Source organism: Nuphar pumila, chromosome 16 (assembly GCF_984573655.1).
Source record: "Nuphar pumila chromosome 16, dmNupPumi1.hap1.1, whole genome shotgun sequence".
NCBI classification, from domain to species: Eukaryota; Viridiplantae; Streptophyta; class Magnoliopsida; order Nymphaeales; family Nymphaeaceae; genus Nuphar; species Nuphar pumila.
The window spans coordinates 37,543,241-37,686,977 of NC_143264.1; the positions used below are offsets into that span (position 1 = coordinate 37,543,241).

Below are 143,737 nucleotides of genomic sequence, written 5' to 3' on the forward strand. Positions count from 1 at the left end.
CTGCAGCGATGGATACTTAAGAATGCTGAACATTACAACGATTTATAATACTCAATGGTAAATGCTGTCGCGATTGTAAATAATTTTAGAACGTTTACCTCGTTTAGTTGCAGCCCATCTAAAATGGACTTAGCATTATAAACTGCGACGTTTATTCTAGCCCAACGACCGATCTTTGGAAAACCACAAATCGGAGGGCCACAACGAGGACTTAATGGGATAATATGTTCCAACGCCCAGGCCTAACAAAAACAATATTATTAGTAACACCACAACCTGCAATGAGATTGTTCTACAATTACTAAGTATGTAATCAACAAATACCTGAACAAATGGCCAAAATCCACCAACTATTTTCGTACCGTTACTCGCACGGTGGAGTTGACTGTACAAGTGTGCGAGCATAGCGGCACCCCAGGCATAGTTGTCTACTTCGTCTAAGTCTTCCAGGTACTGCAGCCACATAGAACTTATTCTCGAACCAGAACAATCAGAAAATAATGTAAGACCAAAAAAATATAGAAGGAAGCCGCGCAACTCTTGGTCAGCTATTTCAGATGCACAAGTAGCGGAGTGGCCTTCCCATTGATTACGAAAAAAATGAGACCTTCATTGATGTGAAATTTATTCCACCAGAAATACATTGACTCCATTCGTCCATCGACATTCCTAACAGGGCCGTGCATTTCTCCCTTGCGTTATAGTTTGAATGCCGTAACAGGACAGCACTGCCATCGCACTTAAGGCCAGTGATCCTCGCCACATCTTCTAGAGTCATGGTGATCTCAAAAGAATCAAACTGGAATGTGTTCGTCTTATCATTCCATTTATTTACCAGGTGGGTCATGGTATTCTAGCAAGTTTCAAAATATTGCTGGTCCAAAAGGCCACCGAAGTGCATATTTCGTAATCGGTCCTTCTGATATGCACTCAGCTGACCATACCACGACAGAACTACAGGCCATTGACACTGACCTCCGAGCTTTTCACCTAGTGCTCTACTTCTCCTATGAACTCCCTGTAACACAAAATAAATATTATTCCTACCAATTGTAATTTAGTTCAATTTGTACTTATAAATACTATTCTACTAACCGCTATAAATAATATTGGTTGCAGACAGACTATCACAGTAATCGCTATACAAATTAATACCTAACACAGTAATCGCTATACCAAAATCGCTAAACATGTTATTAAATCTTTACAGACAGAACAAATATATTTACCTTCGTCGCTATTTTCTGATGTTTTCCATCCAACCTAGGACTTTCTGGTGGGTCCACTGCCTCCAATTGCATTTCAATCTCCATCTTTACCGGTTCCACCATCGCATGCCTTTCTCTCGCCTTCCTTTTCTCGCCCTCCTTCTCTATCCTTTCTCTATCCTTCCTTTTCTCATCCTCCTTCTCCTTCCTTTCTCTCTCCCTTTTCTCCGCCTCCTTCTTCTGCTTCCTTTCTCTCTCCCTATTCTCCTCCTCCTTCTTCTCCATCCTTTCTCTCCCCCTTTTCTCCTCTTCCTTCCTCTGCTTCCTTTCTCTTGCCCTTTTCTCCTCCTCCTCCTTCTGCTTCCTTTCTCTCTCCCTATTCTCCTCCTCCTTTTTATCGTTCCTTTCTCTCTCCCTGTTCTCCTCTTCCTTCCTCTGCTTCCTTTCTCTCTCCCTTTTCTTCTTCTGCATTCTTTCTCTCTCCTTTTTCGCCTCCTCCTCCTTCTACTTCATTTCTCTCTGCTTTTTCTCCTCATCCTTCTGCTTAATTTCGCTCTCCCTTTTCGCCTCTTCCTCCTGCTTCTTCCTTAACCTTTCCTGCACTTCCTCCTCATGCTTCTTCCTTTCCCTTTCCCTTTCCTTTTCTTCCTCCTCCTTATCCTTCCGCCGCCTTTCTTTCTCTTCCAGTTCTTGTTTCCTTCTTTCTTGGAATTCTTCCTCTTGCTTCTTCCTTTCTCTTTCCTTTTCTTCTGCCTCCTCCTTCTCCTTCCGTTGCCTTTCCTTCTTTTCCTCATTCTCCTTCTCCTGCCTTTGCATTTCCTTAGCTTCCTCAAACTCCTTCTCCCTCATTCGCCTTTCCTTTTCTTCCTCATACTGATGAATATTTTGTTCCTTCTTTTCCTCCACCTTATTCATTTGCCTTCACCTCTCCTCCTCCTTCTTCAGTAGCCATGCCTTGCTAAACATTGCACTGCGCTCCAAGTCTCTCCTCTTACATTGTGCCGCAGTTTCATCCACTAAATAGCTAACATAACTTTGATACTGCTCCTCATTCTTCTTCATCTTTTCCCTCGCCCGTGCGTCAATCCTCAGCCTTCTTTTCAAATTCTCAGCAATATTTCTTGCCTTTGCCTTCTCTTCGTCATCCTTATTCTGCATCTTTCGTAATTCAGAGTTCTTCCTTTGATCCGCAACCTCGATATCTGATGGATAATTCTCCGCATAATACGATTCCAAGGCTTTTCCCCTATTTTTATCGTTCTCAATCTTAAGTATATTTTGGTATCTTTCAAAAACCTTAGATAGATGGGACTGGCGGATCACTTCTCTAATAGACAACTCATAGAACGACGGAGTATCTCTAATCTGATGAGGCGCATACATTGTTAACCTGCACAACACATTACACGATCATCATGATTAGAAATCGTCGGAATATTTGGGTTCATAAGAAACAAATCGTTGTATAAGAAGCAAAGTTCAGATTGAAGAAAGAAACCTTACACGAAACTCAACGAAACGATGGGAATTTGGATATTCCAACTGTAGAGTAAGCAGTGGTAAGACGGAAACAGATGCTCTGGAACAAAGGGAAAGGATGCTCCGACGACTCCAGATGAAAGCAAAGAATCTGAGGTAGAGTGCTTAGAGCGAGAATGGATTGTTTCGAACTATTTGAATCCTACAACATAATGCTTGCTACATACGCAAACTCTGCGGAACGTTTTGGCGCGATAACGATGGAAGGCAGTTTTGTCCTTTTCACGAACCGACGATTCAGTTTTCTAGAAGGAGGGCAATTATGTCCGTTCGAGGAAGATGAAGCGAATGGCGGTAAAGGGTACTTAAGTCTTTGTTGCGGCACCAAATTACGATGCAGTATGATGCAGACTGTCATCGGGAACCATGCCGGTCTCGATCGTATACGTGGCGCTATTTGGAAGCCCTGAACATGAGATCTCAGTACCGGCCCTGTTCGGGGGGGGAACATATAACCTGCTTTGTACACTCCATAGCCTTCCTTAGCCAGGAAGGTGGAGCCCACATAAAGTCAACATAAGCAAATGGCATTTTTCAAAGGACGCAAAATGTGATCCCAACGTATAAACTAGCACATGAAAAGCAAATGAATTGCAGCCAATCCACTGAAATTCCTTGCTAAACTACTATATAGAAAGAGAAAAACTTAGTAACTGATGGAACTACCTTGAACAAGAAGAGCAATGAAAAATGCAACGCAAAGAAAAGAGAGAGAAAAGCTAACGAAAGCTAACGTTGTCATTCTTGCAAATACTATCAAGATTTTTTATGGCATGTGAATATCTCCTTTACGATATTCTTATGGTTTTGACACCACAGGCTTCTTGAATCTTCGAGCAGGGAAAGAGCAACAGATACCATGTGTTCATCAGGTAAGTTTAACGAAAGAACTTATGAGACTAGCAACAAATACCATGTCACCTAAAAGCAATCAAATTGTCATTCAATTTTTTTTGATAGCTCTAGAGAGTTTATCAGGTTCATCTATGAGAGCATCTCCCCACTACACAGGCACACTTTCGTAGAAGCATGATGGGAAAGAAATTCATTGCATGAGAACATCTTGTTGATGCAAATGTAGGATTTCAAGTGATGCGCACAAATAACACCCAAAAGAAAGATAATAAATAACTGGCCTTTTGTTAGATCATGTGACACCTATGTCACATGGGTGCGGGAGCAGGTGCGGGTGCGGGTGCGGGGATTCGACACTTCCAAAAAACCTGAGTGCGGGGGTGCGGCAGGGGCAAAAATGTAAATATATATATATATAAGGGGGTCGAGGGTTCCCCCGGCGCGGGTCGGGGTTCAGTTTTTTTTTGCTGGTGTGTTTGTTTGAAGACTTGTTACCCACGTTTTGCTTGTTGTGTACTTTAGCTCAACAGGACAAAATTGATGAACCGAAAGGATTGACAATCTGATCGACCCAGCCTGCTGCATTCTGTTGACTGTCATGATTCAATCATGTCTGAAACTCCTTGGTCTTCACGAAAAAAAATATAAGAGAAAGGTTTGACGTGGTTTGTTGGAGAGAGAGTCTTCACGAGGCCTACGGCGCCACTGCCTAGGGTTCTTTAAATTTCATTTTATATACAGTTGCACACAGATGACAGCTAAAAGAAATTTATTGGATTTGACATGTGGAAAAGAGAGGTCTACACAAGGCTACGACTAGAGCACCCATCTCGTCAGGAGAAAAGTGAATACTAATAGCCACCAAGGCTCTACTCTACCACCACCATTATCATTTATTATGGAGAGAGAAAATCCTTGGCAAAAAATGATTTGGTTGGTTGAAGCATAAAGACTTCAAAAGGCTCTTGAATTTTGGTTTTAATTTTTGAGGAAGATGGATCATCATTTCTAAGTTAATAGTATGGTTTCCAATGATGTGAATTAATTGTTTGGAGGCAAGAATAGTATGGGATGCCAACAAAGCTCGTCAGATGTTGTGGACACAAGTGCCCCTTTATAAAACAAGAGCAGCAGCAGCAAGCAGCTGTCCAGAATTTTTTTTTTAATTCTGCAACCCATTTCGTACGGCAAATTTTTTTTTTTTAAAAAAAATCAAACAAAAATGGACCAAAATGACCCTGGGTGCGATCAATGCACCCAGAATTGGGTTGACCACACCCGATGCCGCACCCGCATCGAATCGCGTTGACGCGGGTGCGGCACCCTGCTAGCCGAATCCCTGTGACATAGGTTTAAACCTTTATGAACCCTGGAGATGGTTGACTAAGATGAAGCCCTGCATGAGCTATGCATTTAGTATGAAAAAAATGAGGTACCATAATTCCTGACTCGGTTTTAATTCTCGGTACTCAAGCATCATATTCAAGTCAATGCAACTATTGTACAAAACTGGGAAATATGAAATACATTTTTCCAACAACAAAGCAATAGGTTAAACAGAACTCTTTGCAGAAGAGCTATCTAGTTCCATTTGGATGGTCACACTAATCAATTATTGTTAGCCCAGAAAGACCGGAACTCAAACTGTCATGGTAACAGTATAGTAGATTCAACATTTCTTCCCTGACACTGCTTCAGTCATACCTCTCTCTCTCTCTCTCTCTCTCTCTCTCTCTCTTTTCCTATCTGATGTTCATTGTTCAGTATATCTTCCTCTTGGCGCCTAGGAAAACTGCTTATGCTGTTGTGAGTTTGTACCATTAACAGGGCCACTATTTATACAATGACCATTCTTATTAATTGTATGAGTAAACACTATACCTCTAAAGTTTATTTTGTTTCAAAACTTCATTTGGGCATACTTACAGTTGGTCAAGACATCAAGCATGGTTGCAACCTTACTAACTGCTTGTTATCTAAGACTGGATACACTCAGTGACAAGAAGGGCCTGGGTGGCAAATTGGTGATCTTGTCAGTAGGGATTTGCACTTGCACCCTTCTGCATCTAACATGTGCATTTTGGCCATTAGATCTATTACATGTTCCATCAGTGGTTGGACAAAATGTCTAGGTATAAGTTACATTTGATATAGATGTTCCTGACGTCCTGTGATAAGCCACAACTGCTTCAGAACACTGCTCTCTCCAAATGCTAACATGTGATGCAATAGGGACCCTAAGCCCTTTTTATATGCAGAATCAGGATCTAGATTTTCTTCCAGGAGGTAGATTAATAGTGGGTTATGAAACACAAGATAGTGTGGTTTTGGCTTGTAACCCAAAGATTGATTGCTGACCACTTCAATCAACACTCAACAGTATGGCTAAGATTTTTGAGTCTGTGCCTCAGTAACGAGCACCACTTATATGCTAAATACCTGTTTCTTCCATTCACTGTTAAGCCAACCAAACTTCATATAACGACTTCCAACAGGATCAATATGTTGCTTCACCAGGAATTCCTGATCCTATTGGATGTTTATGCTACCTCTGATGTGCTCTGTAGCTTAAAGCAAGCCTTCCAGACTTGGCCTGAATATTTTACTACTGTAGCGATCCAGGCAGGGGTCAGCCAGTCCCTATGATCCTTCCCAGCTGTTTTTAGTTATTTCCTTAGGCAAGGTGATTTCTTCAACTATACATGGATATGATCATCAGTGGTAATTATCTTGCCAATTGGAACATCAAAATGCACTCTTCAACAATTAATTTCTTGTCAACAATCCATACAAGAAGATTGCTTATTAGTTTTGGTATGTTGACAGTGTAATTTCTTTCTTCATAAATTGCAATCAGTCCACATCAAGCATCTTCTTGTATGGATTGTTGACAAGAAATTAATTGTTGAAGAGTGCATTTTGATGTTCCAATTGGCAAGATAATTACCACTGATACAAGGCTCCTGTTGTAAAACATCATCCCTTTGGTTGCCAGAAAACGTAAGGTCTCAGAGATTGAGGATGAGCGACGTTCTGCCAGTGGGCTATGTCACATGGGTGCGGGTGCGGGGGTGCGACAAATATATATATATATATATATATATATATATATATATATATATATATATATATATATAAAGTCCAAAAGTTGGACATAAATGACCTTGGGTGTGTTGACTGCACCCAAGGTCAAATTGACTGCATCGGGTGCGGGTGCGGCTGCGACGTGGGTGCGGCACCTAGTTGGAGAGTCCCTATGACATAGTGTGACACTGAACCTCATCTTCATCTACCAACTTCATTAATCATTATTTAGATTTGTGAGATTTGTGTCTCTTCTTCTCCCTCCACTTCGATACCCCACTGGCTATGTCACATGGGTGCGGGTGCGGGGGTGTGGCAAATATATATATATAAAGTCCAAAAGTTGGACATATATGACCATGGGTGTGTTGACTGCACCCAGGGTCAGGTTGACTGCATCGGGTGCGGGTGCGGCACCTAGTTGGAGAGTCCCTGTGACATAGTGTGACACTGAACGTCATCTTCATCTACCAACTTCATTAATCATTCTTTAGATTTGTGAGATCTGTGCCTCTTCTTCTCCCTCCACTTCGATACCCCACTGGCAGAACGTCGCTCATCCTCAATCTCTAAGACCTTACGTTTTCTGGCAACCAAAGGGATGATGTTTTACAATAGGAGCCTTGTAATAACCTAATATCATTCTGTTGTAGCAATAAAGAAACACGCTTCATGGACAAGGTTGTTACCTATACTGGTGAAGTTTTGGGTTAGATAGTAGCTCATCAGCAAGAGTTGCTCTCCTTTGCCTCCGAGTAAGGCGGCTTGAGAAAAATTCTGATGCGGGCTCGACCACTGTACCCACCTGATCATCAACCAAACTTTTTTTTCAGAAAGATGATACGAGAAAAGGAACATTCGAGTTTGCTATAGAGGGAAAAAATGTGTTGAGGGCAGAGGAAAAGCACTAAGATGGACGATCACTTGCCTGGAAATACTTGGGAAGTGTTTTAGAGTCGCTCTTCTTGTAGTGTCTCTTTGGATCAATAATGCTTCTCAACTGCAAAAAAGATCAAACGATCAGCAGAAAACACCCACAAAAGTTTGATTTGGAAACTTTAAAATAATAACAGATGATAGCCATAACTCCAGATTTAAACATAGCAGTTACAAGCAAATTTTAAACTTTCTTTTCTTTTCTTTTTTCCGACAGAGAAAGCTGGGGTTAGGCAGACCCCTACCAGTTATACAACCATATACCATTGGGGTTCGAACTTGCAACGTCCCAACACAAGGGGACGTGCACTAACTGCTCCTGCCAGACAAGCGGAGCCCCCGTTGGTAGCAAATTTTAAACTTATTCTGCAACCCAACTAGGAAATATTTGCGCAGTTCTTGTTAATACATATCAACCAAACATGCATTGTTCAGCCTTTGATAATATAACAAAAAAAACTATGACATCATAGTACCCTGATTGAATAACCTTTGTTCTAGATTGAAATAAGCATCATAATTCAGAAAGCAATAAAAGTCTATCGGTAAATTCCAACACCAACATTTTGACTAAACATATAAGAGTTAATTAAAAATGCTAAGCAACTATGTAACATACATGCTTCTATACCCTCAAAGCACCCGAGTCAATATGGGTGCAGATGCAGGTGCGACACTCAACATGGCATAGTGCAGGTCAACAAATGTTGGTTACGGTCAAACCACACCCATTATTTTTGTTCAATTTTCGATTTGGTAAACATTGACTCAGTCAAAAATTGTCGCGTTAAAAATTCTTAAAAACCATAAAAACTTACAATCATATAATTGTAAACGCATTATATATATATATATATAGAGAGAGAGAGAGAGCACTTTTTATAGAACATCGCTACAGGCCGAGCTTGCAGCTTCACTGTCACCACCCAACTCGTTGCAGAACACCTCTCAAGACGGTGGAGGTCACAGGAGGCCTGGCAGCTTTTAACCATAAACCAGATTAACAGATAAACAAATTAAAAAGTGGAAATAAGAAATCTCTCTCTCTCTCTCTCTCTCTCTCTCTCTCTCTCTCTCTCTCTCTCTCTCTTGGCAGAACAACTGGGGAATCATCTTACATCGTTTGGTGGGTTTTGGCAAGCAAGAGAGCCATCCTTGTGAGTCCTGATGATCACATACATGGCAGATTGCTTACTCCCAATCTGTTCAAGACCTTGTCCTTGTTTCAAAGATTGAAAAGGTCTTCCCTTAATATGGAGATTAAAGAACACCTCGATTTTGTGCTGTTTATGACTTCTGCCCCACCCTATCACTTGGAGACCTTGGACCACAAAGTCGTCCTCATTTAGAGGACTGAAATCAGTCGGTTAGTTGTATCTAAAACTTGAATACAGATGCCAACAGTTGGATAGTCGACCTGTTTGAGACTTTAACAAAATACAATCAAACAATGCGCAGTTGGGCTTGGATCCAGTTTCAGGTTTATGTTGGGTTAGATATCTATTTAGAAAACAGATACCAGTCAAACAATGTGCAGTTGGGCTTGATCCAGTTTCAGGTTTAAGTTGGGTGAGATATCCATGTAGAAAACAGATCTTAAACCTTTGTTAGAACATTTGCACAAACTTTTTTTAAGAAAATATCATATTCATGTTGGACATTTTGGGTTACGGGTCCAACCCACAGTCTGACCCGGTTTGACACCATCTTAGTGGGTCACGTAAGTGGCTGAATAATGGAGATAGTGGGTGGGAGTTACGTGAATGTGGAGAGACCACATTCACGTAACTGCCCAATTCCTCCATTATATAAGGGGGTTAGGGGTTACGAAGATGATGAGAATTCATAGCCATATCCTGTCCAAAATCAGTTTTGCATTCAGATTTAGCAGAATAGGGTCCTGCTCACCGTTGACATTAGGCCTGGGCTCATTGTGGGCGTCGACCGGCTGAGGAGAACGTCGAACTACCTACACGGAGAATGGCGAATCCAGGTACGCTCCCTGTCATCTTGTTTTTACAGGGTTTCGCCCAACATTGGGTTATGGGCCCACAACCCACGCATTTTCTGCTGCGCATGGCCGTGTAGGCCATTTCGGCAATTTTGGCGTCGATGGAGTCATCGTGGGGCAACAACCACCGATTAGCTACAGATTGTCGCCGTGGGGCGACAATCTTCACCGGCTACTGTTGTCGTAAAGGGCGACATCTTTTTCGCGGTTCAAGAAAACCTCATAAAAAAAATCGTTTTATACCTGTGGTCGTTGGGCTGCAGGGAGGTTTTCTGCCATCGCCGGGAGCATCGTCGGAGCCGTCACCTGAAATCCCCTGCACCGTCAGGTTGCAGGGTGGTCGGCATATGGCGGAGGTGTTGCTGGGGTTGAACGTCGGATGGCCGGCATCTAAGGTTTGACAAAACCCCCCTTTTCTCAGCCCGGAGTTCCATCAGGCCGCCATGTAGTTGCCGTCGCCAGAGCTATCGCCGGATTGGACAATCGCCGTGGGGCGATATGCCGGCCGAATCATCCGCTGGTCGTCGGCAATCTTGTCGGCACTGTTGTTCCAGTCGTGCCCTTCATCCATCGGCCGCAAAGCGTCGCCGTGGGGCGACATCTGGTGACGGAAGGGTTGTCGCCGGACCGGCGTCACCGTGGGGTGACGCAGGTCGCCGGGGTCCGGTGTCAGTCGCCGTTACGGCGACGTGGGTCGCCGTGGAACCGAAAAGGGCGGAAACCTCTTTTCGGTTTCCCTGAAATTTCAAACAGAAACCCATCGGGTTTCTGTTTAATTTCTATCAGGGGACCAGATCGGGTCGCGAGTGAAGACCTGATAGCAGGGCCCGATCCAAACCCGAAATGGATCGGGCCTGCTATTACTTTTTTTGATCTAACCCGGACCCATAATGGGACCGGGTCTGGGTCTGATCCGAAAAGGATTGGGTCTCCATTTAGATCGGGTGCGATCCGGATCCATTTTAGTACGGGTTTAATCTAGACCCATTAAGAAGTCGGGTCGAACCCGGGTCCATGGAAGATCGGGTCGAACCAGGTATCCGGTTTGGATCGTGTCGTACCCGGGGTCCTTTTAGGACCGGGTCGAACCCGGGTCCATGAAGGACCGGGTCGAACCCGATATTCGGTTTGGACCGGGTCGAACCCGGTATTCGGTTTGGACCGGGTCATATCCGGGTCTGTTTTGGAACGGGTCGACCCAGGACTGTTTCAGACTGGGTCTAACCCGGGTCCTGTTCGGTCTGGGTCTGATCCGTATTAAGGGTCGGGTCAGACCCGGATCCCATTTAAACCGGATTGGATCCATAAAAGCAGGATCCAAACACTATTGAGACTGAATCGGATCAGGAACCTGATTCAACCCCTTCCGGAACCGGTTCAGAGTCATTTTTGACCGGTTCTTTTCAGTTTTTCATCGGTTCCGAGATGCTGAGACTCTGTTTTCATAAATATAATGAAATACAGGGATTTTGGCATACAGTCATAGGGGTTTTTGAACTTTTGTTCATATTAAGTACCGGTTTATAAGGTTTAGAACCGGTTCGGACCCTTAGATGACCGGTTCGGGGCATTTTCAGACCGGTTCAGAGTGTTTTTAGACTGGTTCCTACTTGAGGACCCTGGGTTTTACCCATTTGAGCATGCTTTTGTTATTTTTCATGCTTTATAAAGTATTTATTTTGAATAATGCATGACTTATGCATGTTAATTCATGTATTTAGCATTGGTTAAGTTGTGCATGATAATTTTAAGCATGAATTGTAACTAAATTTATGACAATTAGTTTATGCATTTTTGTTGAAGTATGAACTGATATTATGTCATGAATATACATGCATTAAAATGTGTGCATGGGCGTGCTCCATAATACGAATAGATTTTTTCGGTAAAAGATCTTGATTGACCGATTCGTGTAATCACCAAAGTGATCTGAGTCGTGTTAATTAAGGATTCTTTGGACCGTATTAAGATTTGTAATTATGATTGTGTGTGAATTTATGAAACATCGATTCTACCCAAAGGTAGGTCGTTGTGTTCCAAATTTACACAGGGTGTGATAGTAGATATGCATTTCAGCCCATGAAGCATGTTCGTACCCAAAGGTACAGTGCTGAATTGCCTCTGGATTCATGATCTACTAGTTTCACCAACTGAAGTCAATTCCTTGAGAATTGAAGAGATGGAGCAATTATGAGTATTATCGTTTTTGCCAAAGTGAAACGATAATGCCTCAACTATGCTTGTCTCAGAAAAGGTGAAAAATAAAGGGTCTCACTTTTACCTTTTTCAACACGAGTCTCGTCTGAGCTATAATAGTAATGTCTTTCCATTTTTTGTTCCTTTGATTTATCAGGTTCCTTTCATATCGACGATTCAAGTAGTATCCCTATCTTAGACGAATCAAATTTTTCTGATTGGAAAGAAATTGTGTTATTCACTTTGGGCTATATGGATTTAGATCTGGCCCTTAGAATTGACGAACCTCCCGCTCTTACAGAGCAGAGCACAACTGATTAGAAGGTTGCCTCTGAGAAGTGGGAGCGCTCGAACAGACTTAGCCTGTTGCTTTTGTAATCTCGGGTGGCTAAGAATATTCGAGGCGCCATTCCTCATTGTAGGACGGTTAAGGAATTTCTGGGAGCCATTGAGGCTCAGTTTGTCACTTCTAATAAGGCAAGGGCCAGTACGCTCATGTCCAAATTAGTGTCTATGAAATATGCTGGTGACAGTCACATCCGACAACACATTTTGGAAATGAGGAATATTGCGACTCAACTGAATGACATGAAGTTCGCCATCTCTGACTCCTTTTTAGTCCATCTGATCTTAACCTCGTTACCTACTGAGTATGGACCCTTTAAAATCTCCTACAACACATATAATGATGAGTGGTCTTTTAATGACCTCTTGAGTAAGTGTGTTGAGGAAGATGAGAGATTGAAGGGTGAGAGGGTGCCAAGTGCACATATGACCTCTCATAAGGATAAACAGAGGTCGAGGCCAAAGAAAAGCTCCTTAAAAAAGAAGAATCAGAAGAGAGTCACTGGGGAGAGTTCAAACTCTCAGGCGAAAGCCAAATCCCAGTTAAGTGACCCTTCTATAAAGTGTTTCTTCTGCAAAAAGAAAGGGCATAAGAAGGTGGACTGTTTGATGTTCAAGAAGTGACTCGAAAATAAAGGTAATAAGTCATTCGTTTCTCATGAGTGCAATCTTATTCATGTTCCATTGCATAGTTGGTGGATTGATTCTGGTGCCACGGTGCACATTGTCAACTCTTTGCAGGCATTTCTAAACAAAAGAGAACCAACGGAGCATGAAAGATGCATCTTCTCAGGAAATAAGATGCGTTCGCATGTCAAGAACGTTGGGACCTGCAAAATTGTGTTGGAGTCGGGATTCATGTTGGATTTGGTCGATACATTTTATGTTCCATCTTATAGTCGGAACCTAATTTCAATTTCAAGACTTGACAAGTTTGGTTTTGCTTTTAAATTTGAAAAATCTGAACTTATTATTATGAAAAATTCAATGAATATATGTTCTGCATATATAAGTGATGGTTTGTATCGATTAAGAACCAAACTCCAAATTCAGGAATCTCACTCCATTGAGAATACAATGATTGGCAATAAACGTGGTCTAAAGGATGATCAATCCTATTTGCTTTGGCATCGAAGATTAGGACATATCTCAAAAGAGAGAGTCCAAATACTCGTAAAAGAGGGAATCCTTGGATCCCTTGATTTTACGAATATAGAACCATGTGTTGACTGCATAAAGGCTAAGCAGTCTAACACATATAAGAAAGATGCCAAACGTAGCAATGAAAAGTTAGAAATAGTGCATACGGATGTCTGCGGCCCTTTTTCACCGTGTTATACGGGTGAAAAATATTTTGTCACCTTTATAGACGATTACTCACGGTATATGTATCTCTACTTATTATCTGAAAAATCTAAAGTCTTTGAGGTTTTTAAGGACTTCAAGAAAGAAGTAGAGAAACAAACCGGTGAAGTTATTAAGGTTGTTAGGTCAGATAGAGGTGGCGAATATTATGGTCGTTTCACAGAGATGGGACAAAAGGAAGATCCATTAGCGCGGTTTCTAAAAGAGGAAGGCATTGTACCTTAGTATACCATGCCTGGTAGTGCTTACCAGAATGGTGTAGATGAAAGGAGAAACCGTACGCTTAAAGAAATGGTTCGAGCGATGTTGAATCACTCAAACCTTCCTTTGACCTTGTGGGGTGAAGCTCTTAGGACTGCAGTGCATATTTTGAATAAGGTTCCTACAAAGGCTGTTCAAAAGACTCCTTACGAGTTATGGACAGGTAGAAAACCTTCTTTGTCATATATGCACATATGGGGATGTCCAGCAGAAGCTAAATTGTATAACCCACATATAAAAGCTTTTGATCCTAGGACAACTAGTGGTTTCTTCATTGGTTATCCAGAAAGGTCGAAAGGCTTTAAGTTTTATTGTCCATCTCATACACCACAGATAGTGGAAACAGATAAAGCAAGATTTATTGAAAATGGTTCTGTTGGAATAGATGCATCTCAAAATATTAATTTTGAGGAAATGCAGGATTCAGGCTCTACACCTGCTGAGGATAATGACCCGATTTTCTCTATCATTGTTCCTTCGATTAATGTAAGAGAAAGTCCAGTCAATGAACATCAATCCCAACTAGATCCGGTTGTTGATGAGGATATACAACAACAATAGGATACAGAGGCTCATTTTGAACCACCTGTAGCACCTGTATGGAGGTCCACCAGAATTAGGAAATCTGCTATCCATCCAGACTATGTGGTGTATTTACAAGAGTCAAATGATTTCATAGACATTGATGAAGATCCCTTCACATTTGCAGAAGCCATTAAAAGTGAAAGATCAACACATTGGATCAATGCCATGAAAGAAGAGCTTGACTCTATGGCAAAGAACCAAGTGTGGGATCTTGTACCTCGACCTGATGGAGTTAGACTTGTTGGTTGTAAATGGGTTTACAAAACCAAAATAGACTCTAAAGGTCATGTGGAGAGGTACAAGGCTAGGCTTGTTGCAAAAGGTTTCACACAGATAGAGGGCATTGATTATAATGAGACTTTTTCTCCTGTCTCAACTAAAGAATCATTAAGGATAATCATGGCCCTCGTAGCTCATTTTGATTTAGAGCTATGTCAGATGGATGCAAAAACTGCTTTCCTGAATGAGGATCTGGATGAGGAGGTATACATGCAACAACCTCCTAGTTTCAGTAAAGATGACTCAAATAACTTTGCAAATTGAATAAGTCAATTTATGGAGTTAAACAGGCCTTCCGCCAGTGGTATAAGAAGTTCAATCAGGTAATTATGAACTTTGGATTCACTGAAAACATTGTTGATCAGTGTATTTACATTAAGACTAGTAGGAGTAAGTTCATAATTTTGGTTTTATATGTTGACGATATTCTTCTTGCAACTAATGATTTGAGTCTTTTACATGAAACAAAAGAATTTCTTTCCTCTCATTTCGATATGAAAGACATGGGTGAGGCCACTTATGTCCTTGGAATCGAGATCTGTCGTAACAGAACTAAGGGTGTCCTTGGCCTATCTCAGAAATCCTATATCCTTAAGGTTCTTAAAAGATATGGGATAGAGAATTGTTCTCCTAGTTCGGCACCTATAGTGAAAGGGGATAAATTGAGCTTGAAGGACTGTCCTCAGGATGATATTGCGAAGACGCAGATGGATGTTGTCCCATATGCCTCGGCAGTTGGGAGTTTACAGTACGCGCAGACTTGCACTCGACCTAATATAGCATTTGTTGTAGGAATGCTTGGTAGATATCAGTCAAATCCAGGCATTGCGCACTAGAAGGCAGCGAAGGTCATGCGCTATTTACAAGGAACGAAAGACTATATGTTGATTTACAGGAAAGTTGACCACCTAGAGGTCATTGGATACTCTGATGCGGACTTAGGAGGGTGTATTGACAGTAGAAAATCCACTACTGGATACATTTTCCTTCTAGCGGGTGGTGATGTCTCATGGAGAAGCGGAAAGCAGTCTACCACTGCTGCTCATACCATGGAGGCAAAATTTATTGCTCTATACGAGACTTCGTCACAGGCCATTTGGATAAGAAACTTCATTATGGGTCTTGGTATAGTGGACTCTATTGAGAGACCACTAAAGATCTTTTGTGATAATGAAGCAGCCGTGTCCTTTTCAAATAACAACAAGAGCTCAACATCGTGTCGACACATGGAGTTCAAATATTTTGTTGTTAAAGAAAGAACTGAGAATCATCTGATGTGTATTGATACAATTGGGATGAAGGAAATGACTGCGGATCCCCTTACTAAAGGGCTAGCTTCGGGATTGTATTCTCAACATGTAAAGGGGATGGGTCTTTTTGATTCCTTTTGATGTATGACAATACATTATGTAATCACATTTGTGTTTATGTTTTGATTCTCTAAGGTTTTGTGTTATTGTTGATTTTGCATAAAGAATCTTTCATATGAGTTAGAGAGAATAGCAGAATAACAATATTAAAGGATCAATAGAATAGGTGAGAGACCAACCTATTCATAAAGGTAATTTCTTTGCATGCCTAAGCACTGAAGGTGAATTGTAGTGTAGTACAAGGAAATATGACATTTCATAAAGGGGTGTTCATATCCTTGACTCATACGATTCATCCTTGTGATAAATGGTGACATGTGAACCCACATGAAGAATTAAATTGAGATAACGGTATACACATAGATTTAGCACACTTTTGGTGTCAATGGGTCAAGTGGGAGAATGTTGGACATTTTGGGTTACAGGTCCAACCCACAGTCTGACCCGGTTTGACACCATCTTAGTGGGTCACGTAAGTGGCTGAATAATGGAGATAGTGGGTGGGAGTTACGTGAATGTGGAGAGACCACATTCACGTAACTGCCCAATTCCTCCATTATATAAGGGGGTTAGGGGTTACGAAGATGATGAGAATTCAAAGTCATATCTTGCCCAAAATCAGTTCTGCATTCACATTTAGCAGAATAGGGTCCTGCTCACCGTTGACATTAGGCCTGGGCTCATTGTGGGCGTCGACCGGCTGAGGAGAACGCCAAACTACCTACACGAACAATGGCGGATCCAGGTACGCTCCCTGTCATCTTGTTTTTACAGGGTTTCGCCCAACAATTCATTCATATCAAGGAGGAAAGGAAGCAAAGAACAGGAAGGGTAACAAGTCATCATACAATAACGAAAAAAAAACATAGCAGAAAGAGTAGGTGAATCCTCAACAAAAAAATTGGGGCAAAGCAAGTAAAAGAAAAAGAAAAAGAAAAAAGAGGAAAAAATATGTATACAAGGCCATAGGGAGACCATCATAGGAATGGAGTCTGAGCTAAGCTGGAAAAATGATGTCTTTTGAAAGAGGAAAACCTTGTTAAAAGAAATTCTTCATATGCCGATTAATACGGTGAAGGGGTTGCTGTTAGAATATTAGAAAAAACTGCACCACCCCTCCCTAAAATTTTACATATGCATAAACTGATTCCCTTTAATCGATATTGCCAGAGCGTTTTACTTTCTTTGCAGGAAAAAAAAGAACGTTATCAGAGAGCCTCCTGCCCAAGTGCAAGCACATTTTTCACATTAGGTGCATTGACTAATGTCTTAAGAGTAGTCACATGTATCGTTAAAGGTAATTTCTTTGTGAGGGTATTTCTCAGAGAGATTTTCAGAAGTTGATAAATCTCAAGAATATCTCGGCAATATATAAAAAATAAATAAATATTTTAAAAAACAAGTAAAAATACAGAAAATAAAAAAAATAAAAGAAAACTAAGATAAAGACCTTAAAATAGACAAGATAAATTGACAAATGAGCAACTAAGTTAGGTAGTCACCTATATCGTTGCAGGTATTTTCTCGATGAGGATATTTCTCAGAGAGATTTTCAAACATTGAAAAATCTCGGCAGTTTAAAAAATTTGAAAAATATAAATAACAACAAAAAAGATAAGAAAATAATAAGTTTGCTATTATTTGTCTTCCAAAAATATAATGAATAATGTTTTAAAGGTTTTAAAATATAAAAGAAACAAATAAATAGGAAATGCACACTTAAAAAAAAAGTTTTTCCCAAAAATATCGAGATATTATAGTGATAATATCGCAATATTTTGTCTTCAGGCGATATTTTGAAAATATTGCAAGATATTCCCTTTAATATCGGCTCCCTTAAAATATCGGTATTTCTCGTGATATTTTCAAAATATCGCCAATATTGGTGACAGTGCTTTAGAGCCACTCAAGCAGAGAAGCCGGAAGGTTAAGCTCAGAGATCATTTCTTGCACTCATCATGGATCTCCTGGACCACTCCCATCTCACGAATGGCGCCTGGATTGAGTTGTTTGACTGGCAAAAGGATGTAGAGTGCAATAGATTGTCATCACCATCAATGAGGCTAGGAAGCTTCTAGCGGCAAAAAGAGAAATGTCCCAAAGAGAGAGAGACAGAGAGGCAAGCGACACTTTTTTATTGGTTACCAGAAAAATCTTCGAAGCCTCCTTGTTCACCTCTGCCTATCTCAAGAAGGCATCAGATGGATGGCAATGCCCTATATATATATATATATATATATATATATATATATATATATATATATATATATATATATATATATATATATATATATATATATATATATATATATATATACGCACACACTACGTAACATAAACACGGCAAACGACCCACCATACTTGTGTCGACACGCTTGGGTATAGGTACGTTGCAGGACAGTTTGGGTCAGGTCCAATTATCTTTCTTTAAAAAAAAATCATCCACACCCCAATCTTCCCAAAATATCATCCACACCCCCAACCTCCCCAAAAATATATATATATATATATATATATATATATATATATATATATATATATATATATATATATATATATATATATATATACACACACACAAAATGGATTGGGTTCAACCTGATCCAAAGTCCAAACAAATGATATATATAGCTAGTTGTGTCCCTGCACCCTCAATTTTTAAAATCGCATAGACGACTTAGTTGTCAAAGGCGCTAGGCGAAAACTAGGCAGTGAGCCCCTAAAAAGACTAGGCGAGAACTAGGAGGTACCCTAAATAAAAGAAATAAAAAAAACACAAAATATATAAACAAACATGTATACAACAAAAAATCAATCAACAATAAGCAATAGACAAAACATAATATGTCGGCGAACACTATAAAGCAATTATATTAAATAAATAGACCATACAACTAACAATGTGAATGAACACTATACAAAAAATAAAATCATGTATGCAAACAAATTAACAACAATAGACATCAAATAAGCAATAGACTTATAAGAAGAAGAAATGAACAATTGAATAAATAAACCATGCAACAGATAACATACTCAATATAAATAAAGATAAGTAGGCAAGTACATAATTTAAACACAATTAAAGCCTTAACAATATTAAGTTCGCATCCAAGTCATAAAGAACCCCAATAAGTTTATAATAAGTTTACAATAACAACAAAAATTTAATCCTTAGATGATGAATTTCAACGTCCATCATCATCTGAATCATCTTCATCGATATATTGCCCTTCTTCTTCTGTTTCTGCAGAGCTAGCTTCTTCCTATTCTTCTTCCACCCTTGCCACCTTTTTTTTTGTAAGACCTTTTTTTTCTTAGGTCTTTAGTAGCACGCGTTATTGCCTCCGCCTTGTGCCTCGATGCTCCGCGTTATTGCCTTGTGCCTCGACACTCTAGATGCCTTATCAATACGATCTCATGTAAATGACATATCATCTTCGAAGACCGCCTCATCTTCACTTGGCCACAAATCCTTGTCATTAATTTCTCTTAAGATGATGGGGTCAAGATCTTCTTTGTTCATTCGCTCATCATACCTTCGCTTCAATCTTTGATTATATTGCACAAAAACCAAATTATTCAACTTCTTGTACAAAAGTTTGTTTCTTTTCCTGGTATGAATCTAAAAATATATACATAAAGTTAAAATATATACAAACTAACAAATATTATTTAGTAATTAGTAGTAAGTAATAATTTACTGCTTCAAAAGCAATTTAATTACGTTCGCAATTGGATGCACTGCATGTGAGGTCTAAGATTCGAACAACAAAAGTTTGGAGCTGGGGACAACCAATGGCAAAAGAAATCCACCAATCCACTAAAAAAATCAAATTAGATCTAATTAAAGTATATAAGTTATAAAAATAATGTAAAGCGAATTATATGAAATTTAATCATCTTACCTGGCGTTTGCACTTTTCTCTTCTTCTTTGTTAACTCCATCCCGAAAGGCTCACTAGCAGTTTAATTGCGTTGTTTTTCAAAAAATATCTTCAACTCTTTCAATTCTCCTATATCTTCCAACATCAAATATATACAATGTGCAACACAAAGAGTCCCAAATAAATGTTTTCTCTTATCCATCAACAATTTACCCACTTTGACATAGTTGGAGGCATTATCAATAACAACTTGAACCACATTCTCCTCCCCAACTTTTTCAACAATATTATTCAACAATGCAAAAGGCAAATTTGTATCTTTTACTTCATTAGATGCATCAACTGATTTCAAAAACATTGTTCTTAAAAGGTAATTAACCAAAAAATTAATGAGTGTACGTCCTTTCGTATTAGTCAAGCCATTTGACATTATACTGCATCCATATTTGGACCAATTTACTTTGTATTGGACCATGAACTCCTTCGTTTTCTCCATTTCAATCTTCAAAAGTGGTTTTCGCACTTGTGATATGATGGAGGCTTCATTCATGGCCCAAATTGGCCTATAGCTTCAATCACACTGTCAAATGAAGGCAACTTCACTATATTAAAAGGTATTCTAGCGTTATAAAACCACCTACTAATGTACTAACACACTTTTTCCCTTTCTTTTTGAAGTGATTCTTTAACGTGGTGTGTTTGTTTACTTGCCTTCCTTTCACTGAATCACTTCAAAAGTACACTCAAAAACATCGAATTGAATCAAATCCAATCGAATTACCTTGAATTATTCTTTGCTTTTCACCCATATTCGTTTTCTCACTCACTTGATATTTTCACTCTAGTTTTTCACTCAAATTTCCTTGAGAGCTAGTGAATTCGTGAGTTGAGTATTTCAACAATCTCAAAAGCCAATTGCATTCCATTTGCATTCATAAGAAGGGACTGTAGGTTGATTGTAAGTTGATTATTTCATTTTTTTGTAAAAGAAAAGAACTCCTTGGTTTAAAGGAGTTGTTTCCTTTTAGTAGGTTTGTTACTGAAAGTGGGACCAGATTTGGTATGTATGTTCTTGTGTTTATACAAGGTTGATAGTAGAAATCTCAAATGGGTTTTGCTTGGGGACTTGATATAGGTCTAGAAGACCGAACCAAGACAAATTCTTGTGTTCTTTGTGTGATTGCTTTGTGAATCTCAAAATCCTTCAAAATTTCAGCGACATTATTTAAAAGCACTATTCACCACCCCCTCCTCTAGTGCTTGTTGTCTCGATCCTACAATACTTTCATTTGGTATCAGAGCAAGTTTGCTATATTTTGATCTTACCATCATCTAGCAAGACAACATCATCTCAGCACAAAGAAGGATGCTCCTATGTTCGTCCTCCTCTCTTCGACGGAATAAACTATGGATATTGGAAAGTAAGAATGACAATATTCCTACAATCCATGGATATCAAAATTTAGAGAGTTGTTTCAGAAAAGTACCAAACACCATCAACAGATTTCAGCCTATGGACCGATGAAGAAAAGAAAACTGCTTCTCACAATGCCAAAGCTATGAATGTGTTATATTGTGTCGTTGACAAGGTAGAGTTCAATCGCATCTCTCAATATTCCACAGCAAATGAAATTTGACATACTCTTCTCGTTACTCATGAAGGTACATCAAAGGTAAAGAAATCTAAAATTGCCTCTTTAGTTCATAAGTTTGAGTTATTTAAAATAAAGCAAAATGAGTTTATATCAGACATGATAACAAGAATGACCGATATTACTAACACTTAGGGGTGGCAATCGGGTCGGGTTGGCGGGTTGGCGTGTCAGCATACCTCAACTCGTACCCGACCCGTTTATTAAACGGGTCGGCTGTGGCAAACACAAACCCGACCCGTTTAATAAACGGGTAACCCGACACGACCCGCCAACCCATTTAATAAATGGGTTGGGTCGGGTAAACGGGTTTTCAGGTTCGCGGGTCGGGTTGGTGGGTTGACGGATCGTGTTGGCAGGTAGGTAGGTTGGCAGGTCGGGTTGACGGGTTGAGGGTTCGGGTTGGCGGGTTGACGGGTTGACGGGTCGGGCAGACGGGTTGGCGGGTTGACCCACCCGCCTAACCCGTTTATTAAACGGGTCAGCCGGGTTGGCGGGTTGGCATACCCCCAACCCGAACCCGACCTGTTTAATAAACGGGTTACGCGGGTCGACCCGTTTATTAAACGGGTTGGCTTAAGCCCAACCCGAACCCGCCTAAGAGGCGGGTTGGCGAGTCGGGTTGGCGGGTCGTGTCAGAAATTGCCACCCCTACTAACACTCTAAAATCCTTTGGAAAATAATATTCACAAGTGGATTTAGTAAGAAAAATCCTAAGGTGTTTTACTCCTGAATGGAAGAGAAAAACTACAACATTAGAGGAAGCAAATGATTTAAACACCCTTTCTCTTGAAGATTTGGTTGGTAACTTAATGGCATATGAAGTCCAACTTCATGATAGATAAGAAGAAGAACCTAAGAAGAAATCTCTTGCTTTCAAGGCCACTTCTGACTCTAAAGATTCAGAAGAAGATGAAGATATTGCCCTCATCACTAGGCAATTTAAAAGATTCATCAAAAAGGGAAGATTTCAAAAGAAGGTAAAGAAAATTGATTCTTCTAATCCTAATGAAGTCAAGTGCTTTGTCTGCAAAAAGATAGGACACATCAATAAAGATTGTCTTCTTCTCAAAATCAAGACTAAGGACCAATTCAAGAAGAAAAAGGCATTTCAAGCAAGTTGGGATGATAGTGACTTCTCTTCCGATGAAGAATCTAATAAAGAAGTCGCCAATATGTGCTTTGTAGCACAAGAAGACTCAGTAAGTCAATTTGAGTATGATGATTTATTAGAAGCATTTAATAATTTATATGCTAAATTTAAGAGTCTAAGTTCTAAAAACAAAGAGTTAAAAACTGAAAATTCAACTCTTGACTCTCAAAATACAGTGTTACTTCAAGAGATAGAAGATCTCAAGAAGGAAAACTCTTGTCAAGCATCTGAGATAAAAAAAATTGAAATTAGAACCAATATCTTACAAGAAGAAATATCAAGTCTGAAAGAAAAATCAAATGATCTTCTTTCTATAGTGACTAAGTTCACTAATGGTCAAGAAAATCTAGAAATATTTATTGGTTCTCAAAGATACTCGGTTAACAACACCAGATTGGGATATAGCTTCTTTGATACTCAAAATAGACCAAACTATGTGGTGAAGAATCAAAGACAAAATTCTCAATCATTGATTCAAAGAACTCAATTTTCTAGTCATAATAGAAATGCATCTAATCATGGTACTTATAAAGCTTATAAGCCTAGACATGATTATTCTAGAAATGCTAAATCTTTTTATAGAAAGAATATTTATTCTCAAAGGAAACCAAAATCCAAATGGATATGGGTTCTTAAGACTAACTCTCATGGACCCAAAAATAGAAAGGGGTCAAATGCTTTGTATTCCAATTTTGTTGTAGGTATACAAAATAAGGAGTAAATGGATATTGGACAGCGGTTGTTCCAAACATATGACTGGAAGGCTGGAGTTATTTTCCACCAAAGTAAGGATGGAGGAACCGTCACCTTTGGTGATAATAACAAGGGAAAAGTAATCTATATTGGTAACATTGGTAATCTAAAATGTTTCTTGATAGAAAATGTTCTTTTAGTAGACGGTTTAATGCATAATTTATTATCCATTAGTCAATTATGTGATAAAGGTTTTCTTGTTTCTTTTGAACATGATTTATGCATAATTTTTTATTTTTGTTCTAAAAGAATCATTTTTAAAGGTAAAAGAAGGAATAATGTATATGATCTTTATCTAGATGAGTTACCCACTTTTAATGAAAAATGTCTTATCGCTTTAAATGAAATTCAATGGTTATGGCATAAGAGACTTGAACATGTTAACTTTAAATTAATTTCGAAGTTATCCAAGAATGATCTTGTTAGAGGCCTATCTAGAATACTGTATAAGAAGGATCACTTATGTGATGCTTGCCAAATGGGTAAACAAATCAAGAGTTCTTTCAAAGCAAAAGATATAGTTTCAACAAAACGTCCTCTTGAACTTTTACATTTAGATCTATTTGGACCATCTAGAATTCAAAGTTTGAATGGTAGCAAGTATGCTTTTGTTATAGTAGATGATTATTCTCGATTTACTTGGGTAATTTTTCTAAAAGCAAAAATGATGCGTTTTCTGAATTTTTTAAACTTTATAGAAGAATTACAAATGGAAAATCTACATCTATTATTACAATTCGTAGTGATCATGGTGGTGAATTTGAAAATGAATTTTTTCTAAAGTTTTGTGATTTACATGGTATATCTCACAACTTTGCTTTTCCTAGAGCGGCTCCACAAAATGGAGTTGTTGAAAGAGAGAATAGAACTTTGCAAGAATGTGCTAGAACCATGCTTCAAGATAAAAATTTACCAAAATACTTTTGGGCTGAAGCAGTAAATACAACATGTTATGTCCTAAACCATGTTCTCATTCGACCATTTTTACATAAAACATGTTTTGAATTATATTATAATCGTATACCAAATATCTCATATTTCAAATTTTTTTGTAGTAAGTGCTTCTTGTTAAATGCCAAAGATAATCTTGATAAGTTTGATTCAAAATCATATGAAGCAATATTTCTTGGATATTCTTCTAGAAGCAAAGCTTATCATGTTTTTAATAAAAGAACATCTTGCATTGAAGAATCTTTACATGTTGCATTTGATGAGAATTGTGAGCAGGTTATACATCTAAGCGAAGGAGAAAAAGTCATACTTCAAGGAGAACCTTTGATAGAAAGCACTTTTCATGAAAATATTCCTCTTCCACCGATTTGGAAAGAAGTTCCTAATCATCCACATGAGCAGATTATTGGAGAAATAAAGAGTGGTGTCCAAACTAAAAGATAATTGCAATATATTGCAAATATTGCTTTCATATCTAAAATAGAACCAAAGAATATCAATGAGGCTTGTGATGATGAATTTTGGCTTTAACCAATTTACTAGGAATGATGTATGGAATCTAGTTGATAGACCAAAGGATCATCCGATAATTGGAACAAGATGGGTCTTCCGAAATAAGCTGGACGAAAATGATGAAGTCATTCGAAATAAAGTAAGGCTAGTAGCACAAGGCTATAATCAAGAAGAAGACATAGATTTTGATGAAACATATGCACCAGTGGCTCGATTGGAGTCAATTCGAATGATGCTTGCTTTTGCTAGTTACATGAATTTTAAGTTATATCAAATTGATGTTAAAACTGCATTCTTAAATGGACACATCAATGAAGAAGTTTATGTAGAGCAATCTCCAGGCTTTGAAAATGAGAAATATCCAGAAAAAGTCTTCAAATTAAAAAGAGCTTTGTACGGACTCAAGCAAGCACTAAGAGCATGGTATCAAAGACTACAAAATTTTCTAGAACAATCTGGTTTTTCCATTAGTCGGGTAGAATCCACTTTATTTATTAAGAATTTTAATTCAGATATTCTTATTGTGCAAATTAATGTTGATGACATAATATTTGGTTCTACTAATGATTCCCTTTGTAAAAAATTTGCTAAAGCTATGTAGGAAGAGTTTGAAATGAGCTTGATGGGCGAATTGAACTACTTCTTTGGACTTCAAATAAAGCAAACTGAAGAAAGAATCTCCATCAACCAAGCTAAGTATATAAAAGAACTTCTTAAAAGATTTGGGATGGACTCATCAAAATCAAGAAGAAATACTATGAGCACAACTACTTCTCTTGACAAAGATGAAAATGGTAAAAATGTAGATACTAAGCTCTACAGAGGTATGATCGGATCTCTATTATACTTAACTGCTAGTCGACCTTATATAATGTTTAGTGTTTGTATGTGTGCTAGATTTCAAGCTAATCCGAAGAAATCTCACTTAATTGCAGTAAAACAAATTCTTCGATACTTGAAAGATACTTCAGATTTTTGTTTGTTTTACCCGAAATCATCTTCCTTCGATTTAGTTTCATATAGTGATGCAGATTGTGCTGGAAGCAAATCTGATCACAAAAGTACTAGTGAAACTTGTCATTTCTTAGGACATTCTTTATTATCTTGGTTTAGTAAAAAGCAAAATTCAGTGTCACTCTCAACAATTGAAGCGGAATATATAGCGGCTAGTTTAGCGTGTTCACAAGTACTATGAATGAAACAAACCTTAAAAGATTTTGGTTTGAATTACTCAACAACAACTATTTATTGTGATAATACTAGTGCTATAAATCTTTTGAAAAATCCTATTCAACACTCAAGAACTAAGCATATTGAAGTGAGACATCATTTCTTACGGAATCATGTGTTAAAAGAAGATATTTCGTTAAATTTTATACCCACTATTGCACAACATGCCGATATCTTCACTGAACTACTTAAAAATGAAGATTTTATGAGAATTTGGAGAGAACTAGGCATTTGATTATTTTTAGATTTATAATTTTTTTAAATGTTTTGTTTTTGAAAAATCTCAAAATCAGATTTTTTAGTCGACCAATAAAATTCTAGTCGGCTGATGGTTATTTTTTTTAAATTTTAACTGAAGGGACCTGATACCCTTGGCTTTGTTTAAAAAAGGGGCAATCGTTTTTTACGCCAATGTGTTTTCCCCTCTTCATAAGCAAAACACTCTCTCTCCTCTGTCTCTTTAAAAAACCCTAGGAGTGCCGGACGAACTCCTCCTTGCCAGAATCCTCTTGCCATGACAGGGTGCTTCTTTAGCAGTTGACGCTTGCGACAACATCTTCTCACCTGTCGTCATCCATCATGTCACCTCCTGTTTATGTAGCAGACAAACTCATCCTCGCCAAAACCCTCTTGTCGCGACTAAGAATTTTCTACAACAGCTCTCGTCTGCAACGCCTGACGACTATCTCTCTGCACCAACCGCCAAATGACATCCATTACAACCTTGAAAAGTCACACGACATCTACTGTGTCTCAGCCTGCTCTTCTCTGAGATCTCGTCATTTTTTGTAGCAGCCAAATCCTCTACAGCCCCTTCATTAAAACCCTTGAAAAAAAATTGATATTCATCTTCCGGCATACTGCCCTCACTGATTGTTTTGGCCACTAACAAAGACCTTGATCGTAGAAGGCACATTGTCTTCATCGCACAAAGGGCACTCTAGTCTCTTTGACAGCAAGCTACCATCTTCCACTCATCGAAATCTACTTGACTCGTCTGACATTCTCACTGTCGCATCAGAAGACATCTTCAACAATGTCTCAACCTTGTCGATCAGCCACTCTCTATGACACTGATTCTCTTTGACAGGTTCATTCATTTTATTTTGATTCTTAACAACGATACCTCATCAAAAAACATTCGCACAAGGTTCCCCTCCATCTACACCACAAGCATGTCATGGTTTTTCTCTTAGACTACTCAGAAATCCCCTTTTATATGATACTTTTGGATCGATTTATGCACTTCCTATTTTACCAGGTCGAAATGTTATGTTTCACCTATTTTCTCGCTACAAAATTAGAGAATTATTCACAGGCATTTCACATCTTTTTGACGCCGGTTCGTATCGATTTCATTATCCTTTACTGATCCATTTGTTTTACACTAATTTACAAATTGATCATGAAACTGGATTTCTTTTCTCTCTTGTTCGCGATGTTAAAATTGAGTTTGATTCTAAACTTCTTGGACAAATCCTAGACATTTCACCTTCAAAAACTCTTTTCAATACTATTGAACTTAATGATGAAAGAATTTTTGAACAAATTCTTCTTTCCGGTGTACCTCATTGTCCTCCTTTCAAGAATACCAATCTTCAAACTCGTGCTCGCATTGTTGGACAAATTCTTGCCCACAACGTTCTACCTAAAACTGGATCTTTTGATTAATATTTCACAAATCTATCTACGACTCTTTATATCTTATTTGGAAATATTTCTGTCAATTGGGCCAACGTGTATTTTACTACTTTGTGGAAACAAAAACCCTTTCTTTCGTATGGATGTCTCCTTACCCTTATTTTTTGATATTTCAAAGTGCCCCTAACCAATAAAAAATCTATTGAACAAAATGAATACTTTGATCAAACTATTTTTAAACAAATGAAAATCAAATATCTACCTCCTTTAATTTTTTATCAAATTGAACCCCATGAACCATCACCATCTTCTGTGACACCCTCATCTCAAGTAAAACGAAAGAAAGTCTCTACTAATCAAAACAATGATGAAATTTTGCAATGAAATGAAGCTTTAGAGCTACATCAACATACTTTTCGTAAAGATGTAACTCAATAACTTTCGTCAATTCAGAAGGACATTGTTGAACTCAAGGAGATGATCAAGCAACATTTTTCTTGAACTTTATTTACTGTTATTACTGAATTTTGCTAATTTCTGGGTTGTAATATTTTGGACTTGAGTTTGCATTTTGCTTATACTATGACTGCACTTACTCCTTTTGATTATGACAAAGGGGGAGAAAAAAAAACAAACAAACATGGAAATTGCATGTGAAAGCATTCAAAATTGCATCCGTGAAAAAAAATGCATGAAGTAATAATAAAAATGCAAAACAATCAATATGTGCTTTGATTGTACTAACTTCTTATGTTTTGCAGCATATTGATAGAGGGAGTAAAATCTCCATCTATGCATCTAAATGCTTCATCTTTGACTAGTTTGTCATCATAAAAAAGGAGAAGATTGTTACAAAAATGAAGTCGTACACGATACTTTAAGTACAAGGTTTTGATGATAAACAAGTGAATCAACTGCATTTCAGCTAAGGCAATGAAAAAAGATGACAAGAATTGAAGAATTCGATGAAGAATCTATGAAGACTAGTGTGCAAATGTAAAATTCATTAAATGTCTTTGATTCTTGTAAGAGCCTTACTTAGAGTGCATATTTTGATTGCATTTCACCTAAAAAGTCTTTAGAAAAACTTTTCTAAAAGAACCCTTGATGAAAAATATTTTAGAAAACTCTTTACTCAATTTTTCATGTTTATTAGTCAACCAATAGACTCACCACTCGACCAACTTTTTTTGCGCCAATTTTTTCTAAGCTAAAACATCAAATTTCTAAATTAGTCGACTGAAGGTTTTATCAGTCGACCGGACAGAATGTGTATTTTCAGAAAATTTAACAGCAGTTGACTGAAGGTTTTATCAGTCGACCAGACAGAACGTGTGTTTTAAAAAAAAATTAACAGCACTCGACTGAAAGGTTTTTCAGTTTATTGATGAGATTATTAGTCAACTAACTTTTTCTTTAGTCGACTAAGTTTTAAATTTCAGATTTTCAAATGGCTCTGTTAAACACATTAGTCGATCTACGATCTGCTAATGTTTGATTTCATTCGACTAACTATTGTTCCAGTCGACTAATTTTGTTATTTTTCCTGAAACTTTTAAAAGGCGTGTCTTTATTTTTCAAACGTTTTGATGGTTCAAAATGGACTGTTTTAACATCCTTTCATACCCTCAATGTATGAAATCTTTCAACTATAAATATGAGTGCATTCCACACTCAAAAAGATCGAATTGAATCAAGTCCAATCGAATTACATTGAATTATACTTTGCTTTTCACTCATATTCGTTTTCTCACTCACTTGATATTTTCACTCCAGTTTTTTACTCAAATTCCTTTGAGAGCTAGTGAATTCATGAGTTGAGTATTTCAACAACCTCAAAAGCCAATTGCATTCTATTTGCATTCATAAGAAGAGCTCAAAGGTTGATTGTAAGTTGATTTTTCATTTTTCTCTAAAAATGAAAGAACTCCTTGGTTTAAAGGAGTTGTTTGCCTTTAGTAGGTTTGTTACTGAAAGTGGGACTGGATTTGGTTTGTATGTTCTTGTGTTTACACAAGGTTGATAGTGAAAATCTCAAACGGGTTTTGCTTGGGGACTAGATGTAGGTCTGGAAGACCGAACCAAGATAAATTCTTGTGTTCTTTGTGTGATTGCTTTGTTAATCTCAAAATCCTTCAAAATTTTAAAGACGTTATTTAAAAGCACTATTCACCCCCCGTCTAGTGCTCGTTGCCTCGATCCTACAACACTTTCATGATATAGCGCATGACTGCGACATTTATTTCTCTCCCTCTTTATTGTCTCTCACTCTCTTGCACTCTCAATTATCAAAGCTTCCACAGCGGCAAGCAAGCGATCAAAAGGCTTGCGATGGTAAGAAGAACCGTCGCGCCACATTGGCCTATTAAAGAAATAGGCCCATGGCATAGATAAACCCTTGTGTAAGTTGATTCACGTAGGTCCCATATAAAAACTGCAACTCTCTTGAATGTGCTTCCTCTAATTCGAGCAGAATAGGTGATCACTATCTTGATTTTGCAAGCTGGTCGGTTAATTAGTAGCAGAGTCGTACCTGTGTTTTATGGGGCCTGAGGTAGATTTAAAAAATGGGCCCCCTATTAATAGTAGGAGTTCGGGGGCAGTGCCTTCGATTTTTTTTTTAAAGAATCAAAATAATAATAAAAGTTGCATTCACATTAAACAAATATAATATTCCAAATATTTATATTATATTAAATAAAAATATATAAAATATTTATATAAACTACCAAAACAATGGGCCCCTAAAAATTTTTTTGGGCCCAGAGGCCCAAGCCTTATTGGCCTCTTTACACGTCCGACTCTGATTAGTAGTAATGAAGAAGATGAAATTACCAAAATAGTGAGCAATTTAGGTCGAGTACTAGCGATAGGGAAGTGTGGTTGTGTGTGTGGGGGAGAACACTTATATGACACTTCATATCTTAATTTGCTCACCCATCCTAGGGTTTGGAAGTTATGTGTCAACCCTAGCAGAGGGGCGCCCCTTTTTCAATATGGGCAGCCACTCCCATGGTTGGGCAGAATTGCTCCGAACACTGGATCTGCTTTCATTAAAAATTAGGTGAACTTAAGTAGAGAAAACAAGGATTTCTGAATACTGAGGAGTTAAAGGGGTTATCGTGAAAACAATCTGCACACCTGGGAGCAACAAACACCCATAAAATGTCAGTGACATTTTGAATGTATCTCTTATTGTATTAACGGATACATTTTAATGTTTTTATATTTAAATTTTTAAAATTGAAAAGAGAGAGAAATGGGTAAGTGAGAAATTGATATGTGCTAAATGATACATTATAAATTGGCTTTTACGCCCTTTAGTTGTTTTTTTCGCTGCTCCGACCCCATAAATGTGTTGGACATGATTGATTTATGAGGAATCCACACTTGGATCATGTGTTTTCGATGAAAAAAATGATATTTGGAGCCTAAAAATTTTATAAGGATTTTGGCCCATTGATTTTTTCAAAACTTATAAAAACCCACCCATGTGTAGGAATCAAACACTTCAAGAGCTGATCCCTATAAAATCAAGTACATAGATCACATCTATATGGTCAAAATTTAAAAATAAAATAAAAAAGTCCTGAAAAACTCATTTAGCACGTAATGGTATGTGCAAAATGAGTTTTTCGGGTTTTTTTGTTTTATTTTTAGATTTTGACCATACAAATGTGATTTGTGTACTTGATTGTATAGGGATCAGCTCTTGAAGTATTTGATTCTGACACATGGGTGGGTTCTTATAACATTCAAAAAATTGATCATGCCCAACACATTTATGAGGATGGACATCGAGCCAGATTGGCCTGACCTGACCTTATAGTGTATTAGGTAGGGGTGTCAACGGGACAGGTTTGGTTCAGACCTAGGTGGAACTAGATTTGGACCAGATTTTCAGGTATGGTATCATGTCCGGGCACAAGTCTAATAAGGTCAACTATAAGAAAAACCATACCCAGACCCAATAAGAACTACATGAACCTGGTAAAATAATATTTGTTATCAATTTTACATTGAAAATTTGTACGTCTTAATTGGAACTCGGGTTGGGCTTGTGTCTAATCGGGTCTAATATAAGAGAAACCATACTCGGACCCAAAAAGAACTACAAGAACCAGACAAGGTAAAATAAAATTTGTTATCATTTTTACATTAAAAATTTGAGGTTTTAATCGGAACTTGGGTCGGGCCAGAATTTGGCATAAAATTTCACAAACTATACATGGATCCATGTATTAATTAGACCTTATGGTCCAGACTCGAGTCTTAATCAGATCTTCTCATTTGTCTACATACTGATACCTTATAGGGTTTGGTCTGGGTCGGGTCTGGGTAAACCCTACCTGTTGACACCCTTAGTATTAAGGCTTAACTGGCGCAACCTAGGCCCTGGCTCATCAAGAGCCCTACTTGACTCTTGTCATGTTCAGGCTGAGCTCAGGTCTTATCGTACTGAGTTTCAATGGGGCAGATCCAGTGATTGAGTCCAGCTACTTCACAAAATACTCGGGCCACACAAAACACAGAAAATTGTTGTGCTTGTAGGGATTTTGTAGTGATTTTCTATGTTTTGAGTTTTACACAGAAAATCAGTGCACGGATAGTGATTTTCTGTGTTTTTGTTAGGAAAGTTTTAAAATTGATGATTTCTTTCCACCAAAAGTGCTTTAAAAAGTTTAGTCCCATATCTAAGAGAAATCAATTTTTCTAGTGGTTTAAATACAAACTTTGTTCTCTATTCTTTACTTTGGTAAGCCTTGAGTCTATGGGTGGCTTTCGGACGTTGTTGTGCATCATGCAGCAATGGACGCGCCATTCGCATGCGAGTGTGTTCGCAAGGGCGCTTGAGGTGCAATGTGGAGTTTTGATGGCGCACTTCGCACGCTCGCAGCGATGTGAGGTGAAAATGTCCATTTTGACTTTTAGGTTTTGAGTTATATGGCCATTTGAAAGGCTTTAAGTTGCATGTATATCGAGTTAATGTTGCATTGTGACTGTTGGACGATTTTGAAGGCCTTTGATTGACAGTCAAAGGTGGGTGACCGTTCAGGTACCTTTTTGTCTTATTTTCAAACCGTCAGATTTATGGCCATTAATCTCATTAATCGCAAAATGTTTTGGCCTCTCTAAAAGTCTATAAATATCTTCTATTTTCGTCTTTTGAAAACACAAGAATTTTCTGACTCTCCAATCTTCTTCTTCCTTCTTCTCGATTTGGCTTGCTGAGTACAAGTGTGGTAGAGATCATCTGTCCTTGCGAAGCAGTGACTCTCTTGAGGTTCAAGCCTAGTTGTATCCTGGGAACTCAGTTGCAACAAACCCCTTTTCGCTTCTTCGGACTTCCCGGAGTGGGGCGATTGAAGTTCTAAAGATAGCGATCTTAAGAACGTGCCTTTAGACTTCAGATCTCCTTTCTTAAATTTTTTTATCACAAGGTTGAAAATAACAATTTTAGAACTTCAATATGGCCTCTGGTTCGACATCCAACTCCATCAATCTGCTTAGCCGTGACCTTGAAAAACTCGATCGATTTGATGGGTCAAACTTCAAGCGGTGGCAATCAAAGGTCTCTTTCTTGTTGTCCGAGCTACATATCGACTATGTTCTCAAAAAGCTCTGTCCCACTGTTGCTGCTGGAGAAGTTGTGACAGAAGAACAGAAGAAAAAGTGAGAGAAGTGGCATACTGACAACTACTGATGCAAAGGGCTTATCCTGAACACTTTAGCCAATTCTCTCTTTGACTTGTATTCACCATTGGAGTCGGCTAGAGAGTTGTGAAATGCTCTCGAGATTAAGTACAATGCAGAATATGCTGGTAACAAAAGGTTTATCGTAGATCAGTATGTTAATTTTTCTATTGTTGATGATAAGCCTATACTTGCTCAAATTCATAAGATGCAAATATTGGCCTATAAGATCAAAGGAGAAGGTATGTATCTTGATGATGACTTCCAAGTTGCTGTCATCATTGGGAAACTACCGGATTCCTGGAAAGAATATAGGAATCACCTAAAACATAAAAATGAGAAAATCACTTTAGATGGTCTTCTTAAGGACATCCGAATTGAGGAGGAGACTCGTCTTCGTGACAAAAAAAATTCGAGTCCTAAAGAAAGTTATCCTAAAGTGAATTTTGTTAGTAACAAGGGTGGCAAAATCATGAAAACCCAAAAAAATAAAAAAGAAATTCGTGAAAGAGAAAAAGCCAACTGATAAAAAGAAAATTAGTTGTTATGTTTGAGGCAAGTTTGACTATTTTGCTAAAGAATACAAAGAACGGAAGAGGACTGGTCCTAAGCCAAATGAGTCAGAAGAGAGGCTTGTTGTTGTAATCTCTGAAACCTTTATGGTAGCTGCAAATAAGGACTGGTACCTGGATACTGGAAGCACTGTTTATGTGGCAAACGATAAGAACTTTTTCAAGTCGTATAAAGTAGTGGGGGAGGGATGCAATCTCTTTATGGGAAACTCCTCCTCAACTAAAATGCTAGGAAAAGGGAGTGTGGAAATTAAGTTCACCTACGGGAAAGTCCTAACACTTGAGAATGTCCACTATGCTTCAGAAGTTTGGAAAAATTTAATCTCTGCAGATCTCCTGTCATGAAATGGTTTTATGATTGTTATTGAGTCTGGGATTGTAACTGTGACCAAAGGAAAAATCTTTGTAGGAAAAGGGTTTGCCACTAGTGGTATGCTCAAGATGAACATAAATGAAGCTACTACTTCTGTTTACATTGTTAACTCCTATTTTCTTTGGCATTCACGATTAGGACATATAAATTCTCATTGCATTCATAATATGAATAACTTTGATCTTCTTCCTTGTCATGTTAGAATAGAACATAAACATAAGTGTGAGACATGCATTCAAACTAAGCTAACTAGACTCCCGTTTCCTAGTGTAGAAAAGAATTATAAATTGCTTGAATTACTGCATTCTAATGTGTGTACGATGGATAATGTTTTGAGTCATGGTGGCAATAGGTACTTTATTACGTTTATAGATGATTACTCAAAATTCTGTTATGTTTATTTGTTGAAACATAAATCTGAAGCATTTTCCAAATTTCTTCTTTATCTAGCTGAAGTACAAAATAGGTTTAAAACAAAGATTGTACATTTAAGAACAGATAGAGAATGTGAATACTTAGGTGGAGAATTTGATAAATTCTATGAAGATAATGGTATTATCCATCAAACGTCAGCTCCTAGAACTCCTGAACAGAATGGAGTAGCAGAAAGGAAAAACAGAACACTTGTAGAAATGATGAATGTTATGCTTCTTAATACATGTTTGCATTCCAACTTATGGGAAAAGGCTATACTTTCTGCTTGTTATATTCTTAATCGAGTTCCTTATTCCAAATATGAAAAATCACCTTATGAATTGGGTTTTGGTAAGAAACCTAATCTTAGTTATTTTCGTGTCTGGGGTTGTTTAGCATATGTTAAAATTTCAGAAAATAAAATGAAGAAGGTTGGACCTAAAGCATTTAAATGTGCTTTTGTTGGGTATGCTGAACATAGTAAAGCATATAGATTTCTAGACATTGTTAATGATGTTATTATAGAATCTAAAGATGCATCTTTCATAGAACATAAAAATGCATTTGATTCTCTTCTTGATGCCAATCGCATTACAATAGATGAACATCCTGTTAATGACATAATTGAATATTCTAATGATTGTGCTGATGAACCAGAAACTGATGTTAGACACAGTAAACACTTTAGAAAACCAACTAATTTTGGTTCTGACTTTTATACATTTCTAATTGAGAATGATCCTGTGTCTTTTCAAGAGACAATGTCTTCTCAAGATGTTGCCTTTTAGAGAGAATCTCTTAATGATGAAATAGAATCAATTATGTCTAACAATGTTTGGAAATTAGTGGATTTACCTATTGGTTGCAAAACTATTGGCTGCAAATGAATTTTCAAAAAGAAATTAAAAGCTGATGGTACAATTGATAAATTTAAAGTTTGTTTGGTTGCAAAAGGTTTTAAACAAAAAGAAGGTATTGATTATTTTGATATTTTTGCCCCTGTAACCAGAATATCTACTATTAGAATTCTGATTTTCATGACTGCCATATATAAGCTTCAAATCCATCAAATGAACGTGAAAACAACCTTTTTGAATGAAGAATTAGATGAAGAGATATATATGGAGCAACCTGAAGGTTTTGTAGTGCTAGGGCAAGAGCGCAAAGTTTGCAAACTTGAGAAATTCTTATATGGATTAAAGCAAGCCCCTAAGCAATGGCATGAAAAATTTGATAGTGCTTTGGTACATAATGGTTTTAAAATTCATGATGTTGACAAATGTGTTAACAATAAAGTAGATTGTAACTCAATTATCATTATTTGTTTATATGTTGATGATATGCTTATTTTGGATTCCAATAGTAAATGCATAAATCAAACAAAAAGATATTTATCTTTAGTGTTTTGTATGAAAGATTTGGGTGTGACAGATGTTATTTTAGGAATCAAAATTGTAAGAAATAATAATAGCATTGCATTATGTCAATCACATTATATTGAGAAAATTCTTACAAAGTATGGATATATGAATAGTTCACCGGCATGCACACCATATGATCCAAATATAAAATTGACTCCAAATGTTGGTGCAAGTGTTCAACAATTAAAATATGCCAGTGTTGTAGGCAGTCTTATGTATGTAATGAACTGCACAAGGCCTGATATTGCCTATGCAATGAGTAAAGTGTGTAGATACACTAATAATCTTGGTAATCAACACTGGAATGCAGTGAACAAGATTCTTAGATATCTTAAGCATACTTTAGACTATGGAATTCACTATACCGAGTTTCCTGCTATTATTGAAGGGTATAGTGATGCAAGTTGGAATACCGACTTTGAAGATTCCAAGTCTAAGAGTGGTTGGGTTTTTACCCTTGGTGGATGAGCAGTTGCATGGGGGTCTAAGAAACAGACCTGCATAACTCATTCTACAATGGAATATGAGTTTATTGTTTTGTCATCTGCTTGTAGAGAAGTTGAATGACTTAAGAATATGCTAATAGATATTCCACTAGGTGAGAAGCATATACCTGCTATATCAATGTTTTGTGATAGCCAATCAGCTATATGTAAAGTAGGTAATATGAAATACAATGGGAAGTCTAGACATATTAGTCTAAGACACAGTTTTATAAGACAAATGATTGATGACAATATTATATCATTGAAATATGTGAAGTAATGTCAAAATTTGGCAGACCCATTTACGAAAGGCCTTTCGAGAGATGTCATCAATAAAACATCGAGGGGAATGAGAATTAAGCCAATTAAGTCATCACCTAAGGATACCCAACCTAGAGCGCTGGAGATCGTGAATGACAGATATTGAGCATATTTATGTAAGCCTGTTACTGATGTGTGCTCATGAGTTGTAACTAATATGAGGGTTGAGCTAATAGCTCTTAATGCGTTTGTAGGCCTTAAGGCTAGGGTGTGTGTTATAGTACACCTAGACAAACTCACATATATGAGTGTAGAAATGTGAGCCGTTTCTTATGAGAATTGGCAATTCTCTAGAGCACTCATGAATCCAGAAAAGCACAAGGCTTTAAATGTGCCAACAGGAAATCCACACAATCAAACTTTTGGAAACCTATGTATGATTGAAAACTCCGTTAACAATATAAGGAGCTAAGTTCAAGGTAAGTCCACTTAGCACCTTGGTTAATTTAGGTTTTCTTTCAAATAGTGGGGGTTCAAGTCATGCAAACACTCTCACTGATGCATAAGTTTCTATGCAAGCCAAATATATTTTAAAACTAGTGGAAGATTGTTAGGAAAGTTTTTAAATTGGTGATTTCTTTCCACCAAAAGTGCTTTAAAAAGTTTAGTCCCATATCTAAGAGAAATCATTTTTTCTAGTGGTTTAAATATAGGCTTTGTTCTTTATTCTTTACTTTGGTAAGCCTTGAGTCTTTGGGTGGCTTGCGGACGTTGTTGCGCATTGTGCAGCAATGGACGCATCGTTCGCGAGCACGCACGCGTGTGTGCACAAGGGCGCTTGAAGCGCAATGTGGCATTTTGATGGCACACTTTGCACTTCGCACGCTTGCAGCGGTGTGAGGTGCAAATGTCCATTTTGACTTTTAGGTTTTGAGTCATCTGGCCGTTTGAAAGGCTTTAAGTTGCATGTATATCGAGTTAATGTTGCATTGTGACTGTTGGACGGTTTTGAAGGCCATTGATTAACAGTCAAAGGTGGGTGACCGTTCAGGTTCCTTTTTGTCCTATTTTCAAACCGTCAGATTTATGGTCATTAATCTCATTTATCGCAAAACGTTTTGGCCTCTCTAAACGTCTATAAATATCTTCTATTTTCGTCTTTTGAAAACACAAGAATTTTCTGACTCTTCAATCTTCTTCTTCCTTCTTCTTGATTTGGCTTGCTGAGTACAAGTGTGGTAGAGATCATCTGTCCTTGCGAAACAGTGACTCTCTTGAGGTTCAAGCCTAGTTGTATCCTGGGAACTCAGTCGCAACAAACCCCTTTTCACTTCTTCGGACTTCCCGGAGTGGGGCGATTGAAGTTCTAAAAATAGCGATCTTAAAAACGTGCCTCTAGGCTTGAGATCGCCTTTCTTAAATTATTTTGTCACAAGGTTGGAAATAACAATTTTTTGTGGCCTGAGTACTTGGGCTCAATCACGTAACCATGCCTCGAGTTTTCAATTGGTCAGGTCGGCCCTTTTAAGCCCAACTGGTAAACAGACAAAGTTGGTTTCCATTGAGAGACCATGTTATCCCTACTTGAACTATATTCGATTATTAGTTGGGCTGTGTTGGGCTCGACAATTATTGAACTTTGTGTTGCACAACGCAGCCGATAACCAACCAACGGGGGCTCCGCTTGTCTGTTTGGAGCAACTAGTGCACGTCACCTTGTGTTGGGAGGTTGCAGGTTCAAAACCCAATAATATAGTATGTATAACTGGTAGGAGTCTGCCTAACACCAGCTTGCCTTTAAAAAAAAAGGCAGCTGATAACCCGTCCCCATCTGTTAAGGCTGCAACATTCGTGAATTAAAAGGGTTGTATAGGCAATTAATGTGTAACCTTATGGAACACAAGCAGGCACCCTTGTGCACCCTTGTTGATGAAGGCATGCCCAAGCACACCTGCCAATGAAAAAAACTAGATAATCCGCTTGCATTCTTGCCCACATGATCGCTAACTTTTTTTTTTAGCTCCTAATCAGTTTTATCTCATTACCTTTCAAAACACTTCAATAACAAATAGTTGTAGGCACTTTTTGCTTTGTCTACACTTTTTATATGTGGTTATCATTATTTATTTGCTAAAAATAATAGTTTATTTTAAGTTTATTTAACTATGAAAATTTGGCTTTTTACCACCAAGTTTTATGGAAGCAGATCAGGTCATGCTGAAAATGAGCGTTTTCGCTCATGCTGACATCGTGGCCATCCGATTTGCATTTTAAAAAGCTCAAAAGTCAACAAAACCATGTGGCATTCATCCAAAATGCAAACAGACGGCCATGATGTCAGCATGAGCAAAAACGCTCATTTTCAGCATGACCTGATCTGCTTCCAAGTTTTATGGTCTAAAGATACTCGAAAAAATCTCACCAAATTTTACTGCAATATGAGCCGTTGATTTTTTGTGGGTCTTAAAACACATCCAAACATGAAAAGCACTTCCTCTAGTGCATGTTTCTAGCCTATATAAAATATATCTGTAAGTCTCAAATTAAGAAAGCTTGTGCAAGATGATTTAGGAGCCACCTGTTAAGAGAGAGAGAGAGAGAGAGACCTTTGAATTTTCATTTTATTCATCAACAATAATGCTAAGACCGCAATTCGTTTTCATCATCTCCTGAATGATAAAAACGCCATCCGCTCTTATTTATGTGCGCCCTTCATCATACAGCTACTGCCTATGGGGAGAGGCCCCGGAGTTTACGGTTGCTGCCGTTGCCTGTGCATGGCAAGCATTGTGGCATCCAACAGAGGTCGTAAAGCACAGGTTTGTGCTTTTGCAACACCAACGATCAGGGCCTAGATGAAGGCAGTCTGAAACTCTTGGTGGTTGGTAATCTTCGTAGATGCCTTCAGGTGCTGAGTCAATTGATCCTTGTGCTGGAAGCCGACACGATCCATCTTGAAAAAGTAAAATCTTAGATCAAGTCAATTTAGTTGTTCATAGCAAGTGTACAGTGCAACTTCATGCAAAACATGAACAAATTGAAGAACTAGATAAATAATTTGTTCAACATAATCAAATGACATTTTTCAAAGGACGCAAAATGTGATCCCAACGTATAAATTAGCACATGAAAAGCAAATGAATTGCAGCCAATCCATTGAAATTCCTTGCTAAACTACTATATAGAAAGAGAAAAACTTAGTAACTGATGGAACTACCTTGAACAAGAAGAGCAATGAAAAATGCAACGCAAAGAAAAGAGAGAGAAAAGCTAACAAAAGCAGCCATGGATGGATGGATGAATTGGTGCTTTGGGGGAGGAGGATAATGGTATGAGTTATTTATAGTTGCACTTGGATGGATAGGATGAGAATGGTACCCTATACTTTTTCCCAATATGATAGTAGTAGATTCATTGCTAGGATGTGAACTGTTTCATTGAGCGGCTGCTATATAGAAGAAGGACACCACGCTGGTTCAGCATATCCCAACCGCTTGCCTAAATTATTAGCCCAAAGTCAGCAAACCATTATCAAATGGAGATCTAATCTTTCTGTGCATAGGCTCAAGGCTGCTCTCGGGAATTTCTAGGTAGGGGTGTTACTGTGCCGGTTCAGGTCAGGTCTTATAAGACCCAATTCTGAATCATGTCTAAAAGCTAGACCAAAACCCAACTCAATCTAATTCAGGTCTGGGTCGGGGTTCGGGTATGGCTGGAAATTGCGGACCCATATGGGTTAACGGGTTCGAGTATGTATCGGGTTGGTTTCATCTTCAATAGACCTGTTTTTTAATTGGGTATAAGAATTAGACCTAGATCTGACCCACTATGGTTCGGGTCTGGGTATGACTGAAAAATATAGATCCATATAGGTTAACGGATTCGGGTATGAACTGTTCTGGTCTTAATAGGTTCGGGTTTCAACTTGGGTCTCGATATGATTGTCTAGGCCTAATTATCTGCCAATAAAAAATATATAAATTAATGGAATGAATTATTCATTAAGATGATTATGTGTTAACAAATGATAAACTGATTAACTATTTTAAACAATATTGAGTTGTTTTCAAATGGTTTAATTCGGGTTGGTCCGCGTATAAAACGGGTTTAGGTATACAATTGATTTGGATTCAGGTCAGTTTGGATACCAACCAGGTATGGATTCGGTTCAGTTCAATTATAAAACGGGTTCATGTAGATAATCAGTTCGGTTTTACATTATATGGAACCATTTGGATCAGGTATAAAACACTCTGGCATAGCTGGCAAGCTTCGCTGTTCAGAGCTTTATTTTTCCATTGAAAATCCTATTGTTTCATTCCTTCCATATGTATACACCAGGTGGAAAATGGCCACCATCTCCATCTTGTGCTCCACTCTCATGGTGGTCCGAGCACGAGAGATTTGATAGTAATTTACTCCGAGGGCTACCTGTTTAGGTTGTGCCATGCCTTTATGAATAGCCAGCGAAATGCAGGGCATCGACCAAAATAGATGAGAGGCAGATTAAGTGGCATTGAGACACATAAAACAAATGCTTGCCAGTTTCCAACCCCCAAACTGAAGATGGCTCTGGGAACTCACTTGGTCCACATACCATCTAAGCAAATATTTTGGATCTTGGCGATGGTCCAAAAGCTGTAAAAGTTTTGGCCGGGAAAGGGCATGGGCTGACCTGGCCATAAGCTTTAAAGAAACCGTTGCCTATCCACAACCATTTGTCAGCTGAAATTATTTTCTACTATGTGTTTGAAAAATTGAGACTTGTCACCGCAAGAGACAAGGAACCAAGGCAAAAGATCCTAAAAAGAACCTAATAGTTATAGTAAACTCGATTTTCATGGTTCAAATGAACAAAGGGCAGTATGTGCATTCAGGGTCTATAATTAACAACTAAAGTATGTTTAAAACATATGTTGTCATGGAAAAAAATAATCGAGTATATATGTGAGACTCTCAAACTGCAATTCACATCCAAAAAATGTCTTGCCCTCATGAATGTATATTGAGTATCCACTATGATTAAGAACTACATATCAACCTTCTTACTAACCACACATGATTTTAAGCTTATGCTTGAATCTAGCAATTTAACATTGTCAAATAACCATGTGTTTATAGGTAAAGACTTTATTTCTAATAGCTTGTTCAAACTGAATATGATCAATAAGACTGCTTATGTTTATGCTTACTTGCTTGACTCTCTTGAATTATGACATCCCAAACTTGGTCTTATGCATTTTAGTTCTATTAAGAAAATTAATAATTCAGGCTTAATTTTTGTATGCAAACATGATCATTATAATAAAAATTGTGTGCATTTAAGCAAAAAAAAATTAAAAACCTTTTCATAAGTGAAAAAAGTTTTAAAATTTTTAATTCGTACTTAGTGATGTTTGCGATTTGAAAAATACTCTAACTTGTAAGGGTAAGCATTATTTTATAACCTTTATTGATGACTTTTCTAAGTTTGCTTATAGTTAACTTATGAAAATAAAAAATGAGTCCTTTACAAATTTAAAATTTTTTAAGGCCGAAGTTGAAAATTTTCATAAGTGCAAAATTGCATCAATTCGGCCAGATAGAGATGAAGAATACTTGTCTCATAATTTTTTAAAATTTTGTGAAGAATATTGCATACATAGACAAAACATTGCAACCTATACTCTCGAGCATAATAGTATTATAGAACGTAAAAATAAAACTTTAATTGATATGGTGAATACAATGCTTATTAGTTCTAGTCTCGATTTTAATTTATGGGAAGAAGCTTTGCTCAGTGCATGTTATACTTTAATTATGTACCTTACTCAAAACTTGATGTTACTCCTTATAAATTATAGAAGAATAGAAAACCAAATCTAGGTTATCGCAAAGTTTGAAATTGTATTGCTTATTACGATTAAATAAACCAAAACAAACTAAATTAGGGCCTAAAACTAACACGTGTTTTTATTGGCTACTCCCAAAATAGCAAAACATATAGATTTATAAATTTTTAAACTACAATAATTTGTGAATCTATGCAAGCTGAATTTAGAGAAGATTTAACTTTCTTGCAAAATATTTTTCCTTCAAATGCTTTACGTGTACCTATATCCAAAAAATGTATTTTAGAATTTCAAAATTTAGAGATTAGAAAAGGAAAGAGAATTACAAAACCTGATGATTTTAGAATAAATTTTCACCTTCACATGATTGATAGAGATCCTTTAACCTTCTCTAAAGCTATGTCATCACCTGGTGTTGCATATTGAAAAGAAGTTATTCAAAGTGAAATTGATTCTATTCTTGAAAATAAAACATGGGTTATAGTATATTTACCATCTGAATTTAAATCACTTTGTTGTAAATGAATTTTTAAAAGAAAGCATAGAGATGATAGATCAATTGATAAATTTAAAGTGATATTAGTAGCAAAAAGCTTTAAAAAAAATCAAAATTGATTATTTTGATACTTATACTTATGTTTCAAGAATTACCTCAATTAGAGTTTTTATAGCCTTAGTATCAATTTTCAAGCTTGAAAATCATCAAACAGATGTTTTTTTTAAAAAAAGGCAATTCCAGTCTTTATTTTTTATAATACATCATGTTCAAGTATTACAAGTCAATGTACAGAGCATTAGGCAATATATGAAGAAACCCTAATCCAAATTAAACCATTTCCAATTGATCCCTTGGTTGCATTGATCGCAACATGAAATCTACAGTTGTCGACACCAAATTTTAGACCGAGGTATTTTTTATGTCAAAATCCCCAAAATTCTTCACCAAACCCAACTTCAATCTAATTTTTGACCACCAAAACTGCCTATTTAAGGTTTTTGACGAAAAGAAAAGTTAAAGAAAATGTTTAAATTGTTATCGGAGTCAAAAGTTTTGCCCATTTCTGGGTATTAACGAAACTTTTTTTTTCAAAAATTGTCGTTATTACACTTTGAATTGTCATTATCATAGTTTGAATTGTCACCATCATCAACCATTTTCAGGGTTGTGACATCAACATCCCTTAATGGCACATTTATTTGTCGTTAAGAGCAGTCACTCTCTATGATTTGTCATCAACATCTGTCAATTCCATGATTTGTCATTATTAGATGTGTTAACACAGAAAGGTATCATTATCACATTTGTTGTCATCATATTCTAACCATTTCTTGGAAAATGTGTCATGCCCTTATCTGCACGCCGACCTTCCAAAACACAAAGCTTGATCTCCTCCCCTTTTAATTACATTCATTAAAACTAAGATCGTAATCCTAAATTCTCTCTTGTAGATCTAATCACAACCCTTTATTCGAATTCCTTGAATTACAACTATAGATTTTTCTTTGGATCTCGAATACACAGGAAACATATTCGGATCCACTAAAAATCTACAAATAGGGAGGCTTTCTCCCTATTTTGTAAATTTGCAATCCAAGTAGCCTCACTTTGTCAAAATTCATACATAGCCTAGCCGATTTACACTAGCCTAGTGTAGCATAAGGTCTGATCCAGCTGATCCCTGCTCAACGGAGGAGGGATGGTGCAAGTTCTTGAAAAATGGTCCCCACACTCTTCATAAATTTGGATCCGGGTCTTGGATCCATTTTTTAAAATAAATTTTTTTTTTATGAAAAAATGCTATTTTTAGCTTTTAAAAATTCAGAATTCACAGAATGGCGATCATGGTGGGATCCGTTTGCATGATCTAAAGATCAGAGTTGGAATTTTTAGCATTGCAAGTTTAGTACCATTTTGTGTTTTTTTTATCTGGATCCACCTCAAATCCAAATCCTATATTTTTTGTTTTATCTCGTTGGCACTATCAAAGTGACAAGGCCATATCTCCCTGACCATAGCTCTTCTTTCAATGATCTAGAACATATTAGAAATTAGATGACAACATTTTATTTCACATGTTCGACATATTCTAAGATTCTGAACCTACGACCTTTGAAAACACGCTTGAACAGGGAAAACAATAACTGTTGTGACTATTTTTTTGCAGAAAACCTCCTGTTCTCATATCTATAACTCTACAACCCATCAACAAAAGTTTACCTTTTCTTATTTGTTGGAAAGATAAAGAATAGATCTAAGACTTTCTAGTTTTGAGCCAGAGTCAAAACCCCCTTTAAGGTTCTCATTTATGGGATTCAAAACTAGAACCAGGTAAGTGTTATGCAGTTTGAAACAACTGACTTATTTATCTTCCAAAAGGCATATCTCCCCAACCAGCCGTAAGATCGTTGTGATTTTAGTGGAGTTGGAAAGACAATGATCTTGTCTTATTTTGTTAGTTTTATTGCATTTTTTTATTTCTGGTGTAAAAGGTTGAAAAATAGATATTATCAGGCGGAACAGATGCAACAACACCTATTCAACTTTTGTTTTTAGGAGCACTTTCATAGTTGTATCTCAGTGCCCACTTGGCCACTTTTGGGGTGACATATACCATCAAAAAGATCTTGTAATTTTTCAACTTTTATCTATTTTGTATTTTTCTAAATTTAGAAGTCTTTTGGGTCAAAAATTACTAGCAATCTCTACTACTAATTTGTGACTTAAAACATAATTCAATAAGACATCTTTTATTGGATCAAATCCTATTTTCTTTAGGTCTCAGAGCCTCGGTTCCTAAGACTTGTGCCTACATTCTATCTTTGAGTGATCACTGTGACGTCTGAACTTGGCTAGATCTTATAGATAAGATCCATATCCAGATCCAAAATCTTATCCAATTCTTATTTTTTCATGAACAAACGGTTTAGATACAAAACCAGTGTTTTCTTGATTGTTTCCATCATTTTTTCTAGGTAAATACCATAGGTAGACTATTTTTTTCTTTTTTGCCATAGATCTAGGAAAATAACATAGAAAACTTTGTTGAAAAATTGCATCACCTTTAAATTTTTATGGAAATACAAACTTCTAACAAGTTAGAAAATCATTTTGTTTGGGACAATGCTTGCTTCGTGTATGCTTTTTTATCTTTATCCTTATTTCTTAGGTCTATGTTTCCAGAGCCTCCATTTTCTTATGTGGATTTTCAAAATACAATTCATTTTTTATACGCTTCTCATGCGTGCATGTGAGATGGACTCTACTTTAGGGGCTAATGTCACCCCCTTGGACGAACCAGTCTTGATTTGGCCACCTGAGGAATGGATGCGAGCATCAGGTCGGTTCAGCCTTTTCTTGGCTTGAAGTCTCTTTTGCTTTTCATCATAAAGCTTGACCACCTTATAGGCCTCCTCTAGACTCGTCAGGACTGCAACTAGGACCTCAATATGAAAGTCCTCACATAGCCTGTCAACATATGATTTAAGCAAGGTCTCTTCGTCGACTTGGGCCAAAATCATGCACAGATTCTCAAACTCTACTTGGTACTCATGTAAGTTACCATGTTGCTTGAGATTCTTAAGCTCCACATGATCATTGACCAACATCGTTGGCTCGAATATCTTCATTATGTAATAAACAAAATCTGCCCAAGAGGACTTCTCATGTACGATGTCTTAACCATTTGTACCATCGAAGGGCGTCACCCTCAAGGCGAGTGACCGCTTCGGCAACACGTGTTTCTTGTGGCACGTTGCGACAAGTGAAAAGTGTTTAAGTTTAAATACCTACTCACACATGTTTTCATTGAAAAAGAGAGGAACACAAAAGCAAGGTTTCTTACCCATACTCCATGCGCATTCAAATAGTGGCTCTCTGAGAATCGAGTTATTCAAGTTCTCCATGCATCCACCGTGATGAGGGCTTCAATGTGATCTACAAGGTTTGCAATTGCTTGCTCAATGTGCTCGAAGTAGTTTTCATATTCCGCACTTGTTTGACATTGTAAAAAAAGTTTGGCTTGCATCTATTTGGTAATTACTCAGGCTTGTTCGACATGCTTGTGAACATCTTCAATGTTATTAATGTCGGAGGAAGGTGGTTACTCCATTTGATCAAGTTTGCTCTGATACCAACCTATTACACCATCTGATATCTCTGATGTAGAAGGCTCAAAAGAAGGACCATAAGGTAGGTATGGATTTATAATGGATGAATTGCAATTTGAGTCTGATGTGCTCAAGAGGATTGAACCTATGATTTTTGGGTCGTGGGACCTGTGGAACACATATTAGGGGTGTTGAACCCTGATTGACATGGTAAAGAAGAGGTTTGAGGTTTATTGTAGTTGCGGGTAGGGAAAAACGGTGAGAAACATGGTCAAACAGCTAATCGGGTAGGTGTGATTTGGGCTCAATAAGCAGTTCAAGTAAGATTTTTTGTTTAAATTTGAAATGACCAGATTCAGAGGTTCTAGAGTGACCTAGGGATGTGTGTAAGGGTCTGGTATAGGCTCTGGACAGAGAAAAATGGTATTGACGGGCAGGGGTTACCAGTTTACGAAAATCAAGTAAATCGAATACCTGACGAGATAAGGTTTTGGATTTTGGGTTCCCAGAAATTAGTAAAGGTTGGTCTAACAATATAGAGGGATTATAGAGGTATCTTGGGAGTCTGTAGTAGACCGAGATAGAGTCTCCCACGTTCTTAAACTTGGACACATGTTCTGAAACTCAGACACATGTTTTGCAATGTGGCAATACTGATTGGCTCATCGGAAAAGCAAAAATGCATGGTTCGGGGCATCAGAGGAGCTTGGGCTCTTCTTAGGGTAGAACGATCAATCCTTGGAGGTCTTATCCTTACGTAAACCAGAGAGAGATGAGAGGGAGAGAAGATAAGACGCCCAAAGAGAGAGGGGATGACTAGAGAGAGCTTTAAGAACCAATCATTATTATTCAATGCTTAAGGAGAGTCCCCAGGCCACTTTATATAGATGAGAGGTTTAGGGTGTAGTCCACATTTATTTAATAAAATTAAAACTATTTAATAAACTCAAAACACCCTTTACTTGACAAAAAATATATCATACTAGACAACCAGAACTAAACTAGAATAGAGAAGACAAGAGTCCCATCCAGAATTGAACTCTTCATAAGCCTAAAGTCTCTAAAATAAAAAATCAAAAAAAGAAAGCTGGAGTGGACTCTACACAATCCTCTCCTTCCTGTAAGAAGGGAGAAGCATCTAGAGAGGTGGGGATGTTCCACCCTCTTCCTCTAATTTGGCACCACCTTGTGGGCCCCACCTAGATGACCTTTCTTGATCTTACGTATGGATCATCTCAACAACCTTGTCACCTCTATGGGTCCCACTTGAACTTGGGATACCCTCTTCCATAGCTAAGGTGGCTTCTAGATCCCGAAGCATCGGATATAACGAGTTCTCTGAATCTAGGACCGCATTGGATGTCGATTCCAAGGCATGTTAAAAAACCAGAGATATGAGATTAAGGGATCTCATATCCCTGGTCTATGGAGCTACAACAAACCCCATCCAAGATAAAAAAGAACCAAACTGGTTACAAATCCTTAATTTTGGATGGGTTTTAGGGTCCTCATCTGCTGAAGTGTCTGATTTTAGGTGGGCCCCACACTAGATCCCACCTCAAGCAACAAATTTTGGTTTTCAACCGCCACCCTTAGCTTTTTCTCGATGAGGTGTTTGTTTTCGACAATGACATCCCCCTGCTTGAACTTCAATATGAATTTTAAGCAACAAGTCTCGATCCAAATTCTGATTCGAACATTATATGGCAATACTGAATCGGGTAAATAACAAACGGAAGAGAATTAACTCCAAATCTTAACTTCTCCCTGTAGTAAAAATAAAAATCCAAATCTCAATAAAAGCCCAATAGCAACTATTGGTTTTTCTTCTTTTTTAACGGCAAGCTGGGGTTAGGCAGACCCTTACCAGAACAACAATCGTCCCATGTGGCAGAGGGATTCGATCCTGGGCCTTTAGCTTGACACAGGTCCCCGCTTACCACATGCGATACCACCTCGGTGGTAACTATTGGTTCTAATGTAAATCCGAATGTAGAAAAATCTAATCATACAATCTGACCCAAATAAGTATTCGGCCTTGTTTTAAGACTGGCGAAGAATACCGTAATCACATTCGTGTCATAACTTCAACCGAATCCGATCAATTTGCATCCCTATTTTAAATGCAGTTAGAAATTAGGATCAAAAAGCTTGTCCGAGCATGTCATCACCACCTTTTGGTTAATTCCTTGTCCGCCAGGCTAAATCAAAGTCATTTGTTGCAAATTCAGATCTGGTTCTTGGGAAGGGAAAAAAATCTTGCAATGAAGTAAAAATTGTGTTTTTCTTGACCAAATATCAGAAAAAACATGTAGACCTTGATAAAAGTACTAAAAACTGTAAAAAAAAAAAAAGAATAACGATACAATCAAAATAATATACGTAGAAAATAAGAGAAATTGTTGTCATTCTTGCAAATACTATCAAGATTTTTTATGGCACGTGAATATCTCCTTTACGATATTCTTATGGTTTTGACACCACAGGCTTCTTGAATCTCCGAGCAGAGAAAGAGCAACATATACCATGTGTTCATCAGGTAAGTTTAACGAAAGAACTTATGAGACTAGCAACAAATACCATGTCACCTAAAAGCAATCAAATTGTCATTCAAAATTTTTTGATAGCTCTAGAGAGTTTATCAGGTTCATCAATGAGAGCATCTCCCCACTACACACGCACACTTTAGTAGAAGCATGATGGGGAAGAAATTCATTGCATGAGAACATCTTGTTGATGCAAATGCAGGATTTCAAGTGATGCGCACAAATAATACCCAAAAGAAAGATTATAAATAATTGGCCTTTTGTTGGATCATGTGACACTGAACATCATCTTCATCTACCAACTTCATTAATCATTCTTTAGATTTGTGAGATGTGTGCCTCTTCTTCTCCCTCCACTTCGATACCCCACTGGCAGAACGTCGCTCATCCTCAATCTCTGAGACCTTACGTTTTCTGTCAACCAAAGGGATGATGTTTTACAACAGGAGCCTTGTAATAACCTAATATCATTCTGTTGTAACAATAAAGAAACACGCTTCATGGACAAGGTTGTTACCTATACTGGTGAAGTTTTGGGTTAGATAGTAGCTCATCAGCAAGAGTTGCTTTCCTTTGCCTCCGAGTAAGGCGGCTTGAGAAAAATTCTGATACGGGCTCGACCACTGTACCCACCAGATCATCGACCAAACTTTTCTTTCAGAAAGATGATACGAGAAAAGGAACATTTGAGTTTACTATAGAGGTGAAAAACGTGTTGAGGGCAGAGGAAAAGCACTAAGATGGACGATCACTTGCCTGGAAATACTTGGGAAGTGTTTTAGAGTCGCTCTTCTTGTAGTGTCTCTTTGGATCAATAATGCTTATCAACTGCAAAAAAGATCAAACGATCAGCAGAAAACACCGAGAGAAGTTTGATTTGGAAACTTTAAAATAATAACATATGATAGCCATAACTCCAGATTTAAATATAGCAGTTACAAGCAAATTTTAAACTTTTTTTTCTTTTCTTTTTTTCTACAGAGAAAGCTGGGGTTAGTCAGACCCCTACCAGTTATACAACCATATACCATTGGGGTTTGAACTTGCAACATCCCAACACAAGGGGACGTGCACTAACTGCTCCTGCCAGACAAGTGGAGCCCCGGTTGGTAGCAAATTTTAAACTTGTTCTACAACCCAACTAGGAAATATTTGTGTTGTTCTTGTTAATACATATCAACCAAACATGCATTGTTCAGCCTTTAATAATATAACAAAAAAAATTATGACATCATAGTACCCTGATTGAATAATCTTTGTTCTAGATTGAAATAAGCATCATAATTCATAAAGCAATAAAATTTTATCGGTAGATTCCAACACCAACATTTTGACTAAACATATAAGAGTTAATTAAAAATGCTAAGCAACTATGCAACATACATGCTTCTATACCCTCAAAGCACCCAAGTCAATATGGGTGCAGATGCAGGTGCAGCACTCGACGTGGCAGAGTGCAGGTCAACAAATGTTGGTTACGGTCAAACCACACCCATTATTTTTGTCCAATTTTAGATTTGGTAAACTTTGACCCAGTCAAAAATTGTCATGTTAAAAATTCTTAAAAACCATAAAAACTTACAATAATATAATTGTAAAAGCATTATATATATATAGAGAGAGAGGGCACTTTTTATAGAACATTGCTGCAGGCCGAGCTTGCAGCTTCACTGTCACCACCCAACTCATTGCCTTATCAAGACGGTGGAGGTCACAGGAGGCCTGGCAGCTTTTAACCATAAACCAAATTAACAGATAAACAAATTAAAAAGGGGAAATAACAAAGCTCTCTCTCTCTCTCTCTCTCTCTCTATATATATATATATATATATATATATATATATATATATATATATATATATATATATATATATATATCTGGGCGGTGGCAGAATAGCTGGGGAATCATCTTACATCGTTTGGTGGGTTTTGGCAAGCAAGAGAGCCATCCTTGTGAGTCCTGATGATCACATACATGGCAGATTGCTTACTCCCAATCTATTCAAGACCCTGTCCCTGTTTCAAAGATTGAAAAGGTCTTCCCTCAATGTGGAGATTAAAGAACACCTCGATTTTGTGTTGTTTATGACTTCTGCCCCACCCTATCGCTTGGAGACCTTGGACCACAAAGTCGCTCTCATTTAGAGGATTGAAATCAATCGGTTAGTTGTATCTAAAACTTGAATACAGATGCCAACAATTGGATAGTCGACCTGTTTGAGACTTTAACAAAATACAATCAAACAAAGCGCAGTTGGGCTTGGATCCAGTTTCAGGTTTATGTTGGGTTAGATATCTATTTAGAAAACAGACACCAGTCAAACAATGTGCAGTTGGGCTTGATCCGGTTTCAAGTTTAAGTTGGGTGAGATATCCATGTAGAAAACAGATCTTAAACCTTTGTTAGAACATTTGCACAAACTTTTTTTAAGAAAATATCATATTCATTCATATCAAGGAGGAAAGGAAACAAAGAACAGAAAGGGTAACAAGTCATCAAACAATAACGAAAAAAAAACCATAGCAGAAAGAGTAGGTGAATCCTCAACAAAAAATTGGGGCAAAACAAGTAAAAGAAAAAAGAGGAAAAAATATGTATACAAGGCCATAGGGAGACCATCATAGAAATAGAGTCTGAGCTAAGCTGGAAAAATGATGTATTTTGAAAGAGGAAAACCTTGTTAAAAGAAATTCTTCATATGCCGATTAATACGGTGAAGAGGTTGCTGTTAGAATATTAGAAAAAACTGCACCACCCCTCCCTAAAATTTTACATATGCATAAACTGATTCCCTTCAATCGATATTGCTAGAGCGTTTTACTTTCTTTGCAGGAAAAAAAAGAACGTTGTCAGAGAGCCTCCTGCCCAAGTGCAAGCACATTTTTCACATTAGGTGCATTGACTAATGTCTTAAGAGTAGTCACATGTATCGTTAAAGGTAATTTCTTGGCGAGGGTATTTCTCAGAGAGATTTTCAGAAGATGATAAATCTCAAGAATATCTCAGCAATATAAAAAAGTAAATAAATATTTTAAAAAACAAGTAAAAATACAGAAAATAAAAAAAATAAAAGAAAACTAAGATAAAGACCTTAAAATAGACAAGATAAATTGACAAATCATTTGATGCCATCTTCCTCAAGAAAAGTTCAATAAAAAGCAAAGAATAGAGTTTGTTTACCTTAACCCACTTCCTTGAGTGGGAACATGATGAAAATGCACTTTTACTTCATGAAATCGCAAAATCCCTCTCCCTTGCACATGGATCAGCCCTCAAATAGCTCTCACAAGTCCTAGGGTGAGTGGATACCTCTCTAATGGCCTTTACACAAATGAGGGAGTCGGCCTTCAAGAGGTCTTTAAAACCCAAAATAGAAAAAAATAGTATTCGGTCTTTTTAAGTGCGGTGAGCCTCTAATCTACGGTACACCCTATATCGTACGATACACATTCATATCGCGATACGAATGCATATCTTAACATTTTTCTATATAGTAATGATCAGTGGCAGATCCATAAGTTTTTCGTTGGGTGGGCAGACTTCAGGTCTCGGGGACAATGCTATGGTCTTGAAGGACGATCCTGTAAACAGTATGCGCAAGTAGCAATGACAGTGGAATTAAATGTATGAAATTCTCAAACTATTTAACATGACTAGGGACTGGTTTAAGTACTGATTTATGGAACAAAACAATTCAGCAAACTGTCTCCTAAAAGATGCCTAAACGCTGTTTAAAATGTGCGAACAGTGTAGGAAATCGACCTTTAGAAAAAGACAATGGGTGGCCAAAAAATCTGAACCAAACTGGTTTAGCTGAGTCAGTGAGCCATTTCACCAAACAGTTGGTGTGTGTCCCACACCCATACTACTAACAGCACTTTTGGCTTAAAATCCAAGACGAAAAAAATTGTGAAACACAAACCCTGTCCTAAACCAAATTACTAACAATTCAAGCAAGCAAAAATAGAAATCAGATTTAACTCAAAAACTACATATAACAGTTGGAGTTGGTTAACACGAATAAATAGGAATAGCTAACTGCCCGACAAACGGTATTCAAATTGAATTGAATAGCGTCAAGTAGATAGGAAGATTAACAGCTAAATGCAAACAAAATAACCCACTGAAAATACGCATTTAGCTGGGATGTTGGGACGTTTCACCCAGTGGCAGAGCCAGGGGTGGGCATGGCTGGGCGTCGTGTTGGCAGTCGTCGCCGGCAAGTCTTTCGATCGGCGACATGGGTCGTCTGATGCTTTGCGGTTTCTGAGAAACTGAAGGCTTCGGTTTCTCAGAAACCGCAAACAGGGTTATTGTGTTTGCCGATCGACAAGAAAAGCAAGAGAGAGGGGGTAGGGACTAGGGAGGTTACCTGAGACAGTGCGACGACCGGCTGCTAGCGATGGTTGCCGGAGATTGGCGAAGGTCTGACTGACTGTGACACCGGTGCCTCGCGTCGCCGGAGATTGCAACAGAGAGGGAGAAGCTCGAAGGGGGGCACCGCCACAGCGGGTTCACCGAAGGGAGGCCGGCGGCACTGCAGAGCACAGAGATTGCCGGCAAATGAGGTTGCCGCCTTGCCGTGACAGAAGGGGAACACCGAAACGGAGAGGCAAAGCACAGACGATAAAGGAAAACTGGCGAGGGTTTTACCCCTCGCCCCTTTTGGTAGGCTCTAGACTCATCGAGAGCCCGGGTCCCGGTCGACTCGGTTTCACGAGTCCCGATTCGATTCGGTTTTCTGAGTCATGAGTCGACTCGGTTTCAAATTTTAGGGTGGGCGGCCGCCCACCCATGCCCACCCCTGGCTCCGCCACTGGTAATGATACATAATGGACAACCTTGCCTCTAATACCCCAGACACCCACTTGGATCATCATATTCATAAGTTCTTAATGACAAAGATATCCAAACCTGCCCTAAACAGAAAATACAACAATAAAAGAAAATCACGACGTGGCACCAAGCTGCTATCAATCCCACCCACTTCAAATCAGACTAGCCCTCAAGAATGGAGGGTTGGCCTGAGAGTTTTGTTTTCACCATTACAAGGCGGTTGTCCACGGTGACATCAAGGTATTTAGTTGATGTAGTACCAGTTGTTGTGCCTTTGATTCTTCTATTGAATCAATTGTTATCACCTTGTTTTGAATTGCTCTCATCTTTAGTTCATAACAGTTTTCGAGTTTTCCATGTACACAAGGTGTTGTTTCTAAAAAATCAGTAAGTTGTCAGGGTGCTTTTTGCAGTTGCATAATTGTGCATGTTGTCTGCACACAAGCAAACTTCAAAGGTTGAGCTTCATGATAACTTTAGAAGTTGCCTTAAATGAGTGACGCAAACTGAAATATGATGGTCTAGAAGTCTATTTCTACTATTTTGACCTAAGTCAAAGGGATTCGGCTAGCAGAGTGCCGCACCCGTGTCGACGCGACTCAATGCGGGTGTGGCACAGAGTGCGGTCAATCTTACCCTAGATGCGTTGGTCGCACCCAGGGTCATTTCGGTCCATTTTTTGGATTTTTTTTTAAAAAATTGCCTTATGAAATGGGCTGCAGGATTTAAAAAAAATCTGGGAAATCTGGGGGGGGCGTTGTCCCCCTATAACCCCCCCGCTCGCTGACCGTGCAGCGAGACACGCGCCGGGGGGAGCCCCCGAACCCCCCTTCCTGCAAGGGCAAAAACTATGAATTAGGCTCCACAACTCATCATGGACATGATGTTCTCTTTGAGAAAGAAATCTCTGACTGCCTCAGAAATGTCTTTAGATACAATAGACCAGAATGAAGTAAAGAAGCTATTTGGGTACTCATCTAAGCTTGGGGCGCTATCTCCATCAAGAATAAAGACCACCTTAACCACCTCCTCTTCCAACCCCACGAATCTGGACAACCTTTAAAAAGGTTACAATTGATGTAGCCCCTGACAAATAACTTGAGGCCTCTCAAGAAATACTCTCTTCCCACCACATAGGATTCGTCCTCCCTCTAAAGTCAGTTCATTTGTTTACGCTACGTATTGCAGTTTGTCATAAAGTAGAAGAGTTGGGATGATCTGAACATCCAATGGTCATTAACGAAGCAGCGATCAATCCTGTTGGTGCGATAGTTAGAACCAACTTGTTTGTTATGCCAAGTAAAACAGGAAGACCCATAATCAATCTCTACCAGTCCTGCTAAGTCTATGAAATCATTGAATTCATTGGCACTCATATGATAGGTAGTCAAATCCCTACATTTAGAAATATGTTTGGTAACCTTCTGATCACTAATGAGCAATCATGGATGCGGGACCCCCCTTATATATATATATATATATATATATATATATATATATATATATATATATATATATATATATATATATATATATACATACATTTTTGCCCCTGTCGCACCCCCGCACCCAAGGTTTTTGAAAGTGCCACACCCCCACACCCGAACCCATGTGACATAGATTTTGACCATGTTGAACACATCCACAGGGTTAGATTTAGACCGATGTTATCAAAAATGCGCCTTGAGGCACGGCCTTCTGTCCTGAGGCGTGAGGCGCAAAAAAAAAGATTTCTAAGACATAATCAACAAGTTTTTTGTAGGTTAATCTCATATATTTTCTTGTTATTTCAGTTATGTAATCAGTTTCTTAGTATATTTTAACTTTTGTTGGTTAATCTCATATATTTTTCAGTTATGTAATCAGCTTTTATATGTTACTTAAAGTAACATATAAAAGTAACTTACTTTTATATGTTAATCTCATATTTTTTAGAGTAATCTCATATATTTTAACTTTTGTAGGTTAATCTCATATATTTTCCAGTTATTTCAGTAACGTAATCAGTTTCTTAGTATATTTTAACTTTTATTGGTTAATCTCATATATTGTTCAGTTATGTAATCAGTTTTTAGTTACTTTTATATGTTAATCTCATGTTTTTTAGTACTTATTTGAGATTTTCTATTTCTTATTGGTTGTTATTTCACCACTAAAGCATTTCTTTATTTATTTGTATTTTTAGATATTTTTTTATAATTTTTTAAAGTTTTTAAAAAAAATTTGAGGCTTACGCTTTACGCCTCGCCTCGATTTTTGGTGGAGTGCCTCGCTACGCCTCAACGCTTTTCACAACACTGATTTGGACAAAACAACTTGCTACTATGAGTTACAACTAGGGGGTTCCTTGCCCACGAGTGTAGCCAATACATACATACATACATACATACATACATACATACATACATACATGTTTTTTGAAATTGTGGTGTCGCACTCAAGGTTGCCAAACTAGGAAGCGGAAGCGGAAGCGGGAAACGATACGGGAAGCAGAAGCGAGAAGCGATGCATTTTAAAATGTATAGGAAGCGAGAAGCGAGGAATAAAAAAAAGAAATATAAGAATTGAATGGGAATAAAAATGAAACACAAATAAAAACTAAAATAAAAGTGACTAATATTAAATTTCATGATTTTTTAGTGTAAAAATTACATTTTTAGAAAAATCTAAAAATGATGACTACCAATTTAGAGAAAGCACACGGGAGTGAGAAGAGTTTGAGAAAACACATAAAAAACATGAAAAGTTGAGTAAGAGAACATATAAGAAGAATAGATGAAGTGTGTGAAAAGCATAGGAGAAGCGTGGGGAATCAAGGTTCTCATCAAGTTTCAGAACCGACGAGTATCGTGCTTTCGAAGCAAGTTTCCGGGAAGCGAGCTTCCCACCTATTGAAGAAGCTTCCGGTAACTCCGGTCGCACTACACCTATATAACATAGACATGCAACATTTTCTACCTTTTTATTCCGAAAAATGAAGCATTAAGAAGAGAAATAAAAGAGCAAAAGCAAGTGGTAACCCTGGGATGTAATAACACACACAAGAAAACCACTATGAAAACTATACCCATACATAAATACATCAATAAAAATTTCCTAAAACATCAAGTACTTTCCTAAGATGCTTAGTAAGACATTGGGCAGGCATCTTTAAAGCATTAAGTATTTGATTGTGTAATGTCCCAGAGTACATCAATGTTGATTAGAACATGACAGAAAGAGATTACCACCTTTTGAGATGCAGTTTATTCCATAATCAATTGTAACTTTTGCAAATTTTGTAATATTTAGGTTGATTTTTACTTGTGATATCCAAAATTAAGCGTTTGGAATTCATTCATTTTTCCCTAAACTTCAATTATCTTTCCAGGAAAAAAAACAAAGGTCAAGCAAGGGGTAGTTTTGGGTATTGAGAGAGCAAAAAGGCAAATATGTCCAATGCAAGTACGGACTAGAGGGGCAGTTATGTCAGAGTGCAATATTCCTTTATGTGAGATTCCCAGAGTTGATTGAAAGCAAGGGCTAACAGTCCGTCAACGTCCAAAAAGTGAATGCAAGAGTAGGGATGCACAATTAACAGAGTTGGCTCACCTCAGTTCGGTTGAGTCTAGTTTCGGGCTTGTCCATTCCTTAAATGAGCTGACCCTGAACACTAGGCTAAAGCTCGAACGAGCTATTGAATTGAGCCTGAACGACCTGTCGAGCTCGATAAGGCTTGGCTCGAGCCGGACCGGGTATTAGGATCAGTGTGCATACACTTATGTGAATGAATGTTTAAATTTCAATACTTAAAATCAATAAAAATATTATTTCAAAATTAAAGATTTTGAAAACATTTCAAATAGATCTTTCATTCAAATTTCAATGCCAAATCTAATTTTCTAAATTGCAGTTTCAAATAACAGGACTAATCACTTTTGAAACAATTTAGGAAATCTGATGACTTTTTAAAACAATTTATAAAACCCACTTAACTTGGAAGAAGTTAATCCACTTTTAGTAACAACAAAATTTTATGATTTATGAAGATCATTAGTTTAAGAAAGATATAAAAAAAGTTAAAAATAAATTATTGGTCTTATCAAATTAATTACTAAACAACTACTTAAGCAAAAGACTAACTTTTAGAACATGTGAAACATATGTAATCTAAATTCATAAGCTTCAGCTAAAATCAATTACAAGAAAATCAGCATGTAACAAACTTAGTTGTCTCATAATCGCTTGAAATGTAATTTTAAAAAATTTCTCTATTATTGGAAAGGTCTAACCACCAAACTAGATTAACCAAAATCCTAACATTTTACTGTCAAAAGTATAATTAACCACACCTAAAGCTTATTTAGGAAACTTTAATTATTAAAAACCATAATTAATTACTTAGCTGATGTGAAGCTTCTCAGGCCGACCCACACTCTCCTCCTTAGCCCCTTCATCTTCCTTTCTCTCTTTCATCTTTTTATACCCCTAGGTGGTGACCTCTAGGAGCATACATATATAGTAGAACTAAGGCGGCGAAAAGAAGGATCTAGTTTGGTTGGTAGGTGTGGGTGAAATGACTATTTCACCCTTGACCTTCTTGCTTATTTACATATACTTTTTACTTGTAATATCATTTAAGTAAATGTCTATTTACTTAAATGATATTAAATGTAAATAAGAAAATACTCTCCTAATCGAATCCATTAAAAATATCTCAAAATTAAAATTCTCAATGCAAAACAAGTCAACTCTAAGGTTTTAGTAAAAAACATCAAAATCTTATGAATGGGTCAAAGATATTTTTTGGATCTTATATTTTTAAAAATTTTATTTTACATATTATTACTTTATGTCATAAGTTTGGAAGAAAACTTTTTATAATTTAATTATTAAAAGTATATTCCTATTGTGAGCTTCGTTCACAACACTTAAACAAATAAGGACCTAAGTTTGAGACTTTGATACAATTCACAATATTTGAAGTAAAATTAAGGCATATCACTAGGAAAAATAGTGCAGGATGTTACATGTTAGACACAATGTATCACCATGCCACAAGGATATATGGATATTAGGATCCATGATTCGGGTTCAACTTGAAAGTTCAAAAATATTTTGAAAAATAGGATACAATGATAAAATTAAATATTTAAGCAAATAATAAAATATTATTACCATAAAAATAAATCTAAAAACATTAAAATAAGGTCGTATATGTCAGTGTCCATGTCGATGTGTCTACACATGTCTAGTCGTGTTACCAAGGGACACAGTGCAAAATAGCATGTCACTCTTATATGGTGCATGACTGCGACATTTATTTCTCTCCCTCTTTATTGTCTCTCGCTCTCTTGCACTCTCAATTATCAAAGCTTTCACAACGACAAGCGAGCGATCAAAAGGCTTGCGACGGAAAGAAGAACCGTCGTGCCACATTGGCCTATTAAAGAAATAGGCCCATGACATAGATAAACCCTTGTGTAAGTTGATTCACGTAGGTCCCATATAAAAACTGCAACTCTCTTGAATGTGCTTCCTCTAATTCAAGCGGAATAGGTGACTCGCTCTCTTGATTTCGCAAGCTGATCGGTTAATTAGTAGTAATGAAGAAGATGAAAATACCAAAATAGTGAGCAATTTAGGTCGAGTACTAGCGATAGGGAGGTGTGGTTGTGTGTGCGTGTGGGAGAACACTTATATGACACTTCATATCTTAATTTGCTTAGCCGTCCTAGGGTTTGGCGGTTAAGTGTCAGCCCTAGTAGAGGGGCACCCCCTTTTTCAATAGGGGCAGCCACTCCCATGTTTGGGCAGAATTGCTCCGAACGCTGGATCTGCTTTCATTAAAAATTAGGCCAACTTAATTAGAGAAAAGAGGGATTTCTGAATAATGAGGAGTTAAAGGGGTTATCGTGAAAACAATCTGCACACCTGGGAGCAACAAACACCCATAAAATATGGGTGACATTTTGAATGTATTGCTATCTTATTGTATTAACGGATACATTTTAATGTTTTTATATTTAAATTTTTTAAATTGAAAATTGAAAAGAGAGAGAAATGTGTAAGTGAGAAATTGATATGTGCTAAATGATACGTTATAAATTGGCTTTTATGCCCTTTCGTTGTTTTTTTCGCTGTTCCAACCCCATAAATGTGTTGGGCATGACTGATTTACGAGGAATCCACACCTGGATCATGTGTTTTCGATGGAAAAAAATGATATTTGGAGCCTTTATAAGGATTTTGGACCGTTGATTTTTTAAAACTTATAAAAACCCACCCATGTGTAGGAATCGAACACTTCAAGAGCTGAAACCCTATAAAATCAAGTACATAGATCACATGTATACAGTCAGAATTTAAAAATAAAATAAAAAAGTCCTGAAAAACTCATTTAGCACACGTAATGGGTATGTGCTAAATGAGTTTTTCGTTTATTTTTAGATTCCTACCATACAAATGTGATTTATGTACTTGATTTTATGGGGACCAGCTCATGAAGTATTTGATTCTGACACATGGGTGGGTTCTTATAACATTCAAAAAATCGATCATAACCAACACATTTATGAGGGTGGACATCGAGACTGGCCTGACCTTACAGTGTATTAGGTAGTTGTGTCAACGGGTCAGGTTTGGTTCAGACACAGGTGGAACTAGACTTGGACCGGGGTCTAATCAGGTCTATTATAAGAAAAACCATACCCAGACCCTGGTAAAATAGTATTTGTTATCAATTTTACATTGAAAATTTGTAGGTCTTAATTGGAACTTGGGTTGGGCTTGTGTTTAATCGGGTCTAATATAAGAGAAATCATACCCGGACTCAAAAAGAACTACATGAACCAGACACGGTAAAATAAAATTTGTTATCATTTTTACATTGAAAATTTGCAGGTCTTAATCGGAACTTGGGTCGGGCCAGAATCTGCCATAAAATTTCACAAACTATACCTGGATCCATGTATTAATCAAACCTTATGGTCCAGACTCGGGTCTTAATCAGATCTTCTCATTTGTCACCATACCCATACCTTATAGGGTTTGGTCCGGGTGGGTCTGGGTAAACCCTACCCGTTGACACCCCTAGTATTAGGGCTTAACTGGCCCAACCTAAGCTCTGGCTCATCAAGAGCCCTACTTGACTCTTGTCATGTTCAGACTGAGCTCAGGTCTTATCGTACTGAGTTTCAATGGGGCAGATCCAGTGATTGAGTCCAGGTACTTCACAAAATACTCGGGCCACACAAAACACAGAAAATCGTTATGCTTGTAGAGATTTTGTAGTGATTTTCTATGTTTTGAGTTTTACACAGAAAATCAGTGCACGGTTAGTGATTTTCTGTGTTTTTTGTGGCCTGAGTACTTGGGCTCAATCACGTAACCATGCCTCGAGTTTCCAATTGGTCAGGAAAGGCCCTTTTAAGCCCAACTGGTAAACAGACAAAGTTGGTTTCCATTGAGAGACCATTTTATCCCTACTTGAACTAGATTCGATTATTAGTTGGGCTCGACAATTATTGAACTTTGTGTTGCACAACGCAGCCGATAACCAACCAACGGGGGCTCCGCTTGTCTGTTTGGAGCAACTAGTTCACGTCACCTTGTGTTGGGAGGTTGCAGGTTCAAAACCCAATAGTATAGTTTGTATAACTGGTAGGAGTCTGCCTAACACCAGCTTGCCTTTAAAAAAAAGGCAGCCGATAACCGGTCCCCCTCTGTTAAGGCTGCAACACTCGTGAATTAAAAGGGTTGTACAGGCAATTAATGTGTAACCTTATGGAACACAAGCAGGCACCCGTGTTGATGAAGGCATGCCCAAGCACACCTGCCATTGAAAAAAACTAGATAATCCGCTTATTTTAGTAGGACGTAGCCTACCTTGCATTCTAGCCCACATGATAGCTAACTTTTTTTTTTAGCTCCTAATCAGTTTTATCTCATTACCTTTCAAAACACTTCAATAACAAATAGTTGTAGGCACTTTTTGTTTTGTCTACACTTTTATATGTGTTTATCATTATTTATTTGTTAAAAATCATAGTTTATTTTAAGTCTATTTAACTATGAAAATTTGGCTTTTTACCACCAAGTTTTATGGTCTAAAGATACTCGAAAAAATATCACCAAATTTTACTGCAATATGAGCCGTTGATTTTTGTGGGTCTTAATTAAAACACATCCAAACATGAAAAGCACTTCCTCTAGTGCATGTTTCTACCAACTAGCCTATATAAAATATATCTGTAAGTCTCAAATTAAGAAAGCATCGCTCTTATGCTTGTGCAAGATGATTTAGGAGCCACCTGTTAAGAGAGAGAGAGAGAGAGAGAGAGAGAGAGAGAGCTTTGAATTTTCATTTTATTCATCAACAATAATGCTAAGACAGCAATTCGTTTTCATCATCTCCTGAATGATAAAAACGCCATCCGCTCTTATTTATGTGCGCCCTTCATCATACAGCTACTGCCTATGGGGAGAGGCCTCGGAGTTTACGGTTGCTGCCGTTGCCTGTGCATGGCAATCATTGTGGCATCCAGCAGAGGTCGTAAAGCACAGGTTTGTGCTTTTGCAACACCAACGATCAGGGCCTAGATGAAGGCAGTCTGAAACTCTTGGTGGTTGGTAATCTTCGTAGATGCCTTCAGGTGCTGAGTCAATTGATCCTTGTGCTGGAAGCCGACACGATCCATCTTGAAAAAGTAAAATCTTAGATTAAGTCAATTTAGTTGTTCATAGCAAGTGTACAGTGCAACTTCATGCAAAACCTGAACAAATTGAAGAACTAGATAAATAATTCGAGTTCAATACGTATAGGCGGATTCGGTTAGAAAAACTGGATCCGGGTCAGATTCCAACTCGGATTTGGTTGTAGCTTTCTCACATCCAGAGTCCAAATGCAGATCCAAGTCTGACTTAAAGTTCAACAAAATCTATGTATACTTCAGATCTTTAGGGTATATAATCAGATCCGGGATTGGTGCAGTCTCTACGCATCTGAGCCCCATCTGACTCTAAATCTGATTATCTAACATCCGATAAGATCCAACCCATGTTCGACCGATTTATATCCCTTTTTATGTGATCTAATACAATTGGGCTATGTGGTATCTCATATGGTACGGTCTATTATGTGGAGAGACCAATTTTGTCTATAATTTTATAATGGGTCGAATTGGAGACAAACTCTTAGTTGGATACATATTAGGTTATGGTTATCGAAACCTTATATAATGGCCATTTCTTTGAGGCTCTTCATAACCATCAAGAGATTAAGTCACTCTTATATGACCACATATACAGGTTTCAGAAGATTATACCCATCAAGGATCTACCGAAGTACCTTATGAATTCAAGTATGCTTCCGCATTAGGTTTTAGTTTTGATTTCAATGATTTAGCAAAAACATGTTTGGTTGTCCTTTTAGTTTTTGATGAATTTTACAAATCCAACATTTCAAACTGACGAAGTTCAAGATTTTCAACCAACTTTCATTATGAATGAAATTTTGATTAACTTTCTTTTTAAAAAAAAACTAACTAACGGCAATTGCCTGATTCTTGGCTTTCTTCACCTTGGGGTCCATTTGTTTCATGGTAATTTCCTGATAGAAACTGAACATTTTCCACACGAATGTGAAATAAACACTCTTCACAGAAAATCAATTGGCCCAAATGGCACAAGCTGGGCCCTCCATTGTGTTCATGTCAAAAGGCTTCCATGGGGAAAGGGGTGTAGCGACTAAACCATCCCTATACAGTAGGGCTGTCAACAGGTCGGGTCAGGGTTGACCCGGACAGCCCATATAACTAACAACGAGGTTTGGGTTTAGGTATATTTGGGTTTTGTCCGGTCACCAAAATAGAACCCCAATCTAGAATACACGTAATTTAAGACAATTATTTTTATTAAAAGTATATTGTGGGGCACCCTTGCCCTAGTATACAGAAAGGGTGCCCCACAATTTTTTTTGGAGGTGTGCCCTTTCCTGCGGAAATGCTTTTTGAAACAAATGAGCCCCTAAGGAAGCATAATCTTAAAAAAAAAAAAAACTCAACAACCTTGCATTGGCAGGCCTTCAACTGATAAAACCCTTGAAGTCCCCTTACCCATTGAGATGACACCCATGGGTTTCAAACAGTGGTTGTATGATATCAGGTTACACTCCATAGCCTTCCTTAGCCAGGAAGTTGGAGCCCACATAAAGTCAACATAAGCAAATGGCATTTTTCAAAGGACGCAAAATGTGATCCCAACGTATAAACTAGCACATGAAAAGCAAATGAATTGCAGCCAATCCACTGAAATTCCTTGCTAAACTACTATATAGAAAGAGAAAAACTTAGTAACTGATGGAACTACCTTGAACAAGAAAGAGCAATGAAAAATGCAACGCAAAGAAAAGAGAGAGAAAAGCTAACGTTGTCATTCTTGCAAATACTATCAAGATTTTTTATGGCATGTGAATATCTCCTTTACGATATTCTTATGGTTTTGACACCACAGGCTTGTAAGTTTAACGAAAGAACTTATGAGACTAGCAACAAATACCATGTCACCTAAAAGCAATCAAATTGTCATTCAAATTTTTTTGATAGCTCTAGAGAGTTTATCAGGTTCATCAATGAGAGCATCTCCCCACTACACATGCACACTTTCGTAGAAGCATGATGGGAAAGAAATTCATTGCATGAGAACATCTTGTTGATGCAAATGCAGGATTTCAAGTGATGCGCACAAATAACACCCAAAAGAAAGATAATAAATAACTGGCCTTTTGTTGGATCATGTGACACCTATGTCACATGGGTGCGGGAGCAGGTGCGGGTGCGGGGATTCGACACTTCCAAAAAACCCAGGTGTGGGGGTGCGGCAGGGGCAAAAATGTAAATATATATATAAGGGGGTCGAGGGTTCCCCCGACGCGGGTCGAGGTTCAGTTTTTTTTGCTGGTGTGTTTGTTTGAAGACTTGTTACCCACGTTTTGCTTGTTGTGTACTTTAGCTCAACGGGACAAAATTGATGAACCGAAAGGATTGACAATCTGATCGACCCAGCCTGCTGCATTCTGTTGACTGTCATGATTCAATCATGTCTGAAACTCCCTGGTCTTCACGAAAAAAAATATAAGAGAAAGGTTTGACGTGGTTTGTTGGAGAGAGAGTCTTCACGAGGCCTACGGCGCCACTGCCTAGGGTTCTTCAAATTTCATTTTATATACAGTTGCACACAGATGACAGCTAAAAGAAATTTATTGGATTTGACATGTGGAAAAAAGAGGTCTACACAAGGCTACGACTAGAGCACCCATCTCGTCAGGAGAAAAGTGAATACTAATAGCCACCAAGGCTCTACTCTACCACCATCATTATCATTTATTATGGAGAGAGAAAATCCTTGGCAAAAAAGGATTTGGTTGGTTGAAGCATAAAGACTTCAAAAGGCTCTTGAATTTTGGTTTTAATTTTTGATGAAGATGGATCATCATTTCTAAGTTAATAGTATGGTTTCCAACGCTGTGAATTAATTGTTTGGAGGCAAGAATAGTATGGGATGCCAACAAAGCTTGTCAGATGTTGTGGACACAAGTGCCCCTTTATAAAACAAGAGCAGCAGCAGCAAGCAGCTGTCCAGAATTATTATTTTTTTAATTCTGCAGCCCATTTCGTAGGGCAATTTTTTTTTTTTAAAAAAAAAATCAAACAAAAATGGACCAAAATGACCCTGGGTGCGGTCAATGCACCCAGGATTGGGTTGACCGCACCCGGTGCCGCACCCGCATCGAATCGCGTTGATGCGGGTGCGGCACCCTGCTAGCCGAATCCCTGTGACATAGGTTTAAACCTTTATGAACCCTGGAGATGGTTGACTAAGATGAAGCCCTGCATGAGCTATGCATTTAGTATGAGAAAAATGAGGTACCATAATTCCTGACTCGATTTTAATTCTCGGTACTCAAGCATCATATTCAAGTCAATGCAACTATTGTACAAAACTGGGAAATATGAAATACATTTTTCTAACAACAAAGCAATAGGTTAAACAGAACTCTTTGCAGAAGAGCTATCTAGTTCCATTTGGATGGTCACACTAATCAATTATTGTTAGCCCAGAAAGACCGGAACTCAAACTGTCATGGTAACAGTATAGTAGATTCAACATTTCTTCCCTGACACTGCTTCAGTTATACCTCTCTCTCTCTCTCTCTCTCTTTTCCTATCTGATGTTCATTGTTCAGTATATCTTCCTCTTGGCGCCTAGGAAAACTGCTTATGTTGTTGTGAGTTTGTACCATTAACAGGGCCACTATTTATACAATGACCATTCTTATTAATTGTATGAGTAAACACTATACCTCTAAAGTTTATTTTTGTTTCAAAACTTCATCTGGGCATACTTACAGTTGGTCAAGACACCAAGCATGGTTGCAACCTTACTAACTGCTTGTTATCTAAGACTGGATACACTCAGTGACAGGAAGGGCCTGGGTGGCAAATTGGTTATCTTGTCAGTAGGGATTTGCACTTGCACCCTTCTACATCTAACATGTGCATTTTGGCCATTAGATCTATTATATGTTCCATCAGTGGTTGGACAAAATGTCTAGGTATAAGTTACATTTGATATAGATGTTCCTGACGTCCTGTGATAAGCCAAAACTGCTTCAGAACACTGCTCTCTCCAAATGCTAACATGTGATGCAATAGGGACCCTAAGCCCTTTTTATATGCAGAATCAGGACCTAGATTTTCTTCCAGGAGGTAGATTAACAGTGGGTTATGAAACACAAGATAGTGTGGTTTTGGCTTGTAACCCAAAGATTGATTGCTGACCACTTCAGTCAACACTCAACAGTATGGCTAAGATTTTTGAGTCCGTGCCTCAGTAACGAGCACCACTTATATGCTAAATACATGTTTCTTCTATTTACTGTTAAGCCAACTTCATATAACGACTTCCAACAGGATCAATATGTTGCTTCACCAGGAATTCCTGATCCTGTTGGATGTTTATGCTACCTGTGATGTGCTCTGTAGCTTAAAGCAAGCCTTTCAGACTTGGCCTGAATATTTTACTACTGTAGCGATCCAAGCAGGGGTCAGCCAGTCCCTATGATCCTTCCCAGCTGTTTTTAGCTATTTCCTTAGGCAAGGTGATTTCTTCTCCTATACGTGGATATGATCATCAGTGGTAATTATCTTGCCAATTGGAACATCAAAATGCACTCTTCAACAATTAATTTCTTGTCAACAATCCATACAAGAAGATGCTTGATGTGGACTGATTGCAATTTATGAAGAAAGCAATTACACTGTCAACATACCAAAACTTATAAGTATAAGCACTTGCTTATTAGTTTTGGTATGTTGACAGTGTAATTTCTTTCTTCATAAATTGCAATCAGTCCATATCAAGCATCTTCTTGTATGGATTGTTGACAAGAAATTAATTGTTGAAGAGTGCATTTTGATGTTCCAATTGGCAAGATAATTACCACAGATACAAGGCTCCTGTTGTAAAACATCATCCCTTTGGTTGCCAGAAAACGTAAGGTCTCAGATATTGAGGATGAGCGACGTTCTGCCAGTGGGCTATGTCACATGGGTGCGGGTGTGGGGGTGCGGCAAATATATATATATATATAAAGTCCAAAAGTTGGACATAAATGACCATGGGTGTGTTGACTGCATCGGGTGCGGGTGCGGGTGCGGCACCTAGTTGGAGAGTCCCTGTGACATAGTGTGACACTGAACGTCATCTTCATCTACCAACTTCATTAATCATTCTTTAGATTTGTGTCTCTTCTTCTCCCTCCACTTTGATACCCCACTGGCTATGTCACATGGGTGCGGGTGCGCGGGTGCGGGGGTGCGGCAAATATATATATATATATATATATATATATATATATATATATATATATATATATATATATATATATATATATATATATATATATATATATATAAAGTCCAAAAGTTGGACATAATTGACCATGGGTGTGTTGACTGCACCCAGGGTCAGGTTGACTGCATCGGGTGCGGGTGCGGCACCTAGTTGGAGAGTCCCTGTGATATAGTGTGACACTGAACGTCATCTTCATCTACCAACTTCATTAATCATTCTTTAGATTTGTGAGATTTGTGCCTCTTCTTCTCCCTCCACTTTGATACCCCACTGGCAGAACGTCGCTCATCCTCAATCTCTGAGATCTTACGTTTTCTGGCAACCAATGGGATGGTGTTTTACAACAGGAGCCTTGTAATAACCTAATATCATTCTGTTGTAGCAATAAAGAAACACGCTTCATGGACAAGGTTGTTACCTATACTGGTGAAGTTTTGGTTTAGATAGTAGCTCATCAGCAAGAGTTGTTCTCCTTTGCCTCCGAGTAAGGCGGCTTGAGAAAAATTCTGATGTGGGCTCGACCACTGTACCCACCTGATCATCGACCAAACTTTTCTTTCAGAAAGATGATACGAGAAAAGGAACATTCGAGTTTGCTATAGAGGGAAAAAATGTGTTGAGGGCAGGGGAAAAGCACTTAGATGGACAATCACTTGCCTGGAAATACTTGGGAAGTGTTTTAGAGTCACTCTTCTTGTAGTGTATCTTTGTATCAATAATGCTTCTCAACTGCAAAAAAGATCAAACGATCAGTAGAAAACACCCACAAAAGTTTGATTTGGAAACTTTAAAATAATAACAGATGATAGCCATAAACATAGCAGTTACAAGCAAATTTTAAACTTTCTTTTCTTTTCTTTTTTTTGACAGAGAAAGCTGGGGTTAGGCAGACCCCTACCAGTTATACAACCATATACCATTGGGGTTCGAACTTGCAACGTCCCAACACAAGGGGACGCGCACTAACTGCTCTTGCCAGACAAGCGGAGCCCCCCTTGGTAGCAAATTTTAAACTTATTCTGCAACCCAACTAGGAAATATTTGCGTAGTTCTTGTTAATACATATCAACCAAACATGCATTGTTCAGCCTTTAATAATATAACAAAAAAAAACTATGACATCATAGTACCCTGATTGAATAACCTTTGTTCTAGATTGAAATAAGCATCATAATTCATAAAGCAATAAAAGTTTATCGGTAAATTCCAACACCAAATATTTGACTAAACATATAAGAGTTAATTAAAAATGCTAAGCAACTATGTAACATACATGCTTCTATACCCTCAAAGCACCCGAGTCAATATGGGTGCAGATGCAGGTGCGACACTCGACATGGCAGAGTGCAGGTCAACAAATGTTGGTTACGGTCAAACCACACCCATTATTTTTGTCCAATTTTCGATTTGGTAAACTTTGACCCAGTAAAAAATTGTCGCGTTAAAAATTCTTAAAAACCATAAAAACTTACAATAATATAATTGTAAACGCATTATATATATAGAGAGAGAGAGAGGGCACTTTTTATAGAACATCGTTGCGGGTCGAGCTTGCAGCTTCACTGTCACCACCCAACTCGTTGCAGAACACCTCTCAAGACGGTGGAGGTCACAGGAGGCCTGACAACTTTTAACCATAAACCAGATTAACAGATAAACAAATTAAAAAGGGGAAATAAGAAGCTCTCTCTCTCTCTCTCTCTCTCTCTCTCTCTCTCTCTCTCTATCTCTCTCTCTCTCTCTCTCTCTCTCTCTCTCTCTCTCTCTCTCTCTTGGCAAAACAGTTGGGGAATCATCTTACATCGTTTGGTGGGTTTTGGCAAGCAAGAGAGCCATCCTTGTGAGTCCTTATGATCACATACATGGCAGATTGCTTACTCCCAATCTATTCAAGACCCTGTCCCTGTTTCAAAGATTGAAAAGGTCTTCCCTCAATATGGAGATTAAAGAACACCTCGATTTTGTGTTGTTTAAGACTTCTGCCCCACCCTATCACTTGGAGACCTTGGACCACAAAGTCGTCCTCATTTAGAGGACTGAAATCAGTCTGTTAGTTGTATCTAAAACTTGAATACAGATGCCAACAGTTGGATAGTCGACCTGTTTGAGACTTTAACAAAATACAATCAAACAATGCGCAGTTGGGCTTGGATCCAGTTTCAGGTTTATGTTGGGTTAGATATCTATTTAGAAAACAGATACCAGTCAAACAATGTGCAGTTGGGCTTGATCCAGTTTCAGGTTTAAGTTGGGTGAGATATCCATGTAGAAAACAGATCTTAAACCTTTGTTAGAACATTTGCACAAACTTTTTTTAAGAAAATATCATATTCATTCATATCAAGGAGGAAAGGAAACAAAGAACAGGATGGGTAACAAGTCATCACACAATAACGAAAAAAAACCATAGCAGAAAGAGTAGGTGAATCCTCAACAAAAAATTGGGGCAAAGCAAGTAAAAGAAAAAGAAAAAAGAGGAAAAAATATGTATACAAGGCCATAGGGAGACCATCATAGGAATGGAGTCTGAGCTAAGCTGGAAAAATAATGTCTTTTGAAAGAGGAAAACCTTATTAAAAGAAATTCTTCATATGCCGATTAATACGGTGAAGGGGTTGTTGTTAGAATATTAGAAAAAACTGCACCACCCCTCCCTAAAATTTTACATATGCATAAACTGATTCCCTTTAATCGATATTGCCAGAGCGTTTTACTTTCTTTACAGGAAAAAAAAGAACGTTGTCAGAGAGCCTCCTGCCCAAGTGCAAGCACATTTTTCACATTAGGTGCATTGACTAATGTCTTAAGAGTAGTCACATCTATCGTTAAAGGTAATTTCCTGGCGAGGGTATTTCTCAGAGAGATTTTCAGAAGTTGATAAATCTCAAGAATATCTCGGCATTCGGCAATATATAAAAAATAAATAAATATTTTAAAAAACAAGTAAAAATACAGAAAATAAAAAAAATAAAAGAAAACTAAGATAAAGACCTTAAAATAGACAAGATAAATTGACAAATGAGCAACTAAGTTAGGTAGTCACCTATATCGTTGCAGGTATTATCTCGGTGAGGATATTTCTCGGAGAGATTTTCAAACATTGAAAAATCTCGGCAGTTTAAAAAATTGGAAAAATATAAATAACAACAAAAAAGATAAGAAAATAATAAGTTTGCTATTATTTTTCTTCCAAAAATATAATGAATAATGTTTTAAAGGTTTTAAAATATAAAAGAAACAAATAAATAGGAAATGCACACTTAAAAAAAAGTTTTTCCCAAAAATATCGAGATATTATAGTGATAATATCGCAATATTTTGTCTTCAGACGATATTTTGAAAATATTCCAAGATATTCCCTTTAATATCGGCTCCCTTAAAATATTGGTATTTCTCGTGATATTTTCAAAATATCGCCAATATTGGTGACAGTGCTTTAGAGCCACTCAAGCAGAGAAGCCGGAAGGTTAAGCTCAGGGATCATTTCTTGCACTCATCATGGATATCCTGGACCCCTCCCATCTCACGAATGGCGCCTGGATTGAGTTGTTTGACTGGCAAAAGGATGTAGAGTGTAATAGATTGTCATCACCATCATTGAGGCTTGGAAGCTTCTAGCGGCAAAAAGAGAAACGTCCCAAAGAGAGAGAGAGAGAGAGGCAAGCGACACTTTTTTATGGGTTAACAGAAAAATCTTCCAAGCCTCCTTGTTCACCTCTGTCTATCTCAAGAAGGCATATATATATATATATATATATATATATATATATATATATATATATATATATATATATATATATATATATACGCACACACTACGTAACATAAGCACGGCAAACGACCCACCATACCTGTGTCGACATGCTTGGGTATAGGTACGTTGCAGGACAGTTTGGGTCAGGTCCAATTATCTTTCTTTAAAAAAAAATCATCCACACCCCAATCTTTCCAAAATATCATCCACACCCCCAACCTCCCCAATATATATATATATATATATATATATATATATATATATATATATATATATATATATATATATATATATATATATATATATATATATATATATATATATATACACAAAATGGATTGGGTTCAACCCGATCCAAAGTCCAAACAAATGATATATATAGCTAGTTGTGTCCCTGCACCCTCAATTTTTAAAATCGCAGAGACGTCTTAGTTGTCAAAGGCGCTAGGCGAAAACTAGGCAGTGAGCCCCTAAAAAGATTAGGCGAGAACTAGGCGGTACCCTAAATAAAAGAAATAAAAAAAACACAAAATATATAAACAGACATGTATACAATAGAAAATCAATCAACAATAAGCAATAGACAAAACATAACATGCCGCCGAACACTATAAAGCAATTATATTAAATAAATAGACCATACAACTAACAATGTGAATAAACAATATACAAAAAATAAAATCATGTATGCAAACAAATTAACAACAATAGACACAAAATAAGCAGTAGACAAATAAGAAGAAAAAATGAACAATTGAATAAACAAACCATGCAAGTGATAACCTCCTCAAAAAAAAAAAAGAATAAATGAGAAATTGAATAACCAAACCATGCAACTAACAATGTGAATAAACACTATACAAAAAATAAAATCACGTATACAAAAAAATTAACAACAATAGACATCATATAAGCAATAGACAAATAAGAAGAAGAAATAAAGAATTGAATAAATAAACCATGCAACTGATAACATACTCAATATAAATAAAGATAAGTAGGCAAATACATAATTTAAACACAATTAAAGCCTTAACAATATTAAGTTCGCATCCAAGTCATAAAGAACCCCAATAAGTTTATAATAAGTTTACAATAACAACAAAAATTTAATCCTTAGATGATGAATTTCAACGTCCATCATCATCTGAATCATCTTCATCGATATATTGCCCTTCTTCTTCTGTTTCTGCAGAGCTAGCTTCTTCCTATTCTTCTTCCACCCTTGCCACCTTTTTTTTGTAAGACCTTTTTTTTTCTTAGGTATTTAGTAGCACGCGTTATTGCCTCCGCCTTGTGCCTCGATGCTCCGCATTATTGCCTTGTGTCTCGACACTCCAGATGCCTTATCAACACGATCCCATGTAAATGACATATCATCTTCGAAGACCGCTTCATCTTCACTTGGCCACAAATCCTTGTCATCGATTTCTCTTAAGATGATGGGGTCAGGATCTCCTTTGTTCATTCGCTCATCAGACATTCTCTTCAATCTTCGATTATATTGCACAAAAACCAAATTATTCAACTTCTTGTACAAAAGTTTGTTTCTTTTCCTGGTATAAATCTAAAAATATATACATAAAGTTAAAATATATACAAACTAACAAATATTATTTAGTAATTAGTAGTAAGTAATAATTTACCGCTTCAAAAGTAATTTAATTACGTTCGCAATTGGATGCACTGCATGTGATATCTAAGATTCGAACAACAAAAGTTTGGAGCTGGGGACAATCAATGGCAAAAGAAATCCACCAATCCACTAAAAAAATCAAATTTGTTCTAATTAAAGTATATAAGTTATAAAAATAATGTAAAGCGAGTTATATGAAATTTAATCATCTTACCTGGCGTTCGCACTTTTCTCTTCTTTTTTGTTAACTCCATCCCGAAAGGCTCACTAGCAGTTTAATTGCGTTGTTTTTCAAAAAATATCTTCAACTCTTTCAATTCTCCTATATCTTCCAACATCAAATATATACAATGTGCAACACAAAGAGTCCCAAATAAATGTTTTCTCTTATCCATCAACAATTTACCCACTTTGACATAGTTGGAGGCATTATCAATAACAACTTGAACCACATTCTCCTCCCCAACTTTTTCAACAATATTATTCAACAATGCAAAAGGCAAATTTGCATCTTTTACTTCATCAGATGCATGAACTGATTTCAAAAACATTGTTCTTAAAGGGTAATTAACCAAAAAATTAATGAGTGTATGTCCTTTCGTATCAGTCAAGCCATCTGACATTATACTGCATCCATATTTGGACCAATTTACTTTGTATTGGACCATGAACTCCTTCGTTTTCTCCATTTCAATCTTCAAAAGTGGTTTACGCAGCTTGTGATATGATGGAGGCTTCATTCATGGCCCAAATTGGCCTATAGCTTCAATCATACTGTCAAATGAAGGCAACTTCACTATATTAAAAGGTATTCTAGCGTTATAAAACACCCTACTAATGTACTAACACACTTTTTCCCTTCCTTTTTGAAGTGATTCTTTAACGTGGTGTGTTTGTTTACTTGCCTTCCTTTCACTGGATCACTTCAAAAGTATACTCAAAAACATCGAATTGAATCAAATCTAATCGAATTACCTTGAATTATTCTTTGCTTTTCACTCATATTCGTTTTCTCACTCACTTGATATTTTCACTCCAGCTTTTCACTCAAATTTCTTTGAGAGCTAGTGAATTCGTGAGTTGAGTATTTCAACAACCTCAAAAGCCAATTGCATTCCATTTGCATTCATAAGAAGGGACTGTAGGTTGATTGTAAGTTGATTATTTCATTTTTTTGTAAAAGAAAAGAACTTCTTGGTTTAAAGGAGTTGTTTCCTTTTAGTAGGTTTGTTACTGAAAGTGAGACCAGATTTGGTCTGTATGTTCTTGTGTTTATACAAGGTTGATAGTAGAAATCTCAAGCGGGTTTTGCTTGGGGACTTGATATAGGTCTGGAAGACCGAACCAAGACAAATTCTTCTGTTCTTTGTGTGATTGCTTTGTGAATCTCAAAATCCTTCAAAATTTCAGCGACATTATTTAAAAGCACTATTCACCACCCCCTCTTCTAGTACTCGTTGTCTCGATCCTACAATACTTTCATTTGGTATCAGAACAAGTTTGCTATATTTTGATCTTACCATCATCTAGCAAGACAACATCATCTCAGCACAAAGAAGGATGCTCCTTTGTTCGTCCTCCTCTCTTCGACGGAATAAACTATGGATATTCAAAAGTAAGAATGACAATATTCCTACAATCCATGGATATCAAAATTTAGAGAGTTGTTTCAGAAAAGTACCAAACACCATCAACTGATTTCAGCCTATGGACCGATGAAGAAAAGAAGATTGCTTCTCGTAATGCCAAAGCTATGAATGTGTTATATTGTGCCGTTGACAAGGTAGAGTTCAATCGCATCTCTTAATATTCCACAACAAATGAAATTTGACATACTCTTCTCGTTACTCATAAAGGTACATCAAAGGTAAAGAAATCTAAAATTGCCTCTTTAGTTCATAAGTTTGAGTTTTTTAAAATAAAGCAAAATGAGTTTATATCGGACATGACAACAAGAATGATCGATATTACTAACACTCTAAAATCCCTTGGAAAATAATATTTACAAGTGGATTTAGTAAGAAAAATCCTAAGGTGTTTTACTCCTAAATGAGAGAGAAAAACTACAACATTAGAGGAAGCAAATGATTTAAACACCATTTCTCTTGAAGATTTGGTTGGTAACTTAATGGCATATGAAGTCCAACTTCATGATAGATAAGAAGAAGAACCCAAGAAGAAATTTCTTGCTTTCAAGGCCACTTCTGACTCTAAAGATTCAGAAAAAGATGAAGATATTGCCCTCATCACTAGGCAATTTAAAAGATTCGTCAAAAGGGAAGATTTCAAAAGAAAGTAAAGAAAACGGATTCTTCTAATCCTAATGAAGTCAAGTGCTTTGACTGCAAAAAGGCAGGACACATCAATAAAGATTGTCCTCTTCTCAAAATCAAGACTAAGGACTAATTCAAGAAGAAAAAGGCATTTCAAGCAAGTTGGGATGATAGTGACTCATCTTCCGATGAAGAATCTAATGAAGAAGTCGCCAATATGCGCTTTGTAGCACAAGAAGACTCAGTAAGTCAATTTGAGTATGATGATTTATTAGAAGCATTTAATAATTTATATGCTAAATTTAAGAGTCTAAGTTCTAAAAACAAAGAGTTAAAAACTGAAAATTCAACTCTTGACTCTCAAAATACAGTTTTTTTCAAGAGATAGAAGATCTCAAGAAGGAAAACTCTTGTCAAGCATCTGAGATAAAAGAAATTGAAATTAGAACCAATATCTTACAAGAAGAAATATCAAGTCTGAAAGAAAAATCAAATGATCTTCTTTCTATAGTGACTAAGTTCACTAATGGCCAAGAAAATCTAGAAATATTTATTGGTTCTCAAAGATACTCGGTTAACAAAACCAGATTGGGATATAGCTTCTTTGATACTCAAAATAGACCAAACTATGTGGTGAAGAATCAAAGACAAAATTCTCAATCATTGATTCAAAGAACTCAATTTTCTAGTCATAATAGAAATGCATCTAATTATGGTACTTATAAAGCTTATAAGCCTAGACATGATTATTCTAGAAATGCTAAATCTTTTTATAGAAAGAATATTTATTCTCAAAGGAAACCAAAATCCAAATGGATATGGGTTCCTAAGACTAACTCTCATGGACCCAAAAATAGAAAGGTGTCAAATGCTTTGTATTCCGATTTTGTTGTAGGTATACAAAATAAGGAGTAAATGGATATTGGACAGCGGTTGTTCCAAATATATGACTGGAAGGCTGGAGTTATTTTTCACCCTCCAAAGTAAGGATGGAGGAACCATCACCTTTGGTGATAATAACAAGGGAAAAGTAATCGATATTGGTAACATTGGTAATCTAAAATGTTTCTTGATAGAAAATGTTCTTTTAGTAGACGGTTTAATGCATAATTTATTATCCATTAGTCAATTATGTGATAAAAGTTTTCTTGTTTTTTTTTAACATGATTTATGCATACTTTTTTATTTTTGTTCTAAAAGAATCATTTTTAAAGGTAAAAGAAGGAATAATGTATATGATCTTTATCTAGATGAGTTACCCACTTTTAATGAAAAATGTCTTATCGCTTTAAATGAAATTCAATGGTTATGGCATAAGAGACTTGAACATGTTAACTTTAAATTAATTTCGAAGTTATCCAAGAATGATCTTGTTAGAGGCCTATCTAGAATACTGTATAAGAAGGATCACTTATGTGATGCTTGCCAAATGGGTAAACAAATCAAGAGTTCTTTCAAAGCAAAAGATATAGTTTCAACAAAACGTCCTCTTAAACTTTTACATTTAGATCTATTTGGACCATCTAGAATTCAAAGTTTGAATGGTAGCAAGTATGCTTTTGTTATACTAGATGATTATTCTCGATTTACTTGGGTAATTTTTCTAAAAGCAAAAATGATGCTTTTTCTAAAATTTTTAAACTTTATAGAAGAATTACAAATGAAAAATCTACATCTATTATTATAATTCGTAGTGATCATGGTGGTGAATTTGAAAATGAATTTTTTCTAAAGTTTTGTGATTTACATGGTATATCTCACAACTTTGCTTTTCCTAGAGCGGCTCCACAAAATGGAGTTGTTGAAAGAGAGAATAGAACTTTGCAAGAATGTGCTAGAACCATTCTTCAAGATAAAAATTTACCAAAATACTTTTGGGCTGAAGCAGTAAATACAACATGTTATGTTCTAAACCATGTTCTCATTCGACCATTTTTACATAAAATATGTTTTGAATTATATTATAATCGTATACCAAATATCTCATATTTCAAATTTTTTTGTAGTAAATACTTCTTGTTAAATGCCAAAGATAATCTTGATAAGTTTGATTCAAAATCATATGAAGCAATATTTCTTGGAAATTCTTCTAGAAGCAAAGCTTATCATGTTTTTAATAAAAGAACATCTTGCATTGAAGAATCTTTACATGTTGCATTTGATGAGAATTGTGAGCAGGTTATACCTCTAAGCGAAGGAGAAAAAGTCATACTTCAAGGAGAACCTTTGATAGAAAGCACTTTTCATGAAAATATTCATCTTCCACCGGTTTGGAAAGAAGTTCCTAATCATCCACATGAGCAGATTATTGAAGAAATAAAGAGTGGTGTCCAAAATTGAAGACAATTGCAATATATTGCTTTCATATCTAAAATAGAACCAAAGAATATCAATGAGGCTTGTGATGATGAATTTTGGCTTTAACCAATTTACTAGGAATGGTGTATGGAATCTAGTTGATAGAATAAAGGATCATCCGATAATTGGAACAAGATGGGTCTTCCGAAATAAGCTGGACGAAAATGGTGAAGTCATTTGAAATAAAGTAAGGCTAGTAGCACAAGGCTATAATCAAGAAGAAGGCATAGATTTTGATGAAACATATGCACCAGTGGCTCGATTGGAGTCAATTCGAATGATGCTTACTTTTGCTAGTTACATGAATTTTAAGTTATATCAAATTGATGTTAAGACTGCATTCTTAAATGGACACATCAATGAAGAAGTTTATGTAGAACAATCTCTAGGCTTTGAAAATGAGAAATATCCAGAAAAGTCTTCAAATTAAAAAGAGCTTTGTACGGACTCAAGCAAGCACTAAGAGCATGGTATCAAAGAATACGAAATTTTCTAGAACAATTTGGTTTTTCCATTGGTCGGGTAGAATCCACTTTATTTATTAAGAATTTTAATTCAGATATTCTTATTGTGCAAATTTATGTTGATGACATAATATTTGGTTCTACTAATGATTCCCTTTGTAAAAAAAATGCTAAAGCTATGCAGTAAGAGTTTGAAATGAGCTTGATGGGCGAATTGAACTACTTCTTTGGACTTTAAATAAAACAAACTGAAGAAAGAATCTCCATCAACCAAGCTAAGTATATAAAAGAACTTCTTAAAAGATTTGAGATGGACTCATCAAAATCAAGAAGAAATCCTATGAGCACAACTACTTCTCTTGACAAAGATGAAAATGGTAAAAATGTAGATACTAAGCTCTACAGAGGTATGATCGGATCTCTATTATAATTAACTGCTAGTCGACCTTATATAATGTTTAGTGTTTGTATGTGTGCTAGATTTCAAGCTAATCCGAAGGAATCTCACTTAATTGTAGTAAAACAAATTCTTCGATACTTGAAAGATACTTCAGATTTTTGTTTGTTTTATCTGAAATCATCTTCCTTCGATTTAGTTTCATATAGTGATGCCGATTGTGCTGGAAGCAAATCTGATCGCAAGAGTACTAGTGGAACTTGTCATTTCTTAGGACATTCTTTATTATCTTGGTTTAGTAAAAAGCAAAATTCAGTGTCACTCTCAACAATTGAAGCGGAATATATAGCGGCTAGTTTAGCGTGTTCACAAGTACTATGAATGAAACAAACCTTAAAAGATTTTGTTTTGAATTACTCAACAACAACTATTTATTGTGATAATACTAGTGCTATAAATCTTTCAAAAAATCATATTCAGCACTCAAGAACTAATCATATTGAACTGAGACATCATTTCTTACGGAATCATGTGTTAAACGAAGATATTTCATTAAATTTTATACCCACTATTGCACAACATGCCGATATTTTCACTGAACTACTTAAAAATGAAGATTTTATGAGAATTAGGAGAGAACTAGGCATTTGATTATTTTTAGATTTATAATTTCTTTTAAATGTTTTGTTTTTGAAAAATCTCAAAATCAGATTTTTTTAGTCGACTGATAAAATTCTAGTCGGCTGATGGTTATTTTTTTAAAATTTTAACTTAAGGGACCTGATACCCTTGGCTTTGTTTAAAAAAGGGGCAATCGTTTTTTACGCCAATGTGTTTTCCCCTCTTCATAAGCAAAACACTCTCTCTCTCTGTCTCTTTCAAAAACCCTAGGAGTGTCGGACGAACTCCTCCTTGCCAGAATCCTCTCGCCATGACAGGGTGCTTCTTTAGCAGTTGACGCTTGCGACAGCATCTTCTCACCTGCCGTCATCCACCGTGTCACCTCCTGTTTATGTAGCAGACGAACTCCTCCTCGCCAAAACCCTCTTGTTGCGACTAAGGATTTTCTACAGCAGCTCTCGTCTGCAACGCCTGACGACTATCTCTCTGCACTAGCCACCAAATGACATCCATTGCAACCTTGAAAAGCCAGACGACATCTACTGTGTCTCAGCCTGCTCTTCTCTGAGATCTCGTCATTTTTTGTAACTGCCAAATCCTCTATAACCCCTTTCTTAAAACCCTTGAAAAAAATTGATATTCATCTTCCGGCATACTGCCCTCACTGATTGTTTTGGCCACTAACAGAGACCTTGATCGTAGAAGGCACATTGTCTGTATCGCACAAAGGGCACTCTAGTCTCTTTGACAGCAAGCTACCATCTTCCACTCATCGAAATCTACTTGACTCGTCTGACATTCTCATTGTCACGTCAAAAGCCATCTTCAACAACGTCTCAACCTTGTCAATTAGCCACTCTCTGTGACACTGATTCTTTTTGATAGGTTCATTCATTTTATTTTGATTCTTAACAATGATACCTCATCAAAAAACATTCGCACAAGGTTCCCCTCCATCTACACCACAAGCATGTCATGATTTTTCTCTTAGACTACTCAGAAATCCCCTTTTATACGATACTTTTGGATCGATTTATGCACTTCCTATTTTACCATGTCGAAATGTTATGTTTCACCTATTTTCTCGCTACAAAATCAGAGAATTATTCACAGGCATTTCACATCTTTTTGACGCTGGTTCATATCGATTTCATTATCCTTTACTGATCCATTTGTTTTACACTAATTTATAAATTGATCATGAAACTGAATTTCTTTCCTCTCTTGTTCGCGATGTTGAAATTGAGTTTGATTCTAAACTTCTTGGACAAATCCTAGACATTCCACCTTCAAAAACTCTTTTCAATACTATTGAACTTAATGATGAAAGAATTTTTGAACAAATTCTTCTTTTCGGTGTACCTCATTGTCGTCCTTTCAAGAATACCAATCTTCAAACTCGTGCTCGCATTGTTGGATGAATTCTTGCCCACAACGTTCTACCTAAAACTGGATCTTTTGATTAATATTTCACAGATCTATCTACGGCTCTTTATATCTTATTTGGAAATATTTCTGTCAATTGTGCCAACATGTATTTTACTACTTTGTGGAAACAAAAACCCTTTCTTTCGTATGGATGTCTCCTTACCCGTATTTTTTGATATTTCAAAGTGCCCCTAACCAATGAAAAATCTATTAAACAAAATGAATACTTTGATCAAACTTTTTTTAAATGAATGAAAATCAAATATCTACCTTATTTAAATTTTGATCAAATTGAACCCCATGAACCATCACCATCTCCTGTGACACCCTCATCTCAAGTAAAACGAAAGAAAGTCTCTACTAATCAAAACAATGATGAAATTTTGCAACGAATTGAAGCTTTAGAGCTACATCAACATACTTTTCGTAAAGATGTAACTCAATAACTTTCGTAAATTCAGAAGGACATTGTTGAACTCAAGGAGATGATCAAGCAACATTTTTCTAGAACTTTATTTACTATTATTACTGAACTTTGCTAATTTCTGGGTTGTAATATTTTGGACTTGAATTTGCATTTTTCTTATACTATGACTGCACTTACTCCTTTTGATTATGACAAAGGAGGAGAAAAAAAAACAAACAAACATGGAAATTGCATGTGAAAGCATTGAAAATTGCATCCGTGAAAAAAAATGCATGAAGTAATGATGGAAATGCAAAACAATCAATATGTGATATATATGTGCTTTGATTGTACTAACTTTTTATGTTTTTCAGCATATTGATAGGGGGAGTAAAATCTCCATCTATGCATCTAAATGCTTCATCTTTGACTAGTTTGTCATCATAAAAAAGGAGAAGATTGTTACAAAAATGAAGTCGTACACAATACTTTAAGTGTAAAACCCATGAATTTTAAAGAATTTTCAGTGAAATAAAAATGTGTGTTTATGTGAAATAATATGGTTTATGAAATATTCAATGCGATTTTGAGGCTTGCGGGCCAGTGGAGCGAACCCGGTAACGAATACTAGAAAGGGTATTTGGATCCAGATCTTGTCAAGATCCGATAATCCGACCCGGTTCACGGGGCCCAATGGAAAACCCGATGGTTTCGGAATGATAGCGTGAGATCCGAAACACATTTAAAGTAAGCGAGTGCAAGTTTAAAACCAACGAGTGAAAAGTCCACTTGAAAATGGAAGAAATCCATCAACAAGGAAAAACGTCCAAATATGACATAAAAAGAATTTTCTTGCAAAAGTAAACACCAAGTGATGGTGTGGTGTAGTGGTAGGATGCACGGTTGTGGAGAGCCACAACCCAAGTTCAAAACTCATGGAGCGCCCACGTAGAAGTGAAAAACATTATTTTTTTATGAAATCCGGAATGAAACTAAAAGGGATTAAATACAATTTAATCCACACACTTTGCAAGGAAAAGCAATGTAGCACAAATGGTGGGGCTTGTTACCCCTTAGGTTGAAAACCCAAGTTCAAAACCTCTTGTGCATGGATTTTTCCTTTTTGGCACAAAAAGAGGATGTTGAAAAAAAAAAAAAAGGAAAAACGTGGGGCTAAAGGCTCCTACATTTTTCCAAACCAAAGAGCAAGAGGTAACGTATTGGGAGGTAAAGATGCTCTTCCCAATGTTTTTCCACATTTTTAGGAAAACTCTCCACCATAAGAGGAGGAAGGGTACCACTAAAGAAAAAAAAGATGGGAAGTTGAAGATACATTTGCTAATGTGAGGGAGGGGCAAAGTTGGGACTTCCAAGCACCCACTAAAAAGGTGGGCTGGAAGTTGTTTTTGAAAACCAAAACTCCCCTACGTGGGGAGAGAAAGAATTAAAGGTGGAGGAAGAGAAAGAGTTTCAGATCTCTCTCTCTCTCTCTCTCTCTCTCTCTCTCTCTCTCTCTCTCTCTCTCTCTCTCTCTCTCTCTCTCTCTCTCTCTCTCTCTCTCTCTCTCTCCATTTTCGTGAGTTTGGACCTCCCTTGCTGGACGTGTAAAACTTCTATTGCTGTGCAAGTGGACCTCCATTAGCGACGGGGTGTGTGGCTTCAACGAAGACAAGGAAGTGTGGTGGTTGTCGTCGCGAAACTCCAAAGAGGTAAGGAGCGTTATCTTTGTATGTAGGGTTCGGGGTCCTGTAGCAAAACCATGTTGCAGCACCATTGAAATCAAGTAAATAGCACCATCTACATGTGCGGGCGTTGGGGTTTCGGGGTCCATTCATGTATGGATTCCACCTTTCATTTTTTTTTATAGTGTTACCAAACGTTCAGCCATTGGCTACGTCATGGTGGACTCAAGGCCACCATGATGTTTCTTCCATCATACACATCGCCCAGTGCTGGACTGTGAACACCCCCTACAATGTACATGGTGGCAGTATGAGGTGTGTTCCACTTCATAAAAAAAAAATGAGATCGTTGGATTTTAAGTAGAGGTTTTTGCTTTGATGACCTTGTCAAAATGTTGCTACTAAATCTATCCTACCATGCCATGGCCAGAACTAAGATAGGAAATATGTAGTAACTAGAGATTTATTTGCTACTTGTGATTTCATGGTGGATTCTGAAATGGGGAAACGAAAACTGAGAAAAACTGGAAACCGTGTATTGTATGCCTAATTTGCTTATAAGGTGTTACAAATGCTTAACATAGTATCATTGCTTACTTTAGATTTTATATCAGACGTGAAGAACTCAAATAAAGCATACTTAGGTGTATGTCAACTGTGGTGTTGCACACCTTGATTAACAAGCAGTAGCATTTGAAAAGGGAAACTCATAACGACCTGTACGGTGATTTAATAGAAAAAAAAAAACGATGAGGCTCTGCTGAGCCGACCCATCGCTGAGTACCTGTTTGCAAGGTCTATGCGGACATTATTGCCAACGGATCTTAATCCGATCTGGTGGGTTCGGTTGCTTCTTGGATTCAATATTGATTGATTGATTTATTTTCAGATTTAAAGCTAATGTGTGTGCTAGTTGGCATGATACATGTTGTTAACTCATGTTATAACATAGGCCTGCTCTTTCACGCATGTAGCTTCATGTGAATATAGGTCAATTCAAGCTGAAATATATTAATCCAGTGAATTGCATGATATTGGATGGTGTTCTCATGTTTGGTACCATGATTCCAGCGTCTGAAAAAAAAAGGGGACATATCCATTTGATGTTGAACATAATTCAAAAGACTGAACTAGTTCTTGTTTTGCTTAAACAAAAACACTTTGTAGGATGCAAAAAGAAATGGATGGGTTCATTGCTATGGATAAAATATATAGTTCAACGTCTGTATACCTTAATGCTTCTGTTGGTTTAAAATAAAGTAAATATGCAACCATGACTTAAGGTTAACAACATATAAAGTTACTTCTTATTTCTTATTCTGGAAAATTAATATTGGATGGTTAGTTAGCCATGAGTGTTCTACAGCATATTGCCAACACTGTAATTAAATAGTAGTAGCACACATATGAATAGCAAGGTGACACACAACCGGTTGAAAGGGGCTGGACAGCAACACGCACATGTTATTATAACATATTATGCTTCTTATAAAAAAAACAATAATAATAATAATAATTTTTGTTGGCACCCAACATTTGGTTGGTTTTTGTTGGTTGTGGGAGAGGCTCGGTTGGGGACCTGATTTGGTCCCAACCAGTGGCTAGGCCACTCCTGTCTAACCGGGCTGGGCCAGGGGTCTTGTGACGTTACCATTTTCAGTTGTGAACTAGAGGAGCTAGCATTGCTTACTACCTAAGAGTGGCACATGGCTGGAGCAAAAACCGAGGGTTACCCCTCCTTAGTGACCGCAGCGGCGTAAGCCTCTGGGTGTTATTGGGGTGACCTTTTGGGGTCTGCCATAACTGCGGGATCCAATGGTGATAGTGCACCATTGATTCAGGTGCTAGCTGGACCCTACATACGCAGGTGTGACAGACGGGACCAATGGGTTCCGTTTATTGTCAGGCAAGTTGTGACAAGATGAGCACTACTACGACGGCTTGTTTCAATAAGAGTAACAAGAGGTTATGGTACAAAGGACTCGAGTAGTCGCCATGACGCGATGAGTTACTATGACCATAATCGGGGAATACCCTAAGAAAGAATGTATAAAACAAATAAATTAGGCCACAAAGTTGGCATAGTTCATGGGGTACAAATGCCTACACCCTAGCTCAACAAAAAAAAAATGATGGCTATGAGCTACGAGTCGAAACATGTTCTGAGAAGTGCTATCTTGATAGTGATCGTGGCACCCTGGCTCAAAATAGAATGCTATGTGTGTGAACCGCAAGTCGGTTTCAGGATTTTGAGAATCCTCTGTGGTGCGATGACTCGCACAGGAAAATAACGGAGAAATCAAATATGAGATTTTTGAGGCTCTGGGTATACCTGAAAGAAGGTATATGTTATCGGACCCCTCGTAGTGTGATAGATCACACTTGGTTATGAAGGAAAATATAAAATGAAATATAAAACCTTTGAGACTATGGGTATACCTGAAAGACGGTATATGGTACCGGATTCTTCGGGCTCTGGGTACACCTGAAAGATGGTGTATGTTACTGGACCCATGGTCTACCTTGGAGAGGGTAGGTGGTACAAGCTTCTTGGACATTCTTGTTTTCGTGAGAGCTAGGCGTCTCACCGGGTCCCCAGTCCACGAAGTTAGGGGACCAGGACTACCAATGTATCCTAGGTGGTAGATCCAAGTCTTCTGCAGAAGTACAGGGTGCATCCTAATTTTTGTTTTAGCCACGGGGGAGTTCTCTCTCGGTCATTGACCGTCCCCTTTGGATATCCGTACGGCTAGTCATACGGGTTATTAAATAATAGACACCTGTATGGTCTCGGTCCGCTACGAGGTCTATGCCTGTGCGTATCCACAGGGTAAAAGTAAGCTAAACATTAAATAATTTAAGTTGACTGGAATTTATTTCTGAAGAGTTATAAACTGTTGATATGACTTTTATAAAACTTGTGTAATCTACAGCTTGTGCTAATGTGGATAAATGTATCTTTAGTTCAATCCTCTTTTGCACTGTATCATGAATTGAAAGCATAATCATTTTCTTATAATGATATAAATTTCCATGCTAGTTATATCTGCAGTTGTTGCACATATTTGTACACAGGACACTGAGCACCACATATAGATATAATGCTTCTTACGTAGATAGGGGAGTCTGACCCTTCTGCATTAAAATTTTTCAGGTAACGCATAATTGGAGCATCGTGGAGTCGTATTTGGAAGTAGTCAAGAGATCTCAGTTTTTCAGTGTTTCCTATTTGAACTTTGATTAGTAGATTTACATTTCTGTTAAGAGATGTAATTAATGACATTAATGCTTTAATTAATGAATGGTATGCTTTTTTTGGTACTTCTCTGTTTTACCCTGTAATGCACCCGACTTGTGTTTTTCGCACTTCCGCTATTTTAAAAAAAAAAAAATTTTACTCCAAAATTTTTACTATAAAAAGTTGGGGCGTTACATTAAGTACAAGGTTTTGATGATAAACAAGTGAATCAACTGCATTTCAGCTAAGGCAATGAAAAAAGATGACAAGAATTGAAGAATTCGATAAAGAATCTATGAAGACTAGTGTGCAAATGTAAAATTCATTAAATGTCTTAGATTCTTATAAGAGCCTTACTTAGAGTGCATATTTCGATTGCATTTTACCTAAAAAGTCTTTAGAAAAACTTTTCTAAATGAACCTTTGATGAAAAACATTTTAGAAAACTCTTTACTTAATTTTTCATGTTTATTAGTCAACCAATAGACTCACCACTCGACCAACTTTTTCGCGCCAAATTTTTCTAAGCTAAAACATCAAATTTCTGAATTAGTCGACTGAAGGTTTTATCAGTCGATCGGACAGAATATGTATTTCCAGAAAAATTAACAACAGTTGACTGAAGGTTTTATCAGTCGACCAGACAGAACGTGTGTTTTAAAAAAAAATAGCAGCACTCGACTAAAAGGTTTTTCAGTCTACTGATGATATTATCAGTCGACTAACTTTTTCTTTAGTCGACTAAGTTTTAAATTTCAGATTTTCAAATGGCTCTGTTAAACACATTAGTCGATCTACGATCTGTTAATGTTTGATTTCAGTCGACTAACTATTGTTTCAGTCGACTAATTTTGTTATTTTTACTGAAACTTTTAAAAGGCGTGTCTTCATTTTTCAAACGTTTTGATGGTTCAAAATGGACGGTTTTAACACCCTTTTATACCCTCAATGTATGAAATCTTTCAACTATAAATATGAGTGCATTTCACACTCAAAAAGATCGAATTGAATCAAATCCAATCGAATTACATTGAATTATACTTTGCTTTTCACTCATATTCGTTTTCTCACTCACTTGATATTTTCACTCCAGTTTTTTACTCAACTTCCTTTGAGAGCTAGTGAATTCATGAGTTGAGTATTTCAACAACCTCAAAAGTCAATTGCATTCTATTTGCATTCATAAGAAGAGCTCATAGGTTGATTGTAAGTTGATTATTTTATTTTTCTCTAAAAATGAAAGAACTCCTTGGTTTAAATGAGTTGTTTGCTTTTAGTAGGTTTGTTACTGGAAGTGGGACCGGATTTGGTCTGTATGTTCTTGTGTTTACACAAGGTTGATAGTGAAAATCTCAAACGGTTTTTGCTTGGGGACTGGATGTAGGTCTGGAAGACCGAACCAAGATAAATTTTTGTGTTCTTTGTGTAATTGCTTTGTGAATCTCAAAGTCCTTCAAAATTTTAAAGACGTTATTTAAAAGCACTATTCACCCCCCGTCTAGTGCTCGTTGCCTCGATCCTACAACACTTTCATGATATAGCGCATGACTGCGACATTTATTTATCTCACTCTTTATTGTCTCTCACTCTCTTGCACTCTTAATTATAAAAGCTTCCACAGCAGCAAGCAAGCAATCAAAAGGCTTGCGATCGTAAGAAGAACCGTCGCGCCACATTGGCCTATTAAAGAAATAGGCCTTGACATAGATAAACCCTTGTGTAAGTTGATTCACGTAGGTCCCATATAAAAACTGCAACTCTCTTGAATGTGCTTCCTCTAATTCGAGCGGAATAGGTGATCACTCTCTTGATTTTGCAAGTTGGTCGGTTAATTAGTAGCAGAGTCGTACCTGTGTTTTATAGGGCCTGAAGTAGATTGAAAAAATGGGCCCCCTATTAATAGTAGGAGTTTGGGGGCAGTGCCTTCGATTTTTTTTTAAAGAATCAAAATAATAATAAAAGTTGCATTCACATTAAACAAATATAATATTCCAAATATTTATATTATATTAAATAAAAATATATAAAATATTTATATAAACTACCAAAACAATGGGCCCCTAAATTTTTTTTTGCGCCCAGGGGCCCTCAGGCCCAAGCCTTATTGACCTCTTTATAGGTCCGGCTTTGATTTGTAGTAATGAAGAAGATAAAAATACCAAAATAGTGAGCAATTTAGGTCGAGTACTAGCGATAGGGAGGTGTGGTTGTGTGTGTGGGGGAGAACACTTATATGACACTTCATATCTTAATTTGCTCAGTCGTCCTAGGGTTTGGCAGTTATGTGTCAACCCTAGCAGAGGGGCGCCCCTTTTTCAATACGGGCAGCCACTCCCATGGTTGGGCAGAATTGCTCTGAATGCTGGATCTGCTTTCATTAAAAATTAGGCGAACTTAAGTAGAGAAAAGAGGGTTATTGTGAAAACAATCTGCACACCTAGGAGCAACAAACACCCATAAAATGTCAGTGACATTTTGAATGTATCTCTTATTGTATTAACAGATACATTTTAATGTTTTTATATTTGAATTTTTAAAATTGAAAAGAGAGAGAAATGGGTAAGTGAGAAATTGATATATGCTAAATGATATATTATAAATTGGCTTTTACGCCCTTTAGTTGTTTTTTTCGCTGTTCTGACCCCATAAATGTGTTGGGCATGATTGATTTACGAGGTATCCACACTTGGATCATGTGTTTTCGATGAAAAAAATGATATTTGGAGCCTAAAAAATTTATAAGGATTTTGGCCCATTGATTTTTCAAAACTTATAAAAACCCACCCATGTGTAGGAATCGAACACTTCAAGAGTTGATCCCTATAAAATCAAGTACATAGATCACATCTATATGGTCAAAATTTAAAAATAAAATAAAAAAGTCCTGAAAAACTCATTTAGCACGTAATGGGTACGTGCAAAATGAGTTTTTCGGGTTTTTTTGTTTTATTTTTAGATTTTGACCATACAAATGTGATTTGTGTACTTGATTGTATAGGGATCAGCTCTTGAAGTATTTGATTATGACACATGGGTGGGTTCTTATAACATTCAAAAAATTGATCATGCCCAACACATTTATGAGGGTGGACATCGAGCCAGATTGGCCTGACCTGACCTTATAGTGTATTAGGTAGGGGTGTCAACGGGACAGGTTTGGTTCAGACCTAGGTGGAACTAGATTTAGACCAAATTTTCAGGTATGGTATCATGTCTGGGCACAAGTCTAATAAGGTCAACTATAAGAAAAACTGTAAGATCTCGTGTTTTCGGATCTTAGTCAATTCATTAAAATTTTGAAATGTGGCTAAGTCTGGTAAGAAAATCGTTTGAGGCTTGAGTTTTAGACCAAGATCTTAGAGTTTGGGTTTGACCCAAGTCTCATCATCAGGGTCTAGACAAGCCAATCGAAGTGTGGCAAAGAGTTTTAATTTCAACTTTTAAATTCAAGCGAAATTCAAGCAACATTCGGGTTATTTTCAAGCGAAATTCAGAAATTTATATTCATGTAATATATCATTGGATGCGCCTTAAAATTCTGAGCGCAATGGTATTTTACTTTTTCAAATCTGAGTTTCGGTTGGCCCAGAAATCATGTTTTTCTAAAATTTTAGTAGTTTGTTGAAACGGATCCGAAATTGGATCGAATTGCATCTAAGGCGTAAGATCCAAATTTTTTTATGGATTTGGGTCCTAGTTAGGTCCTATAAAAATCTGGAGTTGATACAAGTCTTAATCCAAATTTGTGTATGAGTATGGGTTTGGATCTTGGATCTTGGATCCGAATCCGATCCAAATCCAAGCTCAACATTTTTATGACTTTAAATTCAGCTGGGAGCTTTAAATTGGGGTTATTAGCATATAAAAAGTCTTCATGGTCAACATGACCAATTTTGGGAACCTTTGAATATTTAAGAACAAGTAAATTCAAAAAAATAAATTTATTAATTTAATTATTTTTATTAATTTCGGGATTTGGGTTAAGAGGGTTTAGGGTTAACCCTCTTCCCTAATTAAAAAAGGGTAGAGGTTTCCATATCTTTTAGGAAAGGAAGGTCAAAAAGTCAATAATATAATGCTAAGTAAAGGAGTCCAAAAATCTGGAAACTCCCTAAAGTGAGAGACCTAATTCTGGAAACTCTCTAAAGAGTTTCCAGCTATTAATAAGAGAAGGAAGGGGGGGGGGGGGCAGCCCTTCTCCCTCATTTGGCTGTAGAAAAAAAAAAAAGAGAAGAAACAGGGAAAAGGGAAGAGAGAAACAGGGAAGGAGAGGAGAAAGAAAGGGAGAGAAGGAGAGGAGGCCATTGATCTTCAGCCCAAGCTTTTGGCAGCCTCCATTATCACAATCGTGGTCAAGGTACGAGTACTCCTTCTTGAAACGAATAAGAAATCGGGTAAAGATTGGATTTTCCATGCATCTTTTGATGGAAATCCATAGAGGAACAGTGGACCCTTGATTTTCCACTGTTACCCATTCATATATGCTGTATTTTTATTGTTTCAAAAAAAAAAAAGACGTATATGATAGATCTAATAAACAGTTTTTGCGTAACCTGTATGCTGTCGTTTTTGACAGCCTACACAGGTCCAAACTGGACCTGTGTGCATGCTTTTGGACCCAGCCTACAGGGTCGGCTGGGCTGGGTGTTTTCCCCTTTAAATATATATATATATATATATATATATATATATATATATATATATATATATATATATATGTGATATTATTAATAGGCAGTTCTGCGTAATTCTTTTTATGCTGTCGTTTTTTTACAGCTTACACAGGCCCACACTGGACCTGTGTATATGCTGTTAAGCCCAGCCAACAAGGTCGGCTCGACTGGGCATGCCTGTAACAAAAAAAAATTATATGAAATTTGTTTAGTTTTGGGGTTTCGGCTGTTGGTTGGTTGGCTGGCAGCCAGCCGAGTGGCACTCGGCTGACTGCCAGCTGCTGGCCGAGCCGACAGCCCCAGCCAAGTAATTGGCTGGGTGCAGGGTTGGTGTTGGCAGGACTGGGGCAGGCCCAGTCGACCCAGTCAGTTGGGTGTTGGCCTGGGCTTTGGGCTTTAAAAAAAAAAGGAAAAAGAAAAAAAATTATATATATAAAATAGAAAATTTTTCTGTATAGGTGGGGGTTTCCTGACAGCATACACAGGCCCAAACTGGGCCTGTGAATGTGCTGTCAGACCCAGCCGACAGGGTCGGCTGGGCTGGGTTTGTTCTTTTCGAATATATATATATATATATATATATGTGTGTGTGTGTGTGTGTGTGTGTGTGTGTGTGTGTAGAACCAACAGTTTTTTTTTGTTACTGTTGGCAGTCTGGCACCCAGTCGAGTAGCACTCGATTGGCTGCCAGCATGCTGGTAGGGTGAGCCGGCTCAGTACCCAGTTGGCTGGGAATTAAGTGAGCCAATGGCAGGGTCGTGGCAGGCCCAGCTGATTCAATCGGTTGGGTACTGACATGCGTGGTAGGTGATGTTTTACAAAAAAAAAAATTATATATAATAAGAGCACATGGCTCCCCGTTCGTGGTATGCTTCCGGACAGCATACACAGTCCCTGTTTTGGGCCTGTGTATATACTGTCAGACCCAGCCGACAGGGTCGGCTGGGCTGGGCTGTTAATAGAAAAAAATATTAGGGGGATTTTTATTTCTATGTTCAATACCCTGATTTATTTTTGATAAACCCAGTGACAGCATACCCGCCTTTGTATTAGTCCAATTACAAAATTTTCTCATGTTGAAAATCGTATCATGTTAGAAACCTAATGTTGTTAGTTTATGAAAGCAGGGCCTGGTTGTGTGATTAGTAAAGTTTAGAATTTTAATCTCTTGATGCATGATAAACTTTGAGAATGAGTTATGTACCTGAAATTTTGATTTTCATATATGTTAGGAGTTGAAGTGGTTCATATGTCTGTTGGAACATGCTTACACATTATTCCATGATAAAGTTTGTTTGAGTGCTTACATATTGATGGACCTGACGTGTGTTGTTGCATATACATAAATACATGAATGCTCCTTTGTTCATCTCAATACGATTCATGGTTAGAAGCATATGTGGCAATGATTGCATAAAGATGCATGCATGCGCATACCATGCATACGCACAGGAAAAGGGGCATAACGTGGGCTGTTCAATTTGCATATGAGAATGTTATATTTCATGTTCATTGTCAATGGATTAAATTGGTACATATATGACTGTACCTTAGAGGCATGTGATACCACTGCATACATTACATATGGTTATGATTCTTGCATTAGTGCTTTGGTGATCAAAATGAATCATCGAGGGTTTGGTAAACCCGAGTTGTGGAAATGTTTTCCCTTACTCATTTCAATGCATCGCAAAGATCATGTTTTATTAATATTTCAGCTTTATTGCACTGTTCTATATGTTTCCACAGGCCGGAGTCCAGTGATGGTTCTCGCGAGATAGATGCGAGCTTTTATCTTTCTTTTTGCATATGATGTTACAAAACTTAAGAAATTAAATTTTAATAAAAAGTAATAATAAAGCACAGTGTAATATACCTTCTGGGATCACCCATCTGGAGAATGGGGATCATGGAAATCCGGTCTTGGGGAGACTGTGAGGATACAAAACTCTGTGTGCTTAATTTGGTCCCCTGAACCCGATATTGAAGTTCCTTCTCCTGGCCACGGTTTTAGGGAGAGTCCGCCACTTTACTTGGGAGTGGTGTGTTTTGACACAGTTGTTGTTTTTTATACCAAGGAAGTGACACTTGTGGGCGTGGGGTGTCCCTGGTGTCCCCAACATTAGATATGGAGGTCTAATGTTCCAAAGGTGATTTGGTCAAGGGCTAAGTTGGAACCCAGTAATAAAATACAAATTGTGTGTTAAGCTACCCTGTGAACCTAACTTGACATCGGGGTTTGTACCCGTTTGGTGTATCCGGGGGCAACAGTAATTAAAAAGAGAAACTTAAAGTTGTATGCATTTAATAGGGCATGCATAAGGAAACAAAAGACTTAAATGGAAGATAATAAAATGATTCATGCATTGCACAAAAGTCATGCATTTGTCGATTATGCATTAGATCATGCATACTTTAATGGTTACCTTAATCAATACATGATGGTAAGTGTTGAATGTTTATTTCTTGTTGCATGCTGAAGTTTTATTACATACTACTGCTTTACTGTCCTTGCATGCTTAAGTATTTATGATTGTTGCATGAATAAATTTTCCAAATGCTATAAACTGTCTTGTATGTATTTCCCTCAATTGTTGCATGATATCTAATCTTAACTCTTTATCTCACTTGTTTCATTAAGAAGTAGCTGTGCTCAGGATTTCGATTTTGACACCCTACTTCATTGGTTTTTTGCAGGAACAGGTGATCAGTGAAGTCGACAGCTACTGTGAGGGTGCGGGAGTCACAATGAGTTTTGACAGATTTCTTTGTGGACGGAGTGACTCTTTATTTTGGTTTTTCAGTCTAGTGTTCTTGTAATTTACTTATTTTTCATCAGTGGTTAGGTTACTTTCTGTTGAGTGAAACACTGTTTTTGATATTAGTTCTTAACTCATGAATAAAGGTATTGGTTTAGTTTTATAGATGTCAATTGCAAGTCCTTTTGCGGTTTATGGCAATCCAGTTGAAATTGCAACTGTGAGGACCCCGGGTCTCTGGGAAGTTTTCTGCACTGTTTAAAAAAAAAATCCGCATTTTCAAAGGGGATGAGTTGGGGTCGTTACAAAAACCATACCTAGACCCAATAAGAACTACATGAACCTGGTAAAATAATATTTGTTATCAATTTTACATTGAAATTTTGTACGTCTTAATTGGAACTCGGGTTGGGCTTGCGTCTAATCGGGTCTAATATAAGAGAAACCATACTCGGACCCAAAAAGAACTACAAGAACCAGACAAGGTAAAATAAAATTTGTTATCATTTTTACATTGAAAATTTGAGGTTTTAATCGGAACTTGGGTCGGGCCAGAATTTCGCATAAAATTTCACAAACTATACCTGGATCCACGTATTAATCAGACCTTATGGTCCAGATGTGAGTCTTAATCAGATCTTCTCATTTGTCTACATACCGATACCTTATAGGGTTTGGTTCGGGTCGGGTATGGGTAAACCCTACCTGTTGACACCCTTAGTATTAGGGCTTAACTGGCGCAACATAGACCCTGGCTCATCAAGAGCCCTACTTGACTCCAGTCATGTTCAGGCTGAGCTCAGGTCTTATCGTACTGAGTTTCAATGGGGCAGATCCAGTGATTGAGTCCAGGTACTTCACAAAATACTCGGGCCACACAAAACACAGAAAATCATTATGCTTGTAGGGATTTTGTAGTGATTTTCTATGTTTTGAGTTTTACACAGAAAATCAGTGCACGGTTAGTGATTTTCTGTGTTTTCGTTAGGAAAGTTTTAAAATTGGTGATTTCTTTCCACCAAAAGTGCTTTAAAAAGTTTAGTCCCATATCTAAGAGAAATCAATTTTTCTAGTGGTTTAAATACAGGCTTTGTTCTCTATTCTTTACTTTGGTAAGCCTTGAGTCTTTGGGTGGCTTCCGGACGTTGTTGTGCATCATGCAGCAATGGACGCGTCGTTCGCATGCATGCGAGCACGCGCGCGCGCGTGTGTGCTCAAGGGCTCTTGAGGTGCAATGTGGAGTTTTGATGGCGCACTTCGCACGCTCACAACGGTGTGAGGTGCAAATGTCCATTTTGACTTTTAGGTTTTGAGTTATCTGGTCGTTTGAAAGGCTTTAAGTTGCATGTATATCAAGTTAATGTTGCATTGTGACTGTTGGACAATTTTGAAGGCCTTTGATTGACAGTCAAAGGTGGGTGACCGTTTAGGTACCTTTTTGTCCTATTTTCAAACCGTCAGATTTATGGTCATTAATCTCATTAATCGCAAAATGTTTTGGCCTCTCTAAAAGTCTATAAATATCTTCTATTTTCGTCTTTTGAAAACACAAGAATTTTCTGACTCTCCAATCTTCTTCTTCCTTTTTCTCGATTTGGCTTGCTGAGTACAAGTGTGGTAGAGATCATTTGTCCTTGTGAAGCAATGAATCTCTTGAGGTTCAAGCCTAGTTGTATCCTGGGAACTCAGTCGCAACAAACCCCTTTTCGCTTCTTCAGACTTCCCGGAGTGGGGCGATTGAAGTTCTAAAGATAGCGATCTTAAGAACGTGCCTCTAGGCTTGAGATCTCCTTTCTTAAATTCTTTTATCACAAGGTTGAAAATAACAATTTTAGAACTTCAATATGGCCTCTAGTTCGACATCCAACTCCATCAATCTGCTTAGTCGTGACCTTGAAAAACTCGATCGATTTGATGGGTCAAACTTCATGCGGTGGCAATCAAAGGTCTCTTTCTTGTTGTTCGAGCTACATATCGACTATGTTCTCAAAAAGCCCTGTCCCACTGTCGCTGCTAGAGAAGTTAAGACAGAAGAACAGAAGAAAGAGCGAGAGAAGTGCCATACTGACAACTACCGATGCAAAGGGCATATCCTGAACACTTTAGCCGATTCTCTCTTTGACTTGTATTCACCATTGGAGTCGGCTGGGGAGTTGTGGAATGCTCTCGAGATCAAGTACAATGCAGAAGATGCTGGTAACAAAAGGTTTATCATAGATTAGTATGTTAATTTTTCTATTGTTGATGATAAGCCTATACTTGCTCAAATTCATAAGATGCAAATACTGGCCTATAAGATCAAAGGAGAAGGTATGTATCTTAATGATGACTTTCAAGTTGTTGTCATCATTGGAAAACTATCGGATTCCTGGAAAGAATATAAGAATCACCTAAAACATAAAAATGAGAAAATCACTTTAGATGGTCTTCTTAAGGACATCCGAATTGAGGAGGAGACTCGTCCTCGTGACAAAAAAACTTCGAGTCCTAAAGAAAGTTATCCTAAAGTGAATTTTGTTAGTAACAAGGGTGGAAAAATCATGAAAACCCAGAAAATCAAAAAGAATTTCGTGAAAGAGAAAAAGCCAATTGATAAAAAGAAAATTAGTTGTTATGTTTGTGGCAAGTTTGGCCATTTTGCTAAAGAATACAAAGAACGGAAGAAGACTGGTCCTAATCCAAATGAGTCAGAAGAGAGGCTTGTTGCTGTAATCTCTGAAACCTTTATGTTAGCTGCAAATAAGGACTGATACCTGAATACTGGAAGCACTGTTCATGTGGCAAACGATAGGAACTTTTTCAAGTCGTATAAAGTAGTGGGGGAGGGATGCAATCTCTTTATGGGAAACTCCTCCTCAACTAAAGTGCTAGGAAAAGGGAGTGTGGAAATTAAGTTCACCTCCGGGAAAGTCCTAACACTTGAGAATGTCCACTATGCTCCAGAAGTTTGGAAAAATTTAATCTCTGCAGATCTCCTGTTACGAAATGGTTTTATGATTGTTATTGAGTCTGGGATTGTAACTGTGACCAAAGGAAAAATCTTTGTAGGAAAAGGGTTTGCCACTGGTGGTATGTTCAAGATGAACATAAATGAAGCTACTACTTCTGTTTATATGGTTAACTCCTATTTTCTTTGGCATTCACGATTAGGACATATAAATTCCCGTTGCATTCATAATATGAATAACTTTGATCTTCTTCTTTGTCATGTTAGAATAGAACATAAACATAAGTTTGAGACATGCATTCAAACTAAGCTAACTAGACTCTCATTTCCTAGTGTAGAAAAGAATTATAAATTGCTTGAATTAGTGCATTCTAATGTGTGTACGATGGATAATGTTTTGAGTCGTGGTGGCAATAGGTACTTTATTACATTTATAGATGATTACTCAAAATTATGTTATGTTTATTTGTTGAAACATAAATCTGAAGCATTTTCCAAATTTCTTCTTTATCTAGCTGAAGTACAAAATAGGTTTAAAACAAAGATTATACATTTAAGAACAAATAGAGAATGTGAATACTTAGGTGGAGAATTTGATAAATTCTATGAAGATAATGGTATTATCCATCAAACGTCAGCTCCTAGAACTCCTGAACAGAATGAAGTAGCAGAAAGGAAAAACAGAACACTTATAAAAATGATGAATGCTATGCTTCTTAATACATGTTTGCATTCCAACTTATGGGGAGAGGCTATACTTTCTGCTTGTTATATTCTTAATCGAGTTCCTTATTCCAAATATGAAAAATCACTTTATGAATTGTGTTTTGGTAAGAAACCTAATCTTAGTTATTTTCGTGTGTGGGGTTGTTTAACATATGTTAAAATTCCAGAAAATAAAATGAAGAAGGTTGGACCTAAAGCATTTAAATGTGCTTTTGTTGGGTATGTTGAACATAGTAAAGCATATAGATTTCTGGACATTGTTAATGATGTTATTATAGAATCTAGAGATGCATCTTTCATAGAACATAAAAATGCATTTGATTCTCTTCTTGATGGCAATCGCATTACAGTAGATGAACATCCTGTTAATGACATGATTGAATATTCTAATGATTGTGCTGATGAACCAGAAACTGAAGTTAGACACAGTAAACGCATTAGAAAACCAACTAATTTTGGTTCTGACTTTTATACATTTCTAATTGAGAATGATCCTGTGTCTTTTCAAGAGGCAATGTCTTCTCAAGATGTTGCCTTTTAGAGAGAAGCTATTAATGATGAAATAGAATCAATTATGTCTAACAATGTTTGGAAATTAGTGGATTTACCTATTGGTTGCAAAACTATTGGCTGCAAATGAATTTTCAAAAAGAAATTAAAAGTTGATGGTACAATTGATAAATTTAAAGCTTGTTTGGTTGCAAAAGGTTTTAAACAAAAAGGAGGTATTGATTATTTTGATACTTTTGCCCCTGTAACCAGAATATCTATTATTAGAATTCTGATTTTCATGGCTGCCATATATAAGCTTCAAATCCATCAAATGAACGTGAAAACGGCCTTTTTGAATGAAGAATTAGATAAAGAGATATATATATAGCAACCTGAAGGTTTTATAGTGCTAGGGCAAGAGCGCAAAGTTTGCAAACTTGAGAAATTCTTATATGGATTAAAGCAAGCCCCTAAGCAATGGCATGAAAAATTTGATAGTGCTTTGGTACATAATGGTTTTAAAATTCATGATGCTGACAAATGTGTTAACAGTAAAGTAGATTGTAACTCAATTATCATTATTTGTTTATATGTTGATGATATGCTTATTTTGGGTTCCAATAGTGAATGCATAAATCAAACAAAAAGATATTTATCTTTAGTGTTTTGTATGAAAGATTTGGGTGTGACAGATGTTATTTTAGGAATCAAAATTTTAAGAAATAATAATAGCATTGCACTATGTCAATCACATTATATTGAGAAAATTCTTACAAAGTATGGATATATGAATAGTTCACCGGCATGCACACCATATGATCCAAATATGAAATTGACTCCAAATGTTGGTGCAAGTGTTCAACAATTAAAATATGATAGTGTTGTAGGTAGTCTTATGTATGCAATGAACTGCACAAGGCCTGATATTGCCTATGCAATGAGTAAAGTGTGTAGATACACTAATAATCCTGATCATCAACACTGGAATGCAGTGAACATGATTCTTAGATATCTTAAGCATACTTTAGACTATGGAATTCACTATACCGAGTTTCATGCTAATATTGAAGGGTATAGTGATGCAAGTTGGAATACCGACTTTGAAGATTCCAAGTCTACGAGTGGTTGGGTTTTTACCCTTGGTAGAGGAGCAGTTGCATGGGGGTCTAAGAAACAGACCTGTATAACTCATTCTACAATGGAATCTGAGTTTATTGTTTTGTCATCTGCTTGTAGAGAAGTTGAATGACTTAAGAATATGCTAATAAATATTCCACTAGGTGAGAAGCATATACCTGCTATATCAATGTTTTGTGATAGCCAATCAACTATATGTAAAGTAGGTAATATGAAATACAATAGGAAGTCTAGACATATTAGTCTAAGACACAGTTTTATAAGACAAATGATTGATGATAATATTATATCATTGAAATATGTGAAGTAATGTCAAAATTTGGCAGACCCATTTACGAAAGGCCTTTCGAGAGATGTCATCAATAAAACATCAAGGGGAATGGGAATTAAGCCAATTAAGTCATCACCTAAGGATACCCAACCTAGAGCGCTGGAGATCGTGAATGACAGATATTGAGCATATTTATGTAAGCCCGTTACTGATGTGTGCTCATGAGCTGTAACTAATATGAGGGTTGAGCTAATAGCTCTTAATGCGTTTGTAGGCCTTAAGGCTAGGGTGTGTGTTACAGTACACCTAGACAAACTCACATATATGAGTGTAGAAATGTGAGCCGTTTCTTATGAGAATTGGCAATTCTCTAGAGCACTCATGAATCCAGAAAAACACAAGGCTTTAAATGTGCCAATAGGAAATCCACACAATCAAACTTTTGGAAACCTATGTATGATTGAAAACTCCGTTAACAATATAAGGAGCTAAGTTCAAGGTAAGTCCACTTAGCACCTTGGTTAATTTAGGTTTTCTTTCAAATAGTGGGGGTTCAAGTCATGCAAACACTCTCACTGATGCATAAGTTTCTATGCAAGCCAAATATATTTTAAAACTAGTGGGAGATTGTTAAGAAAGTTTTAAAATTGGTGATTTCTTTCCACCAAAAGTGCTTTAAAAAGTTTAGTCCCATATCTAAAAGAAATTAATTTTTCTAGTGGTTTAAATACAGGCTTTGTTCTTTATTCTTTACTTTGGTAAGCCTTGAGTCTTTGGGTGGCTTGCGGACGTTGTTGCGCATTGTGCAGCAATGGACGCACCGTTCGCGAGCACGCACGCGTGTGTGCACAAGGGCGCTTGAAGCGCAATGTGGCATTTTGATGGCGCACTTTGCACTTCGCACGCTTGCAGCGGTGCGAGGTGCAAATGTCCATTTTGACTTTTAGGTTTTGAGTCATCTGGCCGTTTGAAAGGCTTTAAGTTGCATGTATATCGAGTTAATGTTGCATTGTGACTGTTGGACGGTTTTGAAGGCCATTGATTAACAGTCAAAGGTGGGTGACCGTTCAGGTTCCTTTTTGTCCTATTTTCAAACCGTCAGATTTATGGTCATTAATCTCATTTATTGCAAAACGTTTTGGCCTCTCTAAACGTCTATAAATATCTTCTATTTTCGTCTTTTGAAAACACAAGAATTTTCTGACTCTTCAATCTTCTTCTTCCTTCTTCTTGATTTGGCTTGCTGAGTACAAGTGTGGTAGAGATCATCTGTCCTTGCGAAACAGTGACTCTCTTAAGGTTCAAGCCTAGTTGTATCCTGGGAACTCAGTCGCAACAAACCCCTTTTCACTTCTTCGGACTTCCCGGAGTGGGGTGATTGAAGTTCTAAAAATAGCGATCTTAAAAACGTGCCTCTAGGCTTGAGATCGCCTTTCTTAAATTATTTTGTCACAAGGTTGGAAATAACAATTTTTTGTGGCCTGAGTACTTGGGCTCAATCACGTAACCATGCCTCGAGTTTTCAATTGGTCAGGTCGGCCCTTTTAAGCCCAACTGGTAAACAGACAAAGTTGGTTTCCATTGAGAGACCATGTTATCCCTACTTGAACTATATTCGATTATTAGTTGGGCTGTGTTGGGCTCGACAATTATTGAACTTTGTGTTGCACAACGCAGCCGATAACCAACCAACGGGGGCTCCGCTTGTCTGTTTGGAGCAACTAGTGCACGTCACCTTGTGTTGGGAGGTTGCAGGTTCAAAACCCAATAATATAGTATGTATAACTGGTAGGAGTCTGCCTAACACCAGCTTGCCTTTAAAAAAAAAGGCAGCTGATAACCCGTCCCCATCTGTTAAGGCTGCAACATTCGTGAATTAAAAGGGTTGTATAGGCAATTAATGTGTAACCTTATGGAACACAAGCAGGCACCCTTGTGCACCCTTGTTGATGAAGGCATGCCCAAGCACACCTGCCAATGAAAAAAACTAGATAATCCGCTTGCATTCTTGCCCACATGATCGCTAACTTTTTTTTTTAGCTCCTAATCAGTTTTATCTCATTACCTTTCAAAACACTTCAATAACAAATAGTTGTAGGCACTTTTTGCTTTGTCTACACTTTTTATATGTGGTTATCATTATTTATTTGCTAAAAATAATAGTTTATTTTAAGTTTATTTAACTATGAAAATTTGGCTTTTTACCACCAAGTTTTATGGAAGCAGATCAGGTCATGCTGAAAATGAGCGTTTTCGCTCATGCTGACATCGTGGCCATCCGATTTGCATTTTAAAAAGCTCAAAAGTCAACAAAACCATGTGGCATTCATCCAAAATGCAAACAGACGGCCATGATGTCAGCATGAGCAAAAACGCTCATTTTCAGCATGACCTGATCTGCTTCCAAGTTTTATGGTCTAAAGATACTCGAAAAAATATCACCAAATTTTACTGCAATATGAGCCGTTGATTTTTTGTGGGTCTTAAAACACATCCAAACATGAAAAGCACTTCCTCTAGTGCATGTTTCTAGCCTATATAAAATATATCTGTAAGTCTCAAATTAAGAAAGCTTGTGCAAGATGATTTAGGAGCCACCTGTTAAGAGAGAGAGAGAGAGAGAGACCTTTGAATTTTCATTTTATTCATCAACAATAATGCTAAGACCGCAATTCGTTTTCATCATCTCCTGAATGATAAAAACGCCATCCGCTCTTATTTATGTGCGCCCTTCATCATACAGCTACTGCCTATGGGGAGAGGCCCCGGAGTTTACGGTTGCTGCCGTTGCCTGTGCATGGCAAGCATTGTGGCATCCAACAGAGGTCGTAAAGCACAGGTTTGTGCTTTTGCAACACCAACGATCAGGGCCTAGATGAAGGCAGTCTGAAACTCTTGGTGGTTGGTAATCTTCGTAGATGCCTTCAGGTGCTGAGTCAATTGATCCTTGTGCTGGAAGCCGACACGATCCATCTTGAAAAAGTAAAATCTTAGATCAAGTCAATTTAGTTGTTCATAGCAAGTGTACAGTGCAACTTCATGCAAAACATGAACAAATTGAAGAACTAGATAAATAATTTGTTCAACATAATCAAATGACATTTTTCAAAGGACGCAAAATGTGATCCCAACGTATAAATTAGCACATGAAAAGCAAATGAATTGCAGCCAATCCATTGAAATTCCTTGCTAAACTACTATATAGAAAGAGAAAAACTTAGTAACTGATGGAACTACCTTGAACAAGAAGAGCAATGAAAAATGCAACGCAAAGAAAAGAGAGAGAAAAGCTAACAAAAGCAGCCATGGATGGATGGATGAATTGGTGCTTTGGGGGAGGAGGATAATGGTATGAGTTATTTATAGTTGCACTTGGATGGATAGGATGAGAATGGTACCCTATACTTTTTCCCAATATGATAGTAGTAGATTCATTGCTAGGATGTGAACTGTTTCATTGAGCGGCTGCTATATAGAAGAAGGACACCACGCTGGTTCAGCATATCCCAACCGCTTGCCTAAATTATTAGCCCAAAGTCAGCAAACCATTATCAAATGGAGATCTAATCTTTCTGTGCATAGGCTCAAGGCTGCTCTCGGGAATTTCTAGGTAGGGGTGTTACTGTGCCGGTTCAGGTCAGGTCTTATAAGACCCAATTCTGAATCATGTCTAAAAGCTAGACCAAAACCCAACTCAATCTAATTCAGGTCTGGGTCGGGGTTCGGGTATGGCTGGAAATTGCGGACCCATATGGGTTAACGGGTTCGAGTATGTATCGGGTTGGTTTCATCTTCAATAGACCTGTTTTTTAATTGGGTATAAGAATTAGACCTAGATCTGACCCACTGTGGTTCGGGTCTGGGTATGACTGAAAAATATAGATCCATATAGGTTAACGGATTCGGGTATGAACTGTTCTGGTCTTAATAGGTTCGGGTTTCAACTTGGGTCTCGATATGATTGTCTAGGCCTAATTATCTGCCAATAAAAAATATATAAATTAATGGAATGAATTATTCATTAAGATGATTATGTGTTAACAAATGATAAACTGATTAACTATTTTAAACAATATTGAGTTGTTTTCAAATGGTTTAATTTGGGTTGGTCCGCGTATAAAACGGGTTTAGGTATACAATTGATTTGGATTCAGGTCAGTTTGGATACCAACCAGGTATGGATTCGGTTCAGTTCAATTATAAAACGGGTTCATGTAGATAATCAGTTCGGTTTTACATTATATGGAACCATTTGGATCAGGTATAAAACACTCTGGCATAGCTGGCAAGCTTCGCTGTTCAGAGCTTTATTTTTCCATTGAAAATCCTATTGTTTCATTCCTTCCATATGTATACACCAGGTGGAAAATGGCCACCATCTCCATCTTGTGCTCCACTCTCATGGTGGTCCGAGCACGAGAGATTTGATAGTAATTTACTCCGAGGGCTACCTGTTTAGGTTGTGCCATGCCTTTATGAATAGCCAGCGAAATGCAGGGCATCGACCAAAATAGATGAGAGGCAGATTAAGTGGCATTGAGACACATAAAACAAATGCTTGCCAGTTTCCAACCCCCAAACTGAAGATGGCTCTGGGAACTCACTTGGTCCACATACCATCTAAGCAAATATTTTGGATCTTGGCGATGGTCCAAAAGCTGTAAAAGTTTTGGCCGGGAAAGGGCATGGGCTGACCTGGCCATAAGCTTTAAAGAAACCGTTGCCTATCCACAACCATTTGTCAGCTGAAATTATTTTCTACTATGTGTTTGAAAAATTGAGACTTGTCACCGCAAGAGACAAGGAACCAAGGCAAAAGATCCTAAAAAGAACCTAATAGTTATAGTAAACTCGATTTTCATGGTTCAAATGAACAAAGGGCAGTATGTGCATTCAGGGTCTATAATTCACACTTGTAACAACTAAAGTATGTTTAAAACATATGTTGTCATGGAAAAAAATAATCGAGTATATATGGGAGACTCTCAAACTGCAATTCACATCCAAAAAATGTCTTGCCCTCATGAATGTATATTGAGTATCCACTATGATTAAGAACTACATATCAACCTTCTTACTAACCACACATGATTTTAAGCTTATGCTTGAATCTAGCAATTTAACATTGTCAAATAACCATGTGTTTATAGGTAAAGACTTTATTTCTAATAGAAACTGAATATGATCAATAAGACTGCTTATGTTTATGCTTACTTGCTTGACTCTCTTGAATTATGACATCCTAAACTTGGTCTTACGCATTTTAGTTCTATTAAGAAAATTAATAATTCAGGTTTAATTTTTGTACGCAAACATGATCATTATAATAAAAATTGTGTGCATTTAAGCAAAAAAATTTAAAAACCTTTTCATAAGTCAAAAAAGTTTTAAATTTTTTAATTCATACTTAGTGATGTTTGCGATTTGAAAAATACTCTAACTTGTAAGGGTAAGCATTATTTTATAACCTTTATTGATGACTTTTCTAAGTTTGCTTATAGTTAACTTATGAAAATAAAAAAATGAGTCCTTTACAAATTTAAAATTTTTTAAGGACGAAGTTGAAAATTTTCATAAGTGCAAAATTGCATCAATTCGGCCAGATAGAGATGAAGAATACTTGTCTCATAATTTTTTAAAATTTTGTGAAGAATATTGCATACATAGACAAAACATTGCAGCCTATACTCTCGAGCATAATAGTATTATAGAACATAAAAATAAAACTTTAATTGATATGGTGAATACAATGCTTATTAGTTCTAGTCTCGATTTTAATTTATGGGAAGAAGCTTTGCTCAGTGCATGTTATATTTTAATTATGTACCTTACTCAAAACTTGATGTTACTCATAAATTATAGAAGAATAGAAAACCAAATCTAGGTTATCGCAAAGTTTGAAGTTGTATTGCTTATTACGATTAAATAAACCAAAACAAACTAAATTAGGGACTAAAACTAACACGTGTTTTTATTGGCTACTCCCAAAATAGCAAAACATATAGATTTATAAATTTTTAAACTACAATAATTTGTGAATCTATGCAAGCTGAATTTAGAGAAGATTTAACTTTCTTGCAAAATATTTTCCCTTCAAATGCTTTATGTGTACCTATATCCAAAAAATGTATTTTAGAATTTCAAAATTTAGAGATTAGAAAAGGAAAGAGAATTACAAAACCTGATGATTTTAGAATAAATTTTCACCTTCACATGATTGATAGAGATCCTTTAACCTTCTCTAAAGCTATGTCATCACCTGGTGTTGCATATTGAAAAGAAGTTATTCAAAGTGAAATTGATTCTATTCTTGAAAATAAAACATGGGTTATAGTATATTTACCATCTGAATTTAAATCACTTTGTTGTAAATGAATTTTTAAAAGAAAGCTTAGAGATGATAGATCAATTGATAAATTTAAAGTGATATTAGTAGCAAAAAGCTTTAAAAAAAATTCAAAATTGATTATTTTGATACTTATACTTATGTTTCAAGAATTACCTCAATTAGAGTTTTTATAGCCTTAGTATCAATTTTCAAGCTTGAAAATCATCAAACGGATGTTTTTTTTAAAGAAAAGGCAATTCCAGTCTTTTTTTTTATAATACATCATGTTCAAGTATTACAAGTCAATGTACAGAGCATTAGGCAAGATATGAAGAAACCCTAATCCAAATTAAACCATTTCCAATTGATCCCTTGGTTGCATTGATCGCAACATGAAATCTACAGTTGTAGACACCAAATTTTAGACCGAGGTATTTTTTATGTCAAAATCCTTAAAACACTTCACCAAACCCAACTTCAATCTAATTTTTGACCACCAAAACTGCCTATTTAAGGTTTTTGACCAAAAGAAAAGTTAAAGAAAATGTTTAAATTGTTATCGGAGTCAAAAGTTTTGCCCATTTCCAGGTATTAACGAAACTTTTTTTTTTCAAAAATTGTCGTTATTACACTTTGAATTGTCATTATCATAGTTTGAATTGTCACCATCATCAACCATTTTCAGGGTTGTGACATCAACATCCCTTAATGGCACATTTATTTGTCGTTAAGAGCAGTCACTCTCTATGATTTGTCGTCAACACCTGTCAATTCCATGATTTTTCATTATTAGATGTGTTAACACAGAAAGGTATCGTTATCACATTTGTTGTCATCATATTCTAACCATTTCTTGGAAAATGTGTCATGCCCTTATCTGCACGCCGACCTTTCAAAACACAAAGCTTGATCTCCTCCCCTCTTAATTACATTCATTAAAACTAAGATCGTAATCCTAAATTCTCTCTTGTAGATCTAATCACAACCCTTTATTCGAATTCCTTGAATTACAACTATAGATTTTTCTTTGGATCTCGAATACACAGGAAACATATTCGGATCCACTAAAAATCTACAAATAGGAAGGCTTTCTCCCTATTTTGTAAATTTGCAATCCAAGTAGCCTCACTTTGTCAAAATTCCTACATAGCCTAGCCGATTTACACTAGCCTAGTGTAGCATATGGTCTGATCTGGCTGATCCCTGCTCAACGGAGGAGGGATGGTGCAAGTTCTTGAAAAATGGTCCCCACACTCTTCATAAATTTGGATCCGGGTCTTGGATCCATTTTTTAAAATAATTTTTTTTATGAAAAAATGCTATTTTTAGCTTTTAAAAATTCAGAATTCACAGAATCGCGATCATGGTGGGATCCGTTTGCATGATCTGAAGATCAGAGTTGGAATTTTTAGCATTGCAAGTTTACTACCATTTTGTGTTTTTTTGATCTGGATCCACCTCAAATCCAAATCCTATATTTTTTGTTTTATCTCGTTGGCACTATCAAAGTGACAAGGCCATATCTCCCTGACCATAGCTCTTCTTTCAATGATCTAGAACATATTAGAAATTAGATGGCAACACTTTGTTTCACATGTTCGACATATTCTAAGATTCTGAACCTACGACCTTTGAAAACACGCTTGAACAGGGAAAACAATAAGTGTTGTGACTATTTTTTTGCAGAAAACCTCCTGTTTTCATATCTATAACTCTACAACCCATCAACAAAAGTTTACCTTTTCTTATTTGTTGGAAAGATAAAGAATAGATCTAAGACTTTCTAGTTTTGAGCCAGAGTCAAAAACCCCTCTAAGGTTCTCATTTATGGGATTCAAAACTAGAACCAGGTAAGTGTTATGCAGTTTGAAACAACTGACTTATTTATCTTCCAAAAGGCATATCTCCCCAACCAGCCGTAAGATCGTTGTGATTTTAGTGGAGTTGGAAAGACAATGATCTTGTCTTATTTTGTTAGTTTTATTGCATTTTTTTATTTCTGGTGTAAAAGGTTGAAAAATAGATAGTATCAGGCGGAACAGATGCACCAACACCTATTCAACTTTTGTTTTTAGGAGCGCTTTCATAGTTGTATCTCAGTGCCCACTTGGCCACTTTTGGGGTGACATATACCATCAAAAAGATCTTGTAATTTTTCAACTTTTATCTATTTTGTATTTTTCTAAATTTAGAAGTCTTTTGGGTCAAAAATTACTAGCAATCTCTACTACTAATTTGTGACTTAAAACATAATTCAATAAGACATCTTTTATTGGATCAAATCCTATTTTCTCTAGGTCTCGGAGCCTCGGTTCCTAAGACTTGTGCCTACATTATATCTTTGAGTGATCGCTGTGACGTCTGAACTTGGCTAGATCTTATAGATAAGATCCATATCCAGATCCAAAATCTTATCCAATTCTTATTTTTTCATGAACAAACGGTTTAGATACAAAACCAGTGTTTTCTTGATTGTTTCCATCATTTTTTCTAGGTAAATACCATAGGTAGACTATTTTTTTCTTTTTTGCCATAGATCTAGGAAAATAACATAGAAAACTTTGTTGAAAAATTGCATCACTTATAAATTTTTATGGAAATACAAACTTCTAACAAGTTAGAAAATCATTTTGTTTGGGACAATGCTTGCTTCGTGTATGCTTTTTAAATTTATCCTTATTTCTTAGGTCTATGTTTCCAGAGCCTCCATTTTCTTATGTGGATTTTCAAAATACAATTCATTTTTTATACGCTTCTCACGCGTGCATGTGAGATGGACTCTACTTTAGGGGCTAATGTCACCCCCTTGGACGAACCTGTCTTGATTTGGCCACCTGAGGAATGGATGCGAGCATCAGTAGGTCGGTTCAGCCTTTTCTTGGCTTGAAGTCTCTTTTGCTTTTCATCATAAAGCTTGACCACCTTATAGACCTCCTCTAGACTCGTCAGGACTGCAACTAGGACCTCAATATGAAAGTCCTCACACAGCCTGTCAACATATGATTTAAGCAAGGTCTCTTCGTCGACTTGGGCCAAAATCATGCACAGATTCTCAAACTCTACTTGGTACTCATGTAAGTTACCATGTTGCTTGAGATTCTTAAGCTCCACATGATCATTGACCAACATCGTTGACTCGAATATCTTCATTATGTAATAAACAAAATCTGCCCAAGAGGACTTCTCATGTACGATGTCTTAACCATTTGTACCATCGAAGGGCGTCACCCTCAAGGCGGGTGACCACTTCGGCAACACGTGTTTCTTGTGGCACGTTGCAACAAGTGAAAAGTGTTTAAGTTTAAATACCTACTCACACATGTTTTCATTGAAAAAGAGAGGAACACAAAAGCAAGGTTTTTTACCCATACTCCATGCGCATTCAAACGGTGGCTCTCTGAGAATCGAGTTATTCAAGTTCTCCATGCATCCACCGTGATGAGGGTTTCAATGCGATCTACAAGGTTTGCAATTGCTTGCTCAATGTGCTCGAAGTAGTTTTCTTATTCAGCACTCGTTTGACATTGTCAAAAAAATTTGGTTTGCATCTATTTGGTAATTACTCAGGCTTGTTCGGCATGCTTGTGAACATCTTCAATCTTATTAATGTCGGAGGAAGGTGGTTACTCCATTTGATCAAGTTTGCTCTTATACCAACCTATTACACCATCCGATATCCCTGATGTAGAAGGCTCAAAAGAAGGACCAGAAGGTAGGTATGGATTTATAATGGATGAATTGCAATTTGAGTCTGATGTGCTCAAGAGGATCGAACCTGTGATTTTTGGGTCGTGGGACCTGTGAAACACATATTAGGGGTGTTGAACCCTGATTGACATGGTAGGGAAGAGGTTTGAGGTTTATTGTAGTTGCGGGTAGGGCAAAACGGTGAGAAACATAGTCAAACAACTAATCGGGTAGGTGTGATTTGGGCTCAATAAGCAGTTCAAGTAAGATTTTTTGTTTAAATTTGAAATGACCAGATTCAGAGGTTCTAGAGTGACCTAGGGATGTGTGTAAGGGTCTGGTATAGGCTCTGGACAAAGAAAAATGATATTGACGGGCAGGGGTTACCAGTTTACGAAAATCAAGTAAATCGAATACCTGATGAGATAAGGTTTTGGATTTTGGGTTCACAGAAATTAGTAAAGGTTGGTCTAACAATATAGAGGGATTATAAAGGTATCTTGGGAGTCTGTAGTAGACCGGGATAGAGTCTCCCACGTTCTTAAACTTGGACACATGTTTTGAAACTCAGACACATGTTTTGCAATGCGGCAATACTGATTGGCTCATCGGAAAAGCAAAAATGCATGGTTCGGGGCATCAGAGGAGCTTGGGCTCTTCTGAGGGTAGAACGATCAATCCTTGGAGGTCTGATCCTTACGTAAACCAGAGAGAGATGAGAGGGAGAGAAGATAAGACGCCCAGAGAGAGAGGGGATGACTAGAGAGAGCTTTAAGAACCAATCATTATTATTCAATGCTTAAGGAGAGTCCCCAGGCCACTTTATATAGATGAGAGGTTTAGGGTGTAGTCCACATTTATTTAATAAAATTAAAACTATTTAATAAACTTAAAACACCCTTTACTTGACAAAAAATATATCATACTAGACAACCAGAACTAAACTAGAATAGAGAAGACAAGAGTCCCATCCAGAATTGAACTCTTCATAAGCCTAAAGTCTCTAAAATAAAAAATCAAAAAAAGAAAGCTGGAGTGGACTCTACACAATCCTCTCCTTCTTGTAAGAAGGGAGAAGCATCTAGAGAGGTGGGGATGTTCCACCCTCTTCCTCTAATTTGGCACCACCTTGTGGGCCCCACCTAGATGACCTTTCTTGATCTTACGTATGGATCATCTCAACAGCCTTGTCACCTCTATGGGCCCCACTTGAACTTGGGATACCCTCTTCCACAGCTGAGGTGGCTTCTAGATCCCGAAGCATCGGATATAACGAGTTCTCTGAATCTAGGACCGCATTGGATCTCGATTCCAAGGCATGTTAAAAAACCAGAGATATGAGATTAAGGGATCTCATATCCCTGGTCTATGGAGCTAAAACAAACCCCACCCAAGATAAAAAAGAAACAAACTGGTTACAAATCCTTAATTTTGGATGGGTTTTAGGATCCTTATCTGCTGAAGTGTCTGATTTTAGGTGGGCCCCACACTAGATCCCACCTCAAGCAACAAATTTTGGTTTTCAACCGCCACCCTTAGCTTTTTCTCGATGAGGTGTTTGTTTTCGACAATGACATCCCCCTCCTTGAACTTGAATATGAATTTTAAGCAACAGGTCTCGATCCAAATTCTGATTCGAACATTATATGGCAATACTGAATCGGGTAAATAACAAACGGAAGAGAATTAACTCCAAATCTTAACTTCTCCCTGTAGTAAAAATAAAAATCCAAATCTCAATAAAAGCCCAATAGCAACTATTGGTTTTTCTTCTTTTTTAACGGCAAGCTGGGGTTAGGCAGACCCTTACCAGAACAACAGTTGCCCCATGTGGCAGAGGGATTCGATCCTGGGCCTTCAGCTTGACACAGGTCCCCGCTTACCACATGGGATACCACCTCGGTGGTAACTATTGGTTCTAATGTAAATCCGAATGTAGAAAAATCTAATCATACAATCTGACCCAAATAAGTATTCGGCCTTGTTTTAAGACTGGCGAAGAATACCGTAATCACATTCGTGTCATAACTTCAACCGAATCCGATCAATTTGCATCCCTATTTTAAATGCAGTTAGAAATTAGGATCAAAAAGTTTGTTCGAGCATGTCATCACCACCTTTTGGTTAATTCCTTGTCCGCCAGGCTAAATCAAAGTCATTTATTGCAAATTCAGAACTGGTTCTCGGGAAGGGAAAAAAATCTTGCAATGAAGTAAAAATTGTGTTTTTCTTGACCAAATATCAGAAAAAACATGTAGACCTTGATAAAAGTACTAAAAACTGTAAAAAAAAAAAAAAGAATAACGATACAATCAAAATAATATACGTAGAAAATAAGAGAAATTGTTGTCATTCTTGCAAATACTATCAAGATTTTTTATGGCACGTGAATATCTCCTTTACGATATTCTTATGGTTTTGACACCACAGGCTTCTTGAATCTCCGAGCAGAGAAAGAGAAACAGATACCATGTGTTCATCAGGTAAGTTTAACGAAAGAACTTATGAGACTAGCAACAAATACCATGTCACCTAAAAGCAATCAAATTTTCATTCAAAATTTTTTGATAGCTCTAGAGAGTTTATCAGGTTCATCAATGAGAGCATCTCCCCACTACACACGCACACTTTAGTAGAAGCATGATGGGGAAGAAATTCATTGCATGAGAACATCTTGTTGATGCAAATGCAGGATTTCGAGTGATGCGCACAAATAACACCCAAAAGAAAGATAATAAATAATTGGCCTTTTGTTGGATCATGTGACACTAAACATCATCTTCATCTTTAGATTTGTGAGATTTGTGCCTCTTCTTCTCCCTCCACTTTGATACCCCACTGGCAGAACGTCGCTCATCCTCAATCTCTGAGACCTTACGTTTTCTGTCAACCAAAGGGATGATGTTTTACAACAGGAGCCTTGTAATAACCTAATATCATTCTGTTGTAGCAATAAAGAAACACGCTTCATGGACAAGGTTGTTACCTATACTGGTGAAGTTTTGGGTTAGATAGTAGCTCATCAGAAAGAGTTGCTTTCCTTTGCCTCCGAGTAAGGCGGCTTGAGAAAAAATCTGATGCGGGCTTGACCACTGTACCCACCTGATCATCAACCAAACTTTTCTTTCAGAAAGATGATACGAGAAAAGGAACATTTGAGTTTACTATAGAGGGAAAAAACATGTTGAGAGCAGAGGAAAAGCACTAAGATGGACGATCACTTGCCTGGAAATACTTGGGAAGTGTTTTAGAGACGCTCTTCTTGTAGTGTCTCTTTGGATCAATAATCTTATCAACTGCAAAAAAGATCAAACGATCAGCAGAAAACACCCACAGAAGTTTGATTTGGAAACTTTAAAATAATAACAGATGATAGCCATAACTTCAGATTTAAATATAGCAGTTACAAGCAAATTTTAAACTTTTTTTCTTTTCTTTTTTTCGACAGAGAAAGCTGGGGTTAGTCAGACCCCTACCAGTTATACAACCATATACCATTGGGGTTCAAACTTGCAACGTCCCAACACAAGGGGACGTGCACTAACTGCTCCTGCCAGACAAGCGGAGCCCCCGTTGGTAGCAAATTTTAAACTTGTTCTGCAACCCAACTAGGAAATATTTGTGTTGTTCTTGTCAATGCATATCAACCAAACATGCATTGTTCAGCATTTAATAATATAACAAAAAAATTTATGACATCATAGTACCCTGATTGAATAATCTTTGTTCTAGATTGAAATAAGCATCATAATTCATAAAGCAATAAAATTTTATCGGTAGATTCCAACACCAACATTTTGACTAAACATATAAGAGTTAATTAAAAATGCTAAGCAACTTTGTAACATACATGCTTCTATACCCTCAAAGCACCCAAGTCAATATGGGTGTAGATGCAGGTGCAGCACTCGACGTGGCAGAGTGCAGGTCAACAAATGTTGTTTACGGTCAAACCGCACCCATTATTTTTGTCCAGTTTTTGATTTGGTAAACTTTGACCCAGTCAAAAATTGTCACGTTAAAAATTCTTAAAAACCATAAAAACTTACAATAATATAATTGTAAAAGCATTATATATAGAGAGAGAGGGCACTTTTTATAGAACATTGATGCAGGCCGAGCTTGCAGCTTCACTGTCACCACCCAACTCATTGCCTTATCAAGACGGTGGAGGTCACAGGAGGCCTGGCAGCTTTTATCCATAAACCAAATTAACAGATAAACAAATTAAAAAGGGGAAATAAGAAAGCTCTCTCTCTCTCTCTCTCTCTCTCTCTCTCTCTCTCTCTCTCTCTCTCTCTCTCTCTCTCTCTCTGGGCGGTGGCAGAATAGCTGAGGAATCATCTTACATCGTTTGGTGGGTTTTGGCAAGCAAGAGAGCCATCCTTGTGAGTCCTGATGATCACATACATGGCAGATTGCTTACTCCCAATCTATTCAAGACCCTGTCCCTGTTTCAAAGATTGAAAAGGTCTTCCCTCAAGGTGGAGATTAAAGAACACCTCGATTTTGTGTTGTTTATGACTTCTGCCCCACCCTATCGCTTGGAGACCTTGGACCACAAAGTCGTCCTCATTTAGTGGACTGAAATCAATCGGTTAGTTGTATCTAAAACTTGAATACAGATGCCAACAATTGGATAGTCGACCTGTTTGAGACTTTAACAAAATACAATCAAACAATGCGCAGTTGGGCTTGGATCCAGTTTCAGGTTTATGTTGGGTTAGATATCTATTTAGAAAACAGATACCAGTCAAACAATGTGCAGTTGGGCTTGATCCGGTTTTAGGTTTAAGTTGGGTGAGATATCCATGTAGAAAACAGATCTTAAACCTTTGTTAGAACATTTGCACAAACTTTTTTTAAGAAAATATCATATTCATTCATATCAAGGAGGAAAGGAAACAAAGAACAGAACGGGTAACAAGTCATCAAACAATAACGAAAAAAAACCATAGCAGAAAGAGTAGGTGAATCCTCAACAAAAAATTGGGGCAAAGCAAGTAAAAGAAAAAAGAGGAAAAAATATGTATACAAGGCCATAGGGAGACCATCATAGAAATAGAGTCTGAGCTAAGCTGGAAAAATGATGTATTTTGAAAGAGGAAAACCTTGTTAAAAGAAATTCTTCATATGCCGATTAATACGGTGAAGGAGTTGCTGTTAGAATATTAGAAAAAACTGCACCACCCCTCCCTAAAATTTTACATATGCATAAACTGATTCCCTTCAATCGATATTGCCAGAGCGTTTTACTTTCTTTGCAGGAAAAAAAAGAATGTTGTCAGAGAGCCTCCTGCCCAAGTGCAAGCACATTTTTCACATTAGGTGCATTGACTAATGTCTTAAGAGTAGTCACATGTATCGTTAAAGGTAATTTCTTGGCGAGGGTATTTCTCAGAGAGATTTTCAGAAGTTGATAAATCTCAAGAATATCTCGGCAATATATAAAAAATAAATAAATATTTTAAAAAACAAGTAAAAATACAGAAAAGAAAAAAAATAAAAGAAAACTAAGATAAAGACCTTAAAATAGACAAGATAAATTGACAAATCATTTGATGCCATCTTCCCCAAGAAAAGTTCAATAAAAAGCAAAGAATAGAATTTGTTTACCTTAACCCACTTCCTTGAGTGGAAAAATGATGGAAATGCACTTTTACTTAATGAAATCGCAAAATCCCTCTCCCTTGCACATGGATCAGCCCTCAAATAGCTCTTACGAGTCCTAGGGTGAGTGGATACCTCTCTAATGGCCTTTACACAAATGAGGGATTCGGCCTTCAAGAGGTCTTTAAAACCCAAATTAGAAAAAAATAGTATTCGGTCTTTTTAAGAGAGGTGAGCATGTAATCTACGGTACACCCTATATCGTACGATACGCATTCATATCGCAATACGAATGCATATCGTAACATTTTTCTATATAGTAATGATACATAATGGACAACCTTGCTCCTAATACCCCCATACACCCACTTGGATCATCATATTCATAAGTTCTTAATGACAAAGATATCCAAACCTGCCCTAAACAGAAAATACAACAATAAAAGAAAATCACGACGTGGCACCAAGCTGCTATCAATCCCACCCACTTCAAATCAGCCTAGCCCTCAAGAATGGAGGGTTGGCCTGAGAGTTTTGTTTTCACCATTACAAGGCGGTTGTCCACGGTGACATCAAGGTATTTAGTTGATGCAGTACCAGTTGTTGTGCCTTTGATTCTTCTATTGAATCAATTGTTATCACCTTGTTTTGAATTGCTCTCATCTTTAGTTCATAACAATTTTCGGGTTTTCCATGTACACAAGGTGTTGTTTCTAAAAAATCAGTAAGTTGTCAGGGTGCTTTTTGCAGTTGCATAATTGTGCATGTTGTCTGCACACAAGCAAACATCAAAGGTTGAGCTTCATGATAACTTTAGAAGTTGCCTTAAACGAGTGACGCAAACTGAAATATGATGGTCTAGAAGTCTATTTCTACTATTTTGACCTAAGTCAAAGGGATTCGGCTAGCAGGGTTCCGCACCCGTGTTGACGTGACTCAATGCGGGTGCAGCACAGGGTGCGGTCAATCTGACCCTAGATGCGTTGATCGCACTCCGGGTCATTTCGGTCCATTTTTTGGATTTTTTTTTTAAATTGCCTTATGAAATGGGCTGCAGGATTTAAAAAAATCTGGGAAATCTGGGGGGGGGGGCACTGTCCCCCTATAACCCCCCGCTCGCTGACCGCGCAGCGGGACCCGCGCCGAAGGGAGCCCCCGGACCCCCCTTCCTTCAAGGGCAAAAACTATGAATCAGGCTCCACAACTCATCATGGACATGATGTTCTCTTTGAGAAAGAAATCTCTGACTGCCTCAGAAATGTCTTTAGATACAATAGACCAGAATGAAGTAAAGAAGCTATTTGGGTACTCATCTAAGCTTGGGGCGCTATCTCCATCAAGAATAAAGACCACCTTAACCACCTCCTCTTCCAACCCCACGGATCTGGACAACCTTTAAAAAGGTTACAATTGATGTAGCTCTTGACAAATAACTTGAGGCCTCTCAAGAAATACTCTCTTCCCACCACATAGGATTCGTCCTCCCTCTAAAGTCAGTTCATCTGTTTATGCTACGTATTGCGGTTTGTCATAAAGTAGAAGAGTTGGGATGATTTGAACATCCAATGGTCATTAACGAAGCAGCGATCGATCATGTTGGTGCGATAGTTAGAACCAACTTGTTTGTTATGCCAAGTAAAACAGGAAGACCCATAATCAATCTCTACCAATTCTGCTAAGTCTATGAAATTATTGAATTCATTGGCACTCATATGATAGGTAGTCAAATCCCAACATTTAGAAATATGTTTGGTAACCTTCTGATCACTAATGAGCAATCATGGATGCGGGACCCCCCTTATATATATATATATATATATATATATATATATATATACATTTTTGCCCCTGTCGCACCCCCGCACCCAAGGTTTTTGAAAGTGCCACACCCCCACAGCTGTACCCATGTGACATAGATTTTGACCATGTTGAACACATCCACAGGGTTAGATTTAGACCGATGTTATCAAAAATGCGCCTTGAGGTGCATCTCTCCTTGAGGCGCGGCCTTCTGCCCTGAGGCGTGAGGCGCAAAAAAAAAAGATTTCTAAGACATAATCAACAAAATTTTTGTAGGTTAATCTCATATATTTTCTTGTTATTTCAGTTATGTAATCAGTTTCTTAGTATATTTTAACTTTTGTTGGTTAATCTCATATATTTTCCAGTTATGTAATCAGCTTTTATATGTTACTTAAAGTAACATATAAAAGTAACTTACTTTTATATGCTAATCTCATATTTTTTAGAATAATCTCATATATTTTAACTTTTGTAGGTTGATCTCATATATTTTCCAGTTATTTCAGTAATGTAATCAGTTTCTTAGTATATTTTAACTTTTATTGGTTAATCTCATATATTGTTCAGTTATGTAATCAGTTTTTAGTTACTTTTATATGTTAATCTCATATTTTTTAGTACTTATTTGAGATTTTCTATTTCTTATTGGTTGTTATTTTACCACTAAAGCATTTCTTTATTTATTTGTATTTTTAGATATTTTTTTATAATTTTTTTAAAGTTTTTAAAAAAAAATTGAGGCTTACGCTTTACGCCTCGCCTCGATTTTTGGTGGAGTGCCTCGCTACGCCTCAACGCTTTTCACAACACTGATTTGGACAAAACAACTTGCTACTATGAGTTACAACTAGGGGGTTCCTTGCCCACGAGTGTAGCCAATACATACATACATACATACATGCATACATACATACATACATACATACATACATACATACATACATACATACATACATGTTTTTTAAAATTGTGGTGTCGCACTCAAGGTTGCCAGACTAGGAAGCGGAAGCGGGAAACGATACGGGAAGCAGAAGCGAGAAGCGATGCATTTTAAAATGTATAGGAAGCGAGAAGCGAGGAATAAAAAAAAGAAAAATAAGAATTGAATGGGAATAAAAATGAAACACAAATAAAAACTAAAATAAAAGTGACTAATATTAAATTTCATGATTTTTTAGTGTAAAAATTACATTTTTAGAAAAATCTAAAAATGATGCCTACCAATTTAGAGAAAGCACATGGGAGTGAGAAGAGTTTGAGAAAACACATAAAAACATGAAAAGTTGAGTAAGAGAACATATAAGAAGAATAGATGAAGTGTGTGAAAAGCATAGGAGAAGCGTGGGGAATCAAGGTTCTCATCAAGTTTCGGAAGCGACGAGTATCGCGCTTTCAAAGCAAGTTTCTGGGAAGCGAGCTTCCCACCTATTGAAGAAGCTTCCGGTAACTCCGGTCGCACTACACCTATATAACATAGACATGCAACATTTTCTACCTTTTTATTCCGAAAAATGAAGCATTAAGAAGAGAAATAAAAGAGCAAAAGCAAGTGCTAACCCTGGGATGTAATAACACACACAAGAAAACCACTATGAAAACTATACCCATACATAAATACATCAATAAGAGCTTCCTAAAACATCAAGTACTTTCCTAAGATGCTTAGTAAGACATTGGGCAGGCATCTTTAAAGCATTAAGTATTTGATTATGTAATGTCCCATAGTATATCAATGTTGATTAGAACATGACAGAAAGAGATTACCACCTTTTGAGATGCAGTTTATTCCATAATCAATGGTAACTTTTGCAAATTTTGTAATATTTAGGTTGATTTTTACTTGATCGCAACAGTCATAAGCCTTATTTTGTGTTAATCTTGTTTTATTTTGTAAAAAACAACACTTTTCTCATTAAAGATGGATCCCTCCCAATCAATTTCTGCACTAAGCAGCCTAATCGGACTTTTTCCATGGTTGGGAAATAACTAATGCCTTTTAACTTCTTCGTATGGAAGGGGATAATGGTCCCTTGCATCAGATACCTCAAACTTGATAGTCATATTAATGGAACATCGGCTCCACTAAAATATATACATAAAGAAGAAACGTCAAATACAGTGTTGGTTGCGATTAAACTTAAAAAGGTCATGTCATGCACTCTTAAAGTAGATGCATAATGTTGATGTGTCACTTTGATAGTATACCTGTTTCCAAAATCAGAACATGTTTGGTTAAATTATGCCTAGATCAAGACAAGTATATGCAAGCTGCACATCTCGTCTAAAGCAAGACTAGATGGCAGAGCCAGCACAATCATGACGCATGTAGGTTCATTACGAGGAACCAATTAAAGTTAAACTTTTAATAGGTTAATTAGCTAAACAAAAGGCCCTAATGATTGCCAGATAGCATGCTACAACTTGAGAAAATAGGACTTGAATGAACAAAAACTCTTGCCTACATGTTGCAGAGAAAGACTTAACTGAACTCCTGAAAGATGACCCAGAATGAAAAAATCCACACTCCACAGTAATGTGTCTCAAGAACTAAATAATATTTGAAGTGAAAGGCACTTGGTGGCAATTTCATCATTCTACAAGTCAGCTTACAAAATTCCATCATCGACAAAGTCAAGAACACATTTATCTCCCAAAATGCAAAATAAAAACCAATCCACCAAAAAGAAAATTCCTAATAGACAATATAGAAAAGGAATAAATATCAGATTACATACAGATTATATGAAACTGTAAAAAGGTACCACACTACTCAACTAGCAACTTAAAATCCTCCAAAAAACATAAGCTAAACAACTTAAAACCATTGTTATCCTACTTCAAGTTAGTTACAACAGAAACTGAAATTAATGATACAAATTTGAGACAAGTGTTCAAGAAACCAAAAAATTTCCACTGGATTTTCTTCATAAAAGAATGGAGGGCAAAACTTTTTAGATATCCCTTTACTATTGACTCAACAAGCAAAAATCCACAAACATAAGGACAAGAAAGTAGAAGATAAAAAATAATTGAATAGAAGAAAATAAATAAATGAGAACTGAAAGAACAAACCTTAAGTATTTCAAGATCCTTCTTTAATTCGGGAGTGATGGTTGGGGCAGCTATGTCAAACCTATACAGAAAGGATGCAATTGAATCAAGTATGCCATTGTTGTAAATCATAAAAAAATAAAACTAAGGTTAAGACTACATACCACTTCTTACCGGCAGTATCCTTTAGTTTCTTCCTCTGCAATTTATTCATCTTTTTGGAGTCTCTAGGGGGAACCAAGAGTCCATATAAAAGCATCTTATCAGGCATCCAAAGGGATGATGTATGGCCTACATTGTGATTTTTCTCTTTCGATGTAGAAGATGAGAAATCAGGCAATCTAAGGTTCCACAAAAGGTCATTTTTTTCCATATCTTGAGACATCTAATGATCCAAGAGCAGCAAAAATGTGGAAAAAAAATCCATTAGGAAATATGTAAAGAATTTCCAAACAAGAAAATGGATATGAATGGATATGCAATCATTTTATAATGGAGAAAGGCATATGTTGTTTTAACTAACATGGCCTAAAATTTTTCAAAGTATTTTCTTGTCAGTTTAACAATATCTAGTATCTACATTCAATCAAGTAATGTTGAGTACATGTACAATATATTTATTGTCATCCCATTGTGCATGTTAGTACAGTATACATTATACAATGCATAGATTCAGAATATTTCTAATTTCACATGGAACTTGGAAAACAGACCAGACCCCAATAGCCTAGGCAAAATCTAATCCAACTTCTGCACCAAAAAAAAAAGAGCCATTCACTTGATTTGCTATATGAAAATGATAAAGCTGACCTAGTTTTTGCATCAATTCAAGTGAAAACATGATGGAAACCTATGTCACATGAACACTCCATTTTGCCCTCCATACGCGTGTCCCCGTGTCGTGTAAAACCCCATTTAAAAAAAAATTGGACCCGAGCCGGGTCGGGTCCGGACCCGACCCGGGCCCCCTTTTTTTTATTAAGGTTTTAAGTAACCCGAGCTCACCCGAGCTTTCGGGCACCGCAACCCCCCCTCTTCTCCCCCTTCGTTTTCGGGTAGATTAGGGAAACCCACCGAGGTTTCCCCTTTCATCGCACCCCTGAGCTCTTTAAGAGCATTGCAGGAGGGCGAGGGGAGGCACGCCTCCCCTCTCGAGCTTCCTCCTCCTGTGCCGACCTGCCGTCACTGCGCACCGCCGCCGACGCCGGCCACCGCTTCCCAGGTATGCCGCCCTCTTCTCTTCCTCACCCCCTCCCTGTCACCTCGCCGGGAGGCCGACAGGCGGCTCACAGCCCCTGCCGCGGCCTCCCACCACCCCCTGTGCCCATCGGGGGCCTGACAGGTGTCCTACGGGGCCCCTTTCGTCCCCTTCTCCCTCTGGGATTCGCCGGAGTGTCGGCAGGGGACCTGTGGCCCCTGCGACACCCCTTTTTGCTGCCCACTTCGCGCTGTCGACAGGGGCTCAGCCCCTGCCACTTTGTGTTGTCGGCAGGGGCTCAGCCCCTGCCACTTCATGCTGTTGGCAGGGGCGCAGCCCCTGCCACTTTGTGGCCGTCGGCAAGGGCGGGCCTACCTGCCGTCCTGTGTTGTCAGCAGGGGCTCAGCCCCTGCCACTTTGTGTTGTCGGCAGGGGCTCAGCCTCTGCCACTTCGTGCTGTTGGCAGAGGCGCAGCATTGCCACTTTGTGGCCGACGACAGGGGTTGGCCCCCCTGCCGTCCTGTGCTGTCGGCAGGGGCTCAGCCCCTGCCACTTTATGTTGTCGGCAGGGGCTCAGCCTCTGACACTTCATGCTGTTGGCAGGGGCGCAGCCCCTGCCACTTTGTGGCCGTCGGCAGGGGTTGGCCCCCCTGCCGTCCTGTGTTGTCGGCAGGGGCTCAGCCCCTGCCACTTTGTGATGTCGGCAGGGGCGCAGCTCCTGCCACTTTGTGGTCGTCGGCAGGGGCTGGCCCCCTCAGCCGTCCTGTGTTGTCGGCAGGGGCTCAGCCCCTGCCACTTTGTGCTGTCGGCAAGGGCTCAGCCCCTGCCAATTCGTGTTGTTGGCAGGGGCTCAGCCCCTGCCACTTGGTGGCTGTCAGCAGGGGTTGGCCCCCTGCCACCTCGTGTCACTTGATGGTTGTCGGTAGGGGCTCAGCCCCTGCTGCTTCGTTACTGTCGGTAGGGGCTGGACCCCTGTCGCCTAGTTGCGGTCGGCAGGGGCTGGCCCCCTGCCGCCACGCTATTTTTCGACAGGGGCTCATCCCCTGTCGCCCCGCTATTGTTGGCAGGCAGGGGCTTGTCATCTGTCGCTTGTCTGTTTTCGGTCAGCAGGGTCGCACCCCTGCTGCCTCTCTCTTTTTCTATTGGCAGGCTTGTTTTTCTACTTCTCTGCATGTTAATTAACGTAGCATTGTTGCAGACCTCGCATCGGACCCCCGCTCTGGCTCCGCGGCCTGAGCCTCGTATCATCTACACGCGTAGACGCACGCAGCTGCACGACATCCCGAGGTAGGGGAAAGTCGCACGAAGAGTTTGCATGAACAAAATAAAATAAGACTTCTGAGATAGAATAGTTATTTTACATACCTGCTTATCTTAAGATCTGAAGAAGTATTGGCTAGTCAGAGTTTACTCATTTTGATTCTTTTGAAATTGCATGCTTAATGTAAATTCTTCGGGTAGACTCATTCTAGAAAGAATCAAGTAGTTTAAGTGGCATACATGTTTACCTGTAGAATTACTTAACTCGTGATTGTCTGTTCGGCATGCTTATTCTTTTGAAACTCCATACTTAAGGTAGACTTTGTGAATAGACTCATTTCTGGAAAGAAAATCACTGTAATTACTATTATAACCAAACCTAAAGGCAGGTATGGTATAAATTTGTCAAGAGGACATGGAGAACCTTGAATTAGGAAATCAACACTTTATATAGATGAGTTAATGTTGGCCTCTACAGTCCAAATTTCTCAAAAGAGCAATACATGTCATTTATGAACCAAAAGAATCATAAAACATTATATGTTGCCCTCTCATCGTAGTCGTACCTCTAGGGAGGTACAATCGTACTTTTGGACAAGTACGTCCTATGTGGGTTACGATGGTTGGAGGATGAGGTTGTAGCAACCTCGATGAGTGCAATTAGCACAATGCTAAGATCACATAAATGGTGACCATTCGCCTTCACAGGCAAGATGCTCGAGTGGGTCTAATGGACCAGAGCATGTAGGATGGGGCGGCGGTTAAGAAACCCCCGTCGTACCCATCCTATCTTCACGGTTCATCAAGGGAGAGGATGGATGGTACAAGGACTCCGATGGACAGGTTGTTAACAACCACCCCACGGGCAAAAGACTCGGTTTCCCCAGTCATCGGAGTTAGGGGAATTGGGATTACCATAAATTATCCTAGGTGGTAACTCCCAGACACTTCTGCAGAAGTTGGATGCATCCATGGGCCACGAATGCCTTTGGGGATTTACTCTCTTGGTCACTGACCGTCCCCTTAGGAGCGGACTCAGTCAGCCATCCGGGTTAATTAAAGCACCTGACATAATAAACCCCCGGATCGGTCTCGGTTGTTTCTATGTTTCGCGTCTGTGCGTACCCACAGGCCAGATAATATCAGAACTTAAAGAATATCTTCATGAATAGTTGTAGATAACTGAGACTTACACTGCTTCAACTAACAGCTCTTTGCACTTATTACATTTGTTAGAATAGACTACAATTGTTTTAATTGCTTAAATATCATAATTGCTTATCTCATGGATGTCCTGTTTTATTTTCATTCTACTTATCTGTCTGTGCACCTACTGGTTTGTTATGAAACTGACCCATTTCATGGGCAGGTGAGGAGTAGGACTTCACTGGCGGCCGATGGCGTGGTGCAACATGGATCAAGATTTATCTTCTTTCTGCTGGCGGCTTGGCTCTGGGTCTTTTTGGAGTTTTCTTTAGATTTATTGAACTTTGGAACAAAATGCTCATTTTGTAATAAACTGCAGATTTTTAATCTATTGCCTTATTTCTTAAATTCCTTTAAGTTGTTGTACATGTAAATGATGGTTTTTCAGCTAACGTACCCAGGATTGTTGACTTGTGTTCCTTTATTAATGTCTTCCGCTGTCGTTTTTAAAAAATTAAAACTTTAAATCTTTAAAAGGTTTTTCGATAAGGTTTGAAATCACAAGTCGAAATTTTGGGGTGTTACAACTTGGTATTAGAGCCAGATCAGAAATAGGTGAAATCTTGACTATTGAGCATCCCATCGCGCTGTAAGTAAGTCTTTGATATTTTATAGCATGTTTAAACTAAATTATATTCTTGTTTTATTCGTAGTACCGTTGGATAGATGGATCGGTTTACTGGTTCTAGTGGTAGTCGCGGTAGGGGCACACGTAGAGTACGTGGCCGCGGACATGAGATGTTCGGGGCTGGTTACTGGGCTAACCGCCCTCCTCTACCCATTTTTACGGATGAGCAAGGCTTCCCACTACTGATCGCCTACCAGGTACCCTTGGCAGCAGCGTGGGCTGAGGTGCATGCTCGAGAAGGTGGTTTTGCGCCTTCACACGTTCGGATGCACCATCAGACACCACAGGAGTCATCGGGAGATTTTGTTCCCCCTTTGTTAGCAGAGGAGTGTGGTTTCTACGGAGAAGCAGGGCACACCATGGATGCTTGCCTCCACAAGGCCGAACATGATGGCAAGATCACAATTTCGACTGCGGGCGAGCAACCGCCACCTCCGGCAGACCCAGTGGACGGTGTATCACCCACATACACACCTGCGACGGATTCTTCAAATTATAGTTTTGGCTCACCGGAATATACTCTGGCGACGCCCCTTTACGGGCAGGAGCCCTCCTACGAGGAGCCACTTCCCTTCACCCCTAAGCGCAAATTCAGGCGCACAGGCAATAGAAGGGAATATCTTATGAAGTACTCTAGCCGTCCCTAAGGGGAGGTAGCACTTACCCAGTTTTGTTGGAGTCTGTGAACTCATTTATAATTACGGAATAGAACTCTTGGCTTATGTACCAGCACAGCTGGATTCTAAATTTTTGACTTTCGTAATAAAGATCTATGTTTTTGCCTTTGCTCCTATACTTATGTCTACTTGTACGTCTTCAGTATTTTTTACCTTAATCTTGGTTGCTTTTTAAGGATGGCGGAAAACTCAAGCAACAGCATGGCCGATGAGTTGCGTGAGCAGAGGGGATTCATGATGGATACCCTCAACTCCTTAGCTGAGGCGATTCGTAACCAGGGTCGCCCCCATCAGGATCCGGGTTCCCTTGTTGGGAATACACCAACTGCCACCTATGAAAAAATTCTGAAGCTGGACCCTCCTACCTTTTCTGGCAAGGTTGACCCTGACTTAGCGGAGAGTTGGGTCAAAGAGGTGGAACGGGTGTTCCAAGTGTTGTCCATCCCGGACGATAAGAAGACGATGTTCGGGTCCTTTCGATTGAACGACGACGCTCGCGAATGGTGGGACACGACCCGGGAGGTGCAGTTTCCAGGTGCTGAGGTAATTCCTTGGGAGGCCTTCCGAAGGATTTTTCTCGGAAACTATTTCCCTCCTCATGCGAGAGAAAAGAAGAAGGTGGAATTTCTGGAGTTGTGCCAAGGCAGCTTAAGTTTGAACGAATATATCGCCAAATTTCAACGGCTGGAGCGCTATTGTCCTCACCTATTCGAGGATGATCATGAGCGGGCTGGGAAGTTCATTCGCGGACTGAAGGAAGGACTCAGGCATAGGGTTCTCACCAGCATGCCCGTGACTTTTTCTGCGGCGGTAGCAGCAGCCACCCTACTGAACGAGGATTGGGAGTGTTCAAAAAGTGTGCAAGCCAAAAAGTCACCCCAGACAGGTGGTGATCAGAAAAAAACCTATTCCGGCGGCCCAGGGCAACGACCACCATTTCCAGTGAAGACTGAGGGAGGGAAGAAACAGTTCCCTCCGGCAAAACGCCAGCGACAGCAGGGCCATCCACCGCCCAGGCAGCCGTCTGGTGATAACTGCCCCAGGTGCAAGAGGCCTCACGTGGGACAATCTTGTCTGCGGGACACTGAAGGATGCCTGTACTGTGGCAAGATGGGTCATTTCATACGCGACTGCCGGAAGAAAGCAGTAGATGACCTCAAGCAAACCGGCAACGTATCTCAGCCTCCTCGACCACCTCATCAGTAGCAACAGTGAGAACAACAAAGCAGTGGCAGGGAGCCGGGTCGAGTTTATGCAGCCACGGTCGAGCAATTGACGAAAGGGGATCTCGTTCAAGGTACCATTCTTGTTGTTGATCAAGCAGCTTTTGCACTCTTTGATTGTGGTGCTACACACTTGTTTGTTTCAGAAAAATTCATAAAACAATTGCACATAACTGTAAAACCACTTGATAATGCTCTAGACGTGTATAACCCCATTGGGAAGAACTCAGTTTGCACCACTTATATACCTGAATTGGACATAGTTGTGGCAGAGAGGCACTTGCCTGCTTGTGCTATCCTGCTTGAGATGACAGAATTTGACGTCATCCTAGGTGTGGATTGGTTGCACAAGTATCATGCCAAGATCTTTTGCCGTGATGGCAAGATCGTTTTATCACCTCCAGGCTCTCCGAAAGTATAATTCAAAATTCCCAGACCTGTTCGAGCAAGCTGGATGATCTCGGCGCTTAAGACACAGAACTTCTTGCGGAAGGGATGCACTGCCTTTTTGGTTAGTGTTATCCAGTCTGATCCAATGCCTATTCCCATCGGTGAGCTGGATGTTGTTCGCGATTATCCCGACGTTTTTCCTAAAGAGCTGTCGGGACTTCCCCTGTCTCGTGAGGTAGAATTCAATATTGAATTGCTACCAGGTACGATGCCAATCTCCAAAGCACCCTACAGAATGGCGCCAGCTGAGCTTGAGCAGCTGAAGAAGCAGTTGCAGGAGTTGTTGGATCAGGGATTCATTCGCCCCAGCATTTCTCCTTGGGGAGCTCCTCTGCTCTTCGTGAAGAAGAAGGACGGGACCTTGCGTCTGTGCATCGACTATCGAATGCTCAACCAGGCCACAATAAAAAACAAGTACCCATTGCCGCGTATCGAAGACTTGTTCGATCAGTTGCAGAAGGCTAAGGTTTTCTCGAAAATCGATCTTAGGTCTGGATACCATCAGCTCAGAATTAGAAATGATGATATTCCTAAGACGGCTTTTCGGATGAGATACGGTCATTACGAGTTCACAGTCATGCCGTTCGGACTGACCAATGCCCCCGCAGCCTTTATGGACTTAATGAATAGAGTATTCAAGTCATTTTTGGACACCTTCGTGATCGTGTTCATTGACTACATCTTGGTGTACTCAGAAAGTCGAGAGCAACATCGAGAGCACCTAACAATTGTGTTGGAGACCTTGCGAAAGGAACGTTTGTATGCCAAGTTCTCTAAATGTGAATTCTGGCTCAAGGAAGTCATGTTTCTGGGACACGTTATTTCTAAGGAAGGAGTGTTCGTGGACCCTGCAAAGGTTGAGGTTGTACTTAGTTGGCAGCAACCAAAGAACGCACGTGATATCAGAAGTTTTCTTGGACTAGCAGGTTACTACAGAAGATTCATTCAGGATTTTTCTAAAATTGCGTTACCCCTGACAAAGTTGCTAAAGAAAGATGCTAAATTCTTATGGGACGAGAAGTGTGAGGCGAGTTTTCAGTTATTGAAGGAGCGACTTACCAGTGCTCCTATTTTGACCTTACCTTCTGGTAAAGGCGGATTCGTGATTTATATTGATGCCTCTAGGTCAGGCCTAGGGGCTGTGCTGATGCAGAATGGGAAAGTGATCGCATACGCCTCTCGACAACTGCGGTGGTGTTCGCATTGAAGATTTGGCGACATTATTTGTATGAAAAGCAATTTGAGGCATTCACCGATCATAAGAGCCTTAAGTATCTATTTTTGCAGAAAGAATTGAACATGAGACAACGACGTAGGCTTGAATTCCTCAAGGATTATGACTTCATCCTCTCCTACCACCCAGGAAAGGCGAACGTCGTGGCTGACGCTCTCAGCCGCAAAGCACCAGAAGTTTCGATTAATGCCTTTTTTGCTGGATGGAGGTTGGTCGAAGACCTAGCCTCTTGGGAACCTTTCGCAATCACTCAAGGTTCAATCGGTCTATCCCACCTTGTTGCTCAACCTGAGCTACTTGTGAGGATCATCAATGGACAGAAAACTGATGCACGCTACGAGAAGTTGAAGGCTCATGCGATACTGACAGATACACCTTTTCGTCTGAAGGAGGATGGAAGTATATGGTTGAGGGAGCGCCTTTGGGTTCTTGATGACCCGGTTCTTCGAGATGAAATTCTTGCGGAAGCCCACAAGTCTAGGTACACCATTCACCCTGGCGGCACGAAGATGTTCAAGGACCTACAACGCAGTTATTGGTGGAACGACATGAAGCAAGACGTGGCTGAGTATGTCTCGAAGTGTTTGACGTGTCAGCAGATCAAGATCGAGCACCAGAGACCCGGTGGGGTCATGCAGCAGATAAAGATTCCTCTATGGAAGTGGGAGGATGTCACCATGGACTTCATAGTCGGTCTTCCGAGGACGCGGAGGAAGCATGACGCGATTTGGGTGATCGTCGATAGACTCACCAAGTCGGCTCACTTCCTACCTATCTGTCTCAACCAATCGTTGGATAGTCTCGCTAGTCTCTATGTTAGAGAGATTGTGAGATTGCACGGTGTTCCAATCTCGATTATCTTCGATCGTGATCCTAGATTCACTTCAAGGTTTTGGGGACAACTTCAGTTGGCGTTGGGCACAAAGTTAAAGTTCAGCACTGCGTTTCACCCTCAGACTGACGGGCAGTCAGAATGTACGATTCAGACCTTGGAAGACATGCTTCGAGCCTGTATGATGGACTGGAAGGGAGAGTAGGATTTCCACATCAGTTTGGCGGAATTCGCGTATAACAACAGCTATCATGCGAGCATCGGGATGGCCCCATACGAAGCTTTGTATGGGAGACCATGCCGATCACCTGTTTACTGGGACGAGGTTGGCGAACGAAGATTGGAGGCACCTATAGTCTTGCAACACTATACTCAACAAGTGCAGATGATTCGAGAACGACTTCGTACCGCTCAGAGTCGGCAGAAAAGCTATGCAGATAGCCGCCGACAAGAGCTTACCTTCGATATTGGCGAGATGGTTTTTGTTAAAGTATCTCCGACGAAGAGAGGATTTCGGTTCGTGAAGAAGGGAAAGCTGAGTCCTAGATACGTCGGACCGTTCGAAATCCTGGAGTGGATAGGAGAAGCAGCTTATCGCGTGGCGTTACCTCCGCAGTATGCTCAGATTCATAATGTTTTTCACGTATCCATGTTGAGGAAGTATGTTCACGATCCATCGCACATCATTCATTATGATGATGTGGACATTAGAGGGGACTTGGCATTCGAAGAAAGACCAGTGGAGATCGTCGACCGTCGTGACCAAGTGTTAAGATCAAAAACCATTTCCTTTGTAAAGGTTCGGTGGAAACATCATGGAATTGACGAATGTACTTGGGAACCTCAGAATGATATTAGGGAAAAATATCCTGACTTGTATTTTGATTCTTCAAGGTAATAAATATTTTGCGGACGAAATTCTTTTAAGAGGGGTAGGATGTAAAACCCCATTTTAAAAAAAAAATGGAACCGGGCCGGGTCGGGTCCGGACCCGACCCAGGCCCCCATTTTTTTATTAGGGTTTTAAGTAACCCGAGCTCACCCGAGCTTTCGGGCGCTGCAACCCCCCCTCTTCTCCCCCTTCATTTTCGGGTAGATTAGGGAAACCCACCGAGGTTTCCCCTTTCATCGCACCCCCGAGCTCTTTAAGAGCATTGCAGGAGGGTGAGGGGAGGCACGCCTCCCCTCTTGAGCTTCCTCCTCCTCGTGCCGACCTGCTGTCACTGCGCCCCGCCGCCGACACCGGCCACCGCCTCCCAGGTACGCCACCCTCTTCTCCTCCCTCTTCTCTTCCTCACCTCCTCTCTGTCACCTCGCCGGGAGGCCGACAGGCGGCTCACAGCCCCTGCCGCGGCCTCCCACTACCCCCTGTGCCCATCGGGGGCCTGACAGGTGGCCTACGGGGCCCTTGTCGTCCCCTTCTCCCTATGGGATTCGCCGGAGTGCCGGCAGGGGACCTGTGGCCCCTGCGACACCCCTTTTTGTTGCCCCCTTCGCGCTGTCGGCAGGGGCTCAGCCCCTGCCACTTTGTGTTGTCGGCAGGGACTCAGCCCCTGCAACTTCGTGTTGTTGGCAGGGGCGCAGCCCCTGCCACTTTGTGGCCGTCGGCAGAGGCTGGCCCCCTGCCGTCCTGTGCTGTCGGCAGGGGCTCAGCCACTGCCACTTTGTGCTGTCGGCAGGGGCTCAGCCCCTGCCACTTCATATTGTTGGCAGGGGCGCAGCCCCTGCCACTTTGTGGCCGACGATAGGGGCTGGCCCCCCAGCCGTCCTGTGCTGTCGGCAGGGGCTCAACCCCTGCCACTTTGTGCTGTCGGCAGCGGCTCAGCCCCTGCCACTTCATGTTGTTGGCAGGGGCGCAGCCCCTGCCACTTTGTGGCCGTCGGCAGGGGCTCAGCCCCTGCCACTTCATGCTGTTGGCAGGGGCGCAGCCCCTGCCACTTTGTGGTCGTCGGCAAGGGCTGGCCCTCCCTGCCGTCCTGTGTTGTCGGCAGGGGCTCAGCCCCTACCACTTTGTGCTGTCGGCAATGGCTCGACCCCTGCCACTTCGTGCTGTTGGCAAGGGCTCAGCCCCTGCCACTTGGTGGCTGTCGGCAGGGGCTGGCCTCCTGCCACCTCGGTGTTGTCGGCAGGAGCTCAACCCCTGTCACTTGATAGTTATCGGCAGAGGCTCAGCCCCTGCTTCTTCGTTACTGTCGGCAGGGGCTAGACCTCTGTCGCCTCGTTGCGGTCGGCAGGGGCTGCCCCCCTGCCGCCATGCTATTTTTCGACAGGGGCTCATTCCCTATCGCCCCGCTATTGTCGGCAGGCAGGGGCTTGTCCCCTGTCGCTTGTCTGTTTTCGGCCAGCAGGGTCACACCCCTACTGCCTCTCTCTTTTTCTATTGGCAGGCTTGTTTTTTTACTTATCCGCATGTTAATTAACGTAGCACTGTTGCAGACCTCGCATCGGACCCCCGCTCTGGCTCCGCGGCCTGAGCCTCGTATCATCTACACGCGTAGATGCACGCAACTGCACGATATCCCGAGGTAGGGGAAAGTCGCACAAAGAGTTTGCATGAACAAAATAAAATAAGACTTCTGAGATAGAATAGTTATTTTACATACCTGCTTATCTTAAGATCTGAAGAAGTATTGGCTAGTCAGAGTTTACTCATTTTGATTCTTTTGAAATTGCATGCTTAATGTAAATTCTTCGGGTAGACTCATTCTAGAAAGAATCAAGTAGTTTAAGTGGCATACCTGTTTACCTGTAGAATTACTTAACTCGTGATTGTCTGTTCGGCATGCTTATTCTTTTGAAACTCCATACTTAAGGTAGACTTTGTGAATAGACTCATTTCTGGAAAGAAAACCACTGCAATTACTATTATAATCAAACCTTAAGGCAGGTATGGTATAAATTTGTCGAGAGGAGATGGAGAACCTTGAATTAGGAAATCAACACTTTATATAGATGAGTTAATGTTGGCCTCCACAGGCCAAATTTCTCAAAAGAGCAATACATGTCATTTATGAACCAAAAGAATCATAAAACATTATATGTTGCCCTCTCATCGTAGTCGTACCTCTAGGGAGGTACAATCGTACTTTTGGACAAGTACGTCCCATGTGGGTTACGATGGTTGGAGGATGAGGTTGTAGCAACCTCGATGAGTGCAATTAGCACAATGCTGAGATCACATAAATGGTGATCATTCGCCTTCACAGGCAAGATGCTCGAGTGGGTCTAATGGACCAGAGCATGTAGGATGGGGCGGCGGTTAAGAAACCCCCGTCGTACCCATCCGATCTTCACGGTTCATCAAGGGAGAGGATGGATGGTAAAAGGACTCCGATGGACAGGTTGTTAACAACCACCCCACGGGCAAAAGACTCGGTTTCCCCAGTCATCGGAGTTAGGGGAATTGGGATTACCATAAATTATCCTAGGTGGTAACTCTCAGGCACTTCTGCAGAAGTTGGATGCATCCATGGGCCACGAATGCCTTTGGGGATTTACTCTCTTGGTCACTGACCGTTCCCTTAGGAGCGGACTCAGTCAGCCATCCGGGTTAATGAAAACACCGAAACACCTGACATAATAAACCCCCGGATCGATCTCGGCTGTTTCTACGTTTCGCGTTTGTGCGTACCCACAGGCCAGATAATATCAGAACTTAAAGAATATCTTCATGAATAGTTGTAGATGACTGAGACTTACACTACTTCAACTAACAGCTCTTTGCACTTATTACATTTGTTAGAATAGACTACAATTGTTTTAATTGCTTAAATATCATAACTGCTTATCTCATGGATGTTCTGTTTTGTTTTCATTCTACTTATATGTTCGTGCACCTACTGGTTTGTTATGAAACTGACCCATTTCATGGCAGGTGAGGAGTAGGACTTCACTGGCGGCCGATGGCGTGGTGCAACATGGATCAAGATTTATCTTCTTTCTGCTGGCGGCTTGGCTCTAGGTCTTTTTGGAGTTTTCTTTAGATTTTTTGAACTTTGGAACAAAATGCTCATTTTGTAATAAACTGCAGATTTTGAATCTATTGCCTTATTTCTTAAATTCCTTTAAGTTGTTGTACATGTGAATGATGGTTTTCCAGCAAACATACCCAGGATTGTTGACTTGTGTTCCTTTCTAAATGTCTTCCACTGTCGTTTTTAAAAAATTAAAACTTTAAATCTTTGAAAGGTTTTTCGATAAGGTTCGAAATCACAAGTCGAAATTTTGGGGCGTTACATGTCGACACCTGGACACCATTTTACCCTCTGTACATACAAGTTTGTATTCAATTTATAATTATATTTTTAGTATATAGCATATACATTTAGATTATATTCAGTTTATTTTGTATTTATGTGATATTTAATATATATATATATAGTTGTGTCCCCGTACCCACATTGTTTGGAATTGTCATGTCGTACCCTCTGTATTCGTACCCACGCCCGTACCCAGGTGACATAGGTGGGAACTAAGACGAAGTGACCTCCTAATGAATTACAATGCTTTAATCTAAAACCTTAGTTGTCGCACAACCATTAATGTCATGTTCACCATCTCCCTCTTAGTTTTTATCATGTCACCCTCACATATTGGTGGTAGTAGAAGTTTTAAACATGCCAAAACCTTCTTGAACAAGAGTCTTTTCTAAGCCAGCTCAATACACTTAATCATGACCCCATCCTTATTTGTTGTTTTAGAAATCTACCTTAACATACACATTTGATTGCAGAAACTCATTAATACCTTAGAGTTTGCACCTACGACATTGTAATTCCTAAGATGGTCTTGCGCATGTGTCGATGGGCAAACGGCGGCGGCGACTAAATAACACGCAGAGATGGCGGAGCCAAGAGGGAGGCGAGAGAGGAGGAAGAGAGAACGAGAGAAGGAACGAGAGAAAGAGAGCGTGGGAGGGGACTAAATAAGGAGGGTGGCCCCGAAATGAAAGGAGGTTACCTTCCTTCCTTCGATTAGCAGCTGCGCACACAAACCTTCCCCTTTTTCCTTATCGGATGCGTTAGGGTTCTCTCAGAACCCTAACGCCCATTTTATCGGGTAGGGCCTCTTTTTTTGTGTGTGTGTGTGTTTACCTTTTTAACGCACCATTGCGGGTTTGGTTTGACCGAACCCGTGACCCGCGACCCATCACAGCTGGGTCCAGGTTTTGGGCATATCCGGATCCACCAGAGGATCCGGACCCGTTTTTAAATGTTTAACTTATTAAATATTTAAGTTTTTAGAATGTAACCCTAATAAAATTCAGTAGATCCAGTTACATTATTATGGATCTCTACTAACTTATTATGGATCTAAAGTTCATTTTGCTTCGTAAGTCCCCTTACTAAATCTGGATCCAGGGATCCAAAGTTTTGATCATATGATTTGGAACTGTGGATCCAAATTACACTATCATGGTTTCCACGTGACTTATAATGGATCCAAGTAGATTTTAATTGGTTCTCTACCCTTTTTACCTCTCCGATGTCTGGGATCCAAAAGAAATATTGTGGGTCTAAACTTCGCATAAGCTACTACGGATCTCATGAAAGTGTTATAGATCCGATATAGAAATTTTCCTCATGAAAATCCGGTTTCAGCATCGTGGATCAACTCCATTCATCCTAGATCCAATATCCAATATGACCCTGATATGGAGGATCCAATATCAAAGATCCAATCCATTTGCTTAAAATCCCTTATTGGTTATCCAATTAAAATGTTCGAGATCTGTTAACTATGATTCAAATGGAAAATCGAAGTTCTAAACAGGGTATTAAGGTTCCAACATTAAAGATCCAAATAGAATATCTGATATCTGAATACAAATAACACATACAATAATCAAAATATCTGATATTCAGTTCAAGAACATAAATTTCAAGTTTATTTACGGGATAAAATTCATGGGTATTACAAATATGATTCATCATGCATGCAGTATATCAACCTAAATATCAAATTATCCAAAATTAAGAGTTGGATCCCCTCTAGTAAACATTGTCATAATATGAATCTTTGTGATATCCAAAATTAAGCGTTTGGAATTCATTCATTTTTCCCTAAACTTCAATTATCTTTCCAAAAAAAACAACAAAAGTCAAACAAGGGGTAGTTTTGGGTATTGAGAGAGCAAAAAGGCAAATATGTCCAATGCAAGTATGGACTAGAGGGGCGGTTATGTCAGAGTGCAATATTCCTTTACGTGAGATTCCCAGAGTTGATTGAAAGCAAGGGCTAACAGTCCGTCAGCGCCCAAAAAGTGAATGCAAGAGTAGGGATGCACAATTAACAGAGTTGGCTCGCCTCAGTTCGGTTGAGTCTAGTTTCGGGCTTGTCCATTCCTTAAATGAGCCGACCCTGAACACTAGGCTAAAGCTCGAACAAGCTATTGAATTGAGCCTGAACGACCTGTCGAGCTCGATAAGGCTTGGCTCGAGCCGAACCGGGTATTAGGATCAGTGTGCATACACTTATGTGAACGAATGTTTAAATTTCAATACTTAAAATCAATAAAAAATATTATAGGATTTTGAAAACATTTCAAATCGATCTTTCATTCAAATTTCAATGCCAAATCCGATTTTCTAAATTGCAGTTTCAAATAACAGGACTAATCACTTTTGAAACAATTTAGGAAATCTGATGACTTTTTAAAACAATTTATAAAACCCACTTAACTTGGAAGAAGTTAATCCACTTTTAGTAACAACAAAATTTTATGATTTATGAAGATCATTAGTTTAAGAAAGATATAAAAAAAGTTAAAAATAAATTATTGGTCTTATCAAATTAATTACTAAACAACTACTTAAGCAAAAGACTAACTTTTAGAACATGTGAAACATATGTAATCTCAATTCATAAGCTTCAGCTAAAATCAATTACAAGAAAATCAACATGTAACAAACTTAGTTGTCTCATAATCGCTTGAAATGTAATTTTAAAAAATATCTCTATTATTGGAAAGGTCTAACCATCAAACTAGATTAACCAAAATCCTAACATTTTACTGTCAAAAGCATAATTAACCACACCTAAAGCTTATTTAGGAAACTTTAATTATTAAAAACCATAATTAATTACTTAGCTGATGTGAAGCTTCTCAGGCCGACCCACACTCTCCTCCTTAGCCCCTTCGTCTTCCTTTCTCTCTTTCATCTTTTTATACCCCTAGGTGGTGACCTCTAGGAGCATACATATATAGCAGAACTAAGGCGGCGAAAAGAAGGATCTAGTTTGGTTGGGAGGTGTGGGTGAAATGACTATTTCACCCTTGACCTTCTTGCTTATTTACATATACTTTTTACTTGTAATATCATTTAAGTAAATTTCTATTTACTTAAATGATATTAAATGTAAATAAGAAAATACTCTCCTAATCGAATCCATTAAAAATATCTCAAAATTAAAATTCTCAATGCAAAACAAGTCAACTCTAAGGTTTTAGTAAAAAACATCAAAATCTTATGAATGGGTCAAAGATATTTTTTGGATCTTATATTTTTAAAAATTTTATTTTACATATTATTACTTTATGTCATAAGTTAGGAAGAAAACTTTTTATAATTTAATTATTAAAAGTATATTCCTATTGTGAGCTTTTTTCACAACACTTAAACAAATAAGGACCTAAGTTTGAGACTTTGATACAATTCACAATATTTGAAGTAAAATTAAGGCATATCACTAGGAAAAATAGTGCAGGATGTTACATGTTAGACACAATGTATCACCATGCCACAAGGATATATGGATATTAGGATCCATGATTCGGGTTCAACTTGAAAGTTCAAAAATATTTTGAAAAATAGGATACAATGATAAAATTAAATATTTAAGCAAATAATAAAATATTATTACCATAAAAATAAATCTAAAAACATTAAAATAAGGTTGTATATGTCAGTGTCCATGTCGATGTGTCCACACATGTCTAGTCGTGTTACCAAGGGACACAGTGCAAAATAGCATGTCACTCTTATATGGTGCATGACTGCGACATTTATTTCTCTCCCTCTTTATTGTCTCTCGCTCTCTTGCACTCTCAATTATCAAAGCTTTCACAACGGCAAGCGAGCGATCAAAAGGCTTGCGACGGAAAGAAGAACCGTCGTGCCACATTGGCCTATTAAAGAAATAGGCCCATGACATAGATAAACCCTTGTGTAAGTTGATTCACGAAGGTCTCATATAAAAACGGCAACTCTCTTGAATGTGCTTCCTCTAATTCAAGCGGAATAGGTGACTCGCTCTCTTGATTTCGCAAGCTAATCGGTTAATTAGTAGTAATGAAGAAGATGAAAATACCAAAATAGTGAGCAATTTAGGTCGAGTACTAGCGATAGGGAGGTGTGGTTGTGTGTGCGTGTGGGAGAACACTTATATGACACTTCATATCTTAATTTGCTTAGCCGTCCTAGGGTTTGGCGGTTAAGTGTCAGCCCTAGTAGAGGGGCACCCCCTTTTTCAATAGGGGCAGCCACTTCCATGTTTGGGCAGAATTGCTCCGAACGCTGGATCTGCTTTCATTAAAAATTAGGCCAACTTAATTAGAGAAAAGAGGGATTTCTGAATAATGAGGAGTTAAAGGGGTTATCGTGAAAACAATCTGCACACCTGGGAGCAACAAACACCCATAAAATATGGGTGACATTTTGAATGTATTGCTATCTTATTGTATTAACGGATACATTTTAATGTTTTTATATTTAAATTTTTTAAATTGAAAATTGAAAAGAGAGAGAAATGTGTAAGTGAGAAATTGATATGTGCTAAATGATACGTTATAAATTGGCTTTTATGCCCTTTCGTTGTTTTTTTCCTTGTTCCAACCCCATAAATGTGTTGGGCATGATTGATTTACGAGGAATCCACACCTGGATCATGTGTTTTCGATGGGAAAAATTGATATTTGGAGCCTCAAAAATTTATAAGGATTTTGGACCGTTGATTTTTCAAAACTTATAAAAACCCACCCATGTGTAGGAATCGAACACTTCAAGAGCTGAAACCCTATAAAATCAAGTACATAGATCACATGTATACAGTCAGAATTTAAAAATAAATTAAAAAAGTCCTGAAAAACTCATTTAGCACGTAATGGGTATGTGCTAAATGAGTTTTTCGTTTATTTTTAGATTCCTACCATACAAATGTGATTTATGTACTTGATTTTATGGGGACCAGCTCATGAAGTATTTGATTCTGACACATGGGTGGGTTCTTATAACATTCAAAAAATCGATCATAACCAACACATTTATGAGGGTGGACATCGAGACTGGCCTGACCTTAAAGTGTATTAGGTAGGTGTGTCAACGGGTCAGGTTTGGTTCAGACACAGGTGGGACTAGACTTGGACCGGGGTCTAATCAGGTCTATTATAAGAAAAACCATACCCAGACCCTGGTAAAATAATATTTGTTATCAATTTTACATTGAAAATTTGTAGGTCTTAATTGGAACTTGGGTTGGGCTTGTGTTTAATCGGGTCTAATATAAGAGAAACCATACCCGGACCCAAAAAGAACTACATGAACCAGACACGGTAAAATAAAATTTGTTATCATTTTTACATTGAAAATTTGCAGGTCTTAATCGGAACTTGGGTCGGGCCAGAATCTGCCATAAAATTTCACAAACTATACCTGGATCCATGTATTAATCGAACCTTATGGTCCAGACTCGGGTCTTAATCAGATCTTCTCATTTGTCACCATACCCATACCTTATAGGGTTTGGTCCGGGTCGGGTCTGGGTAAACCCTACCCGTTGACACCCCTAGTATTAGGGCTTAACTGGCCCAACCTAAGCTCTGGCTCATCAAGAGCCCTACTTGACTCTTGTCATGTTCAGACTGAGCTCAGGTCTTATCGTACTGAGTTTCAATGGGGCAGATCCAGTGATTGAGTCCAGGTACTTCACAAAATACTCGGGCCACACAAAACACAGAAAATCGTTATGCTTGTAGAGATTTTGTAGTGATTTTCTATGTTTTGAGTTTTACACAGAAAATCAGTGCACGGTTAGTGATTTTCTGTGTTTTTTGTGGCCTGAGTACTTGGGCTCAATCACGTAACCATGCCTCGAGTTTCCAATTGGTCAGGAAAGGCCCTTTTAAGCCCAACTGGTAAACAGACAAAGTTGGTTTCCATTGAGAGACCATTTTATCCCTACTTGAACTAGATTCGATTATTAGTTGGGCTGTGTTGGGCTCGACAATTATTGAACTTTGTGTTGCACAACGCAGCCGATAACCAACCAACGGGGGCTCCGCTTGTCTGTTTGGAGCAACTAGTTCACGTCACCTTGTGTTGGGAGGTTGCAGGTTCAAAACCCAATAGTATAGTTTGTATAACTGGTAGGAGTCTGCCTAACACCAGCTTGCCTTTAAAAAAAAGGCAGCCGATAACCGGTCCCCCTCTGTTAAGGCTGCAACATTCGTGAATTAAAAGGGTTGTACAGGCAATTAATGTGTAACCTTATGGAACACAAGCAGGCACCCGTGTTGATGAAGGCATGCCCAAGCACACCTGCCATTGAAAAAAACTAGATAATCCGCTTATTTTAGTAGGACGTAGCCTACCTTGCATTCTAGCCCACATGATAGCTAACTTTTTTTTTTAGCTCCTAATCAGTTTTATCTCATTACCTTTCAAAACACTTCAATAACAAATAGTTGTAGGCACTTTTTGCTTTGTCTACACTTTTATATGTGTTTATCATTATTTATTTGCTAAAAATCATAGTTTATTTTAAGTCTATTTAACTATGAAAATTTGCTTTTTTACCACCAAGTTTTATGGTCTAAAGATACTCCAAAAAATATCACCAAATTTTACTGCAATATGAGCCATTGATTTTTGTGGGTCTTAATTAAAACACATCCAAACATGAAAAGCACTTCCTCTAGTGCATGTTTCTACCAACTAGCCTATATAAAATGAGAGGGTGGTGTATGTTCGCCCCCGATGATTCACTGAATCCCACGTCTGTGTTCGGGGCTTTGAATGAGCACCACGTATACAAGCACATGGGGCTCGTATTCCCGTGTATGTTGACATAACTTTGCATCGGACTCTGGTGTTGTTGCAAAGACTTAAGTACCCTTTCTTGCTATTCTTCTCATAAAGTGATGGTTTGAGAAAATGACAAAAATGTCCTTCATTCAAAAAAGAAAAAACAAACAGTTCAAAAAAAGGATAAACATGTCCTCCATCCAGAAAGTCGAGGATGATGTTGACTCTTCAAAGTCTTCTTCTTTTTCTGTTCAAAAAAAGGACAAACATGTCTTCTTCTTCTTTCTCCGTAAAACACTATAAAACCCTCTCTCTCTCTAGAGAAGAAATCAAGGGAAACAAAGAGTTCTTCCTGGAGAAGGCCATGAACATCAACCCTCTCTCTCTCTCTCTCTCTCTCTCTCTCTCTCTCTCTCTCTCTCTCTCTCTCTCTCTCTCTCTCTCTCTCTCTCTCTCTTCTCTCTCTACTTCTGTGCGCATCCAATAGACGATCCTACATTACTCCATCGTCATCTTCTTCTTCTTCCTTCTTCGTAAAACACTGTAAAACCCTCTCTCTCTCTAGAGAAGAAATCAAGGGAGGTAAAGGGTTCCTCCTGGAGAAGGCCATGAACACCAACCCTCTCACTCTCTCTCCCTTCTCTCTCTACTTATGTGCCTGATTTAGAGTTTTTGCCCTTACAGGAGGGGGGTCCATCCCAGCGTGGGTAGCATCATTCAACTAAATGAGTTGTAGATCCTGATTCAGAGTTTTTACCCTTATAGGAGAGGGGTTTGGGGGCTCCTCCCAACGTGGGTAGCATCATTCAACTTGAAGAGTTGTGGAGTCTGATTCAAAGTTTTTATCCATTCATATTTTAAGGCATTAGATCTCATGTTTTAACATCCACGCATGTGCAGTTTGCTTTCATCATGTTCAGTTGCTTTCTAGATTATACTTTAAATTCTTGTGCATTTTAGATCTATCGATTTGTATGTAACCAGAGCTCATTTTAATCTGAAATTTTTACTGCAACTTCATGCATATGTCTTCATGCTCTCCACCAAAAATCAGATCATTCTGAGTTTGTTTGACCCACTTTAAAAATTGAGATTCAAAACCTGTTATTTTGCACCGTCAAGATTTTAGCAGAATCAGGACCAACTTGCGGAAGTGATTTCTCCCTAACCAAAGATGATCTTTTCGATCCGTAAAAAGGGTTGTTTTCTAAATTGAATCTAGTTTGTTCATACCAAATTTCAATGATTTCTATGGTGTTTTCGTACCAGTTTCGGGTCAAAAACCATAACCCTATCACCCTGTGTCATTTTAACGACTCAGATTTTGATCCATTTTGTTTGAATTTTATTTTCCTAATGGAAGATCATTTTTCAATTCTGTAAAACGGGTTCTCTTCGTTTATGTGTCTAGTTCATCCCTGTAAATTTTTAGAATTTTTCATGGTAAATTACTATTTTATTTTGATTAAATACCAGAACCTTGTATCCAGATTTTATAAATGTTCTGATTTTGGCCCTCATATCATGACTGTTGTAGCACTTCTTCAACAAATCGTTATTTGATTGGCAATATTCTTCAGCAAATTATTGTTATGATTTTTTTGAGTCTCTAATGAGTCTCTACTATGATTTGTAGTATTTTTGAGTCTCCAACGAGCCTCACAATGATTTATAGTGTTGTTCGATCTTTTAACTATGATTTATAGTGCTTTGGGGTCTCCAACGAGCCCCACAGCGATTTGTAGTGTTTCTCGCTAAACACTACAGCGATTTGTGATACAAATCGCTATCCGAATCAGGACCAACTTGTCAGGGTCATATCTCCCTAACCAGAGATCGGGTTTCAAATCCGTAAAAAGTGGTATCTTTGTTATAAAGTCTAGTTTATTCCTGTAAATTTTCAGCGATTTCTATGGTCATTTGATATCCCATTTGGATCTAAAACCAGACCCCTATCAGTCTGTCTTATTTGAGTGACATAGGTTTTTATTTCATTTTGTAAGAGTCATATCTCCCCAACGAAAGATCATTTTCCAAATCCGTAAAAAAGGTTTTCTTTTTCTATGTGTCTAGTTTATATCTGAAAAGTTTTATAACTTTTTATGCTCATTTGATATTTCGAACCTGTTAAAAACCGAGACATGTTATAAAATATTATAAAACCTAAAAAGTTTGAAACTTCCTCTATGTGTCTCAATTTTTAACAGGTTTGAAATATCAAATGAGCATAAAAAGTTATAAAACTTTCCAGATATGAACTAGACACATAGAGGAAGAAAACCCTTTTTACGGATTTGGAAAATGATCTTCCGTTGGGGAGATATGACTCTTACAAAATGAAATAAAAACCTATGTCACTCAAATAAGGCAGACTGATAGGGGTCTGGTTTTAGTTCCAAATGGGGTATCAAATGACCATAGAAATCGCTGAAATTTACAGGAATAAACTAGACTTCATAACAAAGATACCACTTTTTACGGATTTGAAATCCGATCTCTGGTTAGGGAGATATGGCCCTGACAAGTTGGTCCTGATTCGGATAGCCATTTGTATCACAAATCGCTGTAGTGTTTAGCGATTTGTAGTGTTTCTCGCTAAACACTACAGCGATTTATAATACAAATCGCTATCCGAATCAGGACCAACTTGTCAGGGTCATATCTCCCTAACCAGAGATCGGATTTCAAATCCGTAAAAAGTGGTGTCTTCGTTATGAAGTCTAGTTTATTCCCGTAAATGTTCAGCGATTTCTATGGTCATTTGATACCCCATTTGGATCTAAAACCAGACCCCTATCAGTCTGCCTTATTTGAGTGAGATAGGTTTTTATTTCATTTTGTAAGAGTCATATCTCCCCAACGGAAGATCATTTTCCAAATCCGTAAAAAGGGTTTTCTTCCTCTATGTGTCTAGTTTATATCTGGAAAGTTTTATAACTTTTTATGCTCATTTGATATTTCGAACTTGTTCAAAACCAGGACATGTTATAAAATGTTATAAAACTTAAAAAGTTTGAAACTTCCTCTATGTGTCTCGATTTTTAACAGGTTTGAAATATCAAATGAGCATAAAAAGTTATAAAACTTTCCAGATATAAACTAGACACATAGAAAAAGAAAACCCTTTTTACGGATTTGGAAAATGATCTTTCGTTGGGGAGATATGACTCTTACAAAATGAAATAAAAACCTATGTCACTCAAATAAGACAGACTGATAGAGGTCTGGTTTTAGATCCAAATGGGATATCAAATGACCATAGAAATCGCTGAAAATTTATAGGAATAAACTAGACTTTATAACAAAGATACCACTTTTTACGGATTTGAAACCCGATCTCTGGTTAGGGAGATATGGCCCTGACAAGTTGGTCCTTATTCGGATAGCGATTTGTATCACAAATCGCTGTAGTGTTTAGCGAGAAACACTACAAATCGCTATAGCGAGGTCCAACAACACTATAAATCGCTGTGGTCTCGTTAGAGACCCGAAAACACTATAAATCATAGTTAAAAGACCGAAAAACACTACAAATCATTGTGGGGCTCGTTAGAGACCCCAAAGCACTATAAATCATAGTTAAAAGATCGAACAACACTATAAATCATTGTGAGACTCGTTGGAGACCCAAAAATACTACAAATCATAGTAGAGACTCATTAAAGACTCAAAAAAATCATAACAATAATTTGTTGAAGAATATTGTCAATCAAATAATGATTTGTTGAAGAAGTGCTACAACAGTCATGATATGGGGGCCAAAATCAAAACATTTATAAAATCTGGATACAAGGTTCTGATATTTAATCAAAATAAAATAGTAATTGACCATAAAAAATTCTGAAAATTTACAGGGATGAACTAAACACAAAAACGAAGAGAACCCGTTTTACAGAATTGAAAAATGATCTTCCATTAGGAAAATAAAATTCAAACAAAATGGATCAAAATCTGAGCCGTTAAAATGACACAGGGTGACAGGGTTATGGTTTTTGACCCGAAACTGGTACGAAAACACC

General features: G+C 38.1%; 1 protein-coding gene and 1 long non-coding RNA gene across 2 annotated transcripts; both read right to left on the reverse strand.

Annotated features, from left to right (window-relative positions):
- Positions 1 to 7,169: 7,169 nt before the first annotated feature.
- LOC149813182 (rRNA-processing protein fcf2-like) lies at positions 7,170 to 120,248 on the reverse strand. The gene is made up of 5 exons (XM_089991073.1): positions 120,154 to 120,248; positions 120,011 to 120,071; positions 7,615 to 7,686; positions 7,376 to 7,491; positions 7,170 to 7,272 (listed from the first exon to the last, which is right to left on the reverse strand). Exons 1-5 carry the CDS (start codon positions 120,246 to 120,248, stop codon positions 7,170 to 7,172), a joined length of 447 nt encoding a protein of 148 aa, XP_089847199.1.
- LOC149813183 (uncharacterized) lies at positions 49,557 to 50,152 on the reverse strand. The gene is made up of 2 exons (XR_016428226.1): positions 50,036 to 50,152; positions 49,557 to 49,932 (listed from the first exon to the last, which is right to left on the reverse strand). It is a non-coding gene; the product is annotated as an uncharacterized LOC149813183 (long non-coding RNA).
- Positions 120,249 to 143,737: the final 23,489 nt, after the last annotated feature.

What these genes read in the sequence shown, in the direction of transcription:
- LOC149813182 (XM_089991073.1), bottom strand. Translation starts at nt 120,248, where the DNA reads ATGCTTTTATATGGACTCTTGGTTCCCCCTAGAGACTCCAAAAAGATG. An exon ending in AGGATCTTGAAATACTTAAG is followed by an intron (nt 7,687 to 120,010) that starts GTTTGTTCTTTC and finishes TCTTTTTTGCAG; the next exon opens with TTGAGAAGCATTATTGATCC. An exon ending in CCAAAACTTCACCAGTATAG is followed by an intron (nt 7,273 to 7,375) that starts GTAACAACCTTG and finishes TTTGGTTGCCAG; the next exon opens with AAAACGTAAGGTCTTAGAGA.